The sequence below is a fragment of the Triplophysa dalaica genome, chromosome 9, assembly GCF_015846415.1.
Source record: "Triplophysa dalaica isolate WHDGS20190420 chromosome 9, ASM1584641v1, whole genome shotgun sequence".
NCBI lineage: Eukaryota > Metazoa > Chordata > Actinopteri > Cypriniformes > Nemacheilidae > Triplophysa > Triplophysa dalaica.
Window position 1 is genome coordinate 5,253,018 of NC_079550.1, and position 107,900 is coordinate 5,360,917.

The 107,900-nt window shown below is 38.5% G+C and overlaps 7 protein-coding genes and 1 long non-coding RNA gene across 10 annotated transcripts; 5 read left to right on the forward strand and 3 right to left on the reverse strand.

Moving 5' to 3' along the window:
• Positions 1-2,092: 2,092 nt before the first annotated feature.
• On the forward strand, positions 2,093-8,012 carry LOC130428910 (G-protein coupled receptor 83-like). The gene is made up of 4 exons (XM_056757204.1): positions 2,093-2,798; positions 3,407-3,532; positions 4,207-4,340; positions 6,735-8,012. The coding sequence occupies exons 1-4, from the start codon at positions 2,412-2,414 to the stop codon at positions 7,408-7,410; spliced, it is 1,323 nt and encodes a 440-aa protein (XP_056613182.1). The 5' UTR covers positions 2,093-2,411; the 3' UTR covers positions 7,411-8,012.
• A 2,891-nt stretch (positions 8,013-10,903) lies between these two features.
• Positions 10,904-25,353, reverse strand: panx1a (pannexin 1a). Its single transcript, XM_056757534.1, has 6 exons — positions 24,963-25,353; positions 22,397-22,521; positions 19,822-20,030; positions 15,633-16,131; positions 15,227-15,374; positions 10,904-12,071 (listed from the first exon to the last, which is right to left on the reverse strand). Exons 1-6 carry the CDS (start codon positions 25,144-25,146, stop codon positions 11,995-11,997), a joined length of 1,242 nt encoding a protein of 413 aa, XP_056613512.1. The 5' UTR covers positions 25,147-25,353; the 3' UTR covers positions 10,904-11,994.
• An 8,796-nt stretch (positions 25,354-34,149) lies between these two features.
• LOC130429074 (120.7 kDa protein in NOF-FB transposable element) lies at positions 34,150-37,237 on the forward strand. Its single transcript, XM_056757441.1, has 3 exons — positions 34,150-36,581; positions 36,690-36,773; positions 37,078-37,237. Exons 1-3 carry the CDS (start codon positions 34,402-34,404, stop codon positions 37,163-37,165), a joined length of 2,352 nt encoding a protein of 783 aa, XP_056613419.1. The 5' UTR covers positions 34,150-34,401; the 3' UTR covers positions 37,166-37,237.
• Positions 37,238-37,378: 141 nt separating this feature from the next.
• Positions 37,379-42,588, forward strand: LOC130428992 (uncharacterized). The gene is made up of 10 exons (XM_056757321.1): positions 37,379-37,566; positions 37,769-37,846; positions 37,933-37,971; positions 38,661-38,719; positions 41,167-41,325; positions 41,409-41,469; positions 41,604-41,732; positions 41,858-41,953; positions 42,048-42,132; positions 42,516-42,588. The coding sequence occupies exons 1-10, from the start codon at positions 37,459-37,461 to the stop codon at positions 42,545-42,547; spliced, it is 846 nt and encodes a 281-aa protein (XP_056613299.1). The 5' UTR covers positions 37,379-37,458; the 3' UTR covers positions 42,548-42,588.
• Positions 42,589-49,086: 6,498 nt separating this feature from the next.
• Positions 49,087-50,349, forward strand: LOC130428121 (paraneoplastic antigen Ma1 homolog). Its single transcript, XM_056755986.1, has one exon. The coding sequence runs from the start codon at positions 49,087-49,089 to the stop codon at positions 50,347-50,349; it is 1,263 nt and encodes a 420-aa protein (XP_056611964.1).
• Positions 50,350-60,965: 10,616 nt separating this feature from the next.
• Positions 60,966-63,168, reverse strand: LOC130428388 (uncharacterized). Its single transcript, XR_008907449.1, has 5 exons — positions 62,936-63,168; positions 62,712-62,850; positions 62,154-62,290; positions 61,946-62,070; positions 60,966-61,706 (listed from the first exon to the last, which is right to left on the reverse strand). It is a non-coding gene; the product is annotated as an uncharacterized LOC130428388 (long non-coding RNA).
• Positions 63,169-70,931: 7,763 nt separating this feature from the next.
• Positions 70,932-84,222, reverse strand: hephl1a (hephaestin-like 1a). 3 transcript variants are annotated; one of them, XM_056756358.1, is made up of 20 exons: positions 83,858-84,222; positions 82,977-83,221; positions 81,297-81,509; positions 79,987-80,178; positions 78,694-78,948; positions 78,330-78,498; positions 77,318-77,469; positions 77,044-77,175; positions 76,678-76,883; positions 76,427-76,577; positions 76,127-76,339; positions 75,764-75,974; positions 75,521-75,660; positions 75,058-75,180; positions 73,940-74,046; positions 73,294-73,519; positions 73,072-73,211; positions 72,752-72,911; positions 71,905-71,940; positions 70,932-71,805 (listed from the first exon to the last, which is right to left on the reverse strand). In XM_056756358.1, exons 1-20 carry the CDS (start codon positions 84,013-84,015, stop codon positions 71,735-71,737), a joined length of 3,300 nt encoding a protein of 1,099 aa, XP_056612336.1. In that variant the 5' UTR covers positions 84,016-84,222; the 3' UTR covers positions 70,932-71,734. The 3 variants fall into 3 exon arrangements, with proteins under 3 accessions (XP_056612336.1, XP_056612335.1, XP_056612337.1); XM_056756357.1 differs by having other exon boundaries at positions 71,905-71,943; XM_056756359.1 differs by lacking the exon at positions 71,905-71,940 and having other exon boundaries at positions 83,858-84,220.
• Positions 84,223-86,776: 2,554 nt separating this feature from the next.
• On the forward strand, positions 86,777-106,865 carry wdr62 (WD repeat domain 62). The gene is made up of 31 exons (XM_056756356.1): positions 86,777-87,190; positions 87,375-87,466; positions 89,266-89,328; positions 89,408-89,465; positions 91,768-91,938; positions 92,306-92,443; positions 92,636-92,818; positions 93,799-93,959; positions 94,135-94,324; positions 94,501-94,653; positions 94,741-94,904; positions 95,223-95,314; positions 95,744-95,869; positions 95,956-96,026; positions 96,296-96,417; positions 96,517-96,592; positions 96,741-96,852; positions 97,585-97,648; positions 98,050-98,172; positions 98,357-98,496; positions 99,646-99,707; positions 99,798-100,061; positions 100,257-100,411; positions 100,766-100,887; positions 101,003-101,134; positions 101,341-101,452; positions 101,591-101,693; positions 102,865-102,931; positions 103,565-104,263; positions 104,740-104,834; positions 105,988-106,865. Exons 1-31 carry the CDS (start codon positions 87,038-87,040, stop codon positions 106,234-106,236), a joined length of 4,512 nt encoding a protein of 1,503 aa, XP_056612334.1. The 5' UTR covers positions 86,777-87,037; the 3' UTR covers positions 106,237-106,865.
• The last annotated feature ends 1,035 nt before the right edge of the window (positions 106,866-107,900 follow it).

Genomic DNA, 107,900 nt, shown 5'->3' on the forward strand with positions numbered 1-107,900 from the left:
GGAACCAGACGGGGTGGAACCATCTCTCGTGGAATGGTCAGACAACCGAGACGGGGTGCGAACGGTCCCCGAGCCTGTGGCTGATGGATTAACGCTCACAATAATCCCCAAATCACCATCGCCGCTCGCTGCACCGGACGGCAGGGCTGTAGCCACTTCTATCACGGAACGGGAAGCAGACAACGTGGTGGCTGGGTCCCGAAATTACACAGCCACCCGTGACTGCAGTGTCTGGATCGCCATCCGCCCGCAGTGCGGGAAGGATGTATCCCAAAGGCTGCCTCAGCGTGCTGAAGACCCAAGCACTTGAGGCAGACATCGTGTCTGTCCCCCTCCTCGATGAGTGTGTTGCACCCACAAGAAAAGTGGGACACGTCGCACTGGAGAAATTAGCTCTTTTAGAGAAACTCGAACACCTCTGGAACTGCCGAAACGCCCAGGGGAAGTCGCTGAAGGAAGGCACAGTCCGCTGCACCACGTCGTTCAGAATCCAGCAGAGTAGATCATAGATCGAAGGTTCTGGAGAACAAAAGGTGAATTAATGCAAAACGCCGTCTCCATTTTACATCCGGATATCCTGGGGTGGAAACCGGCATGCAAATTTCATTCGCTAATTTCATTGGCCTTTTCAAAACTAGTCAGAAGATGATAGGTTCTCAAGTCAAGCCCCATCTGTTAGTTGGACACTACGTCGAGAGACCGAAAAAAAAGTGAGCTGTACATGCAGTCCTGTAGGAATTACAGTGCATTCTTCATGACATTCCTGTCTGTTGGGCCACAAATTCTCATCCACATCACAACGAATATCTTCTCTTGCAGTGGAAGAATCTTTTAAAGTGTCTTATCCAGCATCTGCACCCTATTGTGGGCCGCAAACCATTGCCTGATGATGTTGGAGCAATGGAAACTGACATTGTCCCAAACAATCATGTACTTTGGCAGGTCATCTCCAATCTGACCCCACACTAGTTCAAGGATGAGATCCCTGTAGAGAGTGTCTAAAAGGTAAAAAGACGCTCTGTATTGTATGGCCCAATCATGGGAATATGCGTTAGCACACCATTCTCAGAGATAGCAGCACCCATGGTTATGTTCCCGCCCCGTTGGCCTGGCACATCAACTGTAATTCTGTGGCAGATGATTTTTCGACCACGCCTTCTGCGTTTCGTTAGGTTGAAGCCAGCATCATCCATGTAGATGAAGCTGTGCAGTGGTTCACTTGCTTCCATTTCCATTGTACGCTGTATCCAGAAGACACAAAATGAGTTTTATGAAATACATGCATTTTTCATTTTGGCCAAGATACAGTTACATCAAATGTATACCGCACATATTGCATCTTCTTTTCTAAAGCCACAGTGTGAAGGTCACACTGACTGTACTGTATATCACTATATGATGTTGTACTGTTTACTGGGAGGTACAGTTGCTGCATGCTCATACATATTTTACCTGTCCATACTGGTTGCACAGCTCCTTTACTCGTTCACCATTTCTTTCAAATGGAACAGTGTACAGCTGCTTCATATTCATTTGGTGTCTATTCAGCACCCTGTCAATGGTTGAGATGCTGACTGTTTGGATGTTTTCAAAGATGTTGTTGTCCTCTTCTGCCTCTTCCTCTGATTTGACTCCCAACTCCTCCGCCATGCAGCCTCACTCCTCTTCTTCTCTCTGGCTCTTGACCAACTCCTTGTCCTTCCATTGTCAGACATTTTAACATTGTGTTGCGCTCCAGCTATATAGATACTTGCTATTCGATTTTTCATGAGATGCACCTTCATTAGAGAAATTGAAGATTCACCTGGGAAAAATTTACCAATTCAGGACATATTTAGGAAAAAAGTCTAATGGAAACGTATAGAAATATGCTTATGGTATTTATGTCAACTTGTTCAACCATTTTACATGTTAAGACTTATACTATGAACTCATGCCTAAATGTTGTGGGGGGTGAGACTTTTCAACACAGACTCATTGTAATACATTATGATCAACATGACATAAGCAATTGATAATGTAAGATAATTGTACATAATTTGTTTGCATGGATGAACCATTTGCAACTGCTTTTTTGATGTACACAAGTGACACCGAGATGTGAGGATTGAACAGCTAGTTTTGAGAATTTCAATTCTGATCTGAGAAACGTACCAAAGCGACTGAGTTGCTTTTAACTGTAATAGTAAGACGCAAATAATTATGCAAATAATGTGACTTCCATTTTTTTTGCGTCACGAGTCCAGATACATGTCTAACCAACGGCAGTGCTGAGATCTCATCGTGAACTGCAGATGCTCAGCAGAACCTCAACATGTGTGGTACTCAGGCAGCTATCCAGTGCTCTACTGTCCAGTCCTCGTGGCGATCCATACTTTAAAGTTATAGTCTGACTGTGTGTTAACTCAGACATGTTGTGGAGCGGGGTTTTAATGGCACTGGCATATCTGACGGTGCAAACAGAGCGTTGTTGTGCGCTGGGATACAACGCGTCCGTGCTGCTGGAGGAGATGCTCGGGAACCGCACGCGTCTTTACGCTCTGGATGAGAGCGCGCTGGCGGACTGGCGCTCGCTGCTCTGGAAGAAGCGGCACGGAGAAGAGTCCCAGCACTCCACCGTCAAAGCTCTGCTCATCTTCTCTTACTCTGTCATCATAGTCATCTCACTGTTTGGAAACATCCTCGTGTGCCATGTGGTCATTAAAAACAAGCGCATGCATTCTGCCACGAGTCTCTTCATAGTCAATCTGGCTATTGCGGACATACTTATTACGCTTTTAAATACTCCTTTCACTCTGGTATGTCTCCACTTTATTCATGCTATATTATAATTCTGTGCATTAGTATTGGAAGTTATTTATTTTATTAGATTATTGGATTTTATTATTATTTTGTACTGTTTATTTTTCCTCAATTTTTTTATTTATTTGAGTGTTAGTATCAGTTGGATTATTGTTATATTAGTAGTAGTGATATTATAAGTAGTAGTTGTAGAAGTAGCATCTATTATGAAGTATTGAGTAGAATATAAATTAACCAGGTTTAGTAAACATATTTTCTGGTCAATTGTTTAACAACAAATATGATCAATGGTCCCTTTAGTGAGAGGATGGCAATTTATTATTATAATAGTGGTTAATGATAATAATGATTAAAACATGTGATCACACGTGAAAAGTAATGATTATTTATCTACTGAAAAAGGTCCAAACACACTATATATAAAGGAACTGTGTAATGATTTTAATGGTGACTTTAATGGTAAAAACTTAGTTTATTTACTACTGTCGTTATTATGTAAACCATTCAAATTTGTATTGTTTTTATACAGAGCAAACACCTTTTATACGTTTATTTATGTTACAATCAGCTTTAATCCAAAGCATTTTCTGTTGTGCGTGTATAGGTGAGGTTTGTAAACAGCACCTGGGTTTTTGGAAGGGGCATGTGTCACATCAGTCGGTTCGTGCAGTACTGTTCCCTTCACGTCTCCACACTCACTCTCACTGCCATCGCTCTGGACAGACGGCAGGTAAACACACACAAACACATTACCTTCACCCTGCAACTTTCTTTTCTTCTTCAGCAGCACTTAACAGCCTCTTCAACTCTTGTGTTTCAGACTACATTAATAAGTATATTGTGTATATTTTCTGTACCATACAACAGTGATAGTGTCTGATGGTAATACCATGGCATTGTAATTTCCAAATATGAAAAAATAAGACACCAGATAAGTTTTGTCTTTAATCGCTATTTCATTTCTGCATGAATTATGTGTATCCCATTCCACTGTTGGTTGAATTTCAACAGAAACAAACCTCTGGAAGCCCCTCAGGTCTACCATCTGCTCTGTCAAATAATATAAATTAATATGAACATAAAATAAATAGTTCTATTAGTAGACACTGGTCAATCACAAACCGGAAGTCAACTGGGTGTCAGGCGTGCGCGTCCAATGAAACGATGTATAGAAAACAGTTGTAAAATCCCCCGTAAAGTGAAGAATTTTGGGCTAAATCAGACTAAATTGAGCGTGAAGAAATGATGAAAGAATTATCGCACTTTTAGATGAACTGTCCCTTCAAGGCTGATAGGATCGTGACTATATTGACAATAAAAGCACGTCCTCCACACACATTAGTGCTGTGGGTGTGTGGAAAGAGAGAGGGTTGCACAGCTAATGTTTGGTTCATGTTCACACAGGTAATCCTGCATCCCCTTAAGCCTCGGATGTGTATGGGACAGGGTGCCGTTTGCATTGTGTTTCTCTGGCTCATGGCCAGCTGTTTTTCACTGCCTCATGCCATTTACCAGAAACTGTTTACTTTTGTGTACAGGTAAGCACTTCACTTTTTTGTTGAGGCGAGTAAGACATTTGAATCACTTGTTGTAGTTTCACAATAAATATCAGAAATGTAACTTTACAGAACAACATGACATTTGTACAATGCTATAGCTTACTTTAAGCCCTAGTTTATTTACTAGTTTGGCCCTTCCCTATAGTTCATCTTATAATATTCATTTATTTTCATTTAGCGTGTTGACAAAATGTTCATTTGCTCTCCTATTTGTAAGTCGCTTTGGATAAAAGCATCTGCCAAATTAATAAATGTAAATGTAAATTTCCTACTTTTCCTTTGCACATTATACATTATTTAAACCCTTAATAGAGAGGTTTACTTCCCCTAAAAATGTAAACACAGAGCCTGTCAGACACTGTAAATAACACATTCGCAAACAATAGAGGGCCTGTCGATTATTTCTGATAACAAGCTAAAGAAACCGAGAAGAACCGTTACTTGGCTAAAATTGTCTATCCAATATTTTGAATATAGACTGTGATACCAAGCTTGACCGCTAGATGTTAATAAAGCAATAAGCCCCAAGAATCAGTGAGTTACATTGCATTTTATAACAACTAAGGGCGTTGTGCTGTTATAAAATGCAATGTAACTCACTGCTTTGCAGGGCTTATTTCTTTTTTAAAATAGTTACTCCATATGCTTAGTAAGGTTTCATAAATGAAAGTAATTACATTTTATTTAGGCTATGTGGTGCGCGGTCAGCCGTATATATCGGGGTATTTTATAACGGCTTAGAACTCCGCTCAACCAATCAGAATCAAGGACCAGAACTGACTGTTTTATAATTTACCATATGCTTTCATTAAAGGGGTCATATGACACGGCTAAAATTAATATATGGTTTGTTTTAGATGTATTGCAATGTGTATACACGATTTAAGGTTCAAAAACACTTTTTTTCCTACATACCTTTCATGTTTGTATCTTCTCTTTGATCCACCTCTCTGAAACGCATAGATTTTTTACAAAAGCTCCTCGCTCTGAAAAGTGAGGTATGCTATGATTGGCCAGTTAACCAGTGCGTTGTGACTGGTCGAATACTGCAAGCGTGTGACGGAAATGTAACGCCTCTTACCATATTTGGAACATCAGGTTCCGAAGCAATTGTACTGACAGGTACACCAACTTTACCTGCGAATACATTTGGGCGATCTTAGTCAAATCATATCATGAACTGACGTAGATTTTTGGGAGGGTGGTTACGCAAGCCATTTCAGGCAGGTTTGGATGAGGATTCGCTTTTAGATTGAATGCATCTTTTGCTTTATAATGTTTTAACTGTAGTTACAATTAGCTATTCATGAGACATTAAAATGCATTACAAGGCATAATTAACACATTCAAACTACTTTTATAATTGATTATACATATGGGCTTTGCTTTAAATAAAGTATTACCAATTTTTGTCTTGAAAGGTGAGCTATACTTTATTTGTTTTATTTGCAAAATTCAGCTACTGGGCAAGTAGGCCCTACTTAAAAATGTGTGTTTAAAATCTGCCTACTTTCCCCTGATTCACAATTGTAAGCTTATAATAGTGATTTACAAATTGAGCTGTATGATTTTGTGTAAATTGTGAGTTTAACATCGCATGACTTCAACTAACAAGAAAATAAGCACCCAAAGTGACATGCAATTTTACATTTCGAACAGAGATGGCGACAGAGACAAAAAAGTTACAATTGAGTTATAATTGTTTTAACTGAGTTTTTATACTTTATTAAAAAAATAAAGGAAGATTTCACCCCAAAAACAAAATTTCCCAATGTTTTACTAAGGCATCCATTGTGTACATGGCTTTCTTCTTCAAGAATAATGCCGTCTACATATCCAGGATCTTCCAAGCTTTAGAATGGGAGTGAAATGTGGAAGAGATTTAAAGCTACAAAAAAGTGCATCCATCAACCAACTGCTCGACGCGGCTCCATGGGTTTAATAAATGCTTTCTGATGTGAATCAATGCTTTTGTTTAAGAGAACAACTTTATTAACGATAATGTCTAACTTCCATCATCCCTTGGCCGTACGTGAACAAGAGTATCGTTGTTTTGGTCATACTGTAAGCTCTGGTGATGGGACACCAAAATGTTTATTATAACTCCGACTCCATGGTTCTGAAAGAAGAAAGTCAAATACAAATATCTATCAAACTTGAGAGTAACTTGAGGGTGAGTAAAACATGTGGAATTTTTTTGGGAGGGGGACGAAATATCCCTTTAAGCTGCTGAATTACCTCTATATTTCAACTACAACTTTGTTTGGTGCGGCTTGTAGCCCAGAATCTTCAAATTTGATTCCACCTCTCCCTACTTACCCTATCTTTTATTTTCTTCACTCTTCTTTTATCACTCTATCTTTTGAATTACAGCAAAGACATTGTGCGCTCTCTGTGCGTGCCTGATTTCCCCGACCCGTCCGAGTTATACTGGCAGTATCTGGATTTGGGAACGTTTATTCTCCTTTACGTCGTTCCCCTGCTCGTCATCACAGCCGCATACTCCGCCGTCGCTCGTCGTCTCTGGCGCCGCAACACCATCGGTGACGTCACCAGCGAACAGTACGTCCTTCAGCGCAGGAAGAGGAAGAGGACTATTAAGATGCTGATGTTAGTCGTGGCGGTATTCGCCGTTTGCTGGTTTCCTTTGAATTGCTACGTGGTTCTGCTGTCCAGTCAAGTTATTCAGTCCAACAACGCCATCTACTTCAGCTTCCACTGGTTAGCCATGAGCTCAACCTGCTACAATCCTTTCATTTACTGCTGGCTGAACCAGAGCTTCAGAGCCGAACTCACTTACCTGTTGGGCATGTGCAGAAACGGGCAGAGGCGGGGCCAAGGAAGACGGACGCACTGTAGACGTCAGGGGGAGGGGCCTGAAGCAGCAGTCCCACCCAGCGCCGGGTTTCACAGGGCGGCATGGCCCGAGAGCCACGCTTCCTCCCAACAGTCCGATCCCAGAGAGATTTGCGCTGTTCGCTCGACCTCTCTCGGCCAGTCGGGGAAGACTGACATTCTCTCGGTGGAGCCGATTGTTGCTGTGAGCTGAGCTCTTGAAGGTCCCTCGAGGACGTGACACTGAATGTGATCTAAACTAAACAGCTAGAGCTTCTCAAGCAAATGTCAAGTGTTAAAATAACTATTCTCGCAATCAAAAATATGCTAATGAGTAACATTGTGTTAAAAACCGTTTGTCAGGACAACCAGCGCTCAGGGCATAATTCACATAATTTGGGTAGCCTACTTGATGTATTTTAAGGATTTTCAAGTAGACCTATTATTTACATAATGACAACAATACACATAAATAACAACAAAAAGCACAACCCAAACCCTAAATTGTAAACACAAGAATCATGGAGAAAAATGTTCCGATTAATCATCATTTTCAAAGTGATTAGTTATCAAAATAATCAGTTAAATTCTTGTCTTTCTGGCATAATGGAAACGCACAGTAGTGTTACAGTTTTATCTGATTGCAATGCAGCTTCTGCTTTCAATGGTGTCTAACAGCATCGTGCATCTTTGCATTCAACCCCCACCACACAGGCAGGCTTAGGACACGCTGACCTTGAAAAGCCATTCAAATTTGCTTTAAACCATAAGACAGGAACACAGCATGAGCTCTAAATCAGATCCCTAGGTCGTGAATCAGTAAAGACAGCGATGATTAGTACCATTGGCTATATGACCATGTTGTAAAACATAACCACTTCTTTTATCAACGCCACTGGACTGATATCTCTCTGGCTTTGTCTTTAAAGGTGCTTAAAGTATATCCTACAAAATAAATGTTTTTATATTAAATATTCATCCAACATTTTAGTAGGTTGCTAAACTAGATTGTGTTACAAAACAGAGACATTTTAAGAAATTGATATGAATCTTTTTTTAAGAAAGACATGCACAGACATATTTTGTACAAGTAAATGTGGTATGTATACATCTTGAGTATACATGATCCTTAGATCTGTGACTTTTCAATTCTATTTAACTTAGTTTACTAAAAATGTATATGTGTCTTGTAATGAATAATTTAACAGTTTTTAACCAGAAGAGTGGGATACATTTGAATGTTTATACTCTTACTGGTATTTAAAAAAGTTTTGGTTAGACTGTTGTTTTTAAGAGATTACTCTTGAGAGTAGAGCATTAAGCTTAAGCTCAGAACACAATCATAAAAAATCTTTTTGAATGATGCCCTCATATGATATACAGACGTGCTCAAATTTGTTGGACCCTTACAGCTGATTGAAATAATGCTTCATTCCTCCTGAAGAGTGATGAAATTAAAAGCTATTGTATCATGTATCCTTGAATGCCTTTGATATAGAATGAAGCAAAAGAAGCTCTGGAAAGAGATTAATGAGATATTCTAAAATTGCCTAGACACATTTGTTTGTACCTCTTAGAAAAGATAATACATAATTGGATTATAATGATATTCAAACTAATCAGTTTCTTTAGTAAGTATCACACATGAGTGTTTGGTATCATTATGTGCACCACACTGAACATGGACCAGAGAAAGCAAAGGATAGAGTTGTCTGAGGAACTCAGAAAGAAAATAATAGACAAGCGGGGTAAAGGTTAAGGCTACAAGACCATCTCCAAGCAGCTCGGTGTTCCTGTGACAATAGTTGCATATATTATAAGACCCGGGAGGACTCTACTTTTGGAAGAAGAACATAAAAAAACAGACTGGAATTTGATAAGATTCATATTGACAAGCTACAATCCTTCTGGGAGAATGTCCTTTAGACAGAAAAGTCAAAACTGGAGCTTTATGGCAAGTCACATCAGCTCTATGTTCACGGATGAAAAATCAAGCTTTCAAAGAAGTGAACCCCATACCTACCATGAAACATGGAGGAGGCTCGGTTATGATTTGGGGCTGCTTTGCTGCATCTGGCACAGGGTGCCTTGAATCTGTGCAGGGCACAATGGAACATGGAACATTTATGGAAAGAGATGAAACTTGCAGTTGTCTGGAGAAGGCACCTATCAAACCAGAGACAACTGGAGCAGGTTGCTCAGGAAGAAAGGGCCAAACTACCTAATAACAGGTGCAGAAGTCTCTTTGAGAGCTTGCAGTGATTGACTCTAAAGATTGCGCAACAAAATACTAGGTTATGGGTCCTCTCATTTTTATCCATGACATTTTCATTTGTTTTATTATTTACAATATTATGTTGAATAAAAAATCAAAAGCAGAGTCTGATTTCTATTTAATAAGGAATAAACGATGGTAAATGCTGAAAAGTTATTTCAGAGAAAATTATGCATTCTGCATTTGTTGTGGAGGTGTACCAACAAATTTGAGCATGTCTGTATATGATATATAATATTATATATTGGATTTATGATACAAAACGATACATGATTGGACACAATACTAGATGTGATGTGAAACGGTACCGTACGGTATATACTGGAACTTTATTCTTTTTTTTTCTCGTAATCAAAAGTTTTATGTAACCAACACCATAAGAATTCAAACTATATTGCACCCCATACATTTTCCCATCAGGTCAAGATAGTTACTTAAGCTAATATAAAGTAAAATAAAAGATTTTTTCACAAGTGTTTTCTCACGCTTCATGACGTTTACTAGTTTGGTGCTTGATTTTTTTGACGTGACAGGACTCAGAAATGTGAGCATTGTTGATCCCTGTTTTTGAGTTGCTTTATAGGATTTTAGAAGGTGCGTTCAGAAGGATCAGAAAGATGATAAATTCCCTGATCAGCACCTTGACTACTGAACTAGAGCTGATTGTGAATGATGCTTTTATGTCCCTGTTCTCTGACTCACTCTGTACTGCTTCATCATTTAAATCTAAAACATCGGGAGACCTGTGAAGAAATTAAATGTCAAAGTGTAGTTTATAAAGCTCCTTTGGCATTTCATGTCTGTAAAAATGTTTTTTCTCCAGAATAGAAAGGTACATTAATGTTCATTCGTATAAGTGCTGTGAACATTGAACTTTGAATCTGCTGTTGGTTTTATTATAGAAAACGGTCTACGGATTGTTCTATTGTATTATTTGTTTATTGTATTATAGTAAATAAAAGGTTGATGAGGAATTCTGGTTCCCAGAACGCTTTGCATGAGGCTGTTATTTTATATAGTTTTTTCTGTAAAGATAAAGACTTGTTCATGTTTAATGTTCATTTATACATGAACAAACTGTTGCCAGGAAATTACATGAATGTAAATCTACAGTAAATTATCCTGTAATTTCTACAGATGTTTTTACAGTACACATAGTATGTGTTTATTTTCATTGTGAACAGATTTGCCTATAAATTCGAAAATGTTTAATTCCTTTTTATTTCCCTTAAACATATTAAAATATATAAAGTATACTTTCCTAATGCATCACTCTTCAAAATGTTTGATGCTGTCTTTAAATAGTGTTTTTGTTTTGTGGATTAAGTAAAGCTCACAAAGCATGTGTCATTCAAGTTTCTTGCCATATTAAAGTGTGTGACAATATGAATGTATGGTTAAGATCTCTCATCATAATAGATAAAAACAGAAGTATAAAAATCAATCCACTTTAATGCTACAGCACAGAGACGATACAAATACAAAGCAGAACATAACTGATATATCAACAAAAAAACACACATTTTCCTTATACACAAAAAATTATAAACATGCACCACGTAACAACACCCGTGTAATTTCATAAATAATTTCCCCATTGAAATCATTTTTAAATGAACGCTTGATGCTCGCAATGTGATTATCTGCTGCTTGATTTCGTTTCCAGAGCTTAACCTTTTGCATTTATCCACATTGATCAAAGTAGATAGTTAAGTTAACTGTCTGTGTCGTATCACTTCTCTTTTTATCACAGTAAATATGTAAACAGGAGTTGGGCAGCAGTCTTAAAGCTGTTTCACATTTCTAATCCTACACTTATTTCGTACATCTTTTCCTGTAGGTCATAAAAATATTATAAACAATTATTTTACAGCTCCAAAAGAAATGTGGATAGGGCTCAACAAACAGACGAAAATGGATGCCTATGAAGTATTAAAATTTTATATGTATTAGTGATTTATGTCCATTCTTGGCAGTGGTTTAAAGTATTCTGTCAGCACAGATCAGCAATAACTCTCCTTGCTGAATTGCAATAACCGACAAACAATGCTTCTAACATTTGAATCGTACCAGAACAGGTCTAAAATGTTATTTCTACGATAAAAAGTGTTCAAGTCATAGTTTCCCATTCATTTTCTGTGTGCGAGCATCAGACTGTAGGAGAATTAAAGTAAATAAGACAATTTAGAGCTTCCACCACATAAATACACACCAAAATAAACTAATGGGATACTTCACCCAAAAATGACAATTCTGTCATCATTTACTTTATAATTTGCTAAAGAAAATGTTCAGTTCTGGTAGCTTGGTTACAAACAAATACGCACACACAAAAAAACACAGAAAATGTGAATAGTTCCAGATGAGGATTTTGTTCAAAGAAATGCAGTTGTGCTTTTAAAAGAGGGAAGCACAAGAGAGACTTCTATCCAATGTCATTTCCCAAGTGTATTTCTCCAGCTTTTACAGATGTTGGAAGCCTCTATAGGATACTGGCAGCATGTACCCTATAGAAACCGCCATTCAGACAGTCCTCTTATGCACAACCTTCTCATCTTCACACTTATTGAAGCGGTCATCCTGCAGGAGTGGAGAAACCTCTGTGAAATCAAAAGGAAGAGAGAAACACTATGTATTAATATACAGTACACATATAATTCTTGCACATTCTACTATACTTTCCTTGCATTTTGTAATATATTTTTTCGTAAGGATATGCGTTTTAATGAGTGTGTGTGGAATTAATGATGGAATCAAATCATAAAAGCCATCTCTCTTCTGCTTTCTCCTTATATGACTTTCTATTACAGCCATGTACAATCGCAGCATAACATTTCATATAGACATGATGTCATTACCAGGCAAACAAAAGGCATCTAAACAGACAGCAGGTGTATGTATGTGTGGGGGAGGCAACAGGCATTAAAAGGAAAATGCTTGACTTCTTCAGGTTTCACTTTAAAAGGATTTTAAATGGGCAGGTCTCAAAGCAGGCGAGGGATTTGCAGGAGACTATTTGTACTTGCTATGAATTTAAAATGTGGTATAATTCCCTTATGCCATGGCGTTTTCAAGCAGTCAGATCTTTTGATCTTTACAGAATGAAGAGTGTGTTAAAGAAATAGTTCATGCGAAACAGAAAGCTCCCTCATCATTTACTCACTCTCATGCCGTGTGACATGTATATGACTTCCTTTTTAATTCAAATGTGTCATGACTTTTTCTAGTTCTTTTTTAGGTTGAGGCTTGGAAGCGCACATACATTTGACTTCAAATCTCTTTGGTTCTTCATGTCTTGTGAGGAAATATTGCATCACACAACAATTAGACATGCAAAAACCAATGAGATTAAAGAGTAAGTAACATAAAATCATGAAAATTACATTTCATAATGTGTGTTATGTTGCGTGTTCGAATGAAAGCAATCTGCCAAGTTGTAACTCTAAAGGTGAATGAATAACAAAGTTATTGGCTTGTAAAAAAGTGAGTCGACTCTGAATCACACAAACGAGACGTGAGCTAGTCCGAGTCTCTAATGGCCACGTATCAACGACACTACACATAGTCCCCGCCCACCCTTTACTGGGACTGCCGCCAAAACTTCACTCTCTCCTCCCCAAAACACAGTCGCTCGTTCGTGATGCGTGTGCCGTCTAAAACCTGTGTTCTACAATGTGAAACTAAGTGCGTCTTACTAAACTACCAAAGAACTTCTGAGGAAACAATGGTCACAATTCATTTTCAAATGACACCAAAGTAGTATAACCCCAGGGTTTTATTGTTAGCGCGTCATTTCACCAAAGATTGATTCAATAATCTTGCTAGCGGAAAGGAGGGGATTAGACGGATAAAACGATGAAAAAATCATTTGAGAGTCAGTCAAGAAGTAAGGTAAGAATAATTACCTGTTATTATTATGACATAATAGTGTTTTAACACCTTCTATGTACATACACTTGTTGTTAGACACTTCATAAACCAAAGTAGGACCTTAAAAGTCATATGTTACTTACTCTTTAATAATGGTTGTCTTGCAAACGGTTTTGCTTCAGATGATTTCTGAATCCTCTGGAGACGCATGGATTACTTTTATGATGGATGGATGCACTGTTTGGAGTTCAACATGTTTCCAGTGTACAAAAAGCTACTGCACTGGCCAGGGCTGTTTAATGATTGATCGCATCCAGAATAAAATCCTGTTTAAATAATATATGTCTGTGTACTGTGCATATTCATTTTGTATGTATAAACGTACATGTATATATTAATGAAATATCTGCATGTATATATTAATGTTTATATAAAATTTAAATCATATGTATAAAAAATAATTTATTTTTATATTTTCTTAAATATATACACGTATCAAAGTTATTTAAGTTGACTAAATTCAACATTTTGAAAACGTTTTCGTTCATTGAAATCAAATTAAATATTGAATTAAAAATTATTGGAAAAACTTAAACTACATGAAAAACTGAAATGTTGCTTCAAAAATAAAGTGAAATAAGTTTGAAGCACAAAAACTAAAATAATCAAAAAGTTAATTAATTAATCTTATAGGGATGGGCATTTAAAGTGAAAATAATATCCGGAGATCGATGAGAACTATTTGAAAAATTATTCGAAATTCGCAACCCTCACCCACATGGAAGCTCTTACAGTATTACTCACACATATACGGAGAGAGAGAGAGAGAGAACATTTACGCTTTAAATCTGTGACGACACACTGCTTTATGTATTATGGAATAGGCAATCTTACATCAAGCCATACATTAAGATAACGCGCTAAGACATATTAACAATCGTACAAAATATGAGCATGCACATTTATACCAGCTAAAAAACAGCAGTGTGATCGATCAAGGAAAATATATTAAAGCAATAAAGATTTTAGACCAGACTTAAAACACGTTAAAACATATTAACCGAATGACGGCATTTATTAACAGTCCGGTATAATTTCATGAATTAATAGCTCAAAATGCTTCTATTTCTATTGTCATGAAAAGGTTTCTGCAGTCTGGCAGTGATTGTGCTTCTAGACTAACAGTAAACTCGGACTGTACAAACTCCATAAGATTTTTAAAGCCCTCTCCTTCGACAAAGCCGATCGGAAGCATATCCTTAGCGATCATTTTAGTAATTAAAGACGTTATTTGCTCCGCCCGTCTGGCTTCCAAATAGGTTGGTCTGACCATAAAACTAGAAACTGATTGCTGACCTGTGGATTTACCTGCTGGGTGCTTCACCCTAAAATGATTGTGCATCACATTTGTTGATCCATGATAGGTCAGCTTTGCATTGCAGAGTTTGCACTGCACTTTATTCTCATTCATTTTACTCCAAACCTCACACCCACAGGGTTGAATAGGTCCTATAATAGATAGGCATTGCTTTTAATCAGATGCCGTACGGGTTGTCAGCTTAGATCTGCTTTGACTATCAGGACGTTCACAGCCTCGAGCACAGCCTGAGGTTTATTCATCAGGGCAGTTGTGAATGCGTTTTACGTATACGTAGGTTCATGCGAATTGGTGATCATGCAGGTGTGTTGACTAGCCCTGTTTGGCATATCATTTTTGCTTTTTTGAGGCATTTGAAAGCATCCAACTTTAGTGTCAAGTAGTGATATTTTATAAACTTCAATAAATGCAGGTTTATAGCATACTGTGACTGTCTGTCAGTCCATAGCTGAATTTTTTTATTTTTAATAGCGAATTATACACGTCAGTAATAAGAAACACACAAACCTTTCATCTCAGTGCCAGTGCTGTTGGTGTTGTTCAAATCATTGGGTGATCTGCCATCCACCATGTCTGTTTTTACCTGCGCAAGATTCCGTAAAATCAACTTGGTTTCAATCTGCTCATCGCCAGTCTTCTTTAACAGCTCTATAACCTACAAAATGTAACACATTACAACATAATGTCATAAAAATCAAATACATGTACAACATATTTAAATAAAATGTATTATATTGTAAAAACAGTAACACTTTAAAAGAAGGTTTTATTTGTTAACATTAGTAAATGAATCAAAAAAACAGGACTAATTGTTACCAATTACAACCATATTGTAAATTTGTACTTAAATGTAGATTATATCTGGATTTCCTCAAATGTCCCCAACATAGAACACAAAATCCATTCAACACACCTTCAAGCACTTGTAACTCTTCAGTTCGCTGAGGTTCTCCTCCAGAAACAGCAGATAAAGTGCCAGATCATCCCAGGCCATTCGTTCATAGTGGATCACTCCTATTGTAGGCAACATCTCGAAGGGCTTTAAAGATCCCCTCGTCATTCTGAAGGGAACCCCCACGGCATACAGACACAATGGCATCAGCAGCAAATACGTGCACAGGTTGATGTAGCTCAGGAGCTTGAAGATGCCCACAGCAACCAGTTTACACTGCATGAGAGGAGGTACTGAGGAGTCATTGACCAACACACCCGAACGGATATTACACTGAAACTCGTCTGTAACGGAGAGACTGATGTAATAGCACAGGTAGATGCAGGCTAACAGGAGGGCCAAGAAGGTGACGGCACGGCAGATGATGTAACGGACCAGTAAACCAATGGAGTAGCGCTTGGTTTTCAAGTATTGTTCCACCAGAGGATATTTGAAGCTTTCTGTAAGGTCCAGCAAAGAGCTAAAAACAAAATATAATCCACAAAACAGGTTTGTAACAGACATGCAAGCAATAGAAATAATTTTTTGTTTATATGTCATGTTTATTTCATCAGATTTATTTGACTACAAGGGTTGACATGATGACCCAAAACACTGAAGCCATCATTTTGAAGAAATGCAAGAAATTTTAGTTTACTAAAAATGAAAACTTTGAAAACCTTTCTGTTCATTGGAATCAAATAAAATATTTACGTCCAAATTATTGGAAAACCTAAACTAAATGTTTGCTCAGAAATAAACTGAAAAAGGCTTAAAGCACATTAAAATGAATCAATTTTATATAGCAACATATATTTTTTTTTAAGTAAAAAGACATAACCATAATTGCTTAAACTTTAAAGCCCCAGTGAAATCAAAATGAAAGTTTTTTTCCTTTTATTAAAAATAACTTTGCCTTAAGGACATCAATAAACTGAAATGCTATTAAGCGCTGACAAAATTCACATTTAGAAGATGCAAGCATTCAAAACTGACAGGCTGGCACATGTGCTCAAGCAAATTACGCTACACTTCAGCCTGTCTTCATTTTGTTGGCAATGGGTTGCGCTTTTTTTGCAGGGCTGTTCCATGACTACAGCATTTATCCATATTTGTTAAATGTTAGTTAACACAAAACATTTGTTCATTATTTGTTTATGTTAATTCCTTGTGCATTTTACAGGAACAGACACAACTTTTAATTTTTTAATGTATAATAACACGTTGAATTGAACGTTATTTCAGTCATGAAAACTCTTGGAGTGTTTAGCAAGGAAGTGTGCATGACATATAATGTATTTGGTCTTGGTGCAATAGATCTGGTTACGCTGCTGCTGCGGCGGAGGAAGTAAGGAGACTTGCTACTGCCAATATATCCACAACATGCCACTGTGTGCATACAAGGAATGCTGCTGCTGCACATATAACACACGAATAAACCACAGCTTACGTGGTCCTTGTAACAGATCTATACAGGAAGAGCTTGGGAAGGAGGAGGGTTCTGAAACGCGCTGCACTGCTGCAACAATCACTAGCCGAGATTTAAACGCAGAGCAGCAAGCTCATTGGCTGCTGATACGGAGGGAACCAATCACTTCAACATGTAGTAGTTATTATGTCGGATAGGTTTAGACTTTAAGACTGTGCCATCTAGCAGGAGACACATAAATGATCAATTCAAGCCGTGGACAGGAACACGCCCAACAGATCTATCGGCAAGACATGTGTACTGCTGCTGCCCCGGAGGACTATCTGAACCGCATTTATTACTATATATATGTTTGCCTGGGCTTTCATGCAGACCGGCTAAATGTTAATGACCTGTGGGTAATGTGTGCCTGGGCTTTTATGCTGACCGGCTTAATGATTATGGCCTATGACTATGTGTGCCTTGGTTTACCTCGCCGACTGGCTTAACACTAGTTGCTTACAACTATGTGAGCCTTGGCAACCAAGCCAAGTGGCTTCACACTGATGACCATTAAATCAATAAAAAACACTGAAGATACCATAGAATTACTCTCGGAGTATGGCGACCCTCGACGTAGTGGAGCGACTCTGTACAACGCTAGTTGAGCGGCCAATTATGACCTGATTCAGGTAAAAGTAAGGATGGAAGGATTCTTTACAAAGATGCATTTATTGACAGTCTTGGATGTTATCTGCACCCCTTATCCTTGGCAATGATATCTGTAGTGTGATAGGTATAATTACGACCATGTATACTGAGACCGTTGAAATATCATTGACAATCAATCTGTGTCATTACGGAATAGGCATGATGTAGTTTGGAAATAACAAGTTAAAATGTACACACGTGTGACACTGCACGAGCTCATGCTATCTAGCGTATAAAGATCAGAGGACATCAATACGTGTCTAGTTAACAACATATGCAGAGATTTAGTTACGGGGATTCATGAAGGCATAATACGGACATAGACAAGATGCAGAGATGACATTCATCAATTTGTCTTCCTCTGCAACACTTAATCAGTCTGTGTGGACGACAACTTGGTTCCTAGGACTCCTGTCCACCAGTAAAATACAACGACAGAGAGTTTATTCATTTAGCCTTTACCATATAGTAACTTTAACATGTTTGAGCGATCGCTCTAGGCTGCACGTTGCTCATGCTGTACCAACGCACATGTGTAAATGTTGCTGCTGATAGCTTGATGTTAGCTTGAGCATGCAATGCAAGACTGCGAACATGAAAACGTATTGACTGTTCAATGGTTAATCATATTTAAATAAATTAGGCAGATCACACATTATGCACAGCGAGTAGTAAGGAGTATAGATCATTCACTTATTTTAGGTCCGGTAGCTTCTGAAACGCGCTGTAATGCTTCACTGTGTAGTAGTTATTATGTCGGATAGGTTTAGACTTTAAGACTGCGCCATCTAGAGTTTCATGGCAGAACAATTTGTAACTTATAAATGGTTTAATGGCTGTCAAATGATGAATCGTGATTAATCGAATCCAGACTAGAAGTTTGTGTTTACATAATATATGTCTGTGTACTGTGCATATTTATTTTGTATTTATAAACACGAACATTTATTCATGTTTTTTTAAATAAACATGTATATGTATCATTTCAATTAGTGGTAAATACAAATGAACACATAAATATTTCCTAAATATATATACATGCATAATGCAAAATTACTATACACGGTACACAAACGTATATTATGTAAACAAACTTTTATTCTGGATGCGATTAATCATTTGACAGTCCGAAAATGTAAAGTTCATGGGTTGATCATGCTAAGTAAGGAAGTAATGATGCTATGGCAAGCTAGCCAAAATGTGCCACCTACCTATTCAGATATAAAAGCAAGTATTTTGTTTGCCTTGTTCTTAAAGAAATGACATATATTAAAAGAATGACTCTAAAGCAAACATTAGACCTTTTGAGATGAAATTAGAAATGCATATTAATTGATATTCACGACTAAAGGCCACGGCATTTATAAAATGAATCAGGCGTTAGAGCATCACGACTGGTAGCAGATAATACTAAATAAAGATGACCTTCTAGACATTATTGGTACTGCAGTGGATATTACGATCTTAGCGGCAGTTCTTTCTCTCTTTATGTCATGAAGGCGTTTGGTAGACATTTTTATGGTCTGTTGAAGGTTTTGGGATTAGGTAAATTGTTTTATTCAAATGAGCAGTCCTGTATGCCAACCGTTCAGCTTTGGCCTTTACTAGTCTTTTCCTCAATCTAACTCCATCAGAGATGTGTAAGGAGTCGGATCAGATGTGATTTTAACACATGTCACTTGACTCCGTCTTCAAAACAGAAAACAAAGAAGCCCTGAGAATGGGTCGTGTGTCATTGGAGAGTAAAATGGCGCACACTGCCAAAAAAATTCCACAAGACAGCAACACTAAGGGGCACATAAAACAAGACATTCAAGCCATCACCAACTTAAGGACAAGGCTACATGTGACAGTGATGCCTCCCTTCCAGAATGACCTCTATAGTGTAAAAACAGGAAGACCAACACTCCTGAACAATTATTCATTGCAATAAAGGCAAAGGTCTACCACAATTTCAACAGATACATATCTCACATGTTGTTATGTATGTGCACACAAGAAACCTCAAACAAGAAGGACTGACACGGAGTCTGCTGGGTGCATTTGTTTTACCTTTTTGACTCTACGCGAGCTGACTCTGAGTCCTGTACTCCAGTGGTGTGAGGACGCTTGGCCAGTTTGATAGCTCGGTTATAAGAACGGTCCAGTTCTTCCATTATAAAGGTTAAATCAGAGGAAAGGACAGGGGCTCCCGTTAACCTCCAAAACAAAGCTGGCATGTACACAGACACTGCCACCAGCAACAGGACGTAAGGAAAAAACTGCAGGGAGAAGAGAAGGCTTGTTACATTTTCTTGTATTTGGATAAGTACTTGTTGAGATTCCAATGATAAGATTGAAGGTCCTTTTACATCCGAAATGTTTGTATTGTTTTTTTCGTATTCGTTATCCTAAAAACTCGTCACGCACAGAAACCTTGCACACTGATACTGAAGCGTATTAATTTGTTCCAAAAAAATTAGCAAAACAATACAGCCTGACCTGCGTTCAGACAGACGGAGACTGCAATCAGCCAAGGGACCCATCGGACTACTGGATTTTTTATGTTAAGTTCATTGCACATAAGAGTCAGACATTTTTTTGCATGTTAAACTTTTATCGTGCAAAAATTTTGGATGCATATTTCTGACTCCATGTGCAATGACCTTTACTTCTGACAAATACACATATATACAGAGGACTAAGTGCTTTTAAGAAAATGTCATTATTGAAGGTAATAGCAGACGTCTTCACTTCTTAAATCTTATTAACTTCTTGACTCCAAGTTGTGCCCCAGACTTGGTAACCAATGTCACATACTATACAATACTGTGTTTATAAAGTGTAAATAAAGTGTTTGTATGAAGTCTGTTTCATGAAGCAAGTTGAACAAACTGTGTTTATAGCAAACAGTCGATTGCAGTTTTAGCTAAATACAGATCTTAAAGGGATATTTTCCCCAAGAATGAAAATTCTCTCATGAAGTACCCATCCTCAAGTTGTTACTAATGTGTATACATTTCTTTGTTCTATTTAACAATTTTTGATTTCTGAGGCACCAGTGACTGCCAAAGTAAAAAAATGAAAAATAAGATGGTAGTCAAAAGTGCCCCATAACTGTTTGATTTCCAAAATTTCTATTTCATCAGTACAATAAGATGATATAACAATTTTTCCTGCAATGGTTGTCAATGATGCCCCAGAAATCTCAGTTTCTAACATTTTTTAAAAATATCTTCCTTTGTGTTTAACAGAACAAAGAAATGTATAATGTACACGTTTGTAACAACTTGAGGTCGAGTCATTTTTGGGTGAACTGTTAACATTTATGCATTTTTTGTACTATCCCTTTAAAGCATGATAAAATAAGGAGGGAATTTGTCTTTTCGCCCTCGGCTGCAGAACAGCCTGTTAACCTTTCAGTGCAAGATACCACATTTAAAATAAACAACACACATTTTCACTGAGAATAAAAAGTTTTTTTTTGTTGAAAAAGCACAGAAGACATCAGTGATTTATAGTTTTAAGCTTGGCTTAAAACACCCGTTGCAACGTTCTGCCCCAAGTTGAGCATTTTTCAACCCTGGGCACCTGATCGAACGCCGGCGTTGAGCATATGAAAAACGCTGAGCGCGTAAAAAAGCCAGCTGCTCGCGTCTTCAAAAAACGCAGCGTTTCCATTGGAAACAATTGAAAAAACATGCCGTACGCCGCAGAAATGCCTCCGTGGACACAGCCCCTTAAATCTTAAGGTGCTTAAAAGGTTCTTCACAGCGAAGTGTCATAAAATAACCATTTTTGATTCCCCAAAGAACAATTCAGTCAAAGCACCATCTCTTTCTTACCTTTTTATAATCTGAAAAACCTTTTTTTGTTACACAGAACCTTTTGTGAAACTTTAACTGAACTTCCGTTACACATTCACAAACAACGGAGTGCCTGTAGATTATTTCTGATACAATCACAAGAAACCGAGAAGAAATGTTACTTGTCTTAACTCGTCTCTTCAATGTTTTGAATTTAGACTCCGATACCAACAACAACTGCTAGATGTCAATGTACCATCCGCTTTCTTTAAATGCGACCGAACTACAGATCCCATTCAACAAATGGTTTATTTAATAAAGTGATTATGCAACAAATTTAACAAATAGTTTATTTAATCCAATTATTATACGGTAAAATAATATTTAAATAAATTAAATATAAAAAGTTATATTATTAGACACCAGCCAAACACAAACGGGAAGTTAGCTGAGGTCAGGCGTGCGCGCATCTGATGAAGTGGTCTACAGATCCTGACTCTTGTCTTGGTGTCAGGATCTCAACTCATGCTCTGGGTCTTATGTTCTTGTGGGGAGGGACGTCAGTTCATGTGCTTTCTGTGGCCCATGTGCTCCTCTGTCTCGTGTCTTGACCCCTCGCCTATTGTTTCCTGATTTATCGTACCGTTCTTAGTTCATGCTCTGCTTTTCACTTCTTTCTCTTATTTAGTTACTAGTGTGGATGTGCATTACTTAGAAAATGCTAGTGTGTACAAAGAGCATTTTAAACTAAAACTCTATTTAACTCTTATTAGCATATTCAACACAGTTCATCACTCTACAGCTTTTATAATGTTTTTGATGATTTTAAATGATTTGTTTACCTTATGTAGCCATAATGGCAGGCCTCCGGTGTCCTGTGTCTGAACAGCTGCCCAACAATACGCATCCACATAAGCAGCCTGACGCCAAGAGAACTTTGTGGGAGAAAAACAACTAATCTGTGTACCTGAAGAAAAAGACATCAGAGTGTGTACATGACTGTGAGGAAAAGCAGTTCAATGTAAAAATGATGCCACTGTTATTTCATTTGTTCTTTGTTTTTTTATTTACTGCCGTTATCGTATGCTTTCCACAATGATAACCCATCATTCATTCATGTCACTGTGTCCTCTGTCTTAATGCTGAAAACAGGAACAGTCCGTGAATGGAAAGTAGAGTTTCGTCTTTTAATAACAAATTTCAGGTCAGGTCAGAACTACTTCTCAAAACTATTTTACATTTGTGGAAGATTATAGTGACCAGGTCAGTTCATATGTCAATGACTGGTCATTTTAAGTATGGCTTTGCCATGTCATATTTCTTATTTATTTTGTTAAAAAAGGATCTATGTTCAATATGAACAAATTTTTCATTGTCTTATTTGAATGCTGTGTTTTTCATGATCATTTATTACACTTAATAATAATAATAATTAATTACATTATAATAATGACAATTTTTATTATAGGTAACAACAAGAAATCTACGGACCATGGTTAAGTAAAGAATATGAAGAGGCCACATGAAAATCATTCCAGATGTAGAATGATGGTCAAGAATTAGGTTCTTCTAAAAGTCTACATTTCTTCTAAAGAAATGTAGACATTAAAAGAGCTCAATCAGTAAATAGCTCATGTGAATAATGCTTCATTCCTCCTGAAGAGTGATAAATGAAAAGCTATTGTATACTTTCGTGCTCATGTATACTTGCATGCCTTTGATATGTCATAGAACAAAGCAAAGAAGCTGTAGAAAGAGATGAATTATTGCTTATTCTTAGGGATGAACCGATATGTAAATTTTGGGTCGATAAACGTTAATTCTTTAAAATTGGAAGCCGTGTATAGTATCTACACATTAATATAAAATTCCCTAAGACTGAAACAAAAGGCAAAACGTGGACAACTGCTTTTATTTAAAAACAAGGTAACCATTAGTTCTCTTTTTCCCCCAGAAAATCATGTACTTTACAATTTTCTGGTATATTTCTATTATTACATAAACAAATTATAGATGTTCTTCCAGAGCAACCCAGAGAAATGTTCTCAATAGACACACGTCTTACAGGTCTCAAGAAAGACAGCAGTCTGATTCAAATAATATGCTTTTGTTCCAATAATTTACACATTCATAAATATCTACATACTTTCCATACATCAATACAGTTTTGCTAATAGCAGTAAGTGAATGATCATGACGAAAGATAGTACTGTATTGTATTTTAACCGTGAGAAGTGTGCAGCTGAAGAAGAATTAACAAGAGGAAATTATTTATGATTTATTGGCTATAATACATAGGCCTAAATTTTATTATCGGCCGATACCGATAACATTAAAATTACCATTTATCGCCCGATACCGATATGGCCGATAATTTATCATGCATCCCTACTTATTCTACAAAGATATTGTAAAATTGCCAAGACACATTTGTTTATACCCCTTAGAAAAGATAATACACAATTGGATTATAATGATATTTCAAACAAATTACTTTCTTTAGTAAGTATCCTTGAGAGCTACAGAAAACCTTTGCTTGCAGTGATTGACTCTAAAGGATGTGCAACAAAATATCTTTATCGATGACATTTTCATTAGTTTAATTATTTACAATATTATGTTGAATAAAAAAATCAAAAGCAAAGTCTGATTTCTATTTAATATGTAATTAACAATGGCGGATACCAATAACCTTTGTCAGTTTCTAGATATTTCAGAGAAAATTGTGCATTCTTAGTTATTTTGTGGAGGGGTTTCAACAAATTTGAGCACGTCTGTATATATAATAGGAACAGGGATATATAACAACTCATCGGGTGACCTATTCCTTTAAATCATCTGAGACACACCACACCTCTGCCTACAGCAAAGTGACAAAAGCAGAAAAGCAAAATGCCAAAAAAGCCTGACAAAGTTCATCTTGAGTCCCAGCTGTCAATCACTTTATCAAAGTCATTTATTACTATGAAATATATGGCCATATGTTTTTACTGCTCTCAACTCTTATGTGCGTAAATCAACAGGTAGAAAACCGACTTGTGACATAGATGAAAATTAAATAACAGTTATATAATAGTAAATAGGGCCATATGCTTGAGACTAATCCAATGTTTTGTATATCAAGGACTGTATTGGAGTAGATTACACTACTTAATTAACTGATAAACCGCAGTATATACTGTAGTATACTTTAATATATAGGCTACCATGACACGGTTCAAAAATAGGAATATGACTAGTTTAGTTTACGACAGTTGTATTCATATGGTAAGGTTTGAAACGTACCGATGAAAAGACCAACATACTAAAGTTACTGTACATCGTGTTCGTATAAGAACATATCGTAGTAAACAGAAGACGAGCGTGTGTGCACATATCATTAACGTTAAGCGTTAGTAAACAACATACCGACAGACACTTCCTGAGCAAAGGCCAGAGAGATGAGCAGCAGAGGAAGACCCACCGCGACACAGGTGACCATCTTATCCAGAGCCAAATCTAATCTGATGCCTTTATATCTGTTATCTGATGAATGCTCCTTCAACACGAAGTCCGAGAACACGTACTCAGTGGCGGCGTGCGCTATGGCCATGATGACTGATCACAAACCTAGTTTCGATTCCTTGAGAAAGTAACCAAGACTGCGATATTTCAAAAAGTAACGTTACTCATCCTCATGTAAACTTTGACGTGTTAAAATAAAGACTTTGCAAGTATAAGTAGTTAAGCAAACTTTTGGAAGATTTTGCTAAACTTTATCCCAATCCCATAGTGATCTGCGCGAGCAGCCGCACGCTCCTTCCGGTTTGATGCAAACAAACTGAGCGACAAATCAGATGCCAGAGCATATCATTTTACACCAGAGCCCCGCCCCTAGGGAAATCACGCACTCGTGCAAAAACTCCCCAATATCTCCACAAATCTAACAGTTGAGTCCGTAATATGGGGAAGTGACTTATTGAAGGAAAATAAGCATATTACAACTAAATGAGAAAAATATTTACAGAAAATATTTATATTTGTTATTATATTATTATATATAATACACGTTCAAAAAATATTATTTTGCCACAAGAATAAAATGCTTCATCTTAACTTTTACATTAACATATGAGCAATATCATTATTAGATAAAAGTTTGCAATTCTTCAACGTCCTCCGTGTTTCCAAATGACGTAACGATGGAGATTTGGAGCTAAAGAAGCTTTTAGTTTCTGAGAAGTAAACCGAGTCGGGTTTACTTAGAAATCAGGAGTGATGAAAACAGTGCCACCCTGTGTCAGGTAGAGTTTGTAGCACCAGAAAGTTACGAGGCTGAATCCAGCTTCTTATTCGCAGTTTCTTATTGACGCTATCCATTCCACCTTAAAAACGCGAAGCATCCGCTTTTCCAGTTTCTTATTCACGCTTAGCTTAGGGACCATCTCGCGTTTCTCTTCTTTTACGTTTTAAAAAAAAAAGGTTTTGTGTGTGTGTTTCTGTGTGTGTGTGGACTTGTGTGTGTCTGTGGACGTGTCTGTATGTGCGCGCGCACGCCCGTGTGTGAGAGAGAGAGAGAGAGAGAGAGAGAGTGCACAGAGGATGGGGTGCTGCTTGCTGTCTAAGTCATCATGCTGAATGCCCCCTGAGATGACCGTGAACTTCACGTGGAACCTCCATCACCCACTCCCCTTACCATCCTCAATATTACTTTGATAGAACAGTTTTTAGGCAGCCTATCTCCACCATGAATATTAATCAAATCCGAAAGTACCTAAATGTTTGCAAGTGCAATATTCTAGTGTAGAGCATGAAATACGGTTTATGCAAAATTAAGTAAATAACGTGTATATTTGTAAAAAGCATAGTATACACAGTTTTGTTATACTTTGCATATATATCATTAACTGTCCCTCTTACCTCGTAATATGTAAATTAATTATTTTCTACATTGATGTATTTTATTTTTAATGAACAGATATATTTTTTTCCATTTCCTATGTTTGTCTATACTGTATTTTTTCATTCTGAGCTCCTGAAACCACAATACGTTGCTTGTCTGTGTGTGCACAATTGGAAAATAAAGCTTATTTGAATTTTTTTCTGATCAATTGCTCTTATACAATTTATTTTACTCTTCTTGGTCTCAGCCAGCGCGTTATACACACATTATATTACTTCTATGTAGTTACATGTATATATATTTATGTAAATGCTTGTCACTTGTTCTATGTACAGAAAATGTCTAATGTCAGAACTGTACAAGTTTTGTACAAGTATGTCTTTGATGGTGCGTTAAAAGCTCCACAGCTAGGTAATACCTTGTCTTGATGACTACCGTCATGCATGAAAACAGACATTTTTACTGTAGCATTTTGAAGTTATGGACCCCTGAAGTTGGCACATCTCACAAAACTCTTCAATGGACCGTTGCACGTATGAGTCATTTTGAAGTGCTACATCTCAAAAACTTTTAAGGGTGCGTTGAAAGTTCCACCTAGAGGTTATACCCAGTATCCTTGACTACCACCTAGCCAAAAAGCAGACATTTTTACTGTAGTATTTTGAAGTTATGGACCCCTTAAGTTGGCACATCTCACAATACTCTTCAATGGACCGTTGCACTCATGGGACATTTTGAGGTGCTACATCTCAAAAACTTTTAAGTGTGCGTTAAAAGTTCCACATAGGGGTTATACCCAGTATCCTTGACTACCACCTAGCCAAAAAGCAGACATTTTTACTGTAGCATTTTGAAGTTAAGGACCCCTGAAGTTGGCATATCTCACAATACTCTTCAATGGACATTTGCACTTCTGGGTCACTTTGAGATGCTACATCTCAAAAACTTTTATGGGTGCGTTGAAAGTTCCACATAGGGGTTATACCCAGTATCCTTGACTACCACCTAGCCAATAAGCAGACATTTTTACTGTAGCATTTTGAAGTAATGGACCCCTGAAGTTGGCACATCTCACAATACTCTTCAATGGCCCGTCGCACTTATGGGTCACTTTGAGATGCTACATCTCAAAAACTTTTATGGGTGCGTTGAAAGTTCCACCTAGGGGTTATACCCAGTATCCTTGACTACCTCCTAGCCAAAAAGCAGATATTTTTAATGTAGCATTTTGAAGTAATGGACCCGTGAAGTTGGCACATCTCACAATACTCTTCAATGGCCCGTCACACTTATGGGTCACTTTGAGGTGCTACATCTCAAAAACTTTTAAGGGTGCGTTGAAAGTTCCACATAGGGGTTATACCCAGTATCCTTGACTACCACCTAGCCAAAAAGCAGACATTTTTACTGTAGCATTTTGAAGTTATGGACCCCTGAAGTTGGCACATCTCACAATACTCTTCAATGGACCGTTGCACTCATGGGACATTTTGAGGTGCTACATCTCAAAAACTTTTAAGTGTGCGTTAAAAGTTCCACATAGGGGTTATACCCAGTATCCTTGACTACCACCTAGCCAAAAAGCAGACATTTTTACTGTAGCATTTTGAAGTTATGGACCCCTGAAGTTGGGACATCTCACAATACTCTTCAATGGACCGTTGCACTCATGGGACATTTTGAGGTGTTACATCTCAAAAACTTTTAAGTGTGCGTTAAAAGTTCCACATAGGGGTTATACCCAGTATCCTTGACTACCACCTAGCCAAAAAGCAGACATTTTTACTGTAGCATTTTGAAGTTATGGACCCCTGAAGTTGGCACATCTCACAATACTCTTCAATGGCCCGTCGCACTTATGGGTCACTTTGAGATGCTACATCTCAAAAACTTTTATGGGTGCGTTGAAAGTTCCACCTAGGGGTTATACCCAGTATCCTTGACTACCACCTAGCCAAAAAGCAGATATTTTTACTGTAGCATTTTGAAGTAATGGACCCGTGAAGTTGGCACATCTCACAATACTCTTCAATGGCCCGTCACACTTATGGGTCACTTTGAGGTGCTACATCTCAAAAACTTTTAAGGGTGCGTTGAAAGTTCCACATAGGGGTTATACCCAGTATCCTTGACTACCACCTAGCCAAAAAGCAGACATTTTTACTGTAGCATTTTGAAGTTATGGACCCCTGAAGTTGGCACATCTCACAATACTCTTCAATGGCCCGTCGCACTTATGGGTCACTTTGAGGTGCTACATCTCAAAAACTTTTAAGTGTGCGTTAAAAGTTCCACATAGGGGTTATACCCAGTATCCTTGACTACCACCTAGCCAAAAAGCAGACATTTTTACTGTAGCATTTTGAAGTAATGGACCCCTGAAGTTGGCACATCTCACAATACTCTTCAATGGACATTTGCACTTCTGGGTCACTTTGAGATGCTACATCTCAAAAACTTTTATGGGTGCGTTAAAAGTTCCACATAGGGGTTATACCCAGTATCCTTGACTACCACCTAGCCAAAAAGCAGACATTTTTACTGTAGCATTTTGAAGTAATGGACCCCTGAAGTCGGCACATCTCACAATACTCTTCAATTGACCGTTGCACTTATGGGTCACTTTGAGATGCTACATCTCAAAAACTTTTATGGGTGCGTTGAAAGTTCCACATAGGGGTTATACCCAGTATCCTTGACTACCACCTAGCCAATAAGCAGACATTTTTACTGTAGCATTTTGAAGTAATGGACCCCTGAAGTTGGCACATCTCACAATACTCTTCAATGGCCCGTCGCACTTATGGGTCACTTTGAGATGCTACATCTCAAAAACTTTTATGGGTGCGTTGAAAGTTCCACCTAGGGGTTATACCCAGTATCCTTGACTACCACCTAGCCAAAAAGCAGATATTTTTACTGTAGCATTTTGAAGTAATGGACCCGTGAAGTTGGCACATCTCACAATACTCTTCAATGGCCCGTCTCACTTATGGGTCACTTTGAGGTGCTACATCTCAAAAACTTTTAAGGGTGCGTTGAAAGTTCCACATAGGGGTTATACTCAGTATCCTTGACTACCACCTAGCCAAAAAGCAGAAATTTTTACTGTAGCATTTTGATGTTATGGACCCCTGAAGTTGGCACATCTCACAATACTCTTCAATGGACCGTTGCACTCATGGGACATTTTGAGGTGCTACATCTCAAAAACTTTTAAGTGTGCGATAAAAGTTCCACATAGGGGTTATACCCAGTATCCTTGACTACCACCTAGCCAAAAAGCAGACATTTTTACTTTAGCATTTTGAAGTAATGGACCCCTGAAGTTGGCACATCTCACAATACTCTTCAATGGCCCGTCGCACTTATGGGTCACTTTGAGATGCTACATCTCAAAAACTTTTATGGGTGCGTTGAAAGTTCCACCTAGGGGTTATACCCAGTATCCTTGACTACCACCTAGCCAAAAAGCAGATATTTTTACTGTAGCATTTTGAAGTAATGGACCCGTGAAGTTGGCACATCTCACAATACTCTTCAATGGCCCGTCACACTTATGGGTCACTTTGAGGTGCTACATCTCAAAAACTTTTAAGGGTGCGTTGAAAGTTCCACATAGGGGTTATACCCAGTATCCTTGACTACCACCTAGCCAAAAAGCAGACATTTTTACTGTAGCATTTTGAAGTTATGGACCCCTGAAGTTGGCACATCTCACAATACTCTTCAATGGACCGTTGCACTCATGGGACATTTTGAGGTGCTACATCTCAAAAACTTTTAAGTGTGCGTTAAAAGTTCCACATAGGGGTTATACCCAGTATCCTTGACTACCATCTAGCCAAAAAGCAGACATTTTTACTGTAGCATTTTGAAGTTATGGACCCCTTAAGTTGGCACATCTCACAATACTCTTCAATGGACCGTTGCACTCATGGGACATTTTGAGGTGCTACATCTCAAAAACTTTTAAGTGTGCGTTAAAAGTTCCACATAGGGGTTATACCCAGTATCCTTGACTACCACCTAGCCAAAAAGCAGACATTTTTACTTTAGCATTTTGAAGTTAAGGACCCCTGAAGTTGGCATATCTCACAATACTCTTCAATGGACATTTGCACTTCTGGGTCACTTTGAGATGCTACATCTCAAAAACTTTTATGGGTGCGTTGAAAGTTCCACATAGGGGTTATACCCAGTATCCTTGACTACCACCTAGCCAAAAATCAGACATTTTTACTGTAGCATTTTGAAGTTATGGACCCCTGAAGTTGGCACATCTCACAATACTCTTCAATGGACCGTTGCACTCATGGGACATTTTGAGGTGCTACATCTCAAAAACTTTTATGGGTGCGTTGAAAGTTCCACCTAGGGGTTTTACCCAGTATCCTTGACTACCACCTAGCCAAAAAGCAGATATTTTTACTGTAGCATTTTGAAGTTATGGACCCCTGAAGTTGGCACATCTCACAATACTCTTCAATGGACCGTTGCACTCATGGGACATTTTGAGGTGCTACATCTCAAAAACTTTTAAGTGTGCGTTAAAAGTTCCACATAGGGGTTATACCCAGTATCCTTGACTACCACCTAGCCAAAAAGCAGACATTTTTACTGTAGCATTTTGAAGTAATGGACCCCTGAAGTCGGCACATCTCACAATACTCTTCAATTGACCGTTGCACTTATGGGTCACTTTGAGATGCTACATCTCAAAAACTTTTATGGGTGCGTTGAAAGTTCCACATAGGGGTTATACCCAGTATCCTTGACTACCACCTAGCCAATAAGCAGACATTTTTACTGTAGCATTTTGAAGTAATGGACCCCTGAAGTTGGCACATCTCACAATACTCTTCAATGGCCCGTCGCACTTATGGGTCATTTTGAGATGCTACATCTCAAAAACTTTTATGGGTGCGTTGAAAGTTCCACCTAGGGGTTATACCCAGTATCCTTGACTACCACCTAGCCAAAAAGCAGATATTTTTACTGTAGCATTTTGAAGTAATGGACCCGTGAAGTTGGCACATCTCACAATACTCTTCAATGGCCCGTCACACTTATGGGTCACTTTGAGGTGCTACATCTCAAAAACTTTTAAGGGTGCGTTGAAAGTTCCACATAGGGGTTATACCCAGTATCCTTGACTACCACCTAGCCAAAAAGCAGAAATTTTTACTGTAGCATTTTGATGTTATGGACCCCTGAAGTTGGCACATCTCACAATACTCTTCAATGGACCGTTGCACTCATGGGACATTTTGAGGTGCTACATCTCAAAAACTTTTAAGTGTGCGATAAAAGTTCCACATAGGGGTTATACCCAGTATCCTTGACTACCACCTAGCCAAAAAGCAGACATTTTTACTGTAGCATTTTGAAGTAATGGACCCCTGAAGTTGGCACATCTCACAATACTCTTCAATGGCCCGTCGCACTAATGGGTCACTTTGAGATGCTACATCTCAAAAACTTTTATGGGTGCGTTGAAAGTTCCACCTAGGGGTTATACCCAGTATCCTTGACTACCACCTAGCCAAAAAGCAGACATTTTTACTGTAGCATTTTGAAGTAATGGACCCCTGAATTTGGCACATCTCACAATACTCTTCTATCGACCGTTGCACGTATGAGTCATTCTGAAGTGCTACATCTCAAAAACTTTTATGGGTGCGTTGAAAGTTCCACCTAGAGGTTATACCCAGTATCCTTGACTACCACCTAGCCAAAAAGCAGACATTTTTACTGTAGCATTTTGAAGTTAAGGACCCCTGAAGTTGGCATATCTCACAATACTCTTCAATGGACATTTGCACTTCTGGGTCACTTTGAGATGCTACATCTCAAAAACTTTTATGGGTGCGTTGAAAGTTCCACCTAGGGGTTATACCCAGTATCCTTGACTACCACCAAGCCAAAAAGCAGATATTTTTACTGTAGCATTTTGAAGTAATGGACCCCTGAAGTTGGCACATCTCACAATACTCTTCAATGGCCCGTCGCACTTATGGGTCACTTTGAGGTGCTACATCTCAAAACCTTTTATGGGTGCGTTGAAATGTTCCACAGCTGCGTTATACCATGTCTCTTTGTCTACCAAATTGCAAGAAAGCAGACTTTTATTTTTAGTGTTGATTGTGCAAGAGATAAGGTGATTTCGGTCAATGCCCAAGATGCTGAAATGGCTATTAAAAATTAGAATGCCTAAAAATGTATTCTTGTATTATCATTAATCACAAATAAAGTTTCTCTGCCAGATATTGTCCTATCCTAACAACCATACATTAATTCAAGGCGGAATTTGTAAAATAAAACAAATACAGATAAGACTGATTTTGTTGTCCAGGGTCACAATTAAGTTCTTAAACACTTTACAGTCTTTATTTGTAAATATATGAAATGGAGTAGAATCATCTTTAAGCGTCTAAATCACATTGATTTCTTTTTTTTTTATATTAACATTAGTGACTTAACAGTAGGTTTAACTGCGCGGCCCCTTTAAGAACTGTCGCCCTAATTGCGCTTCCTATTTTCATAACTCTTTATATTCATTTAATGCTTCAGAATACAATATGTGCTTTCTGGCATAATTTTGCCTGTTTTTGTTCATTCAAGGACGAAAGAGAAGTTAATGCTGGTGCGCTGTCTGAAAGATTCTATCGCAGCCTTTAGTTTACCAGACGGAACTGCTAACCCACAGCTAGAAACTGTCAATATACTGGACGTGATAGTTTAAAAGCCTTTATATGAATAAAAGCGTGATTACATTTAAATTTTTCCAAAGTGACTTAAATTGCTCTATTCTACACATTTATACATAGGTATGTGCAATCCCCTGGAATCAAATCCCCAACTTTGCGTTGTGAATACAATGATCTTACCACGGAGCTACATGAAACCTTGTGTAATGTAGCGCTTGACAATGATTACAGAAAAAACGGATTTTGTGTTAATGTCGTTAAATCTTTGTAATGCGTGAGAAACGTTATCCGCGTACATACATATATATATATATATATATATATATATATATAGAGAGAGAGAGAGAGAGAGAGAGAGAGATATGCACATAACACCTTCTTAAACATACTACTCGTGCAAGAGACCACTTGTGCGCCCCTTTCTGGACACTGATTGGTCACTGCAAAAGGAAGTTAGTGCAGGCATGGTCAAAACAGTAGCCTTTTCTCACAGGTATACATTTATAAAAACGAATAATTACTTAATTTTCTCCTTTCCTAACAAATGGTTAACTTTTTATAAGCCCCCCCCAAAAAAATTGACAAAACAATTCGTTGTTCGTCCATTTGGAGGCGACATTTACTTCTACTACAAAATTACGTTTCAACTATTATGACCCCGAAGATCATCATTTCAGCAAAGGTCATGCGTGTTTTCGAACTCACTCTTTTTCGTCTACAACTATAGTTTGACTTTAATTGCGTAGGTAAATTCGTACATTAAACTAACTAACTAAATAAACTTAAACGTACGCCTACCGGGACTAAAATGTGTGACAGCTAGTCACGCTAGGACCCCACCGCAAGATGTCCAAGGATGTTTACAGGTAAGCTAATTAATTTCTGCATACATTTGTCTAAGCATGTAAACCTCTGTAAAGATTGGTTTCACCCAAAGTGTGTAGGATACAAGAGCATTGAAGACATAAAAGTGATTTCACCATGGCTGTGTCCTGACTGCTCCACAAAAAAGACAAGTTTACCATTACGGGGGACAAAACTTAACTTTGGGAATCCTGATTCACCACAGTCTGGTGACATTGAAAAGGAAGGGGGAGAGCAGGATGAACAAAAGCATACATCTTGTACAGAAGAGGAGTTACAGGCTAAGCAGTGCCCCCCCGAATTACAATTACAGCTGTCAAAAGATGAGTGGAACAGAATAAAACCATCCAAAAGACAAGGATATAGAATCCTTAAAGCTGGCTGGACAGACATGCTTTCAGAAAAACTCGGTCACATAAGCAACTGTGTTCTGTCATTTTCGTACAATAAAGCTATTCAGTGTCAGTCAAGAAAAAAATTGTGTCCATTCTGGCAAGGAAAGGCCAGTTGCAAATTTCCCGGTTGTGCACAGTTTAATTTCAGCATTTTTGATGAACCTGCCAAAGATGCAGACTGTGTCCTGGTTAAGGTGGAAGTGTCTGGCCAAACAGATCATTCTACAGGCTTCACATTTCGAAGACGCACTAGTAAAAGTGAAAGAAAAACATTGAAGGAGAAGCTGAGACAATTAACGCCCATGCACCTTCACACCAAAACAATTGCAGCTGCAGATGAACAGAAACTAATTGAGGGAAACACAAATGAGGTGCCTCCGCTCACAGTACTGCAGAAAATCTCCAGTGAAAAAAACCTGGAAAATAGATTAGACACAAATCCATTTCTGGATTGTATCGAAATTCAGAACCATCAAGACTTGAACCTAAATTTCAGTCCGTTACAGCATCAGTATATACAGTTTGTGGCAATGTCACCCTTTATCACACACATGTACTCTGTTGATCAACTCCAGCTTCTGAAAGACTTCCAGAAAGAAGGCAAACTCTTCCTCTACCTCGATGCAACTGGAACTGTTGTGGCCAAACCTAAAGACTGCAAAAGTATACTGTATTATGCACTTTGCTGTCCAGTTATATCCACTACAGAAACAACAGTTGTTGCCGTAGCAGAGATGCTCTCTTCTGACCAGAGCACACCTACAATACAGCACTGGCTTACTTGTCTGTCACGTGATTATTGTAAAATGTTCAGACAGCACCTCCATCCTCAAAAAGTTGAGACAGACTTTAGTTGGGCAATTATTCATGCGTGTATCCAAGCTTTCTGTCAGATTGATGTGCACACGTACTTGCAGCGGTGTCTTCAGGTCACGGAAGGGAAAATAAAGTGCTCGTTCACTGTTGTGCACATATGTGCAGCACACATGATAAAGATACTTTGCTGTAAGGTGTCTAAAGTAAAATGTGGAAAGCCAACAAAGGACCTCTTCCTTTACTCCATGGCACTGCTGCAAAATGCCACAACACTGAATGAGATAAAAGCTCTGCTAACCGACATTGGAACTGTTTTTTCTGAGGCCACACATACAAACTGCCAGGAGAGTATAAATAACCTGAAGACTGCAATTGAAAATCAGTCTATTATTGCCGATGTGGAAACTGAAATAACACCAACAGAAGAAGCAGACCTATTCACAGACACAACCCCGAAAACAATCAGGCATGACTCCCCTTTTGTGAGATGCTTTGAAGATGTACTCTCAGGAACAACAAGAAAGAGACAGACAAGGAAGGCATTTGTAGCTCCCCCCAATCCTTACTATTGCCCTGGTTTGATCGACATAGTCAGTCGATACTTGGCAACTCTTCCACTTTGGACCGGAATTATGTTAAACCAGTTAGGTCGAACAAGAGACACCAACAGTGAAGCAGAGAACTGGTTCCGCACCACAAAAACAATAGTGTTGAAAAACCAACTACACAGACGTCCTGGAGACTTTATCCAAACCATGCAGGAGTTCATTTCTGGTCGAGTACGTGGTGTGAAGATTACAAAAATTCGCCAGGGTGTACTAAAGAACAAGGAACTGACAGAAATTGATCAACCATTAAGTCAGGAGGAGAAATGGGGGAAAAAACGGCAGAAGAAAAAGAAATCCAAATACTTCAACTCCCCAAAGGCTCAGAAACCCACAAAGGGATCTTTCACATCTCCTCCATGGGCTGCTCATGGAAAGCTGGGACAACAGTCCATTAAATTGACTAACACCTGCACAATAGACAACTTACTGTACATTCTGTACCTGGCAATGAAGACAAGACCATTCATTCTTGCAGAGGTAGAACAAATAAAAACAAAAGACAGATGGATGAGCACATTGTTGGAGGTGTTTCGGCACTTCTTAGTCGGACAGTGGTCTCAGGGCAAGATCTCCTGGTTACAGAACATCGATCGTTTCCAAGGAAATCGCATGTGGAATGCTTTCGGAACCGAACATGACTTTGTGGTTTCCAGACTCGACTACATCCATTCCAGTGAAAGAATGTCTGTATGTAACAACAAGAAATGCCCTTCCCCGCAATTACAAAACAGTTGCTGGAATGTTGCCATATTGTAAATAATAAATTCTTTTGATTTTATTAAGATTTTGTAATCCATGTCATTTAAGATGTAATCAGCAGCATGTTATTGCCTTGTCTTTAAAAATGTATTTTATAACAGGTGTGATGACTTCTCAGACCTACAGCAGTCCATGGACAACTGGGTTGATGACAGTCGTTCATTTCCGTGCAGACAAAAGCACAGGTACATGACAATTAGATTTCATCAATGTGCAGAACAAATACAGGGTAGTACAAATTCAGTAACTGCAAGAAAATACACTTTTATCAAAATATATTTTAAGACAGACTCTATTATACAGGATGTTACATAGAATAATACTTATATCATTATATATGTAACCGACTCTACTTACAAACTGGCGTCGCTTTGGAGGCTAAAGCCAATGACTGCTAGCATCTGTCACCGGTTCGAGGTGCAAGTAAGACCGGTTACATATGAAACGTTGGATATTACATTGTTATATTTATAAAAAATTTGTGCACAGAAATAGAAAGGCATGTCCGGGTAGAAGGACTTTACACATCCAGGAAGTTCATTCATGGAGTACCTTGTTTTGTGATCATGGCTGTTGATGCTGCAGTGTCCAGTACTGTTGTCCCAGAAAACAGGCCACCAAATCTACCTCCGTCAGTGGTACTCTGTCACGAAAGGCAAGACATTAGTTTTATTTAATTATGAAATCCAAAAAACATTTTTTTCAATTATTAGACAATTTATTTTGATTTTTTACAAAGCATAATGTAATTACATTCCTATGTTCACAATCAGATACCAACCTGTCGCTGTGACGTACCATCTTGAGTCAAAAAGTCATTTCATTTCATTTCATTGTCTCACTGGATAACATTGGAATTTTTATGACGGGATGAATGAACTGCATCAGCCAGGCTATGGGGACCGTCAGGCAACTGGCAACATTTTTAGGAGTGTATTCTCAAAAAAGTGTACAGTGGGTCATGTTGTAGTTGTAAAAGTAAGTAAACACTTTGCTGAAAGCATGTAACACTACACATTTATTGGGTAATCTTCATGGATGCACACAAATATATATGTTTTATATTTAGTCTATCATGTTTATTGCTTTATCAGGGGGTAGTTAGAGAGATAGATAATACCTTTACACAATAACTGTAATTAACATGATAAATTAATTCGCATTTGTAAATGCTCTTTAGATTGCAACAAAAGAGAAGCCTGAAGCGGAAGTAGAGTCAGCTGAAATAACTATCAGTGACGATGACACACCTCCTAAAGTATGTATTATAAAATATGCAATTACATTTAAAAAAATGTTTTTACCATATTTTTAAATTGATTCATTTATTTGTTTCTGGCACAGACTGAGACAGAGGAGGAACAATCTGACACTGAAAGAATGGTAGTATGTTACCATTATTAATGAATGAGTGAATGAACGGATTAATTAATTAATAATTGAATCAATGGATGAAGCAGTTATATAGCATTTTACTACAGTATGTACAACTGTACACCCGAAGTACTTTACAATCCTACACCAGTGTGCAGCATCCACTTGGATGACAACAGAGCCAGTGCGCTCAAAGTAGTTATAGCTTGAGAGTAAAATATTTTGAGTTAAAATATTTTGTCTTTATGTGTCTTTATGTCTTTATGTAAAATATGTAATGTGTTTACGTTACATATTTTTCTGTTTTTATTTTGTTTCTTTTCATATATGGGCCATGGGAACTTGATCTAAGGTGCTCCCCTTATACAATTAATTCTTACATCCTACTTTAATAATTTGCTAGCAGACTCATACAGAAGAACAGGTTGCTGACAATCCTCATAAGGAAGGAACTACTGCCGCAATGACCATTTCTGATGAAACACCTGTTGAGACATGTACCATAAAGATGTCCAATGTTGTCATAATAATTAATTATTCAATTATATTTATTTACTACATGTCCTCTACTATTTTAAGATGTAGATTAAAACAAGAAATAATTGAAAAGTAAAAGTTTTGTGTGTACCCAATGTGTTATGTAGCTGGTTTCAATTATATATTTTCAACAGAAATGTACACCTTAAAATGTATTACAGGAACGCGAATGCTTATCACAGCAACTTGGGGCTTGCTGCTATCAAAGGGTCGGAAACCAGTAAGAATATCTATCCGTCTGTCTGTCTGTTTGTACAGTATTGTTCAAAATAATAGCAGTACAATGTGACTAACCAGAATAATCAAGGTTTTTAGTATATTTTTTATTGCTACGTGGCAAACAAGTTACCAGTAGGTTCAGTAGATTCTCAGAAAACAAATGAGACCCAGCATTCATGATATGCACGCTCTTAAGGCTGTGCAATTGGGCAATTAGTTGAATTAGTTGAAAGGGGTGTGTTCAAAAAAATAGCAGTGTGGCATTCAATCACTGAGGTCATCAATTTTGTGAAGAAACAGGTGTGAATCAGGTGGCCCCTATTTAAGGATGAAGCCAACACTTGTTGAACATGCATTTGAAAGCTGAGGAAAATGGGTCGTTCAAGACATTGTTCATAAGAACAGCGTACTTTGATTAAAAAGTTGATTGGAGATGGGAAAACCTATAAAGAGGTGCAAAAAATGATAGGCTGTTCAGCTAAAATGATCTCAAATGCCTTAAAATGGAGAGCAAAACCAGAGAGACGTGGAAGAAAACGTAAGACAACCATCAAAATGGATAGAAGAATAACCAGAATGGCAAAGGCTCAGCCAATGATCACCTCCAGGATGATCAAAGACAGTCTGGAGTTACCTGTAAGTACTGTGACAGTTAGAAGACGTCTGTGTGAAGCTAATCTATTTTCAAGAATCCCCCGCAAAGTCCCTCTGATAAAAAAAAAGGCATGTGCAGAAGAGGTTACAATTTGCCAAAGAACACATCAACTGGCCTAAAGAGAAATGGAGGAACATTTTGTGGACTGATGAGAGTAAAATTGTTCTTTTTGGGTCCAAGGGCCACAGGCAGTTTGTGAGACGACCCCCAAACTCTGAATTCAAGCCACAGTACACAGTGAAGACAGTGAAGCATGGAGGTGCAAGCATCATGATATGGGCATGTTTCTCCTACTATGGTGTTGGGCCTATTTATCACATACCAGGGATCATGGATCAGTTTGCATATGTTAAAATACTTGAAGAGGTCATGTTGCCCTATGCTGAAGAGGACATGCCCTTGAAATGGTTGTTTCAACAAGACAATGACCCAAAACACACTAGTAAACGGGCAAAGTCTTGGTTCCAAACCAACAAAATTAATGTTATGGAGTGGCCAGCCCAATCTCCAGACCTTAATCCAATTGAGAACTTGTGGGGTGATATCAAAAATGCTGTTTCTGAAGCAAAACCAAGAAATGTGAATGAATTGTGGAATGTTGTTAAAGAATCATGGAGTGGAATAACAGCTGAGAGGTGCCACAAGTTGGTTGACTCCATGCCACACAGATGTCAAGCAGTTTTAAAAAACTGTGGTCATACAACTAAATATTAGTTAAGTGATTCACAGGATTGCTAAATCCCAGAAGAAAAAAAATGTTTGTACAAAATAGTTTTGAGTTTGTACACTCAAAGGTAGACACTGCTATTTTTTTGAACACACCCCTTTCAACTAATTGCCCAATTGCACAGCCTTAAGAGCGTGCATATCATGAATGCTGGGTCTTGTTTGTTTTCTGAGAATCTACTGAACCTACTGGTAACTTGTTTGCCACGTAGCAATAAAAAATAAACTAAAAACCTTGATTATTCTGGTTAGTCACATTGTACTGCTATTATTTTGAACAATACTGTATGTGTGTGCATACGTGTATGCATGTATGTACATATAAATGTATATATATTTATATGTGTGTGTGTGTGTGTGTATATATAGTGCTTAATGAATTTATTGGAGCAGTTGTCATATTAGAGAAAACACAAGTATTTTTTAAAATCTGTCAATTGCTTAATCATTACAATTCATTTGTAATTTATTAGTAAAATAAACTCAAGCAACCTACAGTTCTGAAATGATTGAGTCTGGGTTTGAAACAACTTGAATTAGGGGTTTTACACCCAATTTTGACATGGTACACTCAACTTCTCTGAGAGGACAGAAATGAATAAAATTTAACATTCATCCTTTACAATTTAATTTTTCAATTAATGAATGCAAATAAAGTTAGCTTAATAGGAATAGGTGTTTTAATCTTTCAGCACAATTTAGCCGTAGCATATATTATTTCACTTTGCTTTGCATGAGCAGAACACAGCAAGATGCAGTAATTATTGTGCTCTGAAATTCGTGTATTAAGCACCCAGCATCATGGTCTACTGCCATGTCCATGGTTCATAAATAATTATATCTCTCTTCCTTTCTCTTATCAAAGTAAATTATACAATTCATGGATAACAACAGCGATACTACAATATTTTAGCATTAGAAAAACTACTGTGAATACATAACTAACTTATACAGTAATAACACAAATGACAGTATATTGTATTTGTGAAGCACTACACATACAGACATACATACATATACAACAAATAAATATGTATAAAGATTGACCTGTTTGTTTCCACTTACAGAACCATGAACTCTGAGGTGAGGAATGTGCCATGGATACAGTGCGATTCCTGTCATGGTTGGCTTCACACAGACTGTGCAGGAATACATCTAACTGAACTAGGCACTGATTCTTCATTTAACTGTGGATGTCAAATGAAACTGCCCTATCATTTAAAAAGGTTGGTCGGTTTATACCTTGCTCACTTATGTTTCCTTGATGTTACACACAATCTAAGATGGAATATCTGCATTTTTATTATAGAACAAGGGCTGTTGCGAAAGAATGCTTACTGGAATCTGTCTTGACAGACGAAGAGATTCAAGTAAGTTTTTTATATTTAGAAAACTGAGCAAAGATTACTACCAGTAAAGAATGCAATACATGACATGTTTTCAAATAAACAGAAGTTGGCAATATAAGGTTTAAAATTCTATTTTGTTCTTTCTTGATTCACAGAAACTTGCACATGATCTTAGAGCTGGGGTGTTACGGTCAAATAGAATGTTTCTTAAACAACATCCCAATTTTAGTCTCAAATTCAAACAAAACAGAGAAGCCCTAATCAGTATTTTCACTGAAAAACAGGTATGAGTCATGATGATGATTGTTGTTGTTGTTATTAATGTATTGTAATAGAAAGAAATTTCAATAATAATTCTAAAAATTGTCTTGTGAATATTAACATTATATTTTGAATATACCTTGAACAGACAACTGCCATAATCTATAGAGTGCATGCTGTAATGCGCCACAACAAGGGAGACTTGACACAACTTTCGTTTAATTTAGAAGTGATGACACCTGAGGTAATTATTCAATTTATTATTGCTTTATCATGATGCATTTTTGTTAATATCCATTAATGCTATGTGCCACATTAGACTCCTTTACATTTTATAGTTAACTGTGTCCATTCTGAGAAAGCTAGAAGGATTTAACCGCTATCAAGCAGAAAAGGCTTTTTTAAGCCACATTATTTTTGAAGGTAACATTTCACTCACAGTCATGGAAGTATTATGTTTCACAAGGTGTCAAATGTTCTGTTTATTAACATTGGTAACACTGGTACCCAATAATAGCAATGGGTAGTTACTTCAAAGTCTTACAACACACCCACAAAAACAATGTTAGAGCCTCAAAACAGGGTGAAAAAACAGAGATTCTTAACTAATTATGTTTTTACAAATTTTGTATTTTACGTAAGACCTCACTAACGCTATTAGTGGACCGCAGAGAAAAACACATTTGCCAGTTCATTTCCCCTAATGAATAGAAAACAGACAATTTTTTTTTTTTTTTACATTTACATGAAATGATCATAAAAAAATAATAACTAATTATGTTATCATGTCTTTTCATTATGTGAAGATGAAAACACCCAGAAAGAACTGGAAGACTGAAGACTGGCTGAGTGCCTACAATCCAGGAATGATAATTATGAGCAAAACAGCTGAAATAGGTCTCCTCATGATTACATAATACAAGGGTAATGTATCTTTTCGAAAAGTATGTTTTTTACCACAAATGTTTAATATGTAATATCCACTGAAAAGATGTTTGAAGAACACTGTACAGAAATTGTTGTAAAAAGTTCTTACTGTTGAAAGTTCTTACTGTTGAAAGTTCTTATTGTTGAAAGTTCTTACTGTTGAAAGTTCTTACTGTTGAAAGTTCTTACTGTTGAAAGTTCTTACTGTTGAAAGTTCTTATTGTTGAAAGTTCTTACTGTTGAAAGTTCTTACTGTTGAAAGTTCTTATTGTTGAAAGTTCTTACTGTTGAAAGTTCTTACTGTTGAAAGTTCTTACTGTTGAAAGTTCTTATTGTTGAAAGTTCTTACTGTTGAAAGTTCTTACTGTTGAAAGTTCTTATTGTTGAAAGTTCTTACTGTTGAAAGTTCTTACTGTTGAAAGTTCTTATTGTTGAAAGTTCTTACTGTTGAAAGTTCTTACTGTTGAAAGTTCTTATTGTTGAAAGTTCTTACTGTTGAAAGGATGTGGAATACATTTTTTTCAAACCTTATGGTGATTCCTGAGATTCATATCATAGACAGATACAGCTTAAGAAAAGTAATAGTAAATTTAAAACAAATCAGCATAAAATATATTGCACCTTAAGAACAGCTGCAGGACTGAAAAAGAAAACTAAACCTATACAACAATGAAACCTACAACATGTTTAAGTGAACCAGTACACAGTAAATTGCTTAAAGTTCAGCTAACTCCTTTTTAATATTAATAAGTCACTTTCTCTATTTAAGTCAGACACTGTACCAGTTTTGATCTACACTGAAGTCCTCTCTGTAGCCAAACATTTACATATTGGATCTTGTAATGTTGCAGTTTAACTGATTAAATTAGAATATTACCTTTTAGTTGAAAAGTTATGAACAGCAAAAAATACTAAGACAGCATCAACACTAAGTACTTTTACTTTGGGATGCTCATCCTGAGGTGACTAGTGATCACTCCAGCTCCAGTGTGGATCAAGCGTCCCACAAAGACTTCAGATGATCTAACACATGGGGACAGATAATGTCAACCCATGCAACAAAGAAAATTTAAAAGGCATATTACAAATAAACTTTATTTATAAATGTAATTGATGTCCTCTATTATTTATAAAGCACTTTGTTTATAATTCTTGATTGATTATTTATAATGGCAAGCATATTCAATCAAATAAATCGAAACACTTTACAATGAGGTGCAATTTGTTAACAATTAGTTAATGCATTAACAGACATAAACTAACAATGAAGAATACCTCTACAACATTTATTAATATTAATTGATGTTAATTTCAGCATTTATTAATAAATTATTATAATAAAATATTGTCTGTTAACATTAATAATGCACATCAAGCTAATACGAATAAGGGTTCTGACCTGAGTAACAGAAACATTACAAATGATAAATGCTGAAATACTACAATGCAATTTTTTTGTTAATGTTAGCTAATGCATTTTAGCTGATGTTAACTAACAGCACCATATTGTAAAGTATTCATTTTTTTAATAATATTATGTTAAAAATAAAATCATTAAAATTAGCTTTTCTGTAGCTCAGCGATAAGAGCATTGTGTTAACGATACAAAGGATGTGGGTTCGATCCCTGGGCATTGCACATACCGAAGTATAAATGCAATATAGGTCGCTTTGGATAAAAGTGTCTGCCAAATGCATAAATGTATATGTAAATATTAGCCATAGCTCAGAAGTTATTTTGTTTTAGAACGTTTTAACGTTTTTATGTACAGTAGGATATATAAAATTTAAAATAATGATAACATCCTCTATGATAATATAAACAGAATTATTTTTTATAATGTTGAGTTTTCTAATCCTTTTTGTGATATAATTTGCAGCACCTTGGACAGCGACAGAATCATCCCTGCTTTTGCATTAACCATTGACATTGGCCAATTGAAGAGTATTGTGAGATATGCCAACTTCAGGGGTCCATAACTTCAAAATGCTACAGTAAAAATGTCTGCTTTTTGGCTAGGTGGTAGTCAAGGATACTGGGTATAACCCCTATGTGGAACTTTCAACACACCCTTAAAAGTTTTTGAGATGTAGCATCTTAAAATGACTCATACGTGCAACGGTTCATTGAAGAGTATTGTGAGATGTGCCAACTTCAGGGGTCCTTAACTTCAAAATGCTACAGTAAAAATGTCTGCTTTTTGGCTAGGTGGTAGTCAAGGATACTGGGTATAACCCCTATGTGGAACTTTTAACGCACACTTAAAAGTTTTTGAGATGTAGCACCTCAAAATGTCCCATGAGTGCAACGGTCCATTGAAGAGTATTGTGAGATGTGCCAACTTCAGGGGTCCATAACTTCAAAATGCTACAGTAAAAATGTCTGCTTTTTGGCTATGTGGTAGTCAAGAATACTGGGTATATCCCCTAGGTGGAACTTTCAACGCACCCATAAAAGTTTTTGAGATGTAGCATCTCAAAGTGACCCATAAGTGCGACGGGCCATTGAAGAGTATTGTGAGATGTGCCAACTTCAGGGGTCCATTACTTCAAAATGCTACAGTAAAAATGTCTGCTTTTTGGCTAGGTGGTAGTCAAGGATACTGGGTATAACCCCTATGTGGAACTTTCAACGCACCCATAAAAGTTTTTGAGATGTAGCATCTCAAAGTGACCCATAAGTGCAACGGTCAATTGAAGAGTATTGTGAGATGTGCCAACTTCAGGGGTCCTTAACTTCAAAATGCTACAGTAAAAATGTCTGCTTTTTGGCTAGGTGGTAGTCAAGGATACTGGGTATAACCCCTATGTGGAACTTTCAACGCACCCTTAAAAGTTTTTGAGATGTAGCACTTCAAAATGACTCATACGTGCACCGGTCCATTGAAGAGTATTGTGAGATGTGCCAACTTCAGGGGTCCATTACTTCAAAATGCTACAGTAAAAATGTCTGTTTTTTGGCTAGGTGGTAGTCAAGGATACTGGGTATAACCTCTAGGTGGAACTTTCAACGCACCCTTAAAAGTTTTTGAGATGTAGCACTTCAAAATGACTCATACGTGCAACGGTCCATTGAAGAGTATTGTGAGATGTGCCAACTTCAGGGGTCCATAACTTCAAAATGCTACAGTAAAAATGTCTGTTTTCGTGCATGACGGTAGTCATCAAGACAAGGTATTACCTAGCTGTGGAGCTTTTAACGCACCATCAAAGACATACTTGTACAAAAACACAGTTCTGACATTAGACATTTTCTGTACATAGAACAATTGACAAGCATTTACATAAATATATATACATGTAACTACATAGAAGTAATATAATGTGTGTATAACGCGCTGGCTGAGACCAAGAAGAGTAAAATAAATTGTATAAGAGCAATTGATCAGAAAAAAATTCAAATAAGCTTTATTTTCCAATTGTGCACACACAGACAAGCAACGTATTGTGGTTTCAGGAGCTCAGAATGAAAAAATACAGTATAGACAAACACAGGAAATGGAAAAAAATATATCTGTTCATTAAAAATAAAATACATCAATGTAGAAAATAATTCATTTACATATTACGAGGTAAGAGGGACAGTTGATGATATATATGCAAAGTATAACAAAACTGTGTATACTATGCTTTTTACAAATATACACGTTATTTACTCAATTTTGCATAAACCGTATTTCATGCTCTACACTAGAATATTGCACTTGCAAACATTTAGGTACTTTTGGATTTGATTAATATTCATGGTGGAGATAGGCTGCCTAAAAACTGTTCTATCAAAGTAATATTGAGGATGGTAAGGGGAGTGGGTGATGGAGGTTCCACGTGAAGTTCACGGTCATCTCAGGGGGCATTCAGCATGATGACTTAGACAGCAAGCAGCACCCCATCCTCTGTGCACTCTCTCTCTCTCTCTCTCTCTCTCTCTCACACACGGGCGTGCGCGCGCACATGCAGACACGTCCACAGACACACACAAGTCCACACACACACAGAAACACACACACAAAACATTTTTTTTTTTAAAAACGTAAAAGAAGAGAAATGCGAGATGGTCCCTAAGCTAAGCGTGAATAAGAAACTGGAAAAGCGGATGCTTCGCGTTTTTAAGGTGGAACGGATAGCGTCAATAAGAAACTGCGAATAAGAAGCTGGATTCAGCCTCGTCAGAAAGTTGCCCCTCCGGTTTTAAAAAAACATAGAAGCACATCAACGCTACCTACATTTGTTTATTCCTTACTCAGAAAACAACACGCGGGCATGGGCGTATATCCCGGGGGTACGGAGGGGACACATCCCCCTTCATCCGAGGGTTGCCCCCCCAAATATATAAAACTCGCACTGTCTATTGTAATAAATATATTTACAGTTGTGTTCAAAATTATTCACTCCCCACTGAAATTGATTGTTTTGGTCGGTTTGACATTGATTATGATCATTCAGTCATCCTGCTTACAATTAAATCAAAGAGGCCCGTGTAGGTCAGACAAATATAACATAACATTTATAATGAAATAATCACAAATGTCTTTTCTGAGCTCACATCATTATCAGTTTTATTCAACCCCCAAGTGACATTCAATCTTAGTAGTTAGTACAACATCCTTTTACAGTTATAACAGCTTTTAAACGTGAAGCATAGCTTGACACAAGTGTAGCACCCTGTTAAATTTATATGTTATTTTGTGTTCTGTTATCAGAATTGCAATATATCCTGAAATATGCGCCAGTTTAATTGTCCCTGGTGTGTAATACATTTTTGTATTAATACGTGTTAATGCGGTTATAATGTGGAGGTGTTGAAATATCCTCGGTTGTGAGTAACCTTTGAACCCTTTGTCATTTTATTTTGTATTGGGTGTCTGGGTGTCAGTTCTGTTTGTTATCCAATCAGTGCCATCTAGAGAGCAGTTGGGAAATCAATCGGGTTGTTTAGGGGGCGGGACTAAAAAAAAATAGAGCGAGACTAAAACCGAGGGTGACAACGAAAAAAGAACCGGAGGGACATTTAAGAGCAAAAGTTAGTTCTAAGTTCTGTATGATTGATATATTACTGGTAATCAAAGTTAAGAGCCTGGGGGGGATTTTTCTTGTTTTTTTGTCTTTTTGTAACCCTACTAAAACGGGAGATTGAGCGTTGTGTTGGAGCTGGTTAAGTGTGTAACAGAGATTCTACTGAACTGCTAATGCATAGCCATGTGCGAACTGCTAATACATAGCCATGTGCGAACTGCTACTATATAGCCAGAAACCCACTTTGCCACCGAGTTTCTGAGTGAGTATGAACATTGTGAACTAAAATGGAATTGACATTTTTGAACAAGATACAGTTAAGCTCATTCGATTTTTGTGAACTTTTGGCTAGTGTGCGTCAGATGCTGCCACACATGTTGCTGCAATAGATGTGCTCGGGATTCGTGCTGCAGGCCGGAGGTGTCGCGTTTGCATATAGACAGACGGAACTTCAGGACGGGTTTTCACATTGAGTATCTCACCATTGGACGGAACGGGTTGAACAGACGGTCACTATAATCTTTCTGTTACCGAGGAATCGTGAGTACAGACAATATTATTTGGAAAATTTTCAACTGAGCTCCAACAAGCGCGCCAACGTTGTGGTACCACAAAACTGAGACATAAAAGTAGAAAAAAAAAACCCGGGGTATGGTTCATTGTTATTTACTTTGAAACATTGGGACATTTTAAAAGGTTAACTCACCTGGTTCTGAAAATAAATGTAAAAATATATAAAACCTTTGTGGTCTGATATTTAAGTGTGTGCGTTTGAAAGGTGATTGTTGTAATTTGTATTTCATGTTTGCAAATAATGGTTAGAGTGGTTAAGTATATGTGCATGGGAGTTTTATGCTCACAGTGGGAAAAACAAAAACAAATGAACACAGTATAGCTATATTTAAGCTAACCAGGCTTCTCTACCCTCTAGTCAGAGTCGCATGCTCGAAGTTTAGTTGCTGTGAAATCCTGATTTCAAATTCTAGTAACCTCTCTCCAATTCATTTCCCATGCACATGATAACTCCTTAAAGTAAAAGAGGAATTGTGTAGGGGGGTTACACGTGGGGGCTCGTCCGGGATTTGTTTACTGTTGTTTTGTTTTTTGTGAGCATGTCATAAAGAGTCAGTGTGAAATGAGGTAGCTTAAAAGCTCTAGAGCCACCTGTGTGTTTCAGTGATTTTTTTTTATTATTGTTATTCTGTGTATGTCAAGCTAATATAACATGGAGTCAGAACAGATTTTCAAATGGTGTGAAGACAAAGGTATTGATCCAAGAAGAGCACTTGTGCTTAGTAGGGTTCCTCTTGGTGTTACTGATGAGACTATGTATAAGGTACTGGATGAGGCAGAAGTTTTCGGTCCCTGTAAAATAAGAGGACGGTGTGTAGAACACGTTAGTAAAAGCCAGTTAGTTTTGGTCGAAACTGTTAATGATATGACTAAGACTGACATACCTGAACAGTTACTAGCTGGGGATGAGTTGGGACCTTGGATAGTCAATGTTACTGAGACCCAGAGTGTTCATGTAACTGGTAAAGAAAACTTCCAGTCCAAGTTGCTGTCATTCTTAGCAAATGAAGGGAAGACACTAGCTGATGTCACAGGCTTACTTACCTCTGTTTCTGCTCCACCCACTGCTCCAGACCTGAACACAAAGCTGGTAAATGCCATCTCCTCACTAGTTGAAAAATGCCAAGCCACGCCTGTAGATGGACAAGGCTATCGCAAACTACGCATGTTCTCAGGTATGAAACCCACTCCACATGGAGAAGAGGAGTATGACGCCTGGGCGGAACAGACCACCCACATGTTGGACGAATGGCAGTGTTCTGATGTTGTCAAGAGACAGAGAGTAGCTGAGAGTCTTAAAGGGGCAGCAGCAGATATTGTCCGAGGTTTGAGAGTCACTAATCCCCAGGCCACTGCCAATGACTATCTTAAAGCCCTTGAAACAGCTTTTGGAACCACAGACAGTGCAGCTGATCTCATGGTAAGGTTTCGTAATACATTCCAGCAAGAAGGTGAGAAATTATCAGCCTACTTACTCAGACTAGACAAGCTATTGCATGCAGTCCATCGTAAAGGTGGAATTGAAGTGATTGACATGAACCGAGCGCGCATTGATCAAGTTGCTAGAGGCTCCCTGGCCCATGACCTCGTAGCCCTTCGCATAAGACTCACTTACAAACTTAAGCCTCCTCCCAGTTTTACTGATTTGCTTCGGGATGTAAGAGAAGAAGAGGAGATGATCCTTGAAAGACCGATTGTAAAGAAGGGTGCGTCTTTAGCTATTGGTAGACGTGCAGAGTGTGCTACAGCCTCAGTTGTACATGTATTGCCAGAGCCTGCGCTAGTCCCTGACGTAGCAGAGAAAGATCCTGCAATAGAGAGTCTAAGGAAAGAATTTCAAGGTCTCAAGACTGATGTTGCACGCCTTCTTTCTGCCTCTGTGACTGCATCAACAAGTGTGTCACAGCAAGTAGACCAGAACCCCAGCCAGAAAGTTACTGGAAATTCATATGCACGTGTGAAGGAGAGGGCTCCCAAACCTCAGTATCGTGCGGATGTCTTTTGCTACAGATGTGGTGAAGATGGTCATTTCCAGCGGGAGTGTCAAAACCCAGAAAATCTCAGAAAAGTGAACAAGCGTCTCTTGAAAGTAAGACCGCCGACGGGAAACATTCCAGGGGCTCAGTAGAGGAACGGCCTGATGCTCCGGAGAAGATACGTTCCACAAGGTGTCACACGCTACCAGAAAAGAAGGTTAACTTGCCAGAGGGTTTAGTTGGACCTAGCTCTATTGTCTCAGTACAAATTGAGGGCATTTACGCCAAAGCGTTACTTGATAGCGGGTCTCAAGTTACCCTACTGTATCGCTCCTTTTATGACAAGTATCTGAAGCACCTGCCTTTGACCCCTATTGAGTGCCTGGAGATTTGGGGCCTCAGCGCAAAGGAGTATCCATATAATGGTTATATGTGCTTGAAGCTTGAGTTTACTGGAGATGTAGTGGGAGTAGCTGAGACCGTAGAAACACTTGTGCTTGTGTGTCCAGATCCGGTCATGAAAGGGGATGTTTCCGTTGTGGTCGGCACGAACACCTCTATAGTTCGAAGACTGTTCCATTCATGCAAAACACATGGAGGAGACCATTTTCTTAACACCCTGGCTGTTCATCCAGTAATAAAAGAAGCTTATGAAAAGTTTCAGGAAACTCCTGACAACACAGCTGAAAAAAAAAGGAACAGTCTGGTTCACACGAGACAAGCCTTACACTCTGCCACCTGGCGGCGTTGCAACTGTTGTTGGTATTCCAAAGTTTCCTGGAGGTCTCTCTAGCCAAGCTGTTCTTATAGACCGTCCGGAGGAGGATTGTTTTCCTGAAGAGCTTCTGGTCATGCCGGTTGTTGAAAAGTCCACTGCTGTCCACTGTCGCCGCATCACAGTCACCATGAGAAATGTGTCCAGTCATAATGTGACATTGAAACGTGGAGTTCCTATTGCTCATCTATTCCCAGTGGATGTAATACATACAGTTCTTGAAAAGGAGGGCCCTAAGCTGTCAACACCTCAATTGTCACCATCCTCTTTCAACTTTGGTGATTCTTCTCTGCCACCTGAGTGGAAGGATCGACTGTGTCAAAAGATGATGGAGAGAAAAGAGGTCTTCTCCTGCAGTGAGTTTGATGTGGGTTGTGCAAAGAGCACACAACACAGCATGCGGGTGACAGATGATAGACCTTTCAGAGAACGTTCTAGACGTTTACCACCAGGAGATTTGGAGGATGTGAGGAAGCATCTGAATGATCTCAAAGAGGCTGGAATCATTTCAGACTCCAGGAGTCCCTATGCTTCTCCAATAGTTGTGGTTCGCAAGAAAAACGGCACCATACGAATGTGTGTGGACTATAGGACGTTAAACAGGAGAACGATTACGGACCAGTATACAGTCCCTGTTGTAGAAGATGCTTTTTCCTGCCTGGGTGGAAGCCAGTGGTTCAGTGTGCTAGACCTCAGAAGCGGCTATTATCAGATCCCTTTAGCTGCTGTTGATAAAGAGAAGACAGCCTTCACTTGCCCAGCAGGGTTTTATCAGTTTGAGCGGATGCCGCAGGGGATTTGTGGGGCCCCGGCCACATTTCAACGAATTATGGAAAGGACTGTTGGTGATATGAACCTACTGGAAGTGCTGGTGTATCTGGATGACGTTATCGTTTTTGGAAGAACATTAGAGGAACACGAACAGCGCCTTCTTAAAGTCCTTGACAGATTGAAGGAGGAAGGATTAAAGATATCATTGGATAAATGTCAGTTCTGCTGCCCCTCTGTTACATACCTTGGTCACATTGAGTCTAGAAATGGCATTGCTACAGACCCTGCAAAGATTGAGGCTGTGAGATCATGGCCACGCCCAGAAAACATCACTGCTCTTCGTTCCTTCCTTGGCTTCTGTGGATATTACAGACGTTTTGTAAAGGATTTCTCCAGAGTCTGTTATCCACTCAACCAGTTGCTTCAGGGCTGCATTGTGGCTTGAAAAACAGGTAAAGGGGCAAAGAAAAATAAGGACATCAAAGAGCAGAGGAAAGCACAAGCAGGCATAGCAACAAAAGATTGGTACCATCCTTCTGAGACTTTTGGGACTAGGTGGGATAAAGACTGTTAGAAAGCATTTGAGGCTTTAAAGAGAAGTCTTACAGAGGCGCCTGTGCTGGCAATTGCCAACCCAAAACTGTCATATGTGCTTCATGTTGATGCGAGCAGAAAAGGATTGGGAGGTGTCCTCTATCAGGATCAGGGAGAAGGTTTGCGCCCAGTTGCTTTTGTCAGCAGAAGCCTATCTCCAGCAGAAAAGAATTATCCGACGCATTAGCTCGAGTTTCTGGCTTTGAAATGGGCTGTTGTCAACAAATTGCATGATTACCTCTATGGAGTCAAGTTTGAGGTCCACACGGATAACAATCCTTTAACTTATGTCTTAACTACAGCTAAACTGGACGCAACAGGGCATCGTTGTTTGGAGGAACTGTCAACATATGATTTTAGTCTGAAGTATCGGCCTGGAAAACAGAACGTGGATGCGGATGCATTGTCACGGCGTCCTCATGCAAACCACAATGCTTCCTATGAGGAGAAGAAAACCCTGATGGCCACCACAGTCCAAGCTGTCTGTCACCTGTCCAAAGTCAGAGTACCTCACTGTCGCCGGGGTAGAGCTGTAGATCTCATGGGTGCATCCAAAGGTGCGGTGCCCAGAGCCTATTGCAACTTGTCCTTTCTGAACACTCAGCAGTTGCCCAAATTGAGCACAGCAGAAATCTCAAATGCACAGCAGAAAGACCCATGCATTGGAGAAGTGTGGCGTGCTATCATTCAGAAAAGTGCCACCCACGCCAACAAAGAGAAACATCCTGATGTGTCATTGTTGTTAAAAGAGTGGGATAAGCTAACAGTCAAAGACTCTGGGTTGTATAGAATAAGCCATCCACCAAACAAACCAGCTCGGCAACAGCTGTTGCTTCCACAGGAGTTCAGAACAACTGTGCTACAGCCGTTGCATGACCAATCGGGCCATTTGGGGTTCGACAAGACATACGGCCTGATACGAGAGAGGTTTTACTGGCCTCGCATGAAAGTTCAGGTTGAACGGTACTGTAAGAGCTGTCCAAGGTGTATTCAGAGGAAGACGCTGCCTAAAAGAGTTGCTGAGTTGTCACATATTAACAGTGATGGACCGATGGATCTCGTCTGTATGGATTTTCTGACGATTGAGCCTGACTCCAGAAATATCTGCAATGTGCTCGTAGTTACAGATCATTACACAAGATATGCTCAAGCTTTTCAACTAAGGATCAAAAGGCATCGACTGTCGCTAAGGTGCTATGGGAACAGTACTTTGTCCACTATGGTTTGCCAAGAAGGATGCACTCAGATCAGGGCAGGGATTTCGAGAGTCGCCTTATCCATGAACTGTTGAGTATGCTTGGCATAAAGAAATCCAGGACCACTCCCTACCACCCTCAGGGTGACCCACAGCCTGAGCGTTTTAACAGAACTCTTCTCGACATGCTTGGGACTTTGGAAACACAAGACAAAAGTAAATGGAGTAAACACCTCAGCCATCTTGTACATGCATAGAACTGCACAGTGAATGAGTCAACAGGCTATTCTCCATATTTTCTAATGTTTGGACGAGAAGCCAGGCTGCCAGTAGATGTGACATTCGGGGTCTCAAGTGATGGCACCTCCACAAAATCCTACTTGAGGTATGTCAGAGACATGAAACGTGAGCTTCAAGCTGCCCATCAATTGGCTGGGAGGATGGCAGAGAAGAAAAATGAAGGGAACAAGCAACGCTATGATCAGAGAGTTCGTTTCTGTCCATTAGATTCAGGGGACAGAGTCTTGATCAGAAACCTGGGTTTACAAGGGAAGCACAAGCTTGCTGATCGGTGGAAGGATACTCCTTACATTGTGGAGAGTCAACTGCCTGGTTTGCCCGTATTCAAGCTGAAGCCAGAGAGTGGACATGGCTCTGAAAAGATACTGCACCGCAATCACATTCTGCCGATCGGACGGGAAGTGCAGCTGCGGCCTCAGATGAATAAGGAGCCTTCGAAACGAAGGAGAGCCAGCAGGCGGCTCAAAGAAAAAAATAAAGAGAACTATGATACTCCTTGCTTACCAGAGCCTGAACAGGATGATAAGATGGAGGTAGCATCTGATTCCGAAGATGAGATGGGGGTATGGCATGACTATCATTTACCACGAGAGTTGCTAGGACCAGAATCTCAAAACATTGATCACTTTGAGCCTTTTAATCTGGATTTGGACCTGGCTGGTTTGATAAGTAACTCAGAAATGAATGAGACAGCTGAAGAACCTGCTGCAGTGGAGGATAATGACCATTTGGTTCAAAATGTGACTGCAGAAGTTGTGAAACGACAAAGAGACACTGAAATACAGACGTCAGACGAAATAGCTGAGAGACTAAATAGTATAACAGAAAGCCCTGACAAGACAACTCGACCTCAGAGACTAAAGAAAGTTCCAACCAGACTAATTTATGACTGTCTAGGGACACCAACGGCAGTAGCCGTTGGTACACATAGTGCTACCGTAGTTGAGATTGATGACAAGAAAGATTCTTTAGTCCTATCTCCTATTAAGAGATATAAAAGTTATTTTTACAAGTGGATAGGTTAAGGGGATTGTTAATAATCTTCCTAACACGATCTGTTAAGAAAATTTGTTTATTTTCTTGAATGTGCTATACGGTGTTAGACATGTCATGAGGGCATGACCATTTTTTTTTTGTGGGGGGAGAATGTAGCACCCTGTTAAATTTATATGTTATTTTGTGTTCTGTTATCAGAATTGCAATATATCCTGAAATATGCGCCAGTTTAATTGTCCCTGGTGTGTAATACATTTTTGTATTAATACGTGTTAATGCGGTTATAATGTGGAGGTGTTGAAATATCCTCGGTTGTGAGTAACCTTTGAACCCTTTGTCATTTTATTTTGTATTGGGTGTCTGGGTGTCAGTTCTGTTTGTTATCCAATCAGTGCCATCTAGAGAGCAGTTGGGAAATCAATCGGGTTGTTTAGGGGGCGGGACTAAAAAAAAATAGAGCGAGACTAAAACCGAGGGTGACAACGAAAAAAGAACCGGAGGGACATTTAAGAGCAAAAGTTAGTTCTAAGTTCTGTATGATTGATATATTACTGGTAATCAAAGTTAAGAGCCTGGGGGGGATTTTTCTTGTTTTTTTGTCTTTTTGTAACCCTACTAAAACGGGAGATTGAGCGTTGTGTTGGAGCTGGTTAAGTGTGTAACAGAGATTCTACTGAACTGCTAATGCATAGCCATGTGCGAACTGCTAATACATAGCCATGTGCGAACTGCTACTATATAGCCAGAAACCCACTTTGCCACTGAGTTTCTGAGTGAGTATGAACATTGTGAACTAAAATGGAATTGACATTTTTGAACAAGATACAGTTAAGCTCATTCGATTTTTGTGAACTTTTGGCTAGTGTGCGTCAGATGCTGCCACACATGTTGCTGCAATAGATGTGCTCGGGATTCGTGCTGCAGGCCGGAGGTGTCGCGTTTGCATATAGACAGACGGAACTTCAGGACGGGTTTTCACATTGAGTATCTCACCATTGGACGGAACGGGTTGAACAGACGGTCACTATAATCTTTCTGTTACCGAGGAATCGTGAGTACAGACAATATTATTTGGAAAATTTTAACTGAGCTCCAACAAGCGCGCCAACGTTGTGGTACCACAAAACTGAGACATAAAAGTAGAAAAAAAAACCCGGGGTATGGTTCATTGTTATTTACTTTGAAACATTGGGACATTTTAAAAGGTTAACTCACCTGGTTCTGAAAATAAATGTAAAAATATATAAAACCTTTGTGGTCTGATATTTAAGTGTGTGCGTTTGAAAGGTGATTGTTGTAATTTGTATTTCATGTTTGCAAATAATGGTTAGAGTGGTTAAGTATATGTGCATGGGAGTTTTATGCTCACAGTGGGAAAAACAAAAACAAATGAACACAGTATAGCTATATTTAAGCTAACCAGGCTTCTCTACCCTCTAGTCAGAGTCGCATGCTCGAAGTTTAGTTGCTGTGAAATCCTGATTTCAAATTCTAGTAACCTCTCTCCAATTCATTTCCCATGCACATGATAACTCCTTAAAGTAAAAGAGGAATTGTGTAGGGGGGTTACACAAGTGTCTTTCAGCGATCTACGGGTATCTTCGCCCATTCATCATGGGCAAAAGCCTCCAGTTCAGTCACATTCTTAGGCTTGCGCACTGCAACTGCTTTCTTTAAGTCCCACCAGAGGTTCTCAATCGGATTTAAGTCTGGTGACTGCGATGGCCACTTCAAATTGTTCCAGCCTTTAATCTGCAACCATGCTCTAGTGGACTTGGAGGTATGCTTGGGATCATTGTCCTGTTGAAAGGTCCAACGTCTTCCAAGCCTCAGGTTTGTGACGGACTGCATCACATTGTCATCCAATATCTCCTGGTACTGAAGAGAATTCATGGTACCTTGCACACGCTGAAGCTTCCCAGTATCTGCAGAAGCAAAACAGCCCCAAAGCATGATTGACCCCCCCGCCATGCTTCACAGTAGGCAAGGTGTTCTTTTCTTCATAGGCCTTGTTCTTCCTCCTCCAAACATAGCGTTGATCCATGGGCCCAAACAGTTCTATTTTTGTTTCATCAGTCCACAGAACACTATCCCAAAACTTCTGTGGTTTGTCCACATGACTTTTGGCATACTGCAGTCGACTCTTCTTATTTTTTGGGGACAGCAAGGGGGTGCGCCTGGGAGTTCTGGCATGGAGGCCTTCATTACACAGGGTGCGCCCTATTGTCTGAGCAGAAACTTCAGTACCCACATCTGACAAATATTTTCTCAGTTCCTCAGCAGTCACACAGGACTTTTCTCCACTCTACGCTTCAGGTAGCGCACAGCAGTCGAAGTCAGCATCTTCTTTCTGCCACGACCAGGTAGCGTTTCAACAGTGCCCTTTGCCTTGAATTTGCAAATAATGCTTCCTATGGTGTCTCTTGGTATGTTTAACATCTTTGCAATCTTCTTATAGCCATTGCCCTTCCTGTGAAGAGTAATCACCTGTTCTCTTGTCTTCCTGGACCATTCTCTTGACCTCACCATGTTTGTAACCACACCAGTAAATGTCTAGAAGGAGCTGAGTATCACAGTCATTTTAAAGCTGCCTAATTGGTGCTTATTAGGCTTTATTGCTGCTCCCTGATATCCACAGGTGTTTGCAATACCTGATTGAAAACACTTCATTGAACCTCTGTTCTTCAGAGTGGTAGTCTTTAAGGGGTTGAATAATTATGTCAATGAAGAATTCACAAAAGAAACATTTACTACTGTATTACAAAACTAATTGTGTAATTAGAAAACAATATAAAAGCAAAAAAAATAATTTTAAGTTTAGAAGCAGTTGAGTTCCCCATCACCTGCCTCACAGTGATTTGGCACACTGCCTGGTCTCCCCCAGAGCTATTTATAGAGAGAATCATGTCTTCTACGTTGACTCCAATGGATCAGTTTTTTCAGTTTCAATTGTTCCCAGAAGTTACAAGAAACGCATGGAACTGCGACTAGACAGACCATCCATCCATCCATCCATCCATTTTCATCCGCTTATCTGGGGCCGTGTTGCGGGGGCAGCAGTCTAAGCAGGGATGCCCAGACTTCCCTCTCCATAGACACTTCCTCCAGCTCTTCCGGGGGGGACACCGAGGCGTTCCTAGGCCAGCCGGGAGACATAGTCCCTCCAGCGTGTCCTAGGTCTTCCCCGGGGTCTCCTCCCGATGGGACATGACCGGAACATAGGTGAGAGTAGGAACGTAGATTGACCGGAAAATCGAGAGCTTCGCCTTGCGGCTCAGCTCCTTCTTCACCACGACAGACTGGTACAGTGACCGCATTACTGCAGAAGCTGCACCGATCCGTCTGTCAATCTCCCGTTCCATCCTTCCCTCACTCGTGAGCAAGACCCCCAGATACTTGAACTCCTCCACTTGAGGCAGGGACTCTCCACCCACCTGAAGTGGGCAAGCCACCCTATTCTGACTATGAACCATGGCCTCAGATTTGGAGGTGCTGATTCTCATCCCAGCCGCTTCACACTCGGCTGCAAACCCTCCCAGTGCATGCCGAAGGTCCTGGTCTGATGGGGCCAGCACGACGACATCATCCGCAAAGAGCAGAGATGAAATCGTGTGGTCCCCAAACCCAACGCCCTCCGGCCCCTGGCTGCGCCTAGAAATTCTGTCCATAAAAATTATGAACAGAACCGATGACAAACGGCAGCCCTGCCGAAGTCCAATATGCAACGGGAACAAGTCTGACTTGCTGCCGGCAATGTGAACCAAGCTCCTGCTCCGGTCGTACAGGGACCGGATAGCCCTTAGCAAAGGGTCCCGAAACCCATACTCCCAGAGCACCCTCCACAAGACGCCGCTAGGGACACAGTCGAATGCCTTCTCCAAATCCACAAAACACATGTGGATAGTTTGGGCAAACTCCCATGAACTCTCCAGCACCCTGGAGAGGGCATAGAGCTGGTCCAGTGTTCCGCGACCGGGACGAAAACCACACTGTTTCTCCTGAATCCGAGGTTCTACCATCGGCCGGATTCTCCTCTCCAGTACCCTGGCATAGACTTTCCCGGGAAGGCTGAGAAGTGTGATCCCCATAGTTGGAGCACACCCTCCAGTCCCCCTTCTTAAAAAGAGGGACCACCACCCCGGTCTGCCAGTCCAAAGGCACTGTCCCCGACCGCCACGCGGTGCTGCAGAGGCGTGTCAGCCAAGACAGCCCAACAACATCCAGAGACTTGAGGTACTCAGGGCGGATCTCATCCACCTCTGGAGCCCTGCCACCGAGGAGTTTGTTGACTACCTCAGTGACTTCAGTCCGGGTGATGGACGAGTCCGCCTCCAAGCCCTCAGCCTCCTAAATGGAAGACGTGACAGCGGGATTGAGGAGATCCTCGAAGTATTCCTTCCGCCGCCCGATGACATCCCCGGTCGAGGTCAACAGCTGCCCCCCTCCACTGTAAACAGCGTTGGTAGGGAACTGCTTGCCCCTCCTGAGGCGCCGGACGGTTTGCCAGAATCTCTTCGAGGCCGACTGATAGTCCTTTTCCATGGCCTCGCCGAACTCCTCCCAGGCCTGAGTTTTTGCCTCCCCAACCACCCGGGCTGCAGTCTGCTTGGCTTGTCGGTACCCAATAGCTGTCTCGGGAGTCCAACCAATCCCCCGCCACATGGCGGCTGAGCTGGGGGGCTAAAAAGGAAACCTACACCAGCCTGCCTCCTCTCACCATGGGCAACTCCAGAGTTGTAAAGAGTTCATCCTCTCTCGAGGAGTGTGGTTCCAGAGCCCAAGCTGTGCGTAGAGGTGATCCCAACTCGTCTAGTCGTAATCTCTGAACCTCAAGCACAATCTCAGGCTCCTTCCCCGCTAGAAAGGTGACGTTCCATGTCCCTAGAGCTAAGTTCTGCGTCCAGGGATCGGGTTGTCGAGGCCCCTGCCTTCGACTGCCTCCCGATCCACAAAGCACCGGCCCATTACGGTCCCTCCTGCAGGTGTTGCCCCGTGGACTCACTAGACAGACCAACTGAGGTAAACTTCTAACCTATTTAAAGATGAAAGCAATTTAATGAATAAAAAATAAAGCATTTAAAGAAAAAACATAACTTTCTGGAACTATCTGAAGACTCCATGAATGACGTGATGCTCTAGTGTTTGGGACTTCCGTTTGGCAGAACTCTCTCCATTAATGGCTCTGCTCTCCCCGTTCATCTCACCTCCGCAACACATTGGTCAAGGCATATATGCGACTCAGTTCATGGGTGGTGAAGTGATTCTCTTTAATGTAGTTGATGCTGACATATTAATGAATTAGTTGTGGCAAAAATGCTGATTACCGATGTATTTTGACATGTCAGACAATTTCACAATGCAAAATACCCTGTCAGATAGTCCTACCATCTAAAAATAAACACATTAAATAAATGTATGGTGTAAATACCCTGTATTACCACAACATGAGAACGCCGATGAACAATCTGAGGTACAGATCCCTGATAGTTATGTACAATCAGTTACACAATCTAATCATTACATTCAAAGCACAACATGAGAACACTGATGAACAATCTGAAGTACAGATCCATGTTAGTTACGCACAATCAGTTAAACAATGTAATCATGACATTCAACCCACAACATGAGAACACCAATGAATAATCTGAGGTACAGATCCCTGTTAGTTACGCACAATCAGATACACAATCTCATCATGACAATCCTTTTCGCTCTGAAGGGGCAAATCCCCTTCTCTCTGAAGGGGCAAATCCCCTTCGCTCTGTACTGGCAAATCCCCTTCGCTCTGGAGTGGCAAATCCTCTTCGCTCTGTAGTGGCAAATCCTCTTCGCTCTGTAGTGGCAAATCCTCTTCGCTCTCTAGTGGCAAATCCTCTTCGCTCTGTAGTGGCAAATCATCTTCGCTCTGTAGTGACAAATCCTCTTCGCTCTGTAGTGGCAAATCCTCTTCGCTCTGAAGGGGCAAATCCTCTTCGCTCTGAAGGGGCAAATCCTCTTCGCTCTGAAGGGGCAAATCCTCTTCGCTCTGAAGGGGCAAATCCTCTTCGCTCTGAAGGGGCAAATCCTCTTCGCTCTGTAGTGGCAAATCCTCTTCGCTCTGTAGTGGCAAATCCTCTTCGCTCTGTAGTGGCAAATCCTCTTCGCTCTGTAGTGGCAAATCCTCTTCGCTCTGTAGTGGCAAATCCTCTTCGCTCTGAAGGGGCAAATACTCTTCGCTCTGTAGTGGCAAATCCTCTTCGCTCTGAAGGGGCAAATCCTCTTCGCTCTGTAGTGGCAAATTCTCTTCGCTCTGTAGTGGCAAATCCTCTTCGCTCTGAAGGGGCAAATACTCTTCGCTCTGTAGTGGCAAATCCTCTTCGCTCTGAAGGGGCAAATCCTCTTCGCTCTGAAGGGGCAAATCCTCTTCGCTTTGAAGGGGTAAATCCTCACATTATAGAGAGGTATTGTTTGACTTTACACTCACACGCGGGTTGTTTCATTTCAGTGATGGTTTGTTTGCAGTTCTTCAATAGCAACATGACATTAGATGTTGAAACAGTTTGTTTGTGTGTATTTTACTGAACCCTCAAACATTTGTTTAAATATTACAAATCTCACCTTGTCACACTGATTTAATTTTGTTTTAACAAACTCACCGCGGTCGAAGACACTTTCTGTGACGGAGCTCCTCTCAGGGCTGGACATGTGTTAATTGAACCTGCAAAATTAGATTTTCATCTTAAATATTGTTTTCTAGAAGAAACTGGATGCACCTTTTCTTTCACTCAAGCAATAGTAGGTTTTAAAATTAGAATGCCAAACTTTCCTGGGTTATGTTTGTTGTTCATTGACGCTAACAGGCCTGAAACTTCTGAACTTGTTCTGAATCCTTTTCTCTACAAAATAAAAACACAATTCAAATGACAGATTCACATCGACTTCACTTTTACAAGAGCAGTTTTCCAGTTATCATATTAATAGCCGTGACTATAGACATGGGGTACTACACACATGATAATACTGTCAATGGTCTTCCAGCATCATTGTAAGAATGGAAGGAAAAGCATTTGAGATGACCACACAGATGAGACTTTTTGAAATGTTAAAAGGAAACTCTTTCAAATGATATTCTCACCTCCTGTTTGAAATGTTCATTCTGGTGGTCTTTCAGGAGCGGATGATCCAGGGAGTGTTTCTGATACAGTCCCATCTCCGCCATCAGCTTTTTTTGCATGACTCTTCCACTGCATGTCGGGCTCGCTGAAATGTGAAAAACAGAGCATGTTGTAAAAGTGCTTATAAGTGAGTATAACAAAGTTCAAAACAAAGGGCTTTATTCTCACATTTGAAAGGTCACTGCCAACCTCAGAGGGCTCAGTTTCCTCAGTCTCTGCCACAGCTGGTGGATGTGGGGTCGGGACAGACAGAGAGGCCAGGGTCTTCATGCACTATGTGCAAACAAGGTAGTTCCAGTTGTAAGCTTGAGGATATACAAAACAACAACAACACTTCATTCACATGGTATTATTAGAGATGGTTTTGTACACATGGGAAGGTGTGAATGAAGCTGCAGCTGCAGCTTGATATAATGATCATGTGAATGGAGACATTAATGAGTCAGAATCAGTCCAGGGCCAGGGCTGATCAAATTATGACTGATTTACGGCTCTTACATGAATGAATTAAAAAACACTGTTAACCATTTCGTAGACATTACAGTATTAATGGCAGTAGTTTGTTCAAAGAAAACTGAACATTAAACATCGACAAATCTTTATCTCGACAGAAAAAAAACTAAGTTTGTTACTTTCACCCATTTGAAACGCTTTTAAAGTCTTGAGCTTTTCTCTATTTTTGCTAGAAAACAAGACAAAAATGCTCTACAAATCTTGTCAACTTACCTTTGAGAAGCCATTCTTGATTGAAGAAGAAGGTTTTTCAAAAACTGCATCAAAAGAAATCTGCGTCGGATGTTCTAGCAGAAAGTGGGTGACTGGTCCTGTGGGGTCTCCTCGTTTATATCTACCTGAGAGGGAGGGGCTGAAATTGGGAGGGGCTTCCTTCATCAGTCATTTCAGTTTCTAACAAGATTTTAAATAAAGTGAAATGAATTTATAGTATATACTTGTATTTGTGTTAAAGTGACTTTTTTGTACAAGTTTACCAAACCAAGTGAGTGCACATGAGCCTCAGTTTTACCAGACTTTGGACCTAATGAACAAAGGGTCACCAAGTGTTGTATCAAGTTTGGTCATGATACAGCACATTATTCTTGGAGGGGTATGTGAGTTTTTTAGCCGCCCTACCACCAAAATCCACTAGGGGGCCCATAGGCTTCCATTGGTTTTAATACTTGGTCTGAAATTTGATCACAACAGACATTGAGATGCTTTTTGTTTATTATTTTAATAATTTTCCAATTAACAGACACATTGAAAAATACAAAAGCACAGAAACAATATAAAACAAAACATTTGTATGAAACTATACTCTTGATGCACACTAATTTATGAATCAACTATCATTTCTGTATCAACTTCTCTTCCGAAATAGATTATTCTTCGGGACACTGATCAGATGTGTATTCAAGAGTCTCAGAGCTTTCAAATGATATATAGTTTGTCGTGATTCGATTAGAAATTACACTCGCAATATTGACGCAAACTTCAAGTTATGTTTCCCATATACGGGACGCTGACAGTTAACAACAAACAAGTACAATAACCTAACACAAGAAAGATTTATAGTTCCATCCATCCATCCATTTTCTACCGCTTATCCGGGGCCAGGTCGCGGGGGTAGCAGTCTAAGCAGGGATGCCCAGACTTCCCTCTCCCTAGACACTTCCTCCAGCTCTTCCGGGGGGACACCGAGGCGTTCCCAGGCCAGCCGGGAGACATAGTCCCTCCAGCGTGTCCTAGGTCTTCCCCGGGGTCTTCTCCCGGTGGGACATGCCCGGAACACCTTACCGGGAAGGCGTCCAGGGGGCATCCGGAAAAGCTGCCCGAGCCACCTCAGCTGGCCCCTCTCGATGTGGAGGAGCAGCGGATCTACTCTGAGCTCCACCCGAGTGACCGAGCTTCTCACCCTATCTCTAAGGGATCGCCCGGCCACCCTGCGGAGAAAGCTCATTTCGGCCGCCTGTATCCGGGATCTTGTCCTTTCGGTCATGACCCACAGCTCATGACCATAGGTGAGAGTAGGAACGTAGATTGACCGGTAAATCAAGAGCTTCGCCTTGCGGCTCAGCTCCTTCTTCACCACAACAGACCGGTACAGCGACTGCATTACTGCAGAAGCTGCACCGATCCGTCTGTCAATCTCCCGTTCCATCCTTCCCTCACTCTTGAACAAGACCCCCAGATACTTGAACTCCTCCACTTGAGGCAGGAACTCTCCACCCACCTGAAGTGAGCAAGCCACCCTTTTCCGGCTGAGAACCATGGCCTCAGATTTGGAGGTGCTGATTCTCATCCAAGCCGCTTCACACTCGGCTGCAAACCGTCCCAGTGCATGCTGAAGGAATGCTGATGACGATTTATAGTTCATGTTGTGCTATTTGTGTTTTTTTATTTTCGGTATTGAATAAAACAAATGATTCTTAACTTAAAGTTGTGTTGTGGGTTGTTTGTCATTCAGGCACGGGCGACGCCATGTTTGTTTACGCGACAGCATTCTGGGAATTGTAGTACCTCCGTGCTAGTAAAGACGTTAGGTCAGCAAGTCGCTTTTTATTCAACGTATATATAATGAACTACTAAATATATGTATATATCGCAAATGTGCATTAGACTACGTGCACAAACAATGATTTTCTGCGTTCGCCTCTCATTTCCCAACACTAAAATTCCCAGAATGCTTTGCAGCGTAAACAAACATGGCGGCGCCCTTGAATGAAGGAATATGAACGAATGAAGAGTTCAAACAGTAAAACACTAGAGAAACTTTAGATATTTTACTTATTGGGGAATGTCGCTAATGCCCCTCTCTGACAAGAACCCAGACTAGTGATGTTGAAATTAAGCTTTTTCCTCAAGTGCATCATAGAATGGTTCATTACTCGAAGCTTTTCAAAACAGTGCACAACAGCGCCATCTCGTGGTCAAATGTGGAAACGCTCTTTGTGTCAATTTTGGTTTAATCTATTTAAATTTTTATGAATGTGCTTCGATCAGCAAATCCGTTTATTCATAGAAACCTTTTTCTTAGTCCTGTAAGTTCATGTGTGAGGCTCATGTAGACATAGATGACAATTTATTTTTGTATAACTGTATTAATACAATATAGTGTTCTTATATCTTCATGGGTGTGATTAGGCCAGAGGCACGAGGCAATCACAGTCATGCAGATATAAGAACACTACATACATGAGCGATATTGCATGAATACATCAGTTCGACGGCACAAATGTGTAGATAAACCAGAAACAACGTCGGAGTGTCTTTAAACCCCTCCGGTTTTATAGGAAATGGGGAACTACTTTCTTCCGCCACGAATCCAAACCCGGCATACCTCCGCTACTGAGGCCAAACAATCACTTCTTTTATATTTGCGCTGTGCTGAGAGATATATAAATAAACTTGAATTGAATAATAAACCTATGAACATAACCCATATTGTTGCTTTCTGTCGTAGTAAGTGAGAAATTGTATGTTTAAAGTCCCCTCCTACTGTTAAATATGATTTACGGCCATGGCTCCGGGTGCGATCGAGCTTCGTGTGAAATTGCGCTACGCTCTCGATACGCGCTTTGTGTCACACAGTGGGGTCTCTGGGCCCTTTGTAGGTGAGCTTTATCCACCCTATATTTCCAGCCCCCCCTCCGAGTTATGTAATTTGTACAGGAATTCAAGATCACTTTAGTCCTCTTTAAAACCCGTATTATGAAAACGGCGGTAGGCTGCGTTATTTGACGCACTATTCAGTTCACAGCGGCACACAGTGGAGTAGCGTTATAAGCAGAGTACAAGGTTTATGCTTTAACATGACACCTGCATCTTTTCTATTCTTTATTATAAATGCAGCTTACAAAATACGATGCGCAGCGATACAAAAGCCCTTTTATCATCCACTGTTGTGTCTGCGCTCAGAAAACGCATGGTGCTATTCATGGTGTCATTCATGATGAAGTGCTGTTTTATTTAGCATATAATCAAATATGCACCTGGGTCGTTCCTAAAATGTGATGATTTGTATTCACATGCATGATAACATTGTTAATTATCTTGTTCCTTATTTAATTTTGCATCAAATACCATGCACAGTGCTGTGTTTTAACTTTTCTGTTTTCCTGTTTGCCCCTGTAAAGCTGCTTTGAAACAATACACATTGTGAAAAGCGCTATATAAATAAACTTGAAACTTGAATTTTATTTAGTTTTCGGTCATTGCTGTAACACTAGTGACAAAAACACCAGTAACCATTTACCATGAAAGGCCTGTGTTCCAAAATGACGGCTAAGTCACTCAAAACTATCATGATGAGGCACACTAAGATCTATACATTATACCGATTAACATGTTTTTTTCCAATAAAAGTCCTTCATACTGACACAAACCAAAGCAACACTAATGACGCGTTTAAAGAAGACATTATGAATACAATTTTAAGGAAAGGGGCACTTGCCATCCCTGCGTTACCATCAGCCTATCTGTCCTAATAGTATTTGAAAGTAGAATCAGCATGGTTCCTCCCCGTGGAAACATTTACATTGCAAATGTTGATGTTTTAAGACAAAAATGTAGTAATGAGATTATAAGGAATGCTCTTTGTTCTGTTTCTTTACCTGCAGTAACATTTTTTTGGTCTTCTTTATTTGGTAATATCTCTTTGGGTGAAAGCTTGGAAACTGCTGAATAAGTTTTGTATCAATAACAAAATTAAGGAAGTTTCTTACAAAATTCTTCAAAGAATGTATCCTGCTAAGCATGTTTTGGAATGATTTAAGCTTGATATTGTATATACCTGTGAATTTTGTGGTCAAGAAAGGGAAACTGTTTTGCATCTTTTTATTCATTGTATTTACTCAAGATTATTTTGGAAAGATATTTAATTCTATTTTTTTATATTTGATATGCTTTTTTATACAGAAAATGAAAATTTGAACTGTAAACAACATGTTATACATTTGTTTATTCTATTAGGGAAATTCCATATACATAAGAAAAAGTGGGCGTAATATAAACCAAATTTTTCACATTTTATTTATTACTTCAAATTGTATGCAGATCTCTTGGAAAAAACTAAACACAAAAATGCACTGAAAACATGTAATGCTCTGAAAACATTGAAATTTATGTGATTCTATTTTTTTTTCTATCTGATAGCGATTGTTAATATGATTGGAATATGAAATACCTCTTGTTCTAATGGCATTGATTTAATAAAGCATAAAAAATATATATGTCCCAAATCGTAACATGTTGAAAATAGTATTCCACAGATTCCCGGATGGTCTACTACTTCCGGTAGAAATTCGCAGTCCATAACGATGAACACTCAAACGGCTGATATTACCCACAATTCTGTTTTAAATTGACATTTATTAATTTGGCAGACGCTTTTATCTAAAGCGACTTACAAGTAGGAGAGCATATAAACATTTTGTCAACACGCTAAACAGTATCATCAGTACCGGTATATTAATAAGGTTGGTTAATTGAATACACTGTTGGGCTGTTTTAATCTACATAAACGTGTGATATTCTTTAAGATAAAATATAATTTTTCTGGCTCCGTATTTGTTTAAAAAGTCAGAAACTTCTCTGAGTGTACTTCTGCTGTCACCACGCAACATGAGCAGCAGGTGACGCAATAAGAAATCCTCTGCAAGGCTAGGGCCTCTCATTTCAGTTCGGTTCTTGGAATTTTGAGGCTGCATGCTTTTAAGAACAAGTTCTCGTTTTTAAGTCCGTGACCATAGAAGGTTGCTGCCCCCGAATTGGGACACAACTAAGCAACAACTGACACTTCTGCTTCCTGTTTGTATGTCCCAGTGTGTGAAATCTGTTTTGCCGTACACCCAAAAGTACCTACTATAAGGACTAGTATAAATAGGTGAATTGGAATGCAGGGCATGTGTGTGCTTGAACAGACTAAAGCATCTTCTTTGTTGACCTTTGACCTTGTAAGTACTTACTTACATATTTTTATTCTTTCAAAATAATAGTTTTTGTCACCAATAACACAAATGACTCAAAATAAAAAGACAGATCTATTTTTTATTATTTGTTTTAATAAATCATTATTTTGGTTTGCATTTAATGCTTTTATTAGGCCCTAAATGTGTTTGGTTAAATCAAGTAAAAAAATGAATGAAAAGGAAAATGTTTATACTCCTTATAAAAGAGTTGAACATAGGGAGAGGGACATGTTTTTCAAGTACAAAGGAAATTCAAATTAATTTAGAGAAAAATGTACAAGTCTAAAAATACTTATAATAATAATATCAATCATCATTATAAAAAGGCGCTGAGTATTAATGGCTAAATTTTGGTGAATTTTTTTTCATTTGAAAGCTTTTTACATCCCTGTAACGTCTAGGGACAGGTTTGTGACTATATTTTGAAAATGACCCACCAAGATATAGAGAGCCGACGGTATTTTCGAGAGCCCCGGAAAGATGTGGGAAGTTTGAATTAGTTCAGCGTGGTGCAGCTGTGTTAGTCACAGTTTTGAGTTCCGAGTAAACAAAAGTGTACCTAGAAGCTCTTTGAAGTTTTTCAGACCCTTCAGTATTTTTATTATTAATCTAAAACATATTGTGAATGTGATAAACAGGAGTGACACAATGGTGCTATTCAAAATGATTGGCAGGGAAACAACTTATCAAGTTATTCTTATTACTTAATAATGATTCAGCAGTTGATTGTGACATTTCTTATATGAATTTGTGGCTGTTGTTGTCACTTTGAATTATAAATGTTGCAGATTTATCGATTAATGTGATATTGATTTGAATAACAATTACTAGTCTTTATTCTGCATATTCTTTCTTAATTATTTATTTATAGTAATGTATATAGTATATGGTTCTATATATAGGCCTATATACACTCACCTAAAGGATTATTAGGAACACCATACTAATACTGTGTTTGACCCCCTTTCACCTTCAGAACTGCCTTAATTCTACGTGGCATTGATTCAACAAGGTGCTGAAAGCATTCTTTAGAAATGTTGGCCCATATTGATAGGATAGCATCTTGCAGTTGATGGAGATTTGTGGGATGCACAAAGCTCCCGTTCCACCACATCCCAAAGATGCTCTATTGGGTTGAGATCTGGTGACTGTGGGGGACATTTTAGTACAGTGAACTCATTGTCATGTTCAAGAAACCAGTTTGAAATGATTCGAGCTTTGTGACATGGTGCATTATCCTGCTGGAAGTAGCCATCAGAGGATGGGTACATGGTGGTCATAAAGGGATGGACATGGTCAGAAACAATGCTCAGGTAGATGCCCAATTGGCACTAAGGGGCCTAAAGTGTGCCAAGAAAACATCCCCCACACAATTACACCACAATTGCATTAATGAGAAATTGAACAGGTGTTCCTAATAATCCTTTAGGTGAGTGTATATCATCATTGGATGCTGAGCCCCGCCTAATATTGAGAATCACCCCTGCTGAACACAAGTGTTTAAACTTGTGAGGTCACTTCTGTGTCCGGATAACCCTGTTTGGTGCACAGAATTCCAAAATGAACAATTAATGAAAACTCACCCGAGTACAAAGTCAACCTGGAATGGTTTCTTTTAATGGGGCTTTGCCTTTCAAATATTATAAAACGAATAGGAGGTTGAACATAATAATACATTGCCACGATTGAAACAGTAACAAAGACAGATGTGGTGGGAGAACAGTTTATCCTTTACAGACATTGCTGGCTGTGCAACATTTAGGTGCTGAAGCAACCTTTTTATATGCATTCTTCTCTTCCATCGATTGTCTCACAAAAACACGCTACATAGAGTGATTTCCAATCTGGATTGAGACTTTGCTTACTTGTATATTAGCCTGTTTCAAGTGTTGTGTTGATATTTGTTATATATGTGTGCTTTCACTGTGCGTGTGTGCAAGTGTGTTTGCGTGTGTGCGTCGATGTGTGTAAGTATGTATGCATATTGTGTGTGTGGAGCATTTGTATGTTTGTCTTCTGTGTTTTCACCTTTTTCTTGTTTTTACAGGTTAATGACTTTAGTTGTTTTACTTGTAGTCAATGTGTCTCATGTACAGCTGCTTTGTAACAATGAAAATTGTAAAATGCACTATATAAATAAAGTTGAGTAGATGTGCCCAGTTACTCAGGTTGTTTTTTAATTAAAAATGTAAATTAAATTTACATTACCCAAAAACATATGAACCAAGTTTTACAAATTAGGAACTAATTATTTATTCAAACGAATATTGTTGATGTTCATTCTTGACAACAATTAATATTCAAATTACAATAGTTATAGAGATGGTTTCATTGGCAACAACATATACAAATGTTATGTGGTCAAAACTTAACTTCCACGAGACCCCTCTGCAAAGTATCAATAACTGTTTAGTTTGAGTGTAATTTAATACAATGAACATACAATAAAATATATAAATAATAAATTGTTATATTACAACCAAACATAGACCGGAAGTTAACTCTGGGCCAGGCACATACAACCGATGAAACCGTCTATAGACCACTTTGATCCAGAAGATCTTCCTGTTTCAGTGCTTTGCGACAGACTAGAAAAAAATCGCATTTCAACGAGTAGCTTCAAGATTGGTGAATTCTGACTTGCGTATTCGCGTCACGTGTATGCGTGAGAGCCATAGAAGATCTAAACATTATAGCGTGTCCTCTCGGTACAAACAAATCCAAAATGGAGGAATCACTCATTGTAGCAGTGTCGCATCATCCCATTTTGTACAACACAACTTTAAAAGATTACAAAAACAAATAAAAATATAAGTGTCTTGGTTCACGGTAGCAATAGAAACTGGTGCGGATGGTAAAGTTTAAACAATGAAACGTGTAATATTATGTGCTCAATCAATTCATAGCCTGTTCCAACCCACTTTCGCAGCACCGTCCGAACGTTATTTTTGCATACAAAGCATTGAATAGACATTGCAGAGTTTGTCAAGGTATTTTTATTTGTTAATAACATTTTTGTTTCAAAGCATTACATATGATGTTTTATTCCACGGTCAGACAAGACCTTTTGATCTATTGACTTCCATTTATATATATGCAAATGTAGCAGACGGGAAACGCAAGCACACGTGGAAGAAAAAAAGTGCATCTCTCTGCGTTCCAAAGGTCAAGTCTGGTAAACTTAAAGACATCTCACCAAACAAAAATGACAATTTGGCAATTTAACATTAAAATAATAAAAGTAACAACAACAGTGCAACAAAATCCATGATTTTATAAAAACCAAATGCCTTGATCGAAATCATACGCAGGGTTTTGAGTTGAATTTTCACATTCTGAAATTCTAGTGTGACCTCAGCATTAAATCAGTCCAATGGCATTATATTACATATTCAAAGGCCAAAAGGTTTTGTTGCTATAAAACATATATATATATATATATATATATATATATATATATATATATATATATATATATATATATATATATACACACACAATGTGTTTATGAATAAGTGTAATGCCAGGTATTGCATGGTACATTCTTTGATCATTTAAATCTAAATGTAACAAAATTATAAGCTTCAATATTCACAGCTTTTTAAAGAAGAAAAATGTGGATTTGTAGCAGAGACATACAGTGTATTGTACTTCAAGTCACTATATTTGTAGTCACATTTCTTTTTTAAAAAATGTACACAAAAATGTTTCATTCTTATTCTTATTCTCATACATATCACATCAGTGAATACATTTGTTCTGATTGGCGGAATTTCATTTCTTCTAATATGTGACAAGATTTAGTAGGAGCAATCCAAGAAAAACCAACATAGGAGTAAAGTGATGACTGATAGCTGAAAAGAAACAAGGAGACGTTGTATTAATGCTTCAGCTGTTTTCATACTGTACATTAATAGCAAACAAACAAAAATAATATGGTAAACAAAACTGACATGTACTTGCTCCTCGACCATCTTTATTATTGGACTCTTCTGACAGGAAAGAATATGAAAAATTATAACAATATTAGGGATGAGTCACGAATTTCGAATATTCAATTATTTTATTTAATTATAGAATTTCGAATAGTGTGTGCGATCTTAAAAAAATCGCCGTGTTTTCACGCGTAACGTGTTCATGTAACCAAAGGGTTGTGCTGCCAATAACAACGCACCTAAAACCTAAAGGCTGTCAGTCAAGAGACAACAGAGAAAAACATTTTCTCACAAGAATTGGTAATGAAGTTACGCACACTGTAGACCCGCGTGTAAATACTGTAAATGCATCCATGTGGGTGAGGGGTGCAAATTTCGAATAATTTTTGATAGTTCTCACCGATCCTTGAATATTATTTTTGCTTTAAATGCCCATCCCTAACCAATATACCGTCGCTGTCCTCCTGAAACCTTCAAATTCTAAAGAAATTGAAAAAATATGGTACTTTTTAAATGAATAAATACCGTGTTGTCAAGGTTGACAAGCACTTTTTTATACTTATATTGGTTAGATTTTTTCAAAACCCAGTGACAAACATAAAGGGTGACTAATAATAATTATTTATGGCAAAAAAAAAAAAAAGAATGGAGGTTTCAGAACACAGCAGCGATATAATTGTATCTGTAGTTAAATGTTTTGACATCAGTTCAGTTTAGTATTTCCTCCACACAAAAAAAACAGTATAGACCTGTTGCAAAATTACTATTCTTCTTACAAATTTCTTTTAATTTCCACTGTTTAAGCGAGGAGTTGTTTCTACATAAAAGCAGTTTATTAAAACATTTGTGAACGTCAAACCCTCACCTTTAGAATGAACTGTGAAAAGCGTCTCCATGCCGGCATGGATGTGGTCCGTCACGTGACAGTGCAGCAACCACTGCCCAGGGTTGCCTGTTATCATCTCTATGGTCTGAAATGTCCCCGGGAACAGATCATACACGTCAGCACGATGAGGACGATCCATCTGATAGAGAGATTCATGTTCAGAGACATCAGGAAATCAGCAAATACTAATAACCTGACATTGGAATAGTAATCCAATTTAAATCCATTCTCAACATATAATTGAAAGCCTATCTTGATCTTGAGTATTCAGTAGAACTGAAGTGTACGTGTTTGTGTACTTTGTAAATGAAGGTCTGTCCATGGAAGTGCACGGTGTGCATGTCTACTTCATTTCCCATTCCCAGCAAATACCACTCAATCTTGTCTCCTTCTTTCATGTTTAGCCCGTGCAAATTCCCATAAAGCTTTCCGTTGATACCTGAGGAAGAGAGAGAGAGAGTTTTGAGTTCTTTTTAAAACTCAAACTGAAGGTATTTTTGTGTTACACACTCAAGACTTACTGTGCATTTTGTTGCTCTCCATGAAACCCTCATTATATTTGTCATAAGACTCTGGCTCTGTTTCAAGATAAGTTTGTATGTTTTCATCCAGGTAGTGAGACTCATTTTCATCGAACACCATGAAGAGGAGGGCAAACTCCTTATCAACGTCCGTTCTTCGTCTGTTGGTGTTTAGGGTTTTTTTACGACACACGATCAGTGGACCGACCAAACCGCTCATCAAGTCCTAAAAACAGAATTTGTAAAATGTTACAAAAGGATGATCTCATTTAAACTTTTATCAAAATATCCGAATGAGAGAAAGATTGGTTACATTCATTTCTCTTATTGGGGTCATAGGGAGTGCTGGAGCCTGTCCCAACTATCTGTCCAAATATCCTGAACAAGATGGCCAGTCCATTACAGGACACAAACACTTTTTGGTTCTCTCTAAATATCTTCCTTTCCTGACATTTTCATGAACATGTGACTCTGTTCTCATTACCGGGGCACCTAACAGCAGATTTTATCAAACTGAACAAAATGTTTTATCTACAACTTGCCCTTCTCTGTGAGACAAAGCTACACGTAAATCACATTGTTAAACTTCACATTATGTCACCTATTGTTACAGACCGTTAAAGTATATTGTTTATGTGCACTGTACCTTAACAAAGTTGACAGATGAGTAGTACGCATATGTGATACAGTTTGGATCCTTGAGACCTGGCCCAGATTGTTCTGGAACGCTCCAGTTGTATGTTATTACATCTCCTAAAACACACACATGTACACAGAGATATGTATAGACATTAGATGCAAACAAACATAAGATTAACAATATTAGATTTTCACTTCTTCATACAGATGCAATTGACAAGAACAAAAATAATAATGTTATCAGTCAAATTTATCATATTATCAATGGTCATGATTATTCAAACAGAGGAATTTTCGTCAATATTGATATATGTGACCCTAGACCACAAAACCAGTCAGAAGGGTCAATTTTTTTAAATCGAGATTTATATGTCATCTGAAAGTGGAATAAATAAGCTTTCCATTGATGTTTGGTTTGTTAGGATAGGACGAAATTAGAAAATCTAGAATCTGAGGGTGAAAAAAAATCATAGTATTTACACTGTAAACGTTTTTGCTGTAGTTATGCAGCTAGTTGCCAGTAACTTACTGTAGATTTATATTTACATAAATGTATATTTATAGATTAAATTTATTGGCCCAGAATTCTTTGCATGAGGCTGTTTTATTAGGTTAAATGATCATTTTTATTTGAACAAACGGTTTCCAGTTAACTACATAAATGTAAATCTACAGTAAGTTACTGGCAAACTGCTCCCAGTAATACTGTAATTTCAAAGTAGAAAGTAGATAAGAGTAGATGAAACCGAAAGCTGAAAATCTAAGCTTTACCACAGATAGCAAACTACAGTATTTATTTCCAAAGAGTAGACAGCAGCGAGCGAAGTTTGTAGGCGTGTTTCCTGACATTTTTGTTCATGATTTTGCTGCATCCCCTCACAAAAATAAAGTTTTGATTTATTTACTGTAAGAAATTGACAAAATAAGCTTGATGGAACATGATCTTTACTTAATATTCTAAAGACTTTAGGCATAAAAGAAAAATCTATCAATTTGACCCATACAATGAATTATTGGCTATTGCTACAAATATAACCGTGCTACTTCAGACTGGTTTTGTGGTCCAGGGTCACATATTTCGACACTTCTGAACTCAAAATAAGACAAAATTGTGTATTGACAAACCTGGTTGAACATGACTGGCTTTACTGGTCTTTACTCCATGGGCATGAATAGAATATGGCTTGTTGGCTTTGTTTTTAAACACAACCTGAATATTTTCACCAACCTCAGCTCTAAGGATGGGTCCTGCAACCAAAAAAAGAGTTCTTATAGAATTACCAAGCTAAACCAATGCTGAATCCTTATTAAACAGTATTGAACAAATTTGTGTTTTTGTTTACACTTTCATACACACGATTGATAAAAAATGTCATTTATTAATCCTGATGTGCTTTAAAACCTGTATAAGACTCTTGCATCTGTGGAACGCAAAAGATATTTTGAGAAACGTCTTTGTGGTTTTGTGTCAAACAATGACAGTCAATGTAATTTACCAACGTCCCTTAAAATATAGCAGAAGATAGAAAATCATACAGGTTTGAAATGACAGGATTAAAAGATTTTTCAGTTTTTTTACACGTCATACCTATTATCCCTAAATGTTCCTCTTCCTCGCTTCTGTTTGTCCTTTTGGTGAATGTGCTGTCTGTATATTCGCGATACACCACCTTTTTATATTCAGCACCAATCCGATCATGTGATCTCTTCAGGTAAATATTTCCAGGGCTGACAAGAAAATGAAAGACGTATTGAAAGAGGATTGGATAACGTGTGCAGGAATGACACTAACAGTGTAAACAAGCATATGTGAGTGTAAATGCGTGTATACCTGTCCTCAAGTGGAGTATTGTGCTTTTCTAATTCCCACGAACGGTTTGGAGCGTAATTCCATATCACTTCCTCGGCTGCTATGTAGTACTTTATAGCAGATATGTAATGTTCAGGTGCAGGGGTCTTCGGTGAGCAGGGCTTGACTGTGTAATGTTGCCGCATACCCGCAGCGTGGTGATCGGTTGTTAGACAGCTTAGCTCAAACATCCCTGAGGTATAAAGAGCAAAATGTTCAGATTATATTCTGCAATTAATATTTGATTCAATTGTAGTAATGTACCGCTTTTCCCAACACATATTTAAAGCAGCATCGGCGAAAAATCGACTTCCGTCCGATAAATCTTAAACAACTTTCACCCACCGTTATTGTTGGGTCTCATGTTAACCGTCACTGAGGAATGTGGGAAGAGATTGAGAGTGTCACGGTTTGTCCCATCCCGTTCGAACGTGTTGCCCTGGAAATAAACACCGTGGATATCCACTTCTGTCCCCAGGCCAAGTGTGTGCCACACTACATGTTCACCAAGACACAAGTCCAAACCACGAAGATTTCCGTACATGTAGCCATTCACCGCTGAAAACGAACACAAACATGCTCAAACAAATGCTAAACAAACATTTGCATGAAAGAATTTACATGATAAATGAATTAAACATATACCATGCATCTTATTGCTCTCTTGAAAATCCTCATTCTCCAGATCTGACTCACTGCTGCCAAACTTCTTTATGTTGTCTTCCAGATACCAGCTTTCATTTTCATCCATCACAGAGAACAGCAGGAAAAACTCGTGCTGAGTTTTGTCAGCATGCTTTAGACACACACATAACATGGGAAGACAGAGAATAGAGATCAGATTTCTCTCAATCAAATGAATGCATAACATATGACTGTGTATGTGTGTTTCTCACCTGATGGCCGCTCTGATCCAAAACACCTTTTTTGCACACTTGTATTGGCCCGATCAGGCCGGAGTTTGTGTCACGAACCGGATCAACAGAAGAATAATACAGATATGAAATACATGGAGGATCACTGTCAGAGGGTCCTTCTGTTAGTCTCCAATGATAGGTGAACCTCTCACCCGGAGCCACGGATGCTCCAGCTTTATGAGTACCTGAATAGGACACAAATACATTCATCAATCTTATGCATGTACCATTTTTTTAAAAACATTTTCAGTTTTTTCATAAAAAAATTCCTTTAACGACAGCTAAAATGTGAAGTTGTTGAATCATCAACCCTTATTTATAAGAGCTTAGATTTAAATGACTTACCATCCTGGTACATAGCTCCCTCATAGGCTTTGTCGTAGTGCACACCATGTGGTTGGATGCTGTAGGGTCGTCTAGCTTTATTCAAGAACGTTACAATGATGACATCACCAGTTTCGGCTTTGATGACAGGACCTAGGGCGAGAATACATCTTCAAATGAAACACCATTCGACCTTGATTTATTCAGGACTAAGCACAGCCTCCCTCTTACTTTACTGCATTTATAATATGAGCCTATGTTTTTCCTAGCTGTCCAATAAGCATTTGGGTTTTACCTAGAATACCAAGATGCACATCTGAGCCCACAGCTGAGCTCCTTCGTACTGTCTTAGTAGTAAATGTTTCATCGCTGTATCCAAAATAACGGGCTTTTAGATATTTTCCACCCAGTTTACCACCGTCACGACTGAAGAAGTCTTCAGAGTCACTAAAGGAAGATAAAGATATTAAATCTAGAAGAGCATTCAAAAACAAAATGATTTCAACTTCAATTTAATTCTTTAGCATTTTTTACAACGTGCAGCCCTACTGCAAAAACATTTAGCACAGGGGAAACATGAAGAGAAAACAGGAAAATTATACAAAAACAGAAAATTCAAAAGACACAAAAAGTATCACTAGTATATTTGGTCAGCAAAATAAGAATAAATTTGATAACCTACGATACAAAATTTGGGGTGAGGAGGTAATATTATGAATATGTGGGCCGTTTCCAGAAAAGGGTTTATCTTAAAGATAGCTATTTTATGCATTCTAACTTCTTTACACTGTTATACGTGCTGGATTATCATGCTTAACCTGTCCAACTTGTCCTAAAAAAGAAGTTGTATGTATGACATAGTATTTCTGTGCTCGATTAACTCTGCCAGTGTTCGTACAGGTTTCGAAAAGTTGAACATCCCGTTGTTGCGTGTGTTACCTTCGTCGCGTTTACAAACATCTTAAGGGAAAACAATGGCACTGATATATTTGAACATATTTCACTGCAAGCTGTTTTTACTTAAGACAGATCTAACATTTATTTAAGACTGGGACTAGATTCAACCCCTGCCTGGGAAAACGCCCCATTAAGTTGTTACACAGTTTTATGAATAACAAAAGATGTTACATAACTGTAAAACAACGTGTCTTTAAAATTGTAATTGAACTGTTGTATTCATGGACGTTTTAAGAAAGTATATTTTTATCCTGAAACAAATGTCCCCCATCTTTACAGATTCTTTCAGCTTTCCCTAAAAACTTTCTTCCACAAGTCTTAAAAAGAAGTCTCTGAATTCAAAGTTTTACCTGTTTGGTTCAGTAAGGGATTCATTGTTCATAAAGTTCATCTGTGAAGGGGCATAGTCCCAATCCTCCTCCTCAACAGCAATGTAAAAATGCCTCTCATTTCCAAGAGCTTCTGTTGGAGAGGCTTGAGAGCCACATGACGAGACTTCATAGTAACCCTGCATACCAGCTGATCCAAACCATGAGCATCAAATAAAGACAAGAGAGAATAGAGACGCTAAACTCAGGTGCCAGAACAAATGAACATTAAACACTAAATCAACATATGGTGCCTGTGTCTTATAGACAACAACACAAAAGGACTGTAAACACCGATCATACACACTTGTCTCTACACAAAGATGACAAATGCAAATGTTACTACCTCGTACGTGATCGTTGACTTGGCAACTTAACAACCATTTTCCTTTCGTCCTCGGGATCATTGTGGCGGTGACAAAAGTGGCAGGAAACAGACTGAGGACATCGGTGCGGTGCCCGCGATCCAGGAGGGTGTGCCCGTGGAAGTAAGCCGAATGAATGTCCACCTCGTTGCCAATGCCAAAGAGATGCCAAGACACAGGGCGTCCCACACAAACTTTTGGTGGGGGCAGATTGCCATAAACATAGCCGTTTATTGCTAACGGGACAGATAAAAACAAGCTGTGATGAGTGATAAGAATATGACAATTTTACTACTGGATACGTTAATGCGGACTTCAAGTGGAGTAGCAAACGTCGTAATTACGACCAAGTTAAGATATGTTTACCAGTGGGAAAATTATAAATGATACACAAGTTGCTGAAAACTTTTTTATTTTTTGAACACATTTGTCACATTTTGCTCCTGTATTATTTTCTCACTTGAATGTTTAATAATGGATGTAAAACAGGACAAATAATGATGACGATCAAAATTTTGTTCAAAATTTACTGTTTAAAAATTGAAATAAATCATTGAACAAAATCATTTAATGAAAATGAAAGTTATGATATGAAAGTGAAAACTATAAAATTCTGAGAATGCTATTGTTGTGAAGTGTGTCAAGTACATACAGGAGATTACATTTCATTAAAGTGTGTCAAAGATCAGTTGTGTCCATAGATAATGGAATTTTACAGTCTTTGTAAGCCCTTCCTTAGGCTGCTTAAACGTGGTAAAAGCAAAGCTTTGTGCAGTTACTTTGATAAAAAGCAGTTTTTACTGGATTTACAAACTGATTACAAAAGATCTACACAATGGGATAGAGGTAAGGTGAAGGGCAGCTTGATAAAAAGCTTGTTGGCAAAAAAGCGTTGGTCAATAAATATCTTGCATCATGACTTGTGCGGTTATATTTTTCTTTCATATATTACTGACAGGGCTGTTCAATGATTAATAGCATCCAGAAAAAAGATTTGTGTTTATAAAATATGTCTGTGCACGTTACACATTTGTATATATTTCAGAAATCTACATTTTTAAAATAAATAAATGTTTTTTTTATAACTTACAGTATATTATTTAGACTATAAATATTAATATATATACATTACATTTATAAGCAGAAAATAAATATGTACAGTGCACAGACATATATAATATAAAGACAAACATTGATTCTGGATGCGATTAATCCCTGATATAATTTCCAGTGAAGTTAAGGCATTAACTGATAAAATAATAGCTCGGACTTACAGTGCATGAGGTTGGACTCTGTGAAATCCGTATCCCCATTAGATATGAATTCTTTTGTTAGATCTGGGTCCGAGCAGAATCGTTCAACATTGTCTTTGAGGTACCAACTTAAATTCTCATCCACCACACTGAACATCAAAATAAAGTCGTCATCCACATCAGAGCGCTTATGTGTAGTAGAATCCAAAACACCTAAGAGAGAAAGAGTAGATTATGGTTAACAAAGAGTGAAAAGACTAGTTATTAAAGGGACTTACAACCATGGGAACAAGCAAAGCAAGAGAACAGAATCTGAATCAAACAGAACAGAACAGAACAGAAAACAGGTAGAACCGTTACGGTTCACCTCTGGAAGAGGACATGGAGCAGGAAAGGGGCAAAAACAAAAGAGTCCATGGGGCGTGGAGGGTGAGAGGAGCGAAAGTGAAGTCTGGAGCTGGAGGACCCTGGTGTTGACAAAAACTTAACCAAACAGAACAGAACAGAAAACACGCAGAACCATTATTATGATGTTAGCAACTGAGATTTCTGGGAGATCATTGACTACCATAGTAGGAAAAATGTATTCAATGGTAGTCAAAGGTGCAGCAGAACTGTTTGCTTTCCTAAATTCTTCAAAATATCTAATTTTGTGTTCAACAAAACATCAGAATTTTAACAGATCTGGAACATCTTGGTGGTAAGTAAATGGTGACAGAAACTGACCCTTTAAGAAAGTTGTAACAAGGAAGGCAAGATGAGAGCCGTGAGGCGGGTCCGGTGGCGTGAGTGATAGTGGGAATCAGCTGTGCGCACACTGGTCCCGCATGTCTCACGGAGGAGATCGGGAGCATAACAGGACGAGCGACAGGAATACGGACGAGAGAGGACCGGCCCAGACATGTGTTAAATTTGTTCTATGTTCTTGTGGCTAGCAGCCGACTGTGAGGTGGCTGCCGCCCTTTTACTTCCGTGTTATTGTTTGTTTATATTAAGTTTGTTTAATGTTCGCTAGCTCCCGCCTTCTTCCTCCCGTACTATTAAATTCAAGTTATTTATAGAGGGCTTTTTACAATGTGCAGAGTTCCAAAGCAACTTTACAGGAGCAAAAAAGAAATGTAAAACACAGCCCAGTTCATGGCGTTTATAGAGCAAGCAAGATCATTCTAATAAATTATATCTAATAATTAAATAAATAAACAAACTTTACTACAAAAGTGTACGGAGAGAACTTTAGAGGGCGCTTTGATTCCCTGTGTGTGTGTGTGTGTGCATTAAAAAGAAATTACTTCAATGGATGAATTGTATATTGAAGGTTTCATGTCTGTTACCTTTCTTGCAGGTAAGCAGAGCTCCTATAAGTCCTGATGCAATGTCTTTTGGTGCATCACCATGGGAATGGTAAATCCAGGTGAGACAGCTGGCATCGGCTTCAGTGGGAGAATACTCTGGTTTGACTGTCCAGGTGTATGTGTAGTTTTTATTAGTAGGCACTGCATCATCACTCTTAAAGTGGCCAGAGGTGCCATCTGGATAAAGAGCACCTAAATAAAAAGATAATAACTGTCTTTAACAAGTAGCACAGATGAACTTGTCCAGCGTATCCCGTTTGGAGCATTTGTTTCGTGTTTTGCATGTATGGTCACCAAACATATTTCAGAGCATCTGTCCCAAAGCATAAAAAATACAAAAGGTTAGTGTGCGCCACTGACTTTAATGGCTCAGGGGTACAGAGCAATTTTCAAAATGAAGATAAAATATATATGGACAGCTGCAAAGAAAGCTGGTGCAGCTGTTTCTGTGCAAATGATCTGAGGATTGATCGCTGCTAGCAGAAAATCTGAAGTAAGCATGTGCACTAATGATAAGACAGTATACTCTAATATGACTTCCATTATCAAATATTTGTCCTTTTTGAAAGGTTGAAAGCGAACCCCAGCAATTGCAAAATTTTAACAATTAAATACATATTTCAGAGAAAATGAAAAAGGCTGAAAACACCCTCAATCAATAGGAGTCAACTATAGCAAACTGTAAAAGACTTAAGATTTCGAAGAGCACATATAATGGAAACAAGTTTGATGTATCACGCACACGTGAGGGCATAATAGCTATACATACTTGAAAGAATCTGCAAAACAAAGTTAATAATGAATTAAAAGTAAAAGAATGTCCTAAAAAATGTATTTATGTATTACTGCATGAATAAAACTTCCCTGCTTAAATAATAAAAGACTACCAGGTGACAAAAGAAAAGATTTCAGAATAGATATATTTAAACAATTAAACTAACCATAAATGGAAATGAATATTTTTAATATTTTTATATATCATTATTTGTGTTCAACTGCTAAGATGAATCAAACTGCAGTTTAACAATAAAACAAAGTCCATTACCAACTCTGTCACCTGGTTGTTAAACTTCTGCAGACGTGCTGTACATTCAGTTTTGTTTATTGCTCTGTTATTACTTCCATGAGATGTGAGGATAAGACACTTATAAAAGAGCAAATGTGCCTTATCATAGGAAGGAAGGGAGGCTGAGACTCCTTGAAAAATATTCAAAATGATTATAATAAAAGCATCAAAAATAACATAATGCATGAATTATGACAACCTCTTTTTTAGGACTTTTTAAAAAAGGGAAATAAACATGTATTATGGATGTACAAAAAACATCAACAGACAACATTCATTAGACGATTTCTGTGAAATAAAATGCCCAAAACAGAAGTAATAATACCCAACAAATGGAGACAGATGAGAATATATAATAGCCCTTGCAGATGTGACTTTTCTAAAAGCTACACTTACCTGACTATGAAAAAAAAATGAAAAAAACCAATAGCTACCTACTTTCAGTATTTGTAATTGTACAGAACTGAAACTGATGAACTCTTTCATTGTTTCGTTTTATCCGCTGATCTCAACTAAGCCTCCTTGGGAAATTCCTTCACGTTCCACTGAAAGAGAAATCGATGAATTGAATAGAAAGAGAATGTATGTCTTACCCTCCGAATCCTTCTCATAAAACACTCCATGAGGATGGAGGGAATAAGGCCTGCTTGCAAAGTTCTTCAGATGGACCTCCATGACATCATCAACCTCAGCCCGTAAGATGGGTCCAAGGAAGCCAAGCCAGTCAGGTTTAGGGATCTCTATGCTATATGAGTCATCTGTGTACTCTCTGTACACGGCTTTTCTGTAAACACTTCCTATTCGAGTAGGGCTCTGAGAGAGAAAAACAGATGCGTGTCTGTTGAAGAAAAGAGAAGTGAAAAAAGCAAATTAAATTTTTGCCTACACAACAAAAACAAAAGTAAAAGCACCGAGTACTTTACGGTGTTGAAAATGTCTAAGGCAATATATGTTTACCAAATTTTAACTTACCAAAATAATTCAAACAATTTCAACTATTTTTTATGCATAATAATTTACAACAATAGAATAGAATAAAACTTTATTGTCATTGTTAAGGAACAATGAAGTAGAGTTTAGCAGTGACAATGAGACAATGTCTCATCATCAGTCGAGATTAATGTAGGTAATGACTTCAATAAGATTTTACTTTACTTTATTTTTGCTATTAACTTACCAGAATAAATAGCTACAGTAACACTTAAAAATAACCCAAATTTATTAATATATACACATAAAATAGCAAAGTACACAAGAAGAGTTTGGTTGTAAAATGAGATAGGCTAACTCTCGTTTTTTATTTTATTCAAAAACTCATGTTTGTTTTATTGTGCATTAATATCAATCAAACTTTGTGTAGGTGTAATATTGTGTAGGTGTGACGTAATACGATAATGTCACAGCGATCACTGCTGTGCTTAAACCTTTTCGTCACTTAATACAAAAACAAACAAGATGTCATGAATAAACTTACTCGTCTTGTTCAATGCTTGTGTCTGTGATCAGATTGGTTTTGTTTGGTGAATAGTCCCAGTCTTCTTCTCTTATAGCGATGTAATATGTCCTGCGCACACAGCCGGCCTGCTGCAGCGCGAGCGCGGCCGTCACGAGAAGCCACAGAACAGACTTCATCCCTTTTCGCCGCGATAAACCGGAATTCGTGCCCGAGCCCGAGGAACAGACGCCGACAAATAGGCTTAAAACGCCACTGTTGCGATTTCCTCAACACTGACAGTGAAGTTGTTTATATGGAAGCGATCGACACAAATGGCTGCTGTCTCATCCCATTTGAAAAACTGAAAGTGAAAGTTAAGCGTAACTCCCATTTATTGGAGATCAAGCGAGAAGGGGGAGTCTGCAGACCTGGAGCATGCAGTTTTACGCCCTGTGCAGTTTTGGGACCCTGTTGTTCCTTATTTCTCCAGTAGGGGTTCGCTGTTCATTATGAACCACCAGAACAGACCTAACAGATAACTTCATCGTCTATCGGGAGTTAGAGGTATGGTTAATAATCGTTTTTGTTACTAAGAAATGGTCCAACAATGCATCGTTTTTTGACGATTAATTGATATTTTTATGAATTAATTTAAACATCTTAACATATATATAATTTAGATATTGGTGAGTGTAATTTAAACTCAAAGACAATACAATAAATACTTATTGGCCACCAGGTCAATGTTGTGTCTGGATCAACCTTAGCTAACCACGTGTATGCCAACTCGATATCTCTTACTCATTTTCATATTTATTTTCTTTATAATGTATTCTCATTTTGTCTCCGTAGTCAATGCGAGATGGCCTGTCCTGGTATTCTTCTGACCCTGTCAACTTGCATTATATATTATATATAAACCATTTCAGTTTAGCTGCACAAATACTCAAGTTTTTTTTAAATAAAAAAGTCAATAATTGAGCACCAACAACCACAAACATGTTCAAACTCAAATTGAAAACATAAGTCCCATATGGATCTTGATTTGAGTGGTTAAAGAGATGATCCCATTATCTATTCTAAATACAATATACCTCTTGATATTTTCCATTGAATATTTCAATTTAATGATCTGGATTAAATTGTATGAGCACCCTATGTGGGTTTTATCAAGTTTGTGATTGTTAGTGCTCAATTAATCCATCTTGTTTTCTTAATAGTAGTTGTTGGCTGGCTAATTAATCTCATTGATCTCGTTTGTAATAATACTTGGAAATAATTAAACAAATATTAAATGATCATGCAGTTGTACTGTCTTGTTATTTGAAGGTAACTTTATAACATGCCTATACATTCACAACAAACACTCAAGTCTTATATATATATATATATATATATATTTGTATATAACTAGGCCACATTATATTATATATTATTTTTGTACTAAGTATCTGATCCAACTGTGTGTATTATTAATTTTTCAATTCACTAAAACACTTTGCACTTGCAATTGCAAATCAATTGTCTCCTCTAAACTGTGTATTAAGACCATTAGTAGATATCTACAAATATTTTAAACCGTTCTGCATATCGTTACATTGTCAACAAAAAATAATGGTAACTAAAGATATTTGGTTAGCAGTTTGATTCATATTTTACTTTGTCAATCAACTTCCCCTACTGGAGAAATAAGGAACAGCAGGGGCGTAAAACTGCCGGGCGTAAAACTGCCTGGGGGCGCAAAACTGCATGCTCCAGGTCTGCAGACTCCCCATATAGGATCAAGCCGGTTTATCCAAAAAGAGAAGAGGCTCGGTTTGCTTTTCTTACGACACACAGCGCCCCGTTGCGTTCGTTTGCTTTATTGCGCCTCTTTATCTAGTAGATAATTTATCCTCAAATGCACTTATTGAATATTTTAAATGACAGTAGCTGTTTCACACAAGAAGCATCGCGGTCATCATCTATAAGAAACCAACTTTTAATATTTTTAATCCTGATGTCCAGTCATGAAGAAGGATTTCTTCTTACAGCCTACAAATAAAAAAATACATTTACATAAAATGAAGCTCTAATAAATGGTTTTAGGCTTAGTTGTGTTAATTCACTGTAAACCGTGGGCTTATTGTTTGTATAAAGCGATTATATACATGCAAGGTTGCATAAAATAGAAGCACTGAAGCAAATAGTGCAACTAAACCATGTTCTTCATAGGCGATATTACACTGACAAACAACACTTAATTATAAATAAGTCTTTCTAAAATTGTTACCACCCCAAAGTAATAATGAAGCTTTAGTTTTGTTTTCGAGTAAAAGCAAATGCATTAAATATAATGTGATTATTGATTTCTTAAAAGAATGGTTATTCTGAATCGATTCCTAACGATTCATTTGAATAGCTTTATGTTGTGACCTATGAACAAGAGAAAATTTAACTCAAGCACAATAAAGCAATATAACAGCAGAACCATTTGTTAAACACTGTTTTCTTTCTTAAATCATTAATGCTTTTAAACACGATAATATAGAGATTAAATGCTGCGCAAGGAATTAAAAAACTGAGTAAATGTTTTTGAATCAGTTCAATAAAATGTATCGTTCTGATGCTTCGCAACATTGAATCTGACTTCGTGCTGTAGAAGAACGCTAATGTGTTCCCACAGTTTTGTGCCCTTTTTACACACTGAATAACATGTTATATTTACGAATTTGAAATACCACACAGTCAAACGAAATACATATTATTATTTATTCTTGCTTTGACTGTGATTTGGAAGAATGTCACCTAATACAGTTGTCATTCGGGAAAGCTTTCTGGGCGGTGCTGATGATGTAATTTCAAACGACTAACGGTTGGTGAACTACATGAATGATCCCGCCTTCCATGTGAGAATCATCCAATCACAGAGGGCGGTGTATGTTTGAAAGTTCCATTATCGGATCACGTTACGTGAACTTCATTGCTCACAGCTGTAACGTTATACATTGACGGAGTTTCGCTTTCAGTCGAGACATATATTTAATCTAACTTTACATTAAAAGTTAAGAACTCTGAACCATAATCAGTTTTATCGGTGTATATACCATTCGCCTATACTCGCATATTAAACAACCACTGGACAGCGTTTATAAGTGCAAAGTAACATTTGTCGGGGGGAAATGCGCATGCATTCATAACCGGATGTTTTTATTGAGCATTTAAGAAGAGTCGCATACTATGGCGGATGGAGCTGTGGTGTTCGGGTCGGGTTTAAACTCAAGTTGTATGACCTCTCGAGTGAAGAAAGTCAACAATAACAACAGCATTTCAACAGCAGCGAACATGAGGAGGAAGACCCGACAGAGTAACAGAAGAGACATTCACAACCGGGTAAGATTACAACACGACCACACGTCTTGTTTTGCTGAGGTTGAGCAGGCCAGAGAAACGCAGAAGTTGAAACGAGTCTTCCTGATTTTAAACTGCACTAGGCAGTGTCGACACTCCTAAAAAAACACACACACCGTTAATAATAGCAATGTATTAGCTGATGTTGTATGTATTGTGTTTGCAGGTTGTGTTAGAGAAGGTCCTGGGAATCACTGCCTCCAGCAGCAGTGCTTTAACATGTGATCCTAACACTGGTTTAGTGGCATATCCAGCAGGGTACGACCGTTCATGCATCGAACAATAATAAGTGCAGTGTTGTTCACCTCGTAAAAGTTAACCATGGTTTATTATAGTAAAAGTGCTCACACATAACATGTGAAGATATTTTCTCTTGGCACCACTTCTGGTCTCCTTGAGATGCTTTTTAAACAGGAGTTCCCATCTATGACAGGCTCTTATTCATTGGCTGCCTTTTCTTCATTGTTCAGAGTCAACCTTTCCAAAACATTAAAGGTACAGTTTGTAGAAATTTCCGATAGAGGGCGCACGATGAAAACGTCAATAATCGCGTAGCTTGATTACGCCGTGTAGAAGCGTGGAATGATGGGATATGTGGTCTTCAACTCCACCGCTGATAACATATCAATAAGACGGGAGCGAGAAATCATGCTCGCGGAAGAGGTAAAGTAATGAAGTTTTATAAATGTTGCGTTTGATAAAATCTTTTTATTTCCTTATAATGAATTATAAGGAAATGAGGATTAAATCTAAATTGTTTGTCATAGATGTTACAGTAATTGTCCAATTCGATGGTGTGATAACACTGCGCTGTTTTAAGTGTTCAAATCAATCACAGTAAAAGTTATTTTGAACATCATTTGCAAACATTACTTGACAGACCGACGGTTCAGACTACTTCCGCATCTGTCTACAATAGTGTCACGCGGTTGCTACGTCAGTAAAGGCGGTAACAAAGGGTAACGTTGATATAATGCAGTTGACAGTCGACTAAACGGCCCAGGTGTCATGAGGAAACGGGTCTTCCCTCGAAATCGGTCCCCTTAGGACCCCGAATCATTCAATTGGCTGAAAGAACGTCTATTTGGGTACTCTTTTAGCCTAATAGCAATTCTTACAAAATTACTTTACGATACTTGTCACAACAACTTTGCTAAAATTACCATTAACGTATTTTACATTAAGTGCTTGCTATGCCAGTATGTATATGAGGCTATAGGAAGTGAAATCGAAGAAATCTCGTTCTTACTGTTTTAGTTTGCTTGCATATAAACTAGCAAAGCATAAAACTACGTGGTTAACTAGCACTTACCGAACATTCACAAAAATGTGAATTATTGTACCAGTCGGGGTCCTGAAGAGGACCAAATTCCAAGGGGGACTCGATATCTCATGACACCTGTCCACTGTTTGGAATGGCGATTTTCTCAGGAGTAAAAGCAGTTGGAAATTTTTGAGATATTGTTAGTACTCGGCTGAAAAAAAAATATAACTTTGGTCAGGTGGTTTTTGGATACTTTAATTCAAAATTCTTACAAACTGTCCCTTTAAGTTTAGTTTGAACGGGTATATTTTTGTCCACAAAACTAACTTCAGATATTTAAGTTACTAGATGTTAGTTTTTTTAAACATCTGAACTGTATAAAATTTGACAAGGATGTGAATGCGTTTTGGCTGTCACGGGCCATTGCCGATATACATTGACAGAAATACATTAAGAGTCATTGGTTTAAAGTCATTACAATTATTTTTCAATGTCTAATGCAAAAACTTTCATACATTATGTGTGGCTCAAGTGTCCAAAGACATTTTTATTATCAAAATACTTTTCTATAGAGACCAACCATAGTATAGCTATTTGTACTTCTAACCACAAACTCGTCACAATACCTATAGTTAAACCGTAGTCTTTGTAGTAAAACTATGGTAAACAATCTGCCAAAAACATGGTTACTAAACTTTTACTCTGATAAAACCATGGTTAATATTCCTGAGGCTTGAGACGGTCGCACAATTTACTTTCAGTGAAAACTAATGCTGTGATATTTTATTTTCAGTTGTGTTATTGTCATCCTGAGTCCGAAGAAAAACAAACAGACTCACATATTTAACGCATCTAGGTAAATGACATTGCGATATTGTTGTATTTTGCATAATGCTGTGGATTGTGTTTTATTAAATCATGTGTTTGTTTCCCAGGAAAACCTTCAGCGCTTTGGCATTCTCGCAGAATGGAAAATATTTGGTCACCGGTGAGGTAAGCGCTCTGATTTGTTTTATGCGGGCAAAAATGACGTCTGTGTAAAGTGGTGGTTGTATGCGACCTATTAGTGATTAATAGGGCCTGGTGTGTAAAGAAGGAGTACAGTAATGTCTGTATGATGTTTGAGAAGGGGTTGTGTCAGGGCGGTTTGTGCGTCGGTGTCGAGCCTTTCGACACATTCCAGCTCCCCTGGTTGCCATGGCGAGGTGCAGTGTCTGTCCCAACTTAGTAAACCAGTAGTTGTAGGGACGGCAATCACAAAAACAGAGCAATGTTTTTTTTTTTGTGCAATTTGTTCAGATCCATGTTATTTACTTTCCATAAACAGGAACATGACCTCCATCAACATTATTTTGTCAACGTTTTTTGTGACTTTCTGCCTTTTTCAAAGGAAAAGTCTATTGTCACTTTAAAACGTTGTGATTTTCTTTCTTCTGCAAATGACAAAAGAAGATATTTTGAAAAATATTGGTAACCAAAAACCGTGGGTCCCCAATAACGTCTGTTGTATGGACACAAAACTTGTGCAAGTCAATTTGGACCAATGGTTTATGTTGCCAACATTTTCAAAATATGAAGAAAGTCATACAGATTTGAAATGACAAAAGGGTGTGTAAATAATGAAAGAAATTTCAATTCGAAGGTAAACTATTCCCTTAAAGGGATAGTTCACCCAAGGATGAAACGTTGCCATCATTTACTCAAACTCATGTCATTTTATACCCGTATAAATAACTTTGTTCTGATGAACACAGTGAAAGAAATTTGGAAGAATGTTAGAACATTTTCAATTATGTGACATTGACTGCCATAGTAGGAAAATTAAATGCTAGTCAAAGGTGACCCAGAACTGTTTGTTCTCCAAAATTCTTCAAAATATCTCACTATGTGTTCAGCAGAACAACAAAAAGGTACATTATTTTTGTCACAGAACTTTAAATTGCTAACATTCTTAAAAATATCTTTCTTTGTGTTTAACAGAACAAATACATTTATATAGTTTTGAAACAATCTGAGTAAATGATGACAGAATTTTCATTTTTGAGTGAACTAGCACTTTAAGGTTTAGCGTTCTGAAAGGGACAGTTCGCCCAAATATGAAAATTCTGTCATTATGTACTTACCCTCATGTTATTCCAATCCTGTATAAATGTTGTTGTTGATCACAAAGAAAGATATTTGGAAATCTGGGTCACTATTGACTTTCATTATAGGGGAAAAAACTACTATGGTATACAATTGTGACCCAAAACTCAAATCATCTTTTGTAATCAACCTAACAAAGTACTTTAAACAGTTTTGGAACAACTTGAGAGTAAGTAAATGATGCCAGGATTTTCATTTTTGAGTAAACTATCCCTTTATTTAGAATTTTGTGATAAAATTCTGTTTAATTTCAGTGGTGGATCTATAGAATTATTAATTTAGATTCAGTTCATTCATGTATACCTTAAACATGATAAGAAAAAACATGATAGTTGGTAATTTTCCTTGATTTCAAGTGATAGTTCACCCAAAAATGAAAATTGTCATCATATCGCCTTATTGTAATTTCAAACCTGTATGACTTTCTTTCATCCAAAGAACACAAAAAAGATATTTGGAAGAAAGTTGTTAGCTGGCACCCCTTCACTTGCATTGGTATTGTGTTCTAAAGTAGAAGTGAATAGGTTACCAACATTCTTCAAAATATCTTCTTTTGTGATCTGCCATAAAAGTCATAAAGGTTTGAAATGACGAGGCACAAGGGTGAATAAATGATGACTGCAAGAAATTTTGAGGTAAATTTTCACTTATTTGTAATCGTGAACACTGTATTTGTTAATCCTATTGTACATGAACGAGCCTTTCGTGATCATATGAACTTGTGAAGAGCACACATTGTCCTAAATTCTGACACAGAGCTTTATTTATTGGTGGCTGTCTGCTTTTCCTCATCTGTATCTGTATTTGTATTCGGTCTCTGCGAGTGTTCAACATTCTCAACATTCATTTTCTGTATAACTTACTACCATGCTGCTCATACTCCAGCTTGGTGTAGATCATGCACCGTGTGTTATGTCTGCTTGCACAGAATGCTTGCATGACATGTTTCCCAAAATTGCAGTATATAGTTACTGGAAGGCATTTGCTAAATGAAACATACATCACACAGTTGGGTCATATGACTTGTGTAGTGTTTCTGCAACATGTATGTTCATAGTTCAAGCAGTTTACGTTCCAATCTTAACCATTGTAACTTCAGTCTCCCACCTGTTTTTCATTCTGTTTACTCTCTCTCCATGTTGCTGGGCAGAGCGGGCACATGCCCTGTGTGCGGGTATGGGATGTGGCAGAGCGGACGCAGGTGGCAGAGGTCCAGTGCCATAAGTACGGGGTGGCATGTGTATCTTTTTCCCCCAATGGGAGCTATATAGTGTCTGTGGGATACCAGCATGACAGGACCGTCAGCGTTTGGGAGTGGAAGGTGGGTACCACACATGCTTTTCTGCAGAACACACAAGATATTTTGAAAAATGATTGAAATAGAACAGCACAGGCCACATTCACTTCTATTGTAACCAATGCAAGCGATTAGATTGGATGATGGAAATAATGGGGCCTTACGTATTGGAATACAAGTTTGCTATAATATATTGTCAGAACAGAGGATTTTCTATTTGGCACAATGTTCATTCCTATGAGGGCAGCAATGCATAATAATAATTTGTGTAAATTTTGGTTGCTTTATTTCAACCAAAAGTTGAATTGATACAAATAAAAAAACAAATCATATGTAACAGATTTTCGGAGTGAACGGAAGCCTCTTATTTTTCTTGTATTTGTCTCTACAGAAGGGGACGGTTATCGCATCCAATAAGGTGTCCAGTCGAGTGCTCGCCGTCTCTTTTTCCGAGGATAACAGCTATTTTGTAACGGCAGGGAACAGGCATGTTAAATTCTGGTATCTAGATGCATCGAAGGAGAGGAGGGTAAGACACTTGACATGGATTGAATTGGTTTATTTTAGTGTTCAGTGCAGTTTCCTGTGTTTGCCCACATCCTTCTGATGACTGGCGATACGCATAACAATGTTTTTGTCTCTTCTGCTCAAATAGAAACACATTTTCTGAATCACTGTTCAGTAAGTTGTTTATGATTTTACGACCGGTTTGTTTCTCCAGGTGAACAGCACCGTTCCTCTGATTGGTCGTTCGGGGTTGCTAGGGGAACATCAGAACAGTCAGTTTTGTGGTTTGGCTTGTGGTCGTGGCGCTATGGCCAGCAGCACTTACTGCATCACACACACGGGTCTGCTGTGCCAGTTTAACAGCAACAGACAACTGGATTCCTGGGTTGACCTAAAGGCAAGTAACCAAAAGGGACATCTGGTACAAAACTGCCATGTCGCCATGAAATAAAAAATGACAATGCCTATGTTTTCATGAAATATTGCAGCGTTCATTGTGAATAGTTTATCATTTTGGGTCATTCTCTTTTTAAAAACCACGTGCCCTCATAATCTTTAGCTAAAATCTGAAAATGCATTTCTGTCCTGTAATGACTATCCATCTTAGATGCATGTTAGACTGCTTGGGCAGAGCATCCTTTAACTCCTCCCCGTTAACTGTCAGTTAACTGCTTCAATTTCAAAATGCAACAGATGTTTTTTATACATCCAATCAGATCAAATAGAAAGACGAACCACTCCCACTATTTTTCACGTTCGAAATTCTCTCGAATATGCATCAAAGTACTGGAGCAAAAACAATTGCAACTTCCGGTTCACTGGGACTTTAAAGGTGAAGATAAAATAAAATGTAGTTGTTTTTTATAGCGTAGTTTATTATGTCAACCAACGGTAAGCCCTCTTTAAAATCATTAGACTTGCACACCTTACTTTTAGATATTGTTAATATTTGAACAACGGATAAACTTGAAACGTTCAAATAAGTATTCAGATTTTACACCGGAGTCCGAAATTTGCGTCAGAAATTTCCTGACGTTAAAAAGTAAATACTACCTCACGTTGTGTAAATCACATTTGCACACTGCCTCTGATATTTTCCTCAGTCATAAAAAATTTCGGACTTGGTTTGATTTCTATGTGTTTTTTTGGATCCGTAGCAAGCATTTTGAGAGGCTTTTCGACAATCCAGAGACACGTACAAATGAGGCCAAAATACGAAACAACGCGTAGGAAAATTTCGGACTGAATGTGCATAGACCTTAAGTCTTAACGTTACATAATAGCTTGAAATAAATGAGTAAAGCATAAACATTTCTTGAAGAATAACACTGAACCCTAGTATTAAAACAGCATCTATGTTATGCATTTGTACTGTAGACCACATCATCCCAGTGCGTGTCGGTGAGCGAGACGTTTGTTTTTTGCGGTTGTGCGGATGGCACGGTGCGTGTGTTCAGCCCAAAGGACCTTCACTACATCACCACTCTCCACCGGCCGCATTGCTTAGGAGTGGATGTGTCTCAAGGCATACAGCCGGGGTAAGAGATGTTCAGAAGATCTTTCACCAAGTGGTGTTCTCAAGAAAAATATTTTTTTTTCTAAAATGATTTTAGCAACATTTTTAGCTCATTTTGCTTAGTCATATGCATGATTCGATCATAACTACACAGAGTAATTTCTCAAGTTCCCTCAACATCCTTCTCTTATTTGTAGGCATCTGTTTGGGGCAAGTCCTGAAGCTCAGTATCCGGATACCTTGGCTTTAACCTTCGATCCTGTGACGAGGCACTTGACGTGCGTGTATAATGACCACAGCGTGTACGTATGGGACGTAAGAGACATACAAAATGTCGGGAAGGTCTACTCTGCCCTCTATCACAGCGGATGTGTTTGGAGTGTTGAGGTACTTGTAATACTACACACAGTATTTGTTAGGCTTCGAGTGATATGATACTAGCCTCTGATATTTTGAGATAACCTGGGAGACCAATACAGGGAGGGAAAAAATTGTGTTCCCTGAAGGATAACAATCCACAAGCATTGGCTTTTAAAGCAATATGTTAATGCATATTCATACAGGCCTATCCTGAGCTAGAAGAATCTTCAGCGGCGTGTTTGTCCCCTGGCTCGCTCCTCACCTGTTCCTCAGATAACACCATTCGCCTCTGGAAAATTGAGTCTCCGCAGGGTCACACCCAAGGGCTCGCTCATCGTCATAACCTTTACAGTCAGGTATGGATTTGATAAACCACAGAGTTGTAGCTTGATAGAAGTCTGTTTTCTGGTTGTATATGTATTTAATGCGTATCTGTTCCGCAGGATCTAAAGAGGATTGTGTATGTGGATGAAGACACACAATACCTAAAAGCCGAGGCTGAGAAAGCCGAGGGAACCAACCAGGATGGTAAATCTGGCATCAGGGTGCTGGAAATCAGTCCCGATGGCCAACATCTGGCTGCTGGGGACCGCAGCGGGAACTTGAGGTATGGAGTTTTTGGCCAATTCATCTCTTGATTTGATTTGATGGATAAATGCGGCTATACTGAGTTCTGGAGAAGATACTGGGGTAAAAGTTTTCAATGTTTTTTTTTGCAGACCCACAGTATGTGTTTGACACTAGCTAATGGAAGTCATTTGTGCTTGAAATAGTTTTCACAATTAGATCTCAGCCACGTAACACAGAGCTTTGGAGAATAAATGCATCTTCTCGCCAATTGTCAAAGCCAATTAATTTTTCTGTCTCTTTTTATACTCGAGTAATCTTTATATATTCAGAACTCAATCACATGTCTCTTCTTCAGAATTTTTGGCTTGCTGTTTATGGACGAGCTGGTGAAAATTGAAGCCCATGATTCCGAGGTCTTGTGTCTGGCCTTCTCGCCTTATGAGAGCTGTAAGGGCGTCATTTCTTTCAATGATTTTATATCACACTGACTGCAACATCAACAGCTCAAAAGCCTTTGTTTTACTTTGCGGTCGATGTATAATAATACTTTTAAATGTCAGGTTTTTAACGTCTTAAAGGGATAGTTCACCTAAAAATGAAGATGTTGTCATCGATTACTCAACCTCAAGTAGTCGTAATCTGTGTAAATTACTTTCTTCTGCTAAACCCAAAGGGAGATATGTGGAAGAATCTCAGTAAGCAAACAGATCTCATCCCCATGTTCTACTATTTTCTATTTACTACTATGGCAGTGAACGTTCAGCCTTTTTATTATGATTGTAAAAATGCTAAAAACACACTTCCTATGGGCTGATGTTGGGTTCTTTGTTTCATTTCTGCTTAAACCAACTGAGGTAAAAAAAAATTTTCTGTCAGGTTTGCGTCTGTTAGCTTCAGCAAGTCGTGATCGACTCATTCATATTTTCGACATGGAGAAGAACTATAATCTCGTACAGACGGTTTACGATCATTCAGCCTCCATCACAGCCATCAAGTTCACAGGCGAGTTAACAGAAACACAGTTCATACACTGCAGAGATCTACTGTTTCTTTGTTTATGTCATGATCTTATGAATGCGGTGTTGTAGGACTTACCTCGGATGTGTGTATGGTCAGCTGCGGCGCTGATAAAAGCATTTACTTCCGATCGGCTGAGAAGGTGAGCACGCCACAATTTACTTGCACACTAGTAAACCACTTACAGGTTTTACGATGAACTGAAAAGTAGACATTGTTTATTTGTATTGAGGTAGACACAGCTAAGGCTTTATTTCAAGTTGCAATATGTTTTAAGCTGTGGTGTTTTGTTCTCTTGGTCCATAGTCTCACTTTGTAACACAACCTCAGCTTTATTGACTGTAAAAGTTGTATATGAATATCATGCTTTGTAGCATATTGACTGACGGTCTCTTCTCTGTCCTGTAAAAGACCTCTGAGGGTTTGAACTTTACACGATCCCATCACATAGTAGAGAAGACGACGCTGTACGACATGGACCTGGACGCCACACGTACACACACTGCCATCGCATGCCAGGATCGTAACATCAGGTAGGATTTGTATTACTGCTGGAGTGAGTTCAGTTTTTACTTAGAGACCATTGTCAGATCTGTGCTTTAAATTTTTAAAATCTTTTTTTCTGTTTTCAGAGTTTATAATGTGAGGAGTGGAAAGATGAAGAAGTGTTTTAAGGGCTCCCTGAATGATGATGGGACTCTACTGAAGGTGTGCTGAGTGTTTTGAAGAAATTGTTTATTTGTGAATACTTTTCATTTTGGGCCGAACTGTTCCTTCCTGCTAGTGAAATGTACAAACAAATTCCATCTAAAACTTGAGAAGCCTAATGGAATGATTTAAAACTTTTTGCTCACAGGTCCATTTGGATCCTTCAGGAATGTTTCTGGCCACCAGTTGTTCAGACAAAAACATCTGTATCTTTGATTATGAGTCAGGGGAGTGCGTGGCCACTTTATTTGGACATTCAGGTAAAATTCATTTGTTCTATTTAGAGATGCACCAAATGTTCGGCAACCGAACATAACTAAAAAGTGATTAAGTGAATTATGGCCGAATACATTTTACTGAACATGACGTCTTGATCGCCTCAAACAGCAACCAGCACGTAGAGAGACACACGCTCTTTATTAATGCAGCCAACATGTCAAAGATGTGTAGAAGCATTTTAGAGTGTCAGAGAAAGACACGACATGGGACCGGTTCCGCGGGAGTACATTTTTGGACAAAACATTGTTACTGGTAGACTGTACTTCAGACGGGAGCATGTGGCCTTTGACATCGTGCACACAATTACCTGTACTGAACAAATTGGAAACAAATTGCATGGATGTTAAATGACACTTTTTAATGAACTTCTTTGTTGTAGACGAACAGAGTACATTACATTCTCTCTGGAGTCAGTTAGTCCATTGAATAAGGGAGAGGGCTCAATATTTTTGTATTCTAAGGTCAATTAGGCTAGATTGAAAAGCAAGACAAAATCTAAAAAGCACATTTTGGTCATTCAGTTTATAAAATAGTGAAAAAATTGGCTAAATAAACAGAAGAAATGCAAAAAAATATGTTCTTTGGTGTTCGGTATTGGGCCAAGTGTTTCATCTTATTCGCCACTGGCCAATGATTATTTTTATGTGGGTGCATCCCTAATTATGTTTTTCAGCCTTGCTTTAAAGTCTAAAAATCGTTTTGTCCCCCAACAGAAATTGTTACAGGTATGAAGTTCAGCCAGGACTGTAGACATCTTATCACTGTATCCGGTGACAGGTAAATCAATACTTATGCAACTTGCAATGGATTTAGTGTACTACCATGGAATTATTCTGTGCGATGTACTTTAAACCTTTTATTCATTTGGACCAATAAGCCACAATTGTGATCGATGACTTGAGCAACAGTAAACTGGGTGGACAGCTTTGTATCCGTATTTTCTTTTCAACAGAAATCCAATGCTGTTAACATTTCACTGCATATATGGCCTGCTGCATAAAATAAATAAAAGATGATTTCAAAATCCAGTCTAGACGGCTTCATTGATTTAAGTGGAAGTGCTTTTTTTTTAATCTGGTGTAGACATTTGACAAAATTCCGTAAATAAATATTTGATTACTCTTTGCATCATGAATATTTTTCGCGTACTTCAAGTTAAGCTCTGTGTTTGCATCCAGCTGTGTGTTTGTATGGCGCTTGGACTCTCAGATGACCAACTCCATGAGGAAGAGGCTGGCAGAGAGGAAACAGCGAGGAGGCCTGAGATTTCAGAGGGCTCCCAGCAAACAGCAGGCCATCAGGTACAATCATTCTAACCTCATACAAACTATATAATCTCTTGCTTTGCTTCCATTTATATAGTTGCAAACTCAATGTAATTGAACGGCATGTTACTGAACTGCAAATACAAGGACATGTCAAGCTGTGAAATATTGACTTTTACATTGACTGTTGAGTCCTCTTACGTTGTGCTTCTGCGTTTAGGAGAGAGACGTACATCGCTGTTCCATGTGTTCCTTTGCCTCAGATGGAGGAGGAAGAGGAGCACAGCCTGATACCTGAAAACCATACAGAAGATGCTGCTGAGGACTGCAGAACTCCAGACAGGCTCGACTCTACTGATGGTGCGTGGATCGTCTCTTCTATATCACTTTTGTGCGCTTTTTGACAAACGTGGTCATTTTGTATCTCTGTATGTGTTTTTTCTGATCACAAAACCTAAGTTGTGTATAAAGTGCACTATATCGGGTGTCCGCCATTTTTTAGTGTTGTCCGAATTCTGAGTGAACAACTCATTCCTTACAGTCGGTCATTACTTTTTACCCACAATGCATTCTGAGTTTGAGTGCACATCTGATGTATTTCGCATGATACAGCGCGACACAATCGTCTGGTTAGAATCAGTTACCATTGATGCCACTAATACACGTTTATATACTTGTGTTTGTTCTTGTTAATAGTTATTTTCTAAATGAATGCTATATACGGCAATGTTTCATTTTAAATATATGAAATAATTGTATTAAACGTAATAAACTCGATAGTAAACAAACGTGGCAAACAGTTGTTTTGTTCTCTACATTAAAAACTAATACAAAAACGTAAGGTGTAGATTATATTAACTGTTTTATTACACAACGCTTCTATTACACCTGTGTGGCTTTATGAATTATGACGAATATCCGTGACCGTACTTTCAGACGCAGTTGTCTAAAAGTGTTTGTGAACGAGTGAGTGAATTCAGAAGCATCTCCTGTCTACACTTGAATTTAAGGCGGAGCGTTTGTGATCTGTTTACCACCTCAAAGGGATATTTCACCCAAAAATGTTTTAATAAAGAAAAAAATTTGCTAGATGCACAAGATGGTGCTGGTGAGTGTTTGGAAAGCCAGAGTGGGCGGGGTAATTTCCGGGCATATAACACTGTATGGGAAAAGGAGGATTTTTGGCCGGCAAATATGGGTGAAAAGTAAAAGTAACATATAAAGCAATATGATAGATCACATCTACATTACTGAGGGCTTCGTTAAGCCAAAACAGCTCTATAGTGTTATACGATCGGAAATTAGTCTGCGGACTCTGAATTCGCAAAAGCTCACCTGCACCATCTTGTGCAAGTATGCCCCTTAACATTTTGGGGTATATTATCCCTTTAATACCAATTGTGAAGAGAAAAGCATTTGTTGTTAACGATGGTTTTATGAACTGTATCAAATAAAGTTTACGATGTAATTATTTGATGTGCTTGTTCTGTTTTGCTTGTGTTTTTTAAGCCTCTCTAGATGCTGTGGTGCTCCAAACCAATGGCAAAATGCCCATGTGGGTGCGCAGACTGGTATGCATGTTCATGTGTGAATACCGTGATAAAATGTGTGGTGTTTTTTCCTCTTTGACATGTGGCTCGTGGATATTTTGGCTGTTACAGGGTGGAGGTGAGAATGACAGTGGTGTAGCAAACAGATCTCAGTATCAGCCCCAGGGCCGCTGGGCGGTGCAGTCGGATCCTCTATCTATCCGTACGGTACTGGAGATGAAGAGCATGCAGCTCCCTCTCTCACACACGCCGAGCAGAACCGTGGGAGACGAAGAGTTTGAGGAGGACTCTCGCTTCCACCCGCAAAGTTTAGACAGTCTGCTGGATGAAGATATAGAAGATGATGATGAATTGGAGGAGGAGAAGATTTGCAGTGTAAGTTATGGGAAATGGTGGTCATTTAACTTGAATTTGTAATATGATGGGTGGTTGACGGTGTTGATATGCAGTTGCTAGGGTCAAAGAAAATCTAAAACTAAAGCTCACCTTGAGTCTATGGGATATTTGTGTACCAGGAAAGAAGTCATATGTTTCCATTGGGCCAAATGTAAAAGTGTTTGTTTGATGCAGGTGTCCAGAGATGGTTTTAGCTCTTCACTTCAAGGAGCAGAATTCACGCAGATTGCACAGGGAGACGAGACCTTTACTCCAGAGATCAGCTCTTTGGAGAAGACCGAATATATTTTGTACCCCGCTAACAGCACCGCCTTGTCTACTGGAGAAGGGTAAAGCTTGCATAACTAACACAAACATTCAACTTTATTTTTGATTTTAAGCGACCACCCAAAAACAAATTTTTGGTCGTCATTTACTCCACCTCTTTTCATGTCAACTTATATAATTATAAATTATAAATGCGCAAAAACCGACAAGATTTGTAGTTGCCTTTCTGCACTGTATGAATGTTATTGTAAAAAGTTTACACAAGTGTTTCCCAAATTTTAACATGTTTTGCCAAAGCAAACGTAAATGACCGATAGTGCTTGACTGCGTAGCACTGCCAATAGTTAACTTTAGTCAGAAAGCAGCTGTACAGTGAATCAGTGACACCCCACCAATAATCTTGTTTCTTCTGGCAGAGAGTTTGATGTGAAAGCTCTGTGTGAGGGGGCAGGTGGTGACCCCGATGAAGAGGAGTTGAGCCCAGATAGTGCTTGTTCAGCTGAGAGCCGGGCGTCCCATAGCGATCAACCACATGACCGTGAGTTACTCCTTTTCTTTTTACTCTACAGCATGTGGTTTGTGAAAACATTTGACCTAGAAAAGGACTTTTGAGTCTTTAAAGTCAATGTCCACTTGTTGTCATGCATTTGCAGTGGACACGGACTCCCTCAGTCATGTGAGCTCCACTGGAAGTTCAGGAGTTGAGGAGGAGGAGGAGGAGGATGAAGAAGAATCTGGAACTCTGCTTCGCCATCACTTTGACACTCTGGCTGTGGCTGCTAATGGTATAAGATTTTTTCATCCTCTTTGAGTCCACCACAAAAAATGAACATGTTTGACAAACAATAAAAGGGAGAATAAAGTCTAAAACATTAATTTTAAGGCCTTTAATGTGTCGTCTTGAGTATATAGAGTACAATGATTTCACTATTAGGATTTTCTCATTTCATTTCTGTTGATCCTCTGATCTTCTGCGGCTTCACTGTTTCAGATAACTTCAACACAGATCTGAGCAGTCTGTTGCCTAATACAGACAGTAACTTCCTCAATCCACGTCTGAGCATCTCCACACGCTTCCTCTCTCGATTTCAGAGCCGCTTCCGGTGAGTCAACATTAGCCTCTAAATCATATATTTCATTACAATGCCAGTCATTATGTTCATCTCATTTAACCTTTCATGTGCCTTTGACAACAAAATATTATATTGTGATGGAAATTATATTTTTATATGTTGTTTCAGCTCTATAGGTGCTGGTAGCGGTGCTGTTTGCCGGCCAGCAGCGTGTCTGCCGAGTATACCAGATGAATCCAGTGATGGCTCTCAGACACTGGATAACACAACGGTATGCGGTGTACGATTATGACATTTAATACTTCTGTAACGTGAGTTTTTTTTTTAATGAAATGTGGTATTCAGCAGGTAATAGTATAACTGGTTACAGTGGTGATTTGCAACTTCTTTTCTAGTTAAAAGTAAACCGCAACGGTAAGATTGTAATAATGATTTGTAAGGTGATATTTCTAAATGTGACTTCGTTTGACTTTAACCCATGTAATAATTGGGTGACTTGCAAAATCTTGGTTTCAAGATGTCAAACTTGATTTTTAAATACTCGCATCAACAAATGTCCTTTTTAAATTCATTAAAAGCAAGGTTTGACATTTTCAAAAGCAATCGTTTCAAAACAATTCCTGACAGTTTAACACAAAACGTTTTCAAAAAAAATCTCATTACCGTAACAATTTGAAAACTCAATCCCAAGCTGTGATGCCAAAGCACTTTTTTATTAATCATACACAATAGGACATTAATAAATATGTTTTAATGTACATGTTACATTTTTTAAATGCATAATCTACCTGTATCTGTAATGAGAAGGATAAAAGTCATGTGCACAGCGTGACAAATATATTGTGTTTTTAACTAGAAAATAATCAACACGACAAAAGACATTAGGAACGCATTATAATTTTCAATTATGTTTACACTGGATGTGGTTCTGCGCAAACCCATAAAAACAAACCGTGTGTCCAGTCCCACTGGTCGTGTCCAAGGTAGACATGGTGTCATGGACGCTTCTTTTTTTTCATTATTTCTTAATAGTTCTTATACATTCTCTCAATAATTTTGGTCTCTTTCAGTGGAGGACATCTAATTATTTTTTCTGAATAGTTTAACTTTGCTTTGTTTAATTGACAACATAAAGCACTCAGACAAATCGGGATGCATTACGGTAATAATAATTTCAGCAGAAAAAGCAATAAAATACAAAAATATTATTTTTTATGTTACAATGATGTTTTTTGCGAAGTAGAGAATACAATTAAAGTTATGATTATGATTTTTGTGTTACTAAATTATGTCTTTAGTGCCATGATGTTTCATTGGTTTCGTGAGAATGACCCAAATATGTTTTGAAGAGTTGGCGGATGGTGGCCTTGATGTCATTTTGTCTGCCCATTCAATGTTGTCAAAGAGGTTTGTTTATATTTTCTTATCTTCATGTTTCAAAGGATAAATCGAAGCTTTCAAGCAACAGCAGTGGAATTGATAGCATTAAGGAAGTCTGTGAGAAGAAAGGTATGTATTTTTTTCTTTGTCTACTAAGCATTGTAAATGGTTATTTGGCGTACTTTCTCTCAGATATGCATACACAGGCTAACATGATGTATTTTACATTTTCCAAACTTAATTTAACTGAATATATGTAGTGCAAATATTTTTGGTAGTTAGTTGTATTGTATTTCAAGTTTAATACTTTAGCTAAGCACTGTAGATGAGCTTTACCGTATAGACTTGTAGAGAGACATGGAGAGGGGAACGAGAGAGACATTGGGGAGAGAAAGTGATTGAAACAAAACTTGTTAACTAAAATGTCAAATATTGAATTACAAAATGTTCTTAAATGTTGTGTGCTGAAATCTCGTCCTTCAGTCCCCAAGAAACGTTCCTCATTGTCCAGTCGGAAATCTTGCCGCAGTTTGTCTATGTTACGCTGGAAAACTGCTCTGGGAGGTCTGTGAGAGTCTGTTGGGTGGGTTTTTAGTGTCTGGGGTCTTAAATCCACAAAGTCAGAGTGATTTTCACCTGGGCGTCTTTACGTTTCTGGTTCTCTCTTGGTCTACAAACCTATGGCTTGGTTGTTCTTGAATGTGGGTTGGTGTGCTGCCATCTAGTTATTATTCTTTGAATAATTTTGTTTTTGCTCTACAGAAATCACAAACAAGACCATTCAGTCTAAAATCCACAACGTTTACAGCACTACAAACTCTCTCTCCACCAAGTCAGCAAGTAATGCGTGCGAGGCAACTGTTGGATGCTCCAGCTACATGGGTCCCACCGCCAGCTCTCGAGCCAAGATGTCCCGGAGCAGCTCTGTGGAGGGTATGAACGTTTCTACTTCCCAGGAGGCGCTTCTCAGTGCCATGACTGTGGACTTAAGCGTAGAGCAATGTAAAGAGAACGTGCTCCCTCATCCAATACCAGCTCTGTGCACTCCTGCCGTGGGTAACCACAGTGCCCGGGCAGCTCTTCGACTGGACCTGAATGCCCCTGATCGTGCCAGCCTGTCACCTGCTTTGCTCAAGAGCTGTCTAGCAAAACTCGAGCAGACGGAGGAGACTCCTTGTCGACAGGCTTTGGTGACGCCCACAGAGATGCGTTCACTGGGTAAACAGTATCGACAGCAAATCAGCAATATCGAGAAGAGTTTGACTCCTAAGAGCAGATTGTCGACTGGGTTGGAAATGTTTGCTGGGAACACCAAGGAATCAGAAATCAACGTTGAAGACAACACAAAGTCAGGGCTCTGTAATAATGAACAGTCATCATGTCAGATTTCAGAGACAGACTCTGACACGATACACAATGAGACGTCTACAGAAACAAAAGATGACGTACAGGAGGACTCAGGTATTGCGTGTTTCACCCTTAGAATCAGGGTCAGAAAGTAAATATGTAAATTCACCTGTTTACATACACATTCTTTTTTTATTAAAAACTATATTCTGCTATATTTTGGCGACAACAACATAAACGTTGTTTGGCACAAACTTAACTTCCGTTAGACCTCCGCAAAGAATTAATAACTGTTGAGTCGTTTTAATTTGATTCAATACAATGAATATAAAATCAAGTATTACTATAATTTCAAATTAATATCTTATACAATTATGTGGTGCTAGTTATTGTGGTAATATTTATTTTCATGTAGCATCAATGTTTTCGTGTATATTTAGCATCAAACCGAAATGTAGAAATGTGTGAAATTATTTTGTAGGTTTTTTTGTGCGAGCTGCCTGAGTCCAATGTAACCTCCTTAATTCCTCTTTCAGGATTCTAAATTGAGGGAGAATTTTTCTTTTGAAACTTTTATTTGTGTCCATCAGGTTTTTCAGCAGAAACTTTAAGCGTCAAGATGTGTGAGGAGATGGTGAATGAACTGTGGCACACCATCCATAAAGCAGCTGACTTTTACAAAAAGGTGATATTTATTTTTATGTCAAGTCTGTTGCAGATTTGAAGTGCTTTTTGTCCCCTTATGGCCATTCCAAAATGTCATTAGTAGTTTTTTAATAATTAAATAATACTTGAAGTAACATTGACAAACTAGAAATGTACATTGTCTGAAGAAATGTGAGTGGTGCTTCGTAGCAAACCGCGGAACTGGGCACTCACTAGGGTGATGACACACGAAGCCATGAAAATGTTTACCCAATCGCCATGTCTCTACAATGTTCTGATGCTTAGTCTAGCAACCATTTAGCAATACCTATATCTAACCTGTTTGGTTGCTATGGGCGTGGCTTCGCAACGTATTGAAGTTCCTGGGACACTGATTGGTTGCCAAAGTCAAATGAGCCCACCGCCTGGTCTCTGCGACACTGTGCTGCAGAGATATCCAACTGGTTCTTTTATAATGGGAGTCAATGGGAACGGTTGCTAGGTTGCTGTAAATGGTTGCTGGGGGCGTGGCATAATAGCGTCATGATAACCATGTGATACTGATTTGGTTGCCTGAACCAAATAAGCAAACCCCTTCATCTCTAAGTGATTGTACTGCGAAGATATCCAACACGGGACAGTTATGGCAGTTGTGACACCTTATATGGGCATGTTTCCTGGCCCATTTTAAGTCAATGGGGATCTTTTTGGGGTTCTTACACCCCAGGAGCACAACTTGCACCCCAATGTGATGCATGTTCTTACAGATACATACTGATATGCTCCTCAAATGTGGTAACCCCTTTGTTTCTATGAAATTCTCGCTCGGAACTACGACCCGTTAAAGTTGGATGCCATGTTAAGTCAATGGGACGTTTTAGGTGTTTTTTTGCCCCCCTATCGAGCCCGATCGCTTGTAAAAGTCATAGCACACCATTTCTGTATAGGCCGGTTGTTTTGAGACGTCATCTGTGGGCCTATGACAAAGGCTGCTGGACACTCAGAATAATAAGTATGCACAACAATAGTACTGATACTTTTTCCAAGCACCACTAATTAAACTAAAAACAATACTTTTCAATGGTTAATAGAAGTCACCATGATCTTTAATGGTTTAAACTAAAGGATAAAAGACTGCATGAGAGTGCATGCTACTATGAGCATTTAATAAGCAGAATTTTTTTCTTCTATAGCTTTGCTCCGCGCAAGAGTCATCCGAACAGCAGGAACAGATGAAGAGTATTTTGCAGGTGGCGTTTGTGGGTGTACAGACTGAGTTACACACCCTCTACCCTCAGGAGACCCAGAGCAACCGTCCCGTGCCGGAGGATTCTCCCGGACGCCAGCTCAGAGATGACCGAGCTGTGGCGCTGCTGGAGAAATACTCAGAGATGCTTTTGCTGCGGATGACCGAGAAAGAAGCCAGTGCTGCACTCCAATGACCGCATCCAATTGTTTTGCCTTTGTTTTTGAGATGTTGTACAGCTATTGGCCAAAAACCTTAAGGCATATTTCTAGAAGCACCTTTTAGCCTGAATGGCTTTCATTTAGTTTTAAGCTTTTAAATAAACGTGTTAATGCATTGTTGAGTTGTTTACTTAAACATTTTGAGTCTCCGAATGCTTTTTAATGGGAGTCTTTTTTTACACTACATTTCAAAACTTGAGTGTATTTCGTCACATAAACTTTAATTTGTCCTCAAACATTTCCAAAACTTATCCAGGCAGATTTTGCAGGTCGGCAAAATAAACATTTTGAAACAGTGTTACTTTGAATATATGACCAGTTGAATTGTGATTTGTTTACCAAGTGTTCTTTTATATGTTTTTTGAAACCAGCTTTTGTAGTTTTACAATTTTATGGCGACACAACCACGCAGACCGGATAGGAGGTGTGTTGTGTTGTGTTGAGTGTTCCTTAAAATACTGACGTTTGGTCACACTCACTTTTTGCTTGTCACTGGTGTGTTATTTATGCTTTGTGTCATGTTGATGTGCAATCTTTTCTTTCACTTGAATGTTTAGTTACATTTTAGGTTAACATTGTAAATATGTTTTAATCTGCTGCTTAAATTCTATTTTAATATTAAACATTGAAATATTGTTTCTTGGATTTTTCTCTTGCTTCTGAAAAAGAGTAAGGGATGGGCAAACAAGTTTTAAACAAAGATTTTTATGAGTATGAATTCAAAACAACTTCATTTGTTCTGTGATCAAAGTAGCTTTTCAAATAGCTGATGTTCTGTTTGTCAACAAGACTGTACCCATTCCTCTGTAGGGTATTATATCAGGTGTGCAGACCACAAAACCTAATAGCTGACGTTTTTGTGCACTTTAGGAAAAATGAACTTGACTTAATTTGAGTAATGGCAATGCGAGGAATTATTTAAAAAAATTGATACAACTGTTATTTTTCCCACACAATGCCTTCATTGTAACTATGAAGTGAAGAGTGGGGTCATGCTCATGTAGACATGAATGAAAACAATGAACTGCATGCACACAATATCGAACATTTTATATGTACTATAGTACACATGTTTGTAAATATATGTAGAAACAACAAAAACTGCCAGTTTGATGCATTGCCTCTTTTCCTACAGGGAAAGCTTTGCAGCTGAAACATATCAGTCTTTGTTGATCTACCCCATATCTAAGTTTATTTGTCTTACTAATATCACAAAAATATGTACACTATAAATTGTAATATTTCTTACATTATATTTTTAATACATTATATTGAATAATTAAGGAGTTGACATGGAAATGGAAATCAACTACGGTCGCCATTATGTAATTTAAAGAAATATCATCACCCCAAATTCTGTTCATTTTTATTTATACTGTATATAATATTAACTTTAATATCCAATACATTGAAGATATACTATGAATATAAGCTATGGTTTTATTACATTAAAATACATATTATTTCAAACAGTATTATTATATAGACCATATGTAATTTTTTACAACAAATACATTTGGTTAACAAAGTTAAATCCTGGTTAATTTAATGCCATGATAATACATTATAATTTAATATTTATTGTTATATTACATAAAATAACGTATGACTTTATTGGCAAAATATGTTATCAGGTTTT

Excerpts from the sequence above, each read along its gene's own strand:
- wdr62 (XM_056756356.1), top strand. The coding sequence starts at position 87,038 with ATGGCGGATGGAGCTGTGGTGTTCGGGTCGGGTTTAAACTCAAGTTGT. Across the intron at positions 96,027-96,295 it reads ACTTCCGATCGGCTGAGAAG|ACCTCTGAGGGTTTGAACTT; the intron begins GTGAGCACGCCA and ends GTCCTGTAAAAG. Across the intron at positions 97,649-98,049 it reads ATCACTGTATCCGGTGACAG|CTGTGTGTTTGTATGGCGCT; the intron begins GTAAATCAATAC and ends GTTTGCATCCAG.
- LOC130428121 (XM_056755986.1), top strand. The coding sequence starts at position 49,087 with ATGACTAAGACTGACATACCTGAACAGTTACTAGCTGGGGATGAGTTG.
- LOC130428992 (XM_056757321.1), top strand. The coding sequence starts at position 37,459 with ATGAATGAACTGCATCAGCCAGGCTATGGGGACCGTCAGGCAACTGGC. Across the intron at positions 38,720-41,166 it reads TATCAAAGGGTCGGAAACCA|AACCATGAACTCTGAGGTGA; the intron begins GTAAGAATATCT and ends TTCCACTTACAG. Across the intron at positions 41,733-41,857 it reads GTATTTTCACTGAAAAACAG|ACAACTGCCATAATCTATAG; the intron begins GTATGAGTCATG and ends TACCTTGAACAG.
- hephl1a (XM_056756357.1), bottom strand. The coding sequence starts at position 84,015 with ATGAAGTCTGTTCTGTGGCTTCTCGTGACGGCCGCGCTCGCGCTGCAG. Across the intron at positions 73,520-73,939 it reads CATCTGTCAACTTTGTTAAG|GACTTGATGAGCGGTTTGGT; the intron begins GTACAGTGCACA and ends TTCTGTTTTTAG. Across the intron at positions 72,912-73,071 it reads GACAGACCTTCATTTACAAA|ATGGATCGTCCTCATCGTGC; the intron begins GTACACAAACAC and ends TCTCTCTATCAG.
- panx1a (XM_056757534.1), bottom strand. The coding sequence starts at position 25,146 with ATGGCCATAGCGCACGCCGCCACTGAGTACGTGTTCTCGGACTTCGTG. Across the intron at positions 22,522-24,962 it reads TGCTCAGGAAGTGTCTGTCG|GTACACAGATTAGTTGTTTT; the intron begins GTATGTTGTTTA and ends CTTTTTCTTCAG. Across the intron at positions 20,031-22,396 it reads TGCCATTATGGCTACATAAG|TTTTTTCCTTACGTCCTGTT; the intron begins GTAAACAAATCA and ends TTCTCCCTGCAG.
- LOC130428910 (XM_056757204.1), top strand. The coding sequence starts at position 2,412 with ATGTTGTGGAGCGGGGTTTTAATGGCACTGGCATATCTGACGGTGCAA. Across the intron at positions 3,533-4,206 it reads TCGCTCTGGACAGACGGCAG|GTAATCCTGCATCCCCTTAA; the intron begins GTAAACACACAC and ends ATGTTCACACAG. Across the intron at positions 4,341-6,734 it reads CTGTTTACTTTTGTGTACAG|CAAAGACATTGTGCGCTCTC; the intron begins GTAAGCACTTCA and ends TTTGAATTACAG.
- LOC130429074 (XM_056757441.1), top strand. The coding sequence starts at position 34,402 with ATGCTTTCAGAAAAACTCGGTCACATAAGCAACTGTGTTCTGTCATTT. Across the intron at positions 36,582-36,689 it reads TGCTGGAATGTTGCCATATT|GTGTGATGACTTCTCAGACC; the intron begins GTAAATAATAAA and ends ATTTTATAACAG. Across the intron at positions 36,774-37,077 it reads CCGTGCAGACAAAAGCACAG|AAATAGAAAGGCATGTCCGG; the intron begins GTACATGACAAT and ends ATTTGTGCACAG.